Consider the following 144,179-nt stretch of genomic DNA (forward strand, 5'->3'; position numbering starts at 1 on the left):
CTGAATACCTAACAAAACGGGGAGTGGGGAGGTTGATTAATCCAAATGCTGTATCTGGGAGCCTCATAAGGATTTGGGTTGATCTATGTGTGTGCCCGGCGGATTTGGTGATGAAGGTTTACTCTCACCTAGACCCACCCATACTACCTGCACTCAGCCCATAACCCTCCATTCCATACCTATCCATATGCCTATCCAATTCTACTTTAAATGACAATATCGAACTTGCCTCTACCACTTCTACCTGAAGTTCGTTTCACACAGCTACCACTCTGAGTAAAGAAGTTACCCTCGTGTTGCACCTAAATTTTTGCGCCGCTCCTCGTGTTTGAATCTCCCCTACTCATAATGGAAAAAGCCTGTCCACGTCAACTCGATCTATCCCCCTCATAATTTTAATACCTGTATCAAGTCCCCCCCTTAACCTTCTAGTGAGAGGGTATGTGAGTGTGTGTGTGTGTGTGTGCTGTGTGTGTGTGTGTGTGTGTGTGTGTGTGTGTGTGTGTGTGTGTGTTGTGTGTGTGTGTGTGTGTGTGTGTGTGTGTGTGTGTGTGTGTGTGTGTGAGATGAGCCGGACTACAGGCTAGAATTTGATTTGAGTGGAAGTCAGAGTGTTTATCTCTTTGATTATTCAAGGAGGAGATTTTTCGGTGAGAGAGGGCACAGAACTGTTGGTTGATTTGTTTCAGTTTAATTATTATTTCGTTTTTTATAATCCCACAGCCAGATTAGTAATGTCTGGCAGGAGAATTGAATACTCCTTTGCGAGATGTGGGAAGGCAGGGAGACCTCAAGAGTTCCTGACAACTTCACCTGTAAGAAGATCATCCAGATGCATCTTCTAACACACTGTGTTACAGAGTTGGAACTGAAACTGGATGAAACTCGGGATCATTCTGTAAGCTGAGGGGTTGATAGGGAGCACATATAGAGAGGTAATTACAACCAATGTGTAGAATACAGGAAACTAGGTGACAGTCAGGAAGGTGAAAGGGTTTAAACAGCCACAGCCGGTGCAGATGACCCCTTGTGGCCAATCCGCTCAATAACAGGTAGACCACTTTGGATACTTCTGGATGGGAGGAGAGAGATGCAAATGACCAGCAGGAGAAAGTCTCACCGGTCAGGTCTCTGACACTAACTATGGTTCTATGGCTCAGCAGGGAATACGGGGGTGAAATCTGACGAGCTGTATCGATGGGATTGTCTTTGTTAGGGGAACGGAATAAAAGTTACTGTGGACGAGAACGAGATTCCTGGATGGTATGCGGTCATTATCGTCGCCAAGTATATAGATAGAAAAAGGGAGCCGGTTCTGCAAACTTATGTATGTGCAGCTGTGGCCAAATTTAGAAAGAACACTCAGTTTAAAATGTGGGTAATAATGTTAGGGTTGCAACGAGTGCTTCAGATATGTGAATCACTGGGCTCTCTTCCTCGGAAGGTGGCGACCTCTACAGACAAGACGGATTCATTTCATTTCAATTCAATTCAATTCAATTGAAGTTTAATTGCAATTCCATCACACATGACCGTCAGGGCCCAAGCTGCTAAACACAATCCCATCTGTCACACGAGGCACAAAGCACACATAATGTATATAAAATAGAAAGATAGCAAGCATTTGTAGGATATCAGTAAATACTTTCTCGCTTTATATACACGCGCACACAAGCACACGCGCGTGTCAGCATATGTATAATCAGCTTGTAGTCCTCGGCACTTTTAAAAGTCACCGAAATCTACAAACTACAGAAACTGAGCTGTGTCTTCTGCCGAGCGAACGCTGGGAGACAGCACACATGTCCCGCCTCTCGGCCGCACCTACACCGCCCCACGTTGTGCAGCTCCTTAATTGTCTCCGCCATCGAGTAACTCTCTCGGTTTACACCTGAACCGGAGTGGCACTAATATCCCAGCGGGAAGGTTTGCCACTAAAAACAGGGTCGTTGTGGTGCTTAAGGTAGAATTGCAGGGGGGATGATAACCAGAATGTTGGAAAAGATAGTGGAGTCATTGTTGGGAGAGATGTTGTAAAGACGTCAGACAAAGTCAGCGAGCAAAACGTTGAGCCCGTTGCGTCTCTTCTTCTGAGCTGCGTCCATTTCAAAGCAGTAAGTACTGTACGAAAGGCAGATCAGCTCAGGATAAGGGGACAACGACTGGAAAGATGATAGTTTAGCCATTAGTAAGACTCGGTTGTAGGCGGGTCAGGTCTGTTGGCTCAACCTTCCAGTGTACCGCTGTTTTAGCCGTGCTACTGCATATACAATTTAGGCTGAGTCGATGCTTTAAAGCTGGCGCTGGAGGAATTAGAAAGGTATGAACTCGTTCATGGTGGCTCCATTCTCGAACACCGAACAGTCTGGGGATTTAGAGGAACAAACATGTGGAGAGTTCGGAGTCTGTTGTAAGTGACATCAGGTTGTGTCATCGGGTGAGTTTAACATTCCTGGTATTGACTGTGAGCTTCATTTTGTGAAAGTTTTTATTATCGGTTCTGTGGCTCAACAGGAGGAGCGTGTCGATAACTGTGGCGACCTGAATCGATAGGGTTGTCTTGTGCTAGGGGAACGGAAAAACGGTACTGAGGTAGAGAACGAGATTCCTCGATCGGTATGCGGTCGTTATCATCACCAGTGTATAGCTGGGAATAGGGAGCCGGTTCTTCAAACTTATATAGATGGAGGTCTGTGGCCAAATAATTGTAAAGAACATTCAGTTTAAATTGCGGCGAAAGAGTTCGGGTTGGAACGAGATAGTCACTGGACTGCTAAAACACAATACCAGCTGTGACACGAGGCACAAAGCACACATACTACGTATAAAATAAAAAGATAGCAAGCATATGTGGGATATCAGTAAAATAACATAAATGCATTATGTACATGCGGGCAGACGGACGCGGCGCGCGCGCGTCACCAAGATCTGCAACAACTGAACTTGTTTTCTGCGAGAAAACGCTGGGTGGCAGCACCGAGTCCTGTCTGTCGGCCGCGCCACTCCGCCCCACGTTGTACAGCTCCATTTTCTCCGCCATCGAGAAACTCTCTCAGTTTACACCTGAACAGGAGTGGAACTAATATCCCAGCGGGAAGGTTTGCCAGTAAAAAGAGGTCAGTGTGGTGTTTAAATTGCAGGGGGATGAAAACCCGAAAGCCTTAACAGACAGTGGAGTCACTGTTTTGGACAGATCGTTGTAAAGACCTCAGATAAATTCAGGAAACAAATAATTGAGCCTGCTGGGACTCATTTTCTGAGCTGCGAACGTTTCAATGCAGGAAGTATTGAAGGTTTATGTTACAACGAGACGCAAATAGAGCCGGACAGCGTGGTAATAACAAGAGGCGAAAGTTCTTATTCCAGAGTTCCCGCATTCAGGTGAGAGTAGGTACGTTCCCGGGAGGTGAGTGTGGCAAGTGTTGTTCTTTTCTCACAGAGATTGGTGTGTGATGGGAACGCGCTGCCAGCGTTGGTGGTGGACTGAAATCCATAGAGGAATTTAAGTGGCTCTTCAACAGGCAACGTTGGTGATGCAGGGATTGATGGGGGACGGATATTGTGTCGGCAGAAAGGATTTAGTTTATTTGGTATATCACAAATATTTCGGCCGAAGCGTCCGTTCTGCTCTGTGATTTACATTCTCCGCTCGGTAGAAGGGAAAGAGAGCGATTTCTATTCACCGGTGTGGAAGAGTGGGGGGTGGGGGTGATGGGTGGAACAAGGAATTTGACGATATATCGACAGAGGGAAGGACCAATTCACGTACGGCATAGGCTAGGATAAAGAAGCACACCGAAGGCACCTTCAAAGGGACACTGAAAAAACCCGTTACAGTAGTTTCACCCACACAACCCACATCGTGACACGAACACGCCCATCATGGTGACACGGACTCACGAAAACCTCATCGCCGTGTGAATAACACTCTCCCTCTAAAAAAACATCCACGACTCCGTCAAACACCCCCCACACCTATACACTCCTCATCGCGTGTGCAATAACCACTCTCCTTCTAAAAATACATCCACGACTCCGTCACACACCCCCTCACCTATACACTCCTCATTGCGTGTGCATAACACTCTCCCTCTAAAAAAACATCCACGACTCCGTCACACACCCCCTCACCTATACACTCCTCGTCCCTGTCACTCACCCCTCCACTACACCACTCGCGTCTTCATCACCCCTCTCTCCCTAACAATCTACCCTGTCTCTGTTACAACCACCCCTCCCCTGCACACTTACCCGTTTTCGTTATCTCCTACCTTCACGACGCCCCTCCCTGTCTCCCTGACTGGGTGCATCGCTTGACCTCACCGAGTGTTGGTCAACCAAATCCGTCTCCTACACTGCCCCCTGTCTCTGTCACACCTTACCGACACTACACTCATCCCGTTATTATAAGCCCTCCCTCCCTTACAGGCAACCCCCATCACCGTCACTCATTCCCTCCCCTACAAATTTCCCTTCTCCTTTATCCCCTACTTTCATTGCTCCCCTCCCTGTCCCCGTTATCTGCTTAACCCCCTAACATTATCCCCACCTCCGTCGCCACCCCATTCGCCTCCCTTAAAAGGAAATGATAACGTGTGGTGTTACACGTACACACACACACACAAACACACACACACACACACACACACACACACACACACATACACACACACACACACACAACACACACACACACACACACACACACACACACACACACACACACACACACACACACACACAATTCCAGACTACTGGAACGCCGTCGTGCTGGGTATTGATGAGTGGGGAGACCGGGAGAGGGAGGGAGCTAAACATTTTTTTTCTGACTCCAGTACGGTGTGCTGCTACGCTGCGGGCGGTGCTTCACATATCTGACCCAGGGACTGTGTGATGGGACGGGGTGGAGTGAGATTCACTCAGTGTCTGATCCCAGGAGTGTTTGATGGGTCGATGTGGAGGGATATTCACTCTCTGTCTCACCCCGGGAGTGTGTGATGGGACGGTGTGGAGGGAGATTCACTCTGTGTCTGACCCCGGGAGTGTGTGATTGGACGGTGCGGAGGGAGATTCACTCTGTGTTTGACCCGGGGAGTGTGTGATTGGACGGTGTGGAGGGAGATTCTCTCTGTGTCTGACCCACGGGAGTGTGCGATTGGACAGTGTGGAGGGAGATTCACTGTGTGTCTGACCCCGGGAGTGTGTGATGGGACGGGGCGGAGGGAGATTCACTCTGTGTCTGACCCCGGGAGTGTGTGATTGGACGGTTTGGAGGGAGATTCACTCTGCGCCTGACTCCGGCAGAGTGGATGGGACGGTGTGGAGGGAGATTCACTCATTGACTGACCATGGGAGTGTGGGATGGGACGGTGTGGAGGAGGAGATTCACTCTGTGTCTGACCCCGGGAGTGTGTGATGGGACGGTGTGGAGGGATATTCACTCTCTGTCTCACCCCGGGAGTGGTGATGGGACGGTGTGGAGGGAGATTCACTCTGTGTCTGACCCCGGGAGTGTGTGATTGGACGGTGCGGAGGGAGATTCACTCTGTGTCTGACCCCGGGAGTGTGTGATTGGACGGTGTGGAGGGAGATTCTGTCTGTGTCTGACCCACGGGAGTGTGCGATTGGACAGTGTGGGAGGGAGATTCACTGTGTGTCTGACCCCGGGAGTGTGTGATGGGACGGGGCGGAGGGAAATTCACTCTGTGTCTGACCCCGGGAGTGTGTGATTGGACGGTTTGGAGGGAGATTCACTCTGCGCCTGACTCCGGCAGAGTGGATGGGACGGTGTGGAGGGAGATTCACTCATTGACTGACCATGGGAGTGTGGGATGGGACGGTGTGGAGGGAGATTCACTCTGTGTCTGACCCCGGGAGTGTGTGATGGGACAGTGTGGAGGGAGATTCACTCTGTGTCTGACCCCCGGGAGTGTGTGATGGGACGGTAGGTAGGGAAATTCACTCTGTGTATGACTCCGGGAGAGAGTGATGCGACGGTGTGGAGGGAGACTCACTCTGTGTCTGACCCCGGGAGTGTGTGATGGGACAGTGTGGAGGGAGATTCACTCTGTGTCTGATCCCGGGAGTGTGTGATTGGACGGTGTGGAGGGAGATTCACTCTGTGTCTGACCCCGGGAGAGTGTGATGGGACAGTGTGGAGGGAGATTCGCTCTGTCTCTGACCCCGGGAGTGTGCGATTGGACGGTGTGGAGAGAGATTCACTCTGTGTCTGTCCCCGGCAGTGTGTGATGGGACGGTGCGGAGGGAGATTCACTTTGTGTCTGACCCCGGGAGGGTGTGATTGGACGGTTTGGAGGGAGATTCAGTCTGTGCCTGATTCCGGGAGAGTGCGATGGGACGGTGTGGAGGGAGATTCACACATTGACTGACCATGGAGTGTGGGATGGGACGGTGTGGAGGGTGGTTCTCTCTGTGTCTGACCCCGAGATTGTGTGATTGGACAGTGTGGAGGGAGATTCACTCTGTGTCTGACCCCGGGAGTGTGTGATTGGACGGTGTGGAGGGAGATTCACTTTGTGTCTGAACCCGGGAGTGTGTGATGGGAAAGTGTGGAGGGAGATTCACTCTGTGTCTGACCCCCGGGACTGTGTGTTGGGACGGTAGGTAGGGAGATTCACTCTGTGTCTGACTCCGGGAGAGAGTGATGCGACGGTGTGGAGTGAGATTCACTCTGTGTCTGATCCCAGGAGTGTGTGTTGGGTCGATGTGGAGGGATCTTCTATTTGTGTCTGAGTCAGGGAGAGTGTGATGGGACGGGTGTGGAGGGAGATTCACTCTGAGTCTTACCCCGGGAGTGTGTGATGGGAAAGTGCGGAGGGAGATTCACTCTGTGTCTTACCCTGGGAGTGTGCGATTGGACTTCGTGAAGGGAGATTCACTCTGTGTCTGACTCCGGGAGAGAGTGATGCGACGGTGTGGAGGGAGATTCACTCTGTGTCTGATCCCAGGAGTGTGTGATGGGTCGATGTGGAGGGAGATTCACTCATTGACTGACCATGGTCGTGTGGGATGGGACGGTGTGGAGGGAGATTCACTATGTGTCTGACCCTGGGAGTGTGTGATTGGACGGTGTTGAGTGAGATTCACTCTGTGTCTGACCCCGGGAGTGTGTGATGGAACAGTGTGGAGGGAGATTCACTCTGTGTCTGCCCCCCGGAGTGTGTGATGGGACATTGTGGAGGGAGATTCACTCTGTGTCTGACCCCGGGAGTGTGCGATTGGACGGTGTGGATGGAGATTCGCACTGTGTCTGACCCCGGGAGTGTGTGAATGGACGGTACGGAAGGAGATTCACTCTGTGTCTGACCCCGGGGATGTGTGATGGGACAGTGTGGAGGGAGATTCACTCTGTGTCTGACCCCGGAAGTGTATTATAGGACGATGTGGATTGAGATTCACTCTGTGTCTGACCCGGCATTGTGTGATGGCTCGCTGCGTGGGTTGTGTCACTCAGTGTATGACTGGAGGAATGTGTGATGGGATTGTATGGAAGGAGTCTCGCTCTGTCTCTGACTGCTAGACATGGGTCAGTGCATTTCGGCGTTTAAGCTAACTCCAAAGAGAGACAGGGAGCAAAAAAATGGCAGCACACGTTCTGCTCCAACGGCTGCAATCTGAACACCCTTTCTGTGGCCTCGACCCTCCTCCCCTTCCCTCCTCTTCTCTCAGCACACCATTCCGTCTCTATAATTCTTAAGTGGGTGAGTGAGCAGGCGGAGGTACTAATAACATCGGTATGAACTGGGCGATGGTCCTGCAAAGTGCGGTCGGGGATTTGGAAATTCAGTTAAAGTACTGGACCACCCCGCGTCCCAGTGAGGCCACACATGGGGATATCATATTGTTTAGCACGTGTGTCAGTTGCTGTAGGTGTGAATGCTTAACATTTGGAATCGTGGGGGTGGGGTAGTGGGTGGCTGGGAGGGAAAGGGAATGGTTTGAACTCCCAGGGTTGGACACAACGCTCATACACATATATCCTTCACACCGACAAGCCCCTCAGAGCTTCACCCACTAACTCCTCACCGTAACAACGGCACTCACCTTACTGTAACACGGACACAACCACCGTGACCACAGCAGGTCCTTCGCCGTGACAGAGTCACACCCCTCACCCTGACAACATCATTTTCCCACTGCAACATTAAAACACCGCACACAATGATACAGACACTCCTCTCACTGTAAAACGGAAGAAACCGCGCACTGTGAACCCGACATATCTCTCACCGTTACATAGACATACACCGCGATGTTTTCCAGCTCACCTCTCACGTGGACCCAGAACACCTATCACAGTGACAGCTACACGTCCCTCACTGAAACACCGACGTGAAACTCATTGTGACACGGAATCATCCATCACCGTGATACTCATGCAGCCCACACAGTGACATCATCTAAAACGTCGCTGGGACACTGGTATACCCCTCAGCGTGACAGAGACGCGGACCTAAAGGTGGCGCCGACGCCCTTCTCTGTTACACTCTTCACCGTGACACTGACATACTAACCTGTGACGCGATCAGTAGCGTGACGGTGGCACACTGTAAACTCTCAACATCTTGCACCATCTCTCTCACTATCACATATTCGTCAGTCTAAGATTACCCCCACCGAAACTACCAGCTCCTTTGGGAAAAGAATCACGCGAAATGAACAGGACCCAGCACCAATTTCAACTGCAGGTAGACCAGTTAAACTCAGCCCTTTAATACAAAAATTCCCACCTAGATCTCCCGAGCGAGCAGGTCTCAAGAATCTTTCTGCGCTCAACACTGAACTATCTGTTCTTAAAGGAATGCACAGCGATCTCCGTCACCAGTTCATGGAGATCGAAACGTCCACAACATTTTGCAGTGGGAGGGAGGCCAGCCAGATGACCAATGACAAAGCTAGAAAACGGGAAGAGGCCGTGACAACAGACTACAGGGAGTTAGGAAGGAAGTTGACAAGCAGGACCGCAAAGGTAGTGATCTCGGGATTACTGCCGGTGGCACGTGACAGTGAGTGTAGGGATAGAGTGAAGTGGAAGACAAATGCGTGGCTAAGGGATTGGAGCAGGGAACAGAGATTCTGATTTAGAAACATAGACAACAAACAACACAAAACAGGCACTTCGGCCCACAACGTTGTGACGAACATGTCCCTATCTTAGAAATAATTAGACTTACCTATAGCCCTCTATTTTACTAAGTTCCATGTACCTATCTAAAAGTTCCTTAAAGGCCGCTATCTTGTCCGCCTCTACAACCGTTGTCGGCAGCTCATTCCACGCACTCACCACTCTCTGCTTAAAAAACTTAACTACTCCCCATCACCTTAAATATGTGTCCTCTTGTGGCAACGATTTCAGCCCTGACTCTGACTATCCACACGATCAATGCCTCCCATCATCTTATACACCTCTATCAGGTCACCTCTCATCCTCCGTCGCTCCAAGGAGCAAAGTTCGAGTTCACTCAACCTGTTTTCATAAGGCATGCTCCCCAATCCAGGCAACAACCTTGTAAATCTCCTCTGCACCATTTCGATGGATTCCACGTCTTTCCTATAGTGAGGCGACAGAACTGACCACAGTACTCCAAGTGGGGTCTGACCAGAGTCCTATATAGCTGTAACATTACCTCTCGGCTCCTAAATTTAAATCCACGATTGATGAAGACTAATACACCGTATGACTTCTTAACCACGGAGCCAACCTCCGCAGCTGTGTTGAGCGTCCTCTGGACACAGACACCAAGATCTCTCTGATCCTCCACACTGCTAAGATTCTTACCACTAATACTATATTCTACCATCAAATTTCTCCTACCAAAATGAACCGCTTTACAACCATCTGAGTTGAACATCATCTGCCGCTTCTCAGCACAGCGCTGCATCCCATCAATGTCCCGCTGTAAACTCCTGGGCTCTCTCAACTCCCTTTCTTGAATAAAGGAATACTGTCCACCACCCTCTAATGCTCCGAAACTTCTCCCACTGGTGATGCAAAGATTATCGATAAAGGCTCCGCAGTCTCCTCCCTCGCCTCCCATAGTAGCCTGGGGTTCATCTCATTCGGTCCCAGCGACTTATCCAACTTGAGTACCTCTGCTGTCTACCCCGCTTCCATACACACTTTCCAACCGTCACACTTGATAGGTCCTATTCTTTAACGTCTTATCTTTCTCTTCACATACTTATAGAATGTCTTGGGATTTTCTTTAATTCTGCCCGCCAAAGATCTTTTCAGGGCCCCTTCAGGATCTCCTAATTTCCTCCTTAAGCTCCTTCCTGTTAGCCGTATAATTTTCTAGATCTCTAACATTACATAGATCTCTGAGGTTTTTGTAATATTTTCGATTCTTTTTTACTAGATATATTACAGCATTTATACACCACGGTTCCTGCACGTCACCATAACTTCCCTGTCTCATTGGAAGGTACGTGTGCAGAACCCCACACAAATAATCCCTGAATATTTGCCACATTTCTTCCGTACTTTTCTCTGAGAGCATCGGTTCCCAATTTAAGCTTCTAATTTCCTGCCTGATAGCCTCATTATTTCCTTTACCCCAATTAAACGCTTTTCTAACTTGTCTGATCCTATCTCTCTCCAATGCTATTGTAAATGAGATATAATTATGATCACTATCTCTAAAATGCTCTCCCACTGACAGATATGACACCTGACCAAGTTCATTTCCCAATTCCAAATCAAGTACAGTCTCTCCTCTTGTAGGCCTATCCACATATTGTGTTAATAAACCTTTTTGAACACGCCTAACAAAATCCACCCCATTTAAATACCCCTGCTCTAGGGGGATGCCAATCGATATTTGGGAATTTAAATTCTCCCATCATGACGACTCTGTTATTATTACACGTTTCCAAGATATATTTCCCCATCTGCTCCACGATATCCCTTTTACCATTGGGCGGCCTTTCAGGAAAACCCAGTAAAGTTATTGACCCCTTCCTGTCCCTAACCTCCACCCACATAGTCTCCATAGACAATCTCTCCGTGGCGTCCATTTTTTCTGAAGCCGTGACTCAATCGCTGATCAACAGTGTCACGCCCACATCTCTTTCGCCTCCCTCCCTGTCCTTTCTGAACCATCTAACTCCCGGCACTTGAAGTAACCGTTCCTGACCCTGAGCATCCAAGTCTCTGAATGGCTAGCACATCGTAGCTCCAAATAATGATCTACCCTGTAAGCTCATCCGCTTTGTTCACAATACCACTTGCGTTAAAGTAGACAAATCTCAAAACGTCGGTCTGAGTGCATGCCTCTCTAAGAGCTGCCTATCCTCCCTCACATACTGTCGGCAAGCATCCTCTATTTTTGAGCCAACCGCCTCTTCCTCAGTCTTTTCAGTTCTGTTCCCGACCCCCAACAATTCTAGTATAAACTCTCCCCAGCAGACTGAGCAAACCTCCCCGCCAGGATATTGGTGCCCATGGGATTTGAGTGCAACCCGTCCATCTTCTGCAGATCACACCAACCCCAAAAGAGGTCCCAGTGATCCAGGCTACTGTGGGAGGCGAGGGAGCAGATTGCCGACCTTCTGGCGATGATCTTTGCATCATCGGTCGGGACGGGAGAGGTTCCAGATGGTTGCAAATGTTGCTATTGTATTCAGGAAAGGGTGTACAGATAGCCCAGGAAATTATAGACAAGTGAGTCTTACCTCACTGCTTGGTAAGTTGATGGGGAAGATCCTGAGAGGATGAATTTATGAACATTTGGAGAGTTATAATATGATGAGGAGTAGTCAGCATGGCTTTGTCAAGGGCAGGTCATGCTCTAGGAGTCTGACAGATTTTTTTTTTGTTTTCTGAGGATGTGACTAAACACAGTGATGAAGGAAGAACAGTGAATGTGGTGTATATGGATTTCAGCAAGGCATTTGATAAGGTACCCCATGCAAGGCTTATTAAGAAAGTAAGGAGGCAGATGATCCAAGTGGACATTGCTTTCTGGATACAGAACTGGATTGCCCACATCAGGCAAAGAGGGTTTGGAAAAGGGGCATATTCTGCATCGAGGTCCGTCACCAGTGGGGTGTCTCAGTGATCTGTTCTGGGATCCTTACCCTTTGTGATTTTCCATAAATAACTTGAATGAGGAAGTGGAGGGATAGCTTAGTAAATTTACTGATCACGCAGAGGTTGTAAGTACTGTAGATAGTATGGAGGGCTGTCCGAGGTTACAGCGGACCATTGATAAGATGCAAAACAGGGCTTAGAAGTGGCTGATGGCGTTCAACCCAGATAAGTGTGAAGTGGTTCATTTTGGTAGGTCAAATACGATGGCAGAATATAGTATTAATGGGAAGTCTCTTGGCAGTGTCGGGGGATCAGAGGGATGTTGGTGTCCGATTCCATAGGATGTTCAAAGCAGCTGCGCAGGTTGACTCTGCGGTTATGAAGTCATACGGTGTATTAGCCTTTATCAATCGTGAATTGAATTTATGAGCCGAGACGTGATGTCTATATAACCCCGGTCAGACCCCACTTGGAGTACTGTGGTCAGTTCCGGTCGCCACACTACAGGAAGGATGTGGAAGCCAAATAAAGGGTGCAGAAGTGATTTACAAGGATGCTGCCTGGATTGAGGAGCAAGCGTTATGATAATAGGATGCGCGAACTCGGCCTTTTCTCGTTGGAGTGACGGGGGATGAGAGGTGACCTGATACAGGTGTATAACATGATGCGAGGCATTGATCTTGCGGATAGTCAGAGCTTTTTTTCCCCAGGGTTGAAATGGTTGCCACCAGACGACACAGGTTCATGGTGCTGGGTAATGGGTTCAGAGGAGATGTCAAGGGTAAATGTTTATACGCAGAGGGTTTTGAGTCCGTGGAATGGGCTGCCGGCAACGGTGGTCGGGGCGATACGATAGGGTCTATTAAGAGGCTTAGATAGGTGCAGGGAGCTCAGTAAAACAGAGGGCTATAGGTAAGCCTAGTAATTTCTAAGGCAGGGACATGTTCGGCACAACTTTGTGGGGGAGTGGCCGGTATAGTGCTGTAGGTTTTCTATGTATCTTAATACAGATCTGTCAATTAAACCAAGGCTCAAATGTGTGAATTTTTGGCCAGCAGAAGAGGTGAGGCTACATCACATTTTTTAACCAGCTCCGTGTCACTGGGCAGGCATGGAGAGATTAAGCGTCACTCTGTGATTCACATCGGGAGTGTGTGAAGAGAAGGTACGGAGGGAAATTTACTCTGTGTTTGACCGGGGGAGTCTGCGACGGATCGGCGTGAGTGGGGGGGGGGGGGGTGGGTTCACTCCCAGTGTGGCTACTGGAGACCGAGTCGGGGCAGTACAGATTCAATCTATGTCTCACTCCGGGAATGTCTGATGGGACGAAATGGAAAGGGCGTCACTATGTGTCTGATTGCCGGAGTATGTGATGGGAGAGATCCCAGAGACAATCACGCTTGTCTGACCTCTGAAGTGTGTTTCGAGATCGTGTAGAGACAGGGAGTGTGTGATAGGCCGCTGTGGAGGGAAATTCACTCTGTTTCTGACCCCGGGAGTGTGTGATGGGCCGGTGTCGAGTGAGATTCACTATGTGTCTGAACCCGGGAGTGTGTGATGGGCCGGTGTGGAGGGAGATTCACTCTGTTTCTGACCCCGGGAGTGTGTGATGGGCCGGTGTGGAGGGAGATTCACTCTGTTTCTGACCCCGGGAGTGTGTGATGGGCCGGTGTCGAGGGAGATTCACTATGTGTCTGACCCCGGGAGTGTGTGATGGGCCGGTGTGGAGGGAGATTCACTCTGTTTCTGACCCCGGGAGTGTGTGATGGGCCGGTGTGGAGGGAGATTCACTCTGTTTCTGACCCCGGGAGTGTGTGATGGGCCGGTGCGGAGGAAGATTCACTCTGTGTCTGACAGCGGGAATGTGTGAGGGGACGGAGTGGAGCGAGATTCACTCTGTGTCTGATGCCAGGACTGTGTGAGCAGAAGGAGTGGAGGGAGATTCACTTTGTGTCTGACACCGGGAATGTGTGAAGGGACGGAGTGGAGGGAGATTCACTCTGTGCCTTACTGCGGGACTGTGTGATGGGACGGTGCGGAGGGAGATTCACTCTGTGTCTGACAGCGGGAATGTGTGAGGGGACGGAGTGGAGCGAGATTCACTCTGTGTCTGATGCCAGGACTGTGTGAGCGGAAGGAGTGGAGGGAGATTCACTTTGTGTCTGACACCGGGAATGTGTGAAGGGACGGAGTGGAGGGAGATTCACTCTGTGTCTGACCACAGAAGTGTGTGATGGGACGGTGTGGACGGAGATTCACTCTGTGCCTTACTGCGGGACTGTGTGATGGGACGGTGCGGAGGGAGATTCACTCTGTGTCTGACCACGGGAGTGTGTGATGGGACGCTGTAGAGGGAGATTCCCTCTGTGCCTGACACCGGGAATGTGTGAGGGGACGGAGAGGAGCGAGATTCACTCTGTGTCTGATCCCAGGACTGTGTGAGCGGAAGGAGTGGAGGGAGATTCACTCTGTGTCTGACCCCAGAAGTGTGTGATGGGACGGTGTGGACGGACATTCACTCTGTGCCTTACTGCGGGACTGTGTGAAGGGACGGTGCGGAGGGACGGCACAACATTGTGGGCGGGTGAGCCTGTAATGCTGTAACTTTTTCTTTTTTATTTTCAATACCGTCCCATCACACACTCCCGGGGTCAGACACAGAGTGAATCTCCCTCCACACCGTCCCATGACACACCTCCGGGGTCAGACACATGGTGAATATCCCTACGCACCGTCCCATCACACACTCCCGGGGTCAGACACTGAGTGAATCTCCCTCCACACCGTCCCATCACACACACCCGGGGTCAGACACATGGTGAAGCTCCCTCCACACCATCCCATCTCACACTCCCGGAGTCAGGCACAGAGTGAAGCTCTCACCACACCATCCAGTCACACGGTCTCAAGGTCAGACAGAGAGTAAAGCTCCCTCCGTAGCGTTGTTGTTATTTCTGCTCACTTCCACCGGATATCGATCTCAGTTTCTCTACGTCTCTGCGAGCACAGGCCAGTCGTGTGGTTTCTCAACGCTTCCAGCCTTTGCAGTCTGACTGCAAAGTCACACCCCTCCACAACCCGAGCTGCCCACCCCCTCTCTCCACTGTTCTACCTCTGGTCTCACACACGTATTTTCTCTGAGAGAGAGACACTGTTGGAGTCGACAGGAAGTGAAAAACTGGTGATTGGTGAGAGGGAGAGAAAAGGGAGATTCGTTCTGTTTCTGAAACCGTTACTGTGTTATCGGATTGTGAGGCGGCAGATTAACTTTGTGTCTGACCCCGGGACCGTGTGATTAGACGGAGGGGCGGGAACTTCATTCTGTGTCTGATCCCGGGTGTGTGTGATGGGGCGGTGTGGACGGGAGCTTAATGCTGTGTTTGATCCGGGAAGAGGGTGGTGGGACAGTGCGCAGGAAATCTTCACTCTGCTTCTGATATGGGGTGTGTGTGACGGGACGGTGTGGAGGGTATCTCACTCAGAGTTTGGCCCCGGGAGTATGTGATGGGAGTTTTACTCTGTGCTTAACCCCTGGTGTGTGAGACGGGACGGTGTGGAAGCAACTTTACTCTGTGTCTAAAGCTGTTTGTTCGAGCTAGGACTGTGCTTTGGGATCTTGACTCTGTCTGATCCCGGAATGAGTTTTGGAAAAAGTGTTTTGGGATCTTCTCTTTATGTTTGACAACAGGATTATTTGACGGGGCAGTGCAGAGGGAGTTTCACTCTGTCTCCAAACCATCGAGTCTGTGAAATCGGACGGGAGGAGTATATCTACACTTTTGAACTGAAGCAGTGAATGTGTGATCACCCGGTGGGAACGATTCCCTCATCCCTCTCTGACTACAGGCGGATGTAATGGACGCTGTTCAGAGAGATTCATTGTGCATTGGTCCTATTTTCCAGAGCAGACGATGGGCCGAAGCAGCATTGTACTAACTCAGCTTCAAAGCGTCTTGAAATAAGTTCAAAAGAGGAAGAGGTATGTGTGAACTACAACAGACTGAAGCTCCCTCCACTCCATCCCTTTTCATAATTCGGCGATCAGACCCATAGAGAAGCTCACTCCAGACCATCCCATCACGTAATCCCGGGGCCAGTCACACTGCGAAGCTCCCTCCATACCGTCCCATCACACACTCCCGGGGTCAGACACAGAGTGAAGCTCCTTTCACAACGTCCCAACACACAAACCCGGTGACAGACACAGGGTGCAACTACCTCCATACCGTCCGATCACACATTCCCGGGATGAGAATCATGTTGAAGCTCACCCCTCACCGTCTCATCACACTTCCTAAGGTTGGACACATATTGAGTCTCTATCCACACAGTCATCCTGGCGTCAGACACAGAGTGAAGCTCCCTCCACTCCGTCCCATCACACACTCCCTGCGTCTGTCACACTGAGAAGCTCCCTCCACACGGTTCCACGACACAATCCCGAGGTCAGACACAGGGTGAATCTCCTCCACACCGTCCCATCACATACTCCCGGGGTCAGACACAGAGTGAATCTCCCTCCACACCGTCCCATCACACACACCCGGGGTCAGGCAGAGAGTGAAGCTCCCTCCACACCGTCCAATCATACACCCCCGGGGTCAGACACAGAGTGAATCTCCCTCCACACCGTCCCATGACACAGCTCCGGGGTCAGACACATGGTGAATATCCCTACGCACCGTCCCATCACACACTCCCGGTGTCACACACATGGTGAATCTCCCTCCACACCGTCCCATCACACACTCCCGGGGTCAGACACAGAGTGAATCTCCCTCCACACCGTCCCATCACACACTCCCGGGGTCAGACACAGAGTGAATCTCCCTCCACACCGTCCCATCACACACTCCCGGGGACAGACACAGAGTGAATCTCCCTCCACACCGTACCATCACACACTCCCTGGTCAGACACAGAGAGAATCTCCCTCCACACTGCCCCCATCACACACTCCCGGGGTCAGACAGAGAGTGAATCTCCCACCACCCCGTTCCATCACACACTCCCGGTGTCAGACACAGAGTGAATCTCCCTCCACACCGTCCCATCACACACCCCCGGGGTCAGACACAGAGTGAATCTCCCTCCACACCGTCCCATCATACACCCCCGGGGTCAGGCACAGAGTGAATCTCCCTCCACACCGTCGCATCACACACTCCCGGGGTCAGACACAGAGTGAATCTCTTCCACACCGTCCCATCACACACACCCGGAGTCAGGCACAGAGAAAAGCTCCCTCCACAGCGTTGGTGTTATTTCTGCTCACTTCCACCGGATATCGATCTCAGTTTCTCTACGTCTCTGCGAGCACAGGTCAGTCGTGTGGTTTCTCAACGCTTCCAGCCTTTGCAGTCTGACTGCAAAGTCACACCCCTCCGCAGCACTCTCTCTCCTCCAACTCCTTCCACAGTACTACATCTGGTATCAAATACACATATTATCTCTCAGACAGACAAACTGTTGGAAATTACAGGAACGATGAATGCTAGTGATTGGTGAGAGGGGAGAGAGGGAGTGAAGAGGGAGATTCACTCTCTTTCTGCATCCGTTGCTGTGTTATCGGACTGTGGGCCGGCAGATAGACTCTGTGTCTGACACGTGCTGTGTGTGATGGGAGGGTGTGGAGGGAGATTCACTCTGTGTCTGATCCCGGGAGTGTGTGATAGGACCGTGTGGAGGGAGATTCACTCTGTGTCTGACCCCGGGAGTGTGTGATGGGACGGTGCGGAGGGAGATTCACTCTGTGTCTGATCCCGGGAGTGTGTGATAGTACGTGTGGAGGGAGATTCACTCTGTGTCTGACCCCGGGAGTGTGTGATGGGACGGTGTGTGAGGGAGATTCACTCTGTGTCTGACCCGGGAGTGTGTGATGGGACGGTGTGGAGGGAGATTTACTCTGTGTCTGACCCGGGAGTGCGTGATAGGACCGTGTCGAGGGAGATTCACTCTGTGTCTGACCCCGGGAGTGTGTGATGGGACGGTGTGGAGGGAGATTCACTCTGTGTCTGATCCCCTGAGTGTGTGATGGGACGGTGTGGAGGGAGATTCAGTCTGTCTCTGACCCCGGGAGTGTGTGATGGGACGGTGTGGACGAAGGTTCACTCTGTGTCTGACCCCGGGAGTGTGTGATGGGACGGTGTGGAGGGAGCTACACTTTGTGTCTGACCACGTGAGTTTCAGATCAGACGGGGAGGAAGCAACTTTACTCTGTGCCTAACGCTGTTTGTCTGTGCTGGGACTGTGCTTTGCGATCTTGACTCCATGTCTGATCCCGGGAATGTGTTTTGGGAGAGTGTTTCGCGAATTTCTCTTTATGTCTGTCAACTGGACGATTTGATGGGAGAGTGCAGAGGGAGCATCACTCTGTCCCTAATCCGTCAAGTCTCTGTGATCGGGCGGTTCGGAGGGATCTTCTCTTTATAGTTGACGCCGGGAAAACGTGATGGCCGATTCTGGAAGGATCCCCATTCTGTGTCTGAATAGTGGTGGATGTAATGGACGGTTTGGAGAGAGATTCACTGTAAATTGGTCCTATTTTCCAGAAAAAGACGATGGGACGAGGCATCACTGTTCTAACTCTCTTTTCAAGCGTCTTGAAATACATTCAAAAGACGAAGAGGTATGTGTGAGCCACACAGAAGATACATACACACCAGACTGAAGCTCCCTCCAACCCGTCCCATCACACACTCCCGGGGTCAGACACAGAGAAAATCTCCCCCCACACCGTTCCATCACACACTCCCGGGGTCAGACTCATGGTGGAACTCCCTCCACAACGTTCCATCACACACTCCCGGGGTCAGACACAGAGTGAAACTCCCTCCACACCGTCCCATCACAAACTCCCGGGGTTAGACACAGAGTGATACTCCATCCACACCGTCTCATCACACACTCCCGGGAACAGATACAGAATGATTCTCCCTCCAGGCAGTTGCATCACACACTCCCGAGGTCAGACACAGAGTGAAGCTCCCTGCAAACTGTCCCATCACAATCTGCCTTGTGTCAGACAAATGGTGAAGATCCATCCCCAGCATCCCATTGCTCACTCCTGGTGTCAGACAGAAGGTGTAACTTCCTCCATACCGTTCGATCAAACACTCCCGGGATCGGAATCATGTTGATCATCTCCCTGCTCACCGTCCCATTCCACATTCCAAAGGTTAGGCACATATTGTTGCTCCGCATACACTCCTGGGGTAAGACACATGGTGAATTTCCGTCAGCATCTTCCCATCACACACTTCCGCTGTCAGGCACAGAGCGAAGCTCCCTCTAAAGCGTCCAATTACACACACCCGGGGCCAGAAAAGCATTGGATCTCACTCCTTACTGTCTCATCACACACTCCCTGGGTCAGACACATGTTGAATCTCCCTCCACGCCGTCCCATCACACACTACCGGTTTCAGACAGCGAGTTTAACTGCCTCCATTTTCCTCATGGAAAACGGTCAAAACACAGAGAGGACGGAGAACATTTTAAGTGGGGAACGGCAGATGGTGACAAGTGCGGTGAACTATCTAGTCAGGTGGAATTAGGCAGCATACATGAGATTTAGGAAGCAAGGATCAGATGGGTCTATTGAGAAATATTTGGTAGCAGGAAAGGAGCTTAGCAAGGAACTGAGGAGAGTACGAAGGGGGCATGAGACGGCGTTGGCGAGAAGGGTAAATGAAAATTCCAAGGAATCCTTGAAATATGTGAAGAACAAAAAGATGAGAGGAGTGAAGATAGGTCCGATTAGAGACAAAGGTGGGAAGATGTGCCTGGAAGCTGTGGAATAGAGCATAGTCATTAATAATTGCTTGTCTACGGTATTCACTAATGTGAGAGAGCTTTTCCCGGTGAGGACAGTATGAGTGAGGTTGATGTTCTGGAGCACGTTGATATTAAGTGAGATTAGGCGTTGGCGTTGTTGAAATGATTTGGTGTGGATCATTCCCCGGGGGTCTGAAGGAATAGTCCCCAGGCTGCTCCACGAGAAGATGGAAAACATTCCTGATCCTCTGGCTACGACTTTAAGTCCTCGTTGTCAGGATATGTAAATAGCAGGATACATGGAAGTGTGTAGGAGCAGAGGGATCTGGGGGTACATGTCCACAGATCCCGGAAAGCTGCCTCACGGGTAGGTAGTGTAGTTAAGGCAGCCAATGAAGTGTTAGTTTTCATAAGCCGAGGGTCGGAGTTTAAGAGTCGCGGCTTATTGATGCAGCTCTGTAAAACACAGGTTAGCCCACACTTGGAGTACTGTGTCCAGTTCTGCTCGCCTCACTATAGGAAGAATGTGGAAGCAGTGGAACGGATGCACAGGATATTTACCAGGATGCTGCCTGGTTTAGACAGCATCATTATGAGCAGAGATTAAGGGATCTAGTGCTTTACTCTCTGGACAGAAGTAGGATGAGAGGAGACATGTTAGAGGTGAACAAGTTATTAAGAGGGAAAGATAGAGTGGATAGCCAGCGCCACTTCCCCAGGACGCCACTGCTCAATACAAGAGGACATGGCTTTAAGGTAAGGGGAGCAAAGTGCAAGGGGATATTAGAGGAAGGTTTTTCCACTCAGACCGTGGAATGCACTGCCTGAGTCAGTGGTGGACAACTAGTCAGGTTTATGGGGAATTTAAGGTGGGGTTTTATATGGGAGCAGGGTATAAGTGTCGGCACAACTTTGTGGGCCGAATGGCCAGTACTGTGCTCTATCGTTTTCTGTTCTATGTTCTATACCGTTCAATCAGACACTCCCGGGGTCAGACACGTGGTCAACTCCTTGCACAACGTTGGAGTTACTGCTGCTCTTTTCCACCGGATATCGATTTCTCGCTTCTGAGCTTCTCTACGTCTCTGTATGTACAGGCCGGTCGTGTGGTTTCACTCCCCTTCCTCCCACTGACTGGAAACTCACCATCTGTCCACAGCACTCTTTCCACTCCCCCACCCTCCTCTGTTCTATCTCTGTTCCCACATACACTTATTATCTCTGAGACAGACACACTGTTGGAGTCTACAGGAACGCTGAAAAACTGGTGATTGGTGAGAGGGAGAGAGGGAGTGAAGAGGGAGATTCGCTCTGTGTCTGACCCCGGGAGTGTGAAATTGGACGGAGTGGAAGCAACTTTACTCTGTTTTCTAGCGCAGTTAGTATGTGCTTGGACTCTATTTTGGGATCCTGACTCTGTGTCTGATCCCGGGAAGGTGTTTTGGGAGAGTGTGTTAGGAACTCCTCTGTATGTCTGACAACAGGATAATTTGATGGAGAGTGCATAAGGAGCTTCACTCTTTCTCTACACGCCGGACCCGGACGGTTCGGAGGGATCTTCACTTTACAACTGACGCCCAGAAAGTGTGATGGACATATGTAAGACGATGCCCATTCTGTGTCTGTCTACCCGCGGATCTAATTGACGCTGAGGGGTCAGCTTCACTGTTTACTGTTGCAATTTCTCAGAGCAGACGATGGGGCAAAGCAACATTGTTCTACCTCTGCTCCAAAGCGTCTTGAAGTAAGTTCAAATGAGGAATTGAGATGTGTGATATATTCACAGCAGAGTAACACTCCCTCCTCTCCATCCCATTTCATACTTCGGGGATCAGACACACTAAGAAACTCCCTCCATAACGTTCTGTAACATTCTCCTGGGGTCAGTCACAGTCTGAATTTCCCTCCACACCGTCCCATCACACACTCCACGAGTCAGACCCAGAATCAAGGTCCTTCCACAACGTCCCATCACACACTCCCGGGGTCTGACTCAGGGTGAATCTCCCTCCGCACCGTCCCATCACACACTCCCCGTCAGACACAGAGTGAATCTTCCTCCACACCCTCCCGTCACACTCTCCCGGTGTCAGACACAGAGTGAATCTCCCTCCACGCCGTCCCATCACACACTCTACGGGTCAGACACAGAATCAAGGTCCTTCCACAACGTCCCATCACACACTCCCGGGGTCAGAAACAGGGTGAATCTCCCTCCATACTGTCCCATCACATACTACCGAGGTCAGGCACAAAGGGAATCGCCCTCCACACCGTACCGTCACACACTCCTGCAGTCAGACACATGGTGAGTCGCCCTGCACACCGTCTCATTGCACAATCCAGGTGGCAGAAACAGAGTGAATGACTCTCCACTCTCCCCCCTCCCCCCCCATCACACACTCCCGGGGTTAGACACGTGGTCAACTCCTTGCACAACGTTGGAGTTACTGCTGCTCACTTCCACCGGATATCGATTTCTCGCTTCTCAGCTTCAATACGTCTCTGTGTGTATAGGCCGGTCGTGTGGTTTAACAACATTTCCTCAGAGTGACTGGAAACTCACCACCCCTCCACAGCCCTCTTTCCACTCCCCCACCCTCCTCTGTTCTATCTGTGTTCTCACACACACTTATTATCTCTGAGACAGACACACTGTTGGAGACTGCAGGAACGCTGAAAAACTGGTGATTGGTGAGAGGGAGAGAGGGAGTGAAGAGGGAGATTGGCTCTGTGTCTGACCCCGGGAGAGTGAAAGTGGACGGTGTGAAAGCAACTTTACTCTGTGTCTAAAGCTGTTTGTATGTGCTGGAACTGTGCATTGAGATTTTGACTCAAATTCTGATCCAGGGAATGTGTTTTGGGAGAGTGTTTCAGGAATTTCTCTTTATGTCTGTCAATAGGACTATTTGATGGGAGGGTGCAGAGGGAGGTTCACTCTATTTCTAAACCGCAAAGTCTATGTGATCGGGTGGTTCGGAGCAATCATCTCTTTACAACTGACGCCGGGAATGTGTGATGGCCCGTTGTGAAAGGATCCCGATTCTGTGTCTGACTGCCGGCGGATGTAATGGACGCTGTAGAGAGAGTTCTATTTTCCAGAAAAGCCGATGGGACGAGGCAGCAATGTTCTAACTCTCTTTCAAAGCGTCTTGAAATACATTCAAAAAAGGAAGAGGTATGTGTACAGAACTTACGTACATACCAGACTGAAGCTCCCTCCACTACATCCTATTTCATACTTCGGGTGTAAGACACACAGAGCAGCTCCCTCCACATCGCCCCACCACACACTCCCGGGGTCAGTCACAGAGTAAATCTCCCACCATACCGTCCCTTCACACACTCCCGGGGTCAGACACAGAGTGAATCTCCCTCCACACCGTCCCATCATACAGTCCCGGTTTCAGACGCAGAGTGGATCTCCCTACACACCGTCCACCACACACTCCCGGGGTCAGTCACAGAGTGAATCTCCCTCCACACCGTCCCATCACACAATCCCGCGATCAGACACATGGCGAAACGCCCTTCGCACAGTCCCATCACACACTCAGACATAGAGTGAAGCTCCCTGTAAACCATCCCATCACAAACTGCCTTGTGACAGACACATGGTGAAGCTCCCTTCCCAGAGTCTGATCACACGCTCCCAATGTTAGACGCATATTGGTGCTCTCTGCACACCGTCCCAGCACACATTCCTGGTGTCAGTCACATGGCGAATCTCCATCCACACCGTCCCATCAGACAAGCCCGGTGTCAGACACAGAGCCAATCTCCATCCACCGGGCTGAGACACAGAGGGATTCTCCCTCCACACAGTCCTGTCACGCTGTACGGCGTGGGACACATGGTTAAACTCTTACCGCACCGTCGAATCAGACAGTCCCGTGGTTAGACTCAGAGTGAAGTTCCCTCCACACCGTCCGATCACACAATCCCGTGGTCAGACACAGAGTGAATCTTCCTCCAAAGCGTCCCATTACACACTCCCGTGGTCACACAAACATTGTACATCTCTCCTTTCTGTCTTATCAAATATTCCCGGTGTCAGAAACACAGTGAATCGCCCTCCACGCCGTCCCATTATACACTATCGGTTTCAGACAGCGAGTTTAACTGCCTCCATTTGCCTCATGGGAAACAGTAAAAAAAAAACAGAGAGGACAGAGAACATTTTTAAGTGGGAATGTCAGATTATGAGGCTTTAAATCTAGAACGTGCGCGTGTGCCTTGTGATGATGTTTCTGCTGGGAAATGTCCTATGGACATTTGTTCGATGTTTAGGGTTCTTTTGCGGGATATTAGGGTTAAATGTGTTCCAGTGAGAAAGATAATGTATGGTAGGGTGAAGGCACGATGGTGGCAAGTGCGGTGGAGAATCTAGTCAGGTGGAAGTAGGCAGCATGCATGAGATTTAGGAAGCAGGGATCAGATGGGTCTATTGAGGAATATTGGGTAGCAGGAAAGGAGCTTAGGAAGGAACCGAGTAGAGCACGAAGGGGGCATAAGATGGAGTTGGCGAGAAGGGTAAAGCAAAACGCCACGGAATTCTTGAACAAAAAGATGAGAGGTGTGAAGATCGGTCCGATTGGAGACAAAGGTGGGAAGATGTGCCTGGAGGCTGTGGAATAGAGCGAGGTCATCAATAATTACTTGTCTACGGTATTCATTAATGTGAGGGAACTTTTTCCGCTAAGGACAATATGAGTGAGGTTGATGTTCTGGAGCACGTTGACATTAAGGGAGAGTAGGCGCTGGTGTTGTTAAAATAATTTAGGGTGGATAATTCCCTGGGGCCTGAAGGAACAGTCCCCAAGCTGCTCCATGAGACGATGGAAAACATTCGTGAGCCTCTGGCTACGATCTTTCTGTCCTCGTTGTCCACGGGAATGGTACCGCAAGATTGCAGGGAGGCGCATATTGTCCCCTTCTTCAAATAGGTTAGTAGGGATAGTCCGGGTAATTAAAGACCAGTGACCTTACGTCTGTGGTGGGAAAGCTGTTGGAGAAGATTCTTACAGATAGGATCTATGGGCATTTAGAGAATCATGCTCTGATCAGGGACAGTTAGCATTGCTTTGCTAAGGGCAGGTCGTGTCTAAGAATAGACAATAGACAATAGGTGCGGAAGTAGACCATTCGGCCCTTCGAGCCTGCACCGCCATTTTGAGATCATGGCTGATCATCTACTATCAATACCCGGTTCCTGCCTTGTCCCCATAACCCATGATTCCCCTATCCATAAGATACCTCTCTAGCTCCTTCTTGAAAGCATACAGAGAATTGGCCTCCACTGCCTTTCGAGGCAATGCATTCAAGACCCCCACAACTCTCTGGGAGAGGAAGTTTTTCCTTAACTCTGACCTAAATGACCGACCCCTTATCCATGCCCTCTGCTACTGGATTCTCCCAGCATCTGGAAGATATTTCCTGCCTCTATCTTGCCCAATCCCTTAATAATCTTATATGTTGCAATCAGATACCCTCTCCATCTCCTTAATACCAGCGTGCACAAGCCCAGTCTCTCAAAGCTCTCTGCATAAGACAGTCCTGTCATCCCAGGAATTAACGTTGTAAATCTACGCTGCACTTCCTCTACAGCCAGGATGTCCTTGCTTAACGCTGGAGACCAAAACTGTACACAATACTCCAGGTGTGGACTCACCAGGGCCCTGTACAAATGCAAGAGGAATTCCTTGCTCTTGTACTCAATTCCCTTTGTAATAAAGGCCAAAATTCCATTAGCCTTCTTCACTGCCTGCTGCACTTACTCATTCACCTTCAGTGACTGATGAATAAGGACTCCGAGATCTGTTTGTAATACTCCCTTACCTAACTTTACACCGTTCAAAGAAGGCTGATAGAGTTCTTTAAGGAAGTGACCAGGCATTTCGATAAGGGCAGTGCAGTGGATGTAAAATGTACATGAATATTTGTAAGGCATTTTACAAGGTTCTACACGATAGGCTTATTCAGAATGTCAGAAGGCATGTGGTCAAGGGAGGTTTGTCAAGGTAGATTCTGAATTGGCTTGGGTGCAGAAAGCAGTGTGTTGAGGAGCATGTGTACATTCGGATTGGAAGGCTGTGACGAGTCGTGTCCTGCAGGGATCGGTTCTGGGACCTCTACATTGCGTGATTTTATTAACGACCTAATGTTGGGGTAGAAGGGCTGGTTGGCAAATTTGCAGATGACAAAAAGGTTGGTGGTGTTGCGGCCAGTGTAGAAAAATCTCGAAGATTGCAGAGAGCCATTGATACGATGCTGAACTGGGCTGAGAAGTGGCAAATAGTATTCAACCCGGAGAAGAGTGGGGTAGTACACTTTGGAAGAACATACTCCAATGCAGAGTAGGAAGTAAATGGCAGGATACATGGAAGTGTGGAGGACCAGAGGGATCTCGGGGATCTGTCCACGGATCCCTGAAAGTTGCCACACGGGTAGATAGTGTAGTTAAGGCAGCCAATGAAGTGTTAGTTTTCATAAGCCGAGGGTCAGAGTTTAAGAGTCGCGGCTTATTGATGCAGCTCTGTAAAACACAGGTTAGCCCACACTTGGAGTACTGCGTCCGGTTCTGCTCGCCTCACTATAGGAAGGATGTTGAATCAGTGGAAAGGGTGCAGAGGGGATTTACCAGGATGCTGCCTGGTTTAGAGAGTATGCTTTATGAGCAGAGATTAAGGGAGCTAGGTCTTTACTCTTTGGACTGAAGTAGGATGAGAGGAGACATGTTAGAGGTGTACAATATATTAAGAGGAAAAGATAGAGTGGACAGCCAGCGCCTCTTCCCCAGGACACCGCTGCTCAAAACAGGAGGACATGGCTTTATGGTCAGTGGAGCAAAGTTCAAGGGGATATTAGAGGAAGGCTTTTTACTCAGAGAGTGGTGGGTGCGTGGAATGCACTGCCTGAGTCAGTGGTGGACAACTAGACAGTTTTATGGGGTATTTAATGTGGGGTTTTATATGGGAGCAGGGTGTAAGGGTCGGCACAACATTGTAGGCCGAAGGGCCAGTACTGTGCTGTATCGTTTCCTGTTATATGTTCTATACCCGTTCAATCACACACTCCTGAGGTCAGTCACATGGTCAACTCCCTGCACAACGTTGGAGTTACTGCTGCTCTTTTCCACCGGATATCGATTTCTCGCCTCTGAGCTTCTGTACGTCTCTGTGTGTACAGGCCGGTCGTGTGGTTTCACAACATTTCCTCCCAGTGACTGCAAACTCAACACCCCTTCACAGCCTTCCCTCCCCTCCCCCTCCTTCCTCTGTTCTATCTCTGGTCTCACATACACTTATTATCACTGAGACAGACACACTGTTGGAGTCTACAGGAATGCTGAAAAATTGGTGATTGGTGAGAGGGAGAGAGGGAGTGAAGAGGGAGTTTCACTCTGTGTCTGACACCGGGACTGTGAAATTGGACGATGTGGAAGCAACTTTACTCTGTTTTCTATCGCAGTCAGTATGTGCTGGGACTGTGTTTTGGGATCTTGACTCTGTGTCTGATCCCGGGAAGGTGTTTTGGGAGAGTGTGTTAGGAACTTCTCTGTATGTCTGACAACAGGATAATTTGATGGAGAGTGCATAAGGAGCTTCACTCTTTCTCTACTCGCCGGACTCGGACGGTTAGGAGGGATCTTCACTTTACACCTGTCGCCTAGAAAGTGTGATGGTCATATGTAAGACGATGCCCATTCTGTGTCTGTCTACCCGCGGATCTAATTGACGCTGAGGAGACAGCTTCACTGTTTATTGTTCCTATTTTTCAGAGCAGACGATGGGGCGAAGGAGCTTTGTTCTGACTCTGCTGTGTCAGAGTGGTTTCACGTCATTTTCTCCCAGTGACTGCAAACTCACCACCTTTCCACAGCTCTCTTTCCACACCCCCTCCCTCCTTTGTTCTATCTCTAGGCTCACATACACTTATTATCTCTGAGACAGACACACTGTTGGAGACTACAGGAACGCTGAAAAACTGGTGATTGGTGGGAGGGAGAGAGGAAGTGAAGAGAGAGATTCACTCTGTGGCTGACCCCGGGAGTGCGTGGTGGGACGGTGTGGAGGGAGATTCAATCTGTATCTGACCCCGGGAGTGTGTGATGGGACGGTGTGGAGGGAGATTCACTCTGTGTCTGATCCCGGGAGTGAGTGATGGGACGGTGTGGAGGGATATTCACTCCGAGTCTGACCACGGAGGTGTGTGATGGGACGGTGTGGATGGAGATTCACTCTGTGTCTGACCCCGGGAATGTGTTTTGGGAGACTGTGTTGGAAACTTCTGTCTGTCTGCCAACAGGACTATTTGATGAAAGAGTGGAGAGGGAACTACACTTTCTCTCTAAACCGCCGATTCTGTGTGACTTGGCAACTGAAGCCGTGAAAGTGTGATGGGCCGGTAGGAACGATTCCCTTTTCTCTGTCTGCCTACCGGCGAATGTGAGGGACGGTGTGCGGGGAGATTCACTGTTCATTGGTCCTATTTTCCAGAGCAGACGATTGGGGGCAGCAGCATTGTTTTAACTCTGTTTGACAGCGTTTTGAATTAAATTCAAAAGTGGAAAAGATATGTGTGATAAATACACACCAGAATGATGCCCCCTCTATACTCTCCAATTACACATTCCCGGGGTCATACACAGGGTGTAACTCCCTCCATACTGTCCTATAACACTCTCCCGGTGTCAGGCACATGGTGGATCCCCCTCCCCACCGCCCAATCACAAAGTCCTGGTGTCAGACATATGGTGAATCACTTTCCACACAGCCCCATTACACACTCCCGGGACTCGACAGAGAATATAGTCCCCGCACATTTTCAAAATGCACTCTCCTGGGGTGAGACACAGAGCGAATCTCCCTCTACGCCGTTACATCACACACTCTCATGTTCAGACAGAGTTTAACTCCCTCCATTTGCCTCACTGAAAAGGATAGAATCAGAGGGTGGTACCGGAGGACTGGAGGGAGGAGAATGCTGTCCTCTTCTTCAAAAGGTTAGTAGGAATTTTCTGGATAATTATAAACCAGTGAGTCTGACGTCTGTGGTGGGAAAGTTGTTGGAAAGGATTCTTAGGGAAAGGATCTATGGGCATTTAGAGAATCATGCTCTGATCAGGGACAGTCAGCATGGCTTTGGGAAAGGCAGGTCGTGTCTAACCATCCTGATAGAGTTCTTTGAGGAGGTGACCAGGCATATAGATGAGGGTAGTGCAGTGGATCTATTTCTACACGTATTTTAGTAAGGAATTTGACACGGTTCCAATATGTAGGCATATTCAGAGAGTCAGAAGGCATGGGAACCAGGGATGTTTGGCCAGGTGGATTCAGAATTGGGTTGCCTGAAGAAGGCAGAGGGTCGTGCGGGAGGGAGTACATTCAGACTGGAGCGTTGTGACTAGTGCTGTCCCACAAGGATCGGTTCTGGAACCCCTACTTTTCGTGGGGGTAGAAGGATTGGTTGTCAAGTTTGCAGATGACGCAAAGGTTGGTGATGTTGTAGATAGTGCAGAGGATTGCCGAAGATTGCAGAGAGACATTGATAGGATGAAGAAGTGGGCTGAGAAGTGGCAGATGGAGTTCAACCCGGAGAAGTGTGAGGTGGTACACTTTGGATGGACAAACTCCAAGGCAGAGTAGAAAGTAAATGACAGGATACTTGGTAGTGTGGAGGAGCAGAGGGATCTGGGAGTACATGTCCACAGATCCCTGAAAGTCGCCTCATAGTTTAGTCGCGGCTTATTGATGGAGCTCTGTAAAACACAGGTTAGCCGAGCTAGGGCTTACTATCTGGAGAGAAGGAGGATGAGAGGAGACATGAAAGAGATGTACAAGATATTAAGAGGAATAGACGGAGTGGACATCCTGCGCCTCTTCCCCAGGACACCACTGCACAATACAAGAGGAAATGGCTTTAATGTAAGGGGGGCAGAGTTCAAAGGAGAGATTAGCGGAATGGCTGTTACTTAGGGAGTGGTTGGTGCGTGGAATGCACTGCCTGATTCTGTGTTTGAGGCACATACACTAGTGAAAATTAAGAGACTACTACACAGGCATATGAGGGAATTTACGTTGAGGCTTTATATGGGTCGGCAAAACATTGTAGGCCGAAGGGCCAGAAATGTGCTGCATCGTTTTCTGTTCTATGTTCTGTACCGTCCCATCACACACTCCCGGGGTCAGACACGTGGTCAACTCCTTGCACAACGTTGGTGTTACTGCTGCACATTTCCACCGGATATCGATTTCTCGCTTCTGAGCTTCTCTACGTCTCTCTGTGAACAGGCCGGTCGTGTGATTTCACACCATTTCCACCCAGTGACTGGAAACTCACCACCCCTCCACAGCCCTCTTTCCATTCCCCCACCCTCCTCTGTTCCACTTCTGGTCTCTCAGACACACTTATAATCTCTGAGACAGACTCTCTGTTGGAGACTACAGGAACGCTGAAAAACTGGGAGTGAAGAGGGAGATTCGATCTGTTTCTGAATCCGTTAATGTGTTATAGGACTGTGAGGCGGCATATTAGCTCTGTTTGTGACCCTGGGACTGTGCAATGGGACGGTATGGAAGGAGCTGCACTTATGTCTGATCCCGGGAGTGTTTGTTCGGCCGATGCCGAGGCTCTCTCTCTCTCTCTCTCTCTCTCTTTTTCTCTCTCTCTCTCCTCTCTCTCTCTCTCTCTCTCTCTCTCCTCTCTCTCTCTCTCTCTCTCCTCTCTCTCTCTCTCTCTCTCTCACACACACACACAGACACACACACACCCATACGCACACACAGACACACACACACTCACTCACATACACACATCCAGACACACACAGACATCCACACACCCACACACCCACACACTCACACACACACACACATCCAGACGCACACAGACACCCACACACCCACACACCCACACACTCACACACACACACAACCGCTACAGCACATCGCCTCCAGCACTATCACCCCTTTATCCAATACCCTCACCCCCATTTCCTTTCACTTCCCCCTTCGCTTTCAGTGAAGGATGTGAGATAGAAAGGCAGAGGAGACAGAGGGAGTGGAGGAAAAAGCAGAGAGCTGGAGAGATTGGCGAAATTGAATCTTTCCAACAATCCTCCCTTTCTATTTCTACCCCTCTCTCTACATTCCCTCCCAGTTTTTGCCCTCCCCTTCTTTCAGTGATACCCTTTTCTAACCCCTGTAATTCACGATTCTATTTTCCGCCAAACCATAACCTTCCCCTCGCTCTCCCTCCCTCTGTTTCTCTCCACTTGCACTACTCTTCTCCCCGCGCCACTCTAATCGCTACAGACTACCCCCTCTCACACCCTCAATCTCCCTCGTCCCCAGCGCTTCCTCTCTCTGCTGTCGGCTCCTCTCCTCTTCGGCTGCTCATCCGGTGTTTGCTGGTCTCGTTCTGATCCACTTGTCAACACAGGCTTCCTCTGACAACGGTTGCTTCTCCTCGCTGAGCTCAGAGACGCAGAGAGCCATCGACAGGATGGCCAAGAGCGAGACCTACATGAAAAAGCAGCTCGTAAAACCGGACTCACTGTCTCCATCGGGAGGTGAGTGGGGCAGAGATGGAGTAAGGGAGTTTCAGTCTCTTTCTAACCCGGGGAGTTTGTAATGGCGGGAGTAGAGGGAGCTTCACTCTGTGTCTGACTCCGTTAGTGTGTGATGGGACGGAGTGGAGGGAGCGTCACTCCTTTTCTGATCACGGGACTGTATAATATAAACCATATAACAACCATATAACAATTACAGCACGAAAGCAGGCCGTCTCGGCCCTTCCAGTCCGTGCCGAACGCTTACTCTCACCTAGTCCCACTGGCCCGCACGCAGCACATAAACCTCCATTTCTTTCATATGCATATGCCTATCCAATTTCACTTTAAATGACAATACCGTACCTGCCTCTAACACTTCTACTGGAAGCTCGTTCCATACAGCTACCACTGTCTGAGTAAATAAAATCCGCCTCCTATTATTCTTAAACTTTTGCCCCCTAACTCTCAAATCATGTCCTCTTGTTCGAATCTCCACTACTCTCAATGGAAAAAAGCCTATCCACGTCAACTCGATCTATCCCCCTCATAATTTTATATACCACTGTCAAGTCCACCCCCCCCCTCAAACTTGTACGTTCCAAAGCGCAATCTGTCCCCCATTATGGTACAGAGTGAAGGAAGATTTAACTCTGTGTCTGACCCCGGGAGTGTGTGATTTGACGGTGTGGAGGGAGCTTCACTCTGTGTCTAACCCCGGGAGTGTGTGATGGGACGGTGTGGAGGGAGATTCACTCTGTGTCTGACCACAGGAGTGTGTGATGGGACGGTGAGGAGGGAGATTCACTTTGTGTCTGACCCCGGATGTGTTTGATGGGACGGTTTAGAGGGAGCCTCACGCTGTTTCTGACTCTCACTGTTCTGTCCCCAGCTAAACCTGATGTATCGTATGTGGAACTTCATTTCAAATCCCTCTCTGTTCCCCGGGTCCGGACGAATGGAGGTCAGTTTCACTTTACTGGTTTGACTCTGATCAGCTGATGTGAATCTTCCTGTCGAGAAATCTCATCCCAAGCGCAGTTGACCCTGATTGTTCCCTGTTAGACAATAGGTCAGGAGCAATGCGTGCGAGACTGGATGAGAGACGTGCTCTATGGGAGGGTGTCTGAGGAGGGAGCGCTCTGGGAAGGGTCGGGGTGGAGGCAGAGCAACAGGCGGGTTGTATAGAGGGAGGGCTGAGAAAAGGAATGAGAGACGGGCTCTATGGGAGGGTCAGTGAGGAATGAGCGCTGTGGGAAGGGTCGGGTTGGAGGCAGAGCAACAGGCGGTGTTGTATAGAGGGAGGGCTGTAAAAATGGAATGAGAGAAGGGCTCTATGGGAGGGTCGGTGAGGAAGGAGCGCTCTGGGAAGGGTCGGGGCGGAGGCAGAGCCACAGGAGGGGTGGTACAGTGGGAAGGCTGTGGAAAGGAATGAGAGACGGGCTCTATGGGAGGTTCGGTGAGGAAGGAGCGCTCTGGGAAGGGTCGGGGCGGAGGCAGAGCCACAGGCGGGGTAGTACAGTGGGAGGGCTGTGGAAAGGAATGAGGAGTTTCTCTGGGTGGGGTCGGTGCAGAAAATCCCATGAATTTTTTTGTGTGGTGGGCGTACCGTGAGAGGGGTTTAAACTGGGGGCACTGAGGGGAGCTGTGTGATGGGGCGGGTGCGGGAGTAGGGAGTGCTGTGGCATGGCCGGTGAGCAGGAGACACCTTGGGAAGAGTGGCGAGGAGGGAGGAGAGTGGCAAGGGTCAGTAAGAAACGATAACTTTATAAAATGTGTATAACACTGACCCCGTTCTAAACCAACTCTCTCAACACTCTTTCTCCTCTCTCTCCCCTGCCTCCCTCTTTCTTCCCCTATCTCTCACACACTGATCCTCTCCCATCCTCTTTTCTTCCTCCACTATTTCCTTTCCCTACCGCACCCTCTCACGCTTTCCCCCCTTTCCCAACACTTCTCTCTGTCTTTTGCACATCTCTGCCCTTCTACGACTCCTGCTCTCTCCGTTGACATTCCCCTCTATCTACTTACCTTTCCCCATTCTCCCCTTTCCCACACTCTCTGCTCCCTCTCTTTCACATTCCCCCGATTACCCCTCTCTCCCTCTCGCTTACTCCTCTCTCTCCTCTGCTGTCTCTTCTCTATTTCCCTAATTCTCTACCGCTGTCTCATTCTCTCCCTGACCGGCCTGTCCGACTTTCTCTCCCAGATGGTCCGATCTCCACCTACTCAGAGATGAACTTTCGAAGAGACGATCCCCTCATCGATGAGGAAGAGGGTGCTCACATCACCTCGGGACCCGGAGGGATGCCAACTACTATACAAACAGGTCAGTGTTCACAATAGTGACGCCATTCTGGAAGCGTCAGGTGTCATTTGCCCAAGTGTTTCAAATTTTCATTCATCTGCCTCGACCACTTCACTGCGAGCTCGTACCACCTCCTGTCTGTGATGTGTATAAATCATCTGGTTGAAACTGTAGATGGGTGTGTTTGTGAGTTGCACATGATGTGAAGATGGGTACTCTTGTGGATCATGTTGAAAACTGCCAAATTGAAAAGTTCAATCAGTCACAGATCCGGCTGGAGAATGTAAGAGTTTAGCCCGTCATGTATCCGATTTGTGGAAAAAGAACAAAAACTGGGCAGACAATAATACAACTGTGAAAAAATAATAAACTCTGAATCCAGACGGCCGATTCCCCATGGATCCCCTGTATCATAATCCTCTGGATAAGCTTCCCCAGAGGGACCCAGTCAAGCTCCCAAATGAAGTTGACGGAGACAAGACCCACGACTCCAACTTCATTAATCGCATAGGAGAGAGTAAAACACCTCAGGAATCAGTCAGACACTTCTCAGCCTTTGCCGAGTCAAGGAATTTGGACTCTCAGCGATTACGGCTGAAAGTAACTGAGGATGTCAGTGACTTGGACCACGGGATTAAATCTCATGGACCTGATGGAAAGCAGCCTCGGGTTCTGAAGGAAGTAGGCAGAGAGATTGCCGAGGCTTCAACAATGATCTTTCAGGAATCGATAGAGTATTTGGATTTTCAGAAGGCCTTTGACAATATACCGCACATGAGGCTGCCTGGAAGATGAGAGCCCGTAAAATTACAGGGAAGTTTCTAGCACGAGGGGAGCATTGGTTGATTGGTAGAAAAGAGAGAGTAGGAATGAAGGGATCCTATTTTGGCTGCCTGCCGGTTACAAGTGGAGTTCCACAGGGGTCGGTGTTGGGACCGCTGATTTCGACAATGTCTTTCAAAGACTTGTGCAGAATTTGCAAAGATAGGTGGAGGAGTGGGCAGTGTTGAGGAAACAGAGGGCGTACAGAGGGACGCAGATAGTTTAGGGGAATGGGCAAAGAAGAGGCAAATGAGACACAATTTTGGAAAGTGTATGGTCGTGCACTTTGGAAGATGAAATAAACAAGCAGACTATTATGAAGATGGTGAGATAATTCAAAATGAAGAGTTGCAAAAGCATTTGGGAGTAGTTTTGCAAGAGACCCTAAAGGTTAACCCCCAAGTTCAGTTGGTGGTGAAGACAGCGAATGAAATGTTGACATTCAGGTACAGAATATAAGAGCAGGGATGTGATGTTGAGGCACCAAAAGGCACCGTGAGACCACACTGAGAGTATTGTGTGCAGCTTTGGGCTTCTCATAAATACTGACATTGGAAAGGGTTCAGAGAAGATTCAGGAAAATACCTCCAGGAATGAGAGGGTCGCTGTATGAGGATCATCCGGCAGCTCTAGAGCTATATTCCTTGGAGATCAGGAGAATGACGGGGCCTCTCATAGAAATTTACCGAATCTTCAAAGTCTGGAGAGATTAGATATGGAAATGTTATTTCCAATGGTAAGCGATTCTAGGGCAAGTGGCCACGACTTTCCGATTGAACGACGTCCTTTTTGATCTGAGATGCGGAGAAATTACTTTATTCAGAGGTTGTTAAATCGGTGAAATTTTTTGACACGAGCGGCTGTGAAAGCCAAATTATTTGGTGCATTTAACGCTGAGAGAGATAGGCTCTTGATTAGCCCGGGCATTAAAGGGTATCGGCAGTAGGCACGGGAGTGGGGATGACTGGAAGAATTACATTTGCCCATGATTGAATGGCGGGGCAGACTCGATGGCCCAAATGTCCTCCTTCTGCTATTGTATCTTATAGTCTCATGGTCTTGTGGTGTCTCCACAGCTGCTCATGGACAACAATCGAAAGTGAAGATCGGCAATAGACCGTACCGTCTGATCTGTCTACTCTGCCTAGTTACGTCCGCCCTCATCGTGACAGTGGCTGGTCTCTTGATCCACAGTGAGTGGAACGGTGTCCCGGTGGAGTCAGACCATAAGTAAAGGGAGAGGAATGAATTGTTATTGTAAAACACCACAGTGACACCGACACGCCCCTTACCGTAACACCGATTAAAATCCCATCACCACAACACTGACACACCCCGAACCGAGATAAAGACACGGCCTTTACCGGAACACAATCAAGACTCGTCCTGACACCGACACGCCATTCACTCTACCATGAACAACACTGTCGCGGTCACGACCTTCAACGAGACACAAGAACACTCCTGACCGCGACACTGGCACGAACATCGCCGTGACACACACATGTCAGTCACACTGACCGCAACGCTCCCCTCACTGTAACATAGATATGCCTCTGACGGTATTCCTGATAAACTGCTCAAGGCGACACCGAAACACACCTCACAGTGACAGCGACACGCCCTTCACCGTGACACTGAGGTACCGTACACCGTGACACCTTCACGCTCCTCAATGTGATCCGCTCCGCCCCGCACCGTGACAAAGACTCAGAAGTCACTGTAATACCCCTTACCGAGACAGTATCACCCCTCAACATAACACCGATGTACCACTCATTGAGGCACTTACCCACACCTCACCCTGACACAGGCAAACCCATGAACTGATACCGACAGCTGAATCCACAATGACACCGGCATAGTACTCTCCGTGACACCGTCGGACAGCTCAGCGTGACATTCTCACACACACCATGGCCATGACATGTCACTCACCGTGAAACAGATATACCCCGCTCTGTGAGACCAGCACACCCCACACCATGACACAGATACTCCACCAACCGTGATCCCACCAACCCCTCACCATTACATTTCCCTCGCCTTGACATCGAGATACACTTCATTCCGATCCGGCACACCTCCCGCCGGGGCACAGAAACCTCTATCATAGTGAGACCGAAACGTCCCTCACAGAAACCGGACATGCCCCGCACGATACTGTCGTAGACCCCCATTGTAACAACAACAGAACCGTCACCGGGACATTGATAATTCCTCAGCGAGACACAGCGTGACACAGCTCAACGTGGCGCCGACGCCTCTCACTGTGCCACAAGAACATCCTTCACTGTTCCACGCTTCACCGTGACACTGACACAACACTCTCTGTGACCCGTTCGTTAGCGTGACACTGACTCACTTGTCACAGCAAACGCTAAACATCCTTCAATATGTTTCACAGTATCACAGATACGTAAGCCTAAAGTCAGCTCCGACCGAAAATTACCATGAGTTAAACTCCTCCCTTCAATCCAAGCTTTCCTCGCTCAACTCTAATCTGTCTTTTCTTAAAGGAATGCACAGCGATCTCCGTCACCAGTTCACTGAGATGGAAACGAAGTACGGATCTGTCAACGAAACCAAGGCTCAAATCTGTGAATTTTTGACCAGCAGAAAAGGTGAGGCATCACCTCCCTCTTTAACCCGCTCCCCATCACAGGGCAGGCATGGAGAGAGGAAGCGTCACTTTGTGCGTGGAATCTGGAGCGTGTAAAGAGATAGTATGGAGGATGATTCACTCTGTGTCTGACCACAGGAGTGTGTGATAGGACGGTGTGGAGGGATATTCACTCTGTGTCTGACCCTGGGAGTGTGTGATGGGACGGTGCGGAGGGAGATTCACTTTGTGTCTGACCCCTGGAGTGTATGATGGGACGGTGTGGAGGGAGCTTCACTCTGAGTCTGACCCCGGGAGTGTGAGATGGGACGGTGTGGAGGGAGATTCACTCTGTGTCTGACCCCGGGAGTGTGTGATGGGACGGTGTGGAGGGAGCTTCACTCTGTGTCTGACCCCGGGAGTGTGTGATGGGACGGTGAGGAGGGAGATTCACTCTGTGTCTGACACCGGGAGTGTGTGATGGGACGGTGTGGAGGGAGATTCACTCTCTGTCTGACCCCTTGAGTGTGTGATGGGACGGTGTGGAGGGAGATTCACTCTGTGTCTGACCCCGGGAGTGTGTGATGAGACGGTGTGGAGGGAGTAACACCCAGAATCTGACTCCGGAAGTGTGACAGGACGTTGTGCAAGAAGCCGCACTCCACATCTGACCGCTGGAATGAGTGATGAGGACATGGAGTTAGTGAATGGTGTCATGGGAAACGGAGAAAGAGCTTCACTCCATGTCTTTCTCCGGTTGTCAGGAATCGGTTGCTACTGAAAGAGCTACACTGTGTCTGATTCCTGGAGTATGCGAATGGACACTGTGACAGCTGCTGAACTCTGTGTCGCACTCTGGGAATGTGTGAAGGCACGTTGTGGAGGGAGCTTCACTCTGTGTCTGGCTGCAAGATCGTGTGATTTGACAGTAACCAGCGTGCGGTCTAAACCTGTGTGTGTGTGTGTGTGTGTGTGTGTGTGTGTGTGTGTGTGTGTGTGTGTGTGTGTGTGTGTGTGTGTGTGTGTGTGTGTGTGTGTGTGTGTTTGTGCGTGAGTGTGTGTGTGTGTGTGTGTGAGAGAGAGAGAGAGAGAGGGAGAAAGAGATTCACTCTGTGTCTGACCCCGGGAGAGTGCAGAGTGTGGGGGAAACTTCACTCTGCACGCTGGTTCCGACCCAGAGGCTGTGTGACAAGGAACAGTCGAGTGGACTCCAGTCCACTTCAGGGGTCTCTGATGGGACGGTGTGGAGGGAGCGGAGCTCTGTTTCTGACACACTGAGTGTGTGATGGGATAATGTGTCGCGAGGATCAATCTGTGTCCTGCTCCGTGAGTGTATCAGGGGAGTGTACAGATAGCCTCAATCTGTGCCTGATTGGAGAGTCTATGATGGATGATGTGGTGGGAACTTCACTCTGTGCCTGAACTTGAGAATCTGTGATGGGCCGTTGTGCAGGAAACTTCATTCTGTGTCCTTCTCCAGGTGTGTGCGATAGGAAAGTGTGGAATGAGATTCACTCTGTACCTTGAATCCGTGAGTGTGTGACGGATGGTTTGGAGGGAAGGTCACTGTGCCTGATCCTTGGTAATGTGCGATTGGACGGTGTGGGGAGAGATTCACTTTGTTCCTTTCTCCTAATTTCCAGAGCAAACCTGTTCCAAGGACTTTGTCACAAATATTGACCGGCGTTATTACGTATCCAAATTTGCAACATCTTTCCGCAAAGCGATGCAAGAATGTTCAAAGCGTGAATCAATTCTTCTCGAAATCAGTTCGAGGGATGAAGCGGTATGTGCCACAGCACGGGAAGATCCCACAGTAACACAGGAATCATCACACACCCTCCGACACACAGTGAATCTCCCTTCACACCATCCCATCACACACTCCCGGGGTCAGACACAGAGTGAATTTCCCTCCACACCGTCCCATCACACTCTCCAGGGTCAGACAGAGAGTGAATCTCCCTCCACACCGTCCCATCACACACTCCCGGGGTCAGAGACAGAGTGAATCTCACTCCACACCGTCCCATCACACACTCCCGGGGTCAGACACAGAGAGAATATCCCTCCACACCGTCGCATCACACACTCCCGCGGTGGGACACAGAGTGAATCTCCCTTCACACCGTCCCATCACACACTCCCGGGCTCAGACACAGAGTGAATATCCCTCCACACCGTCCCATCACACACTCCCGCGTTCAGACACAGAGTGAATCTCCATCCACACCGTCCCATCACACACTCCCGGGGTCAGACACAGAGTGAATATCCCTCCAGAGCGTCGCATCACACACTCCTGGGGTCAGACACAGAGTGAATCTCCCTTCACACCGTCCCAACACACACTCCCGGGATCAGAGACAGAGTGAATATCTCTCCACACCGTCCGATCACACACTCCCGCTGTCAGACACAGAGTGAATCTTCCTTCACACCGTCCCATCACACACAAACGGGGTCAGACACAGAGTGAATCTCCCTCCACACCATCTCATCACACGCTCCCGGTGTCAGACACAGTGTGAATCCCCCTCCACACCATCTCATCACACACTCCCGGGTTCAGACACAGAGTAAAGCTACCTCCACACCTCCCTATCACACACTCCCGGGGTCAGACACAGAGTGAATCTCCATCCACACCGTCCCATCACACACTCCCGGGGTCAGACACAGAGTGAATATCCCTCCACACCGTCCCATCACACACTCCTGTAGTCAGACACAGAGTGAATATCCCTCCACACCGTCCCATCACACACTCCCGGGGTCAGACACAGAGTGAATCGCACTCCACACCTCCCCATCACACACTCCCGCGGTCAGACACAGAGTGAAGCTACCTCCACACCGTCCTATCACACACTCTCGTAAACATTTTTCGATTCTCGGCATTAATCAAAGTAATTTAATTTTACAGAATTTTGTTATCTGCTCTCTTATCCGCCGAAACGTTACTTACTGGATTAGACAATGCGAGACCGGGTGAGATTTGGACTGATCTGTGGAGTGGGATTTGGGGAATGACACTGGCTTAAGGGGAGAAAATGGGATTTGTTTACGGACTGAAGTAGTTTTGTGAGAAGGGGGTGGGGTACTGGAGTTTGTTGTCGGGAGAGGATGATACAAGGTGAATATTTTAGGGAGCGATACGTGTCTGTCGCGGGACAGGACAGTGAAATATTTTGACGATAGTCAGTGGGCTCCGGGGTTTATTTTGGTGACTGAAGCAGGGCCGTGGGGATTGGGAGATGCAGTGGAATTAGTTTGGAGTCTGACACAGATCTGTAGGGAGCAGAAGGCAGAGTCGGATTGGTTTGGCGACAGGCCTTACTCTGTGATAGAGAGTTATGCAGCAGGATCAGTTTGGGGTCTGACACTGATCTGGGGGGAGAGAGTGGGACAACTGGATTAGTTTGGAGACCGACAAGCCGATGTAGGTGAAGAGTCGGTCAGGGTGTCCAGATTGCCGACTGAAGCAGGGCTGAGGGAACGGTGAGAGGCAATCGGATTAACCTGCAGACGGGCATAAACTGTCGGGAGGGATAGGAGCCGTGTGATGGATTTGGGTGACCGACAGAGGGTTGGAGGATCTGATTGTGCCGATGGGATTAATTCCGGAACGGCGTATGCCTGCGGGGTGCAGGGTGTTTCGGATATTTGGATTTGTTTGGTGACTGAAATAGATCTGACGGGATCAATGGGTGTGTTCGATTCGCTTTGGGACTGCCACAGGACTGTGGAGACCGCGGGACGATGGGCCGGAGGCTGTGGGGGAGGTGGTTTGTTGGATTAATTTGGTGACTGACACAGAGCAGTAGGGAGTCATTGGGACACTGGAATTATTTTGGGAACGACACAGGGCTGTGGTGATTGCCCGGATTTAATGGGATTAGTTTGGCGACGGGCTCGTGTTCCGCCGGATCTGTTTCGTCTCTGTTCACATTTTTTAACCATTTATTGATAGGGATGATGCCACTGGTCTACTGTACAATGTGTCCTCCGGAAGGGCCTCCTGCAGTGCATGCACATCGAGTGGAGGGAGTGGCAATTGCCTTAATGATAATCACCGTTTCATCTGCGAGTATTCTGCCCCCTGCTGGCCGGATATTCCTGAAAAGATCCAGCTTCTCTGTCAACAGCCCGGAGAGCCGACTTGAATCAAATGATTACCCTGTCTTTCCCTTCCTTATCTCTCCTCCACTCTCACTCAGCCCATCCACTCAAAATCCTCCCTGCAGTCTCTGACCCTACCTGTTACTCTATTCTCCTGTTTTTGCAACCCATTTCTCCCCACCACACATGGAAAACCCCGATCTCCATCTATCCCCTTCTTTCTAGCCACCCCTCCCCCATCCCGCTCTTCCTCACTCCTTCTAACGTTCTGTCTACCCCCTTTCCTCATCCTACTTCCTCGATCTTTCTCCGCTCGCTATTTCACCACTCCCTCTTCCAACCTCTTTATATTGCCCTCCTTTTCCCCCCTTTCTACTGCACTCTCCTTCTCCACTCCGTTCCCTCTAACACCTGCGTCCCTCTGATCTCGCTCTTTCTATCTCCTCTCCACCCACTCTCACCTAAATCCTGTCCCGTCTGGGTCTCGATACCCCAGCTCTGTGTGAAAGTCTGTGCGCATACCGTCTGTCTGTGCCCCTCTTGAGTTTATGCAACTCTGTAAGGTTACAGCTACGCTCCAGGGAATGAAGACCCCGTCCTCTCTCCATCTCCGTTACACGAGTCCCAGCAATATTCCTGTAAATCTCCCTGTACATTCTTTCCGGCTCACTGGCATTTTACCCAGAGCAGGGCGACCAAAACTGTGCGGGCTCACTGACGTCCTACACCACGGCAACGTGACCTCCCGACACCTGTACTCAGTGCCCAGACCAGTGAAGACCAGCGGGCCAAGTGTCCTGTCCACTCGCATCGGGTGTTTCCTACTGGGATCTCCATTTGATTTATTGTCTGAGACTTACATGGCCTAGAATTTCTCTTTTTGCCCCATCAGTGCGGCGCAAGAATGTAAAATTAATGTAAACTACAAATATTAATAAATAACGCAAAAATGTGGAGTTAGTTCTCGTGCGTTGAAAGATGTGATGGCGCAGTGGAAGTAGATGTCCCATTGCCTCTCTGTGTTTTGGAATTTCTCCCCGTTTAGGCAATAGCCCGCACATTTATTTCTACAACCAATGTGCACGACCAGGCATTTTCCAATATTGTGTTTCATTTGCCAATTTGTTGAACATTCTACTGATCTGTCTGTCCTTCTGCATCCTGCCTTTCTACTGGTTGGTAAGCTGATGGAGAAGATCAACAAAAATGAACCATTTCACGCTTATCCGGGTTGAACATCTGCCACTTTCTTGCTCAGTTTTGCATCCTACCAGTGTCCAGCTGTTACCTCTGACAGCCCCCCATGCAACACCTTCAACCTTTGTGTTATCAGCAAACGTGCAAACCCATCCCTCCACTCCCTCATCCAGGTCATTTATAAAAATCACGAAGAATAAGGGCCCCAGAAGAGATCCCCGAGACACTCCACTGGTGACCGACCTCCATGCAGAATATGACCCGTCTGAAAGCACGCTTTACCTTCTGTGGGCAATGTCCTCTTTGTTCCTATGCCGCCTTACGTTTTCAGTTAGCCTTTCACGGGTTACCTTATCAAATGCCTTGCTGAAATCCATATATATTACATCTACTTCTCTTCCTTCATCAATGTGTTTAATCACATCCTCAAAAAATTCAATCCGGCTTTTAAGGCACGACCTGCCCTTTAAAAAAGCCATGCTGACTACTCCTCGAGTTTAGTTTATAAATTGGATGAATGCCAATATGTTTGGCGTCAGGAATTATCTGCCAAGTGCGGATTCGGCCAGGTTGTTTTCTGGCAAAGATGTACCTGCTAAGTTGGAGCCCAGGCGCTGTTTCATAAGAATTGTGGGAGGTTTGGAAGGAGAGAGGAACTTCAGTCTAGAGAATTGGGGACCACACACTGTGAATGGGGAAGGGTGCTGGATAACCAAGGGGCGGAGCAGATAGGAGTTGGGACTGGGTTTGACGTTTCGGAGATTCCTGATTAATTTCTGGACGCTCCGTTAAAGGAAGTGTGAGTGTCTTTGGGGAGGATACAGTGGGGATTCACTAGGATGCTGCCCGGTAGAGAGTGCAATATCTATAGGCAGTGGTCAGAATTTTCGGTTTCTTTTCTCTGGAGCGGCGAAGGCGGAGGGGACAACTGGCAGAGGTTTATCACACTAGAACAGACACAGATGGACCAGAGAGCGTGTGTTATTACCCCCAGGATAAAAATGTCTAATTCAAGAGCGCATGCATTGAGGTGAAAGGGGTAAGTTCAGAGGAGATGAGGTCGACAAGTTTTTTATTCATACAGAGACTGGTGGGTAATTGTTCTGTGCTACCAGAGACGGTGGTGAGGGCAGATCGATATAGGCGTTTCACTGGCTCTTTGACAGGCACGTGGATTTACAGGGAATTGAGAGAGATGGACGTGTGAAAGGCAGAAGGGATTTAGATTAATTGGTATATCACAACATTGCGGGCCGAAGGGTCACCTCTGTCCGGTAATTGACGTTCACTGCTCTACAGGAGGGTCAGGGAGTGTTTTGAACTCACGGGATGGGAAACGCAGGGGGCGGGGTAGATGAAGGAATATGACGCTGCATTGAGAAACTTAGGGAAGGACCTCTCGACATAGGCAGTGAACGAGCCACACAGCCCTCACCGCTACACAAACACCCCCCTCACCGTGACACCGACACAACCCTCACTACTACCCAGACACCCCCCTCACCGTGACGCCGACACAGCCCTCACTACTACACAGACACCCCCCTCACCGTGACACCGGCACAGCCCTCACTACTACACAGACACCCCCCTCACCGTGACACCGACACAGCCCTCACTACTACACAGACACCCCCTCACCGTGACACAGACACAGCCCTCACTACTACACAGACACCCCCTCACCGTGACACCGACACAGCCCTCACTACTACACAGACACACCCCTCACCGTGACACCGGCACAGCCCTCACTACTACACAGACACACCCCTCACCGTGACACCGACACAGCCCTCACTACTACACATACACCCCCTCACCGTGACACCGACACAGCCCTCACTACTACACAGACACCCACACCCCTCACCGTGACACCGGCACAGCCCTCACTACTACACAGACACCCCCCTCACCGTGACACCGACACAGCCCTCACTACTACACAGACACACTCCCTCACCGTGACACCGACACAGCCCTCACTACTACACAGACACCCCCCTCACCGTGACACCGGCACAGCCCTCACTACTACACAGACACCTCCCGCACCGTGACACCGACACAGCCCTCACTACTACACAGACACCCCCCTCACCGTGACACCGACACAGCCCTCACTACTACACAGACACACCCCTCACTGTGACACCGACACAGCCCTCACTACTACACAGACAACCCCTCACCGTGACACCGACACAGCCCTCACTACTACACAGACACACCCCTCACCGTGACACCGACACAGCCCTCACTACTACACAGACACACCCCTCACTGTGACACCGACACAGCCCTCACTACTACACAAACACACCACTCACCGTGACACCGACACAGCCCTCACTACTACACAGACACCCCCCTCACCGTGACACCGACACAGCCCTCACTACTACACAGACACACCCTCACCGTGACACCGACACAGCCCTCACTACTACACAGACACACCCTCACCGTGACACCGACACAGCCCTCACTACTACACAGTCACACCCCTCACCGTGACACCGACACAGCCCTCACTACTACACAGACACCCCCCTCACCGTGACACCGACACAGCCCTCACTACTACACAGACACACCCCTCACCGTGACACCGACACAGCCCTCACTACTACACAGACACACCCCTCACCGTGACACCGACACAGCCCTCACTACTACACAGACACCCCCCTCACCGTGACACCGACTCAGCCCTCACTACTACACAGACACACCCCTCACTGTGACACCGACACAGCCCTCACTACTACACAGACAACCCCTCACCGTGACACCGACACAGCCCTCACTACTACACAGACACACCCCTCACCGTGACACCGACACAGCCCTCACTACTACACAGACACACCCCTCACTGTGACACCGACACAGCCCTCACTACTACACAAACACACCACTCACCGTGACACCGACACAGCCCTCACTACTACACAGACACCCCCCTCACCGTGACACCGACACAGCCCTCACTACTACACAGACACACCCTCACCGTGACACCGACACAGCCCTCACTACTACACAGACACACCCTCACCGTGACACCGACACAGCCCTCACTACTACACAGTCACACCCCTCACCGTGACACCGACACAGCCCTCACTACTACACAGACACCCCCCTCACCGTGACACCGACACAGCCCTCACTACTACACAGACACCCCCCTCACCGTGACACCGACACAGCCCTCACTACTACACAGACACACCCTCACCGTGACACCGACACAGCCCTCACTACTACACAGACACACCCTCACCGTGACACCGACACAGCCCTCACTACTACACAGTCACACCCCTCACCGTGACACCGACACAGCCCTCACTACTACACAGACAACCCCTCACCGTGACACCGACACAGCCCTCACTACTACACAGACACACCCCTCACCGTGACACCGACACAGCACTCACTACTACACAGACACCCCCCTCACCGTGACACCGACACAGCCCTCACTACTACACAGACACACCCCTCACCGTGACACCGACACAGCCCTCACTACTACACAGACACACCCCTCACCGTGACACCGACACAGCCCTCACTACTACACAGACACACCCCTCACCGTGACACCGACACAGCCCTCACTACTACACAGACACACCCTCACCGTGACACCGACACAGCCCTCACTACTACACAGTCACACCCCTCACCGTGACACCGACACAGCCCTCACTACTACACAGACAACCCCTCACCGTGACACCGACACAGCCCTCACTACTACACAGACACACCCCTCACCGTGACACCGACACAGCACTCACTACTACACAGACACCCCCCTCACCGTGACACCGACACAGCCCTCACTACTACACAGACACACCCCTCACCGTGACACCGACACAGCCCTCACTACTACACAGACACACCCCTCACCGTGACACCGACACAGCCCTCACTACTACACAGACACACCCCTCACCGTGACACCGACACAGCCCTCACTACTACACAGACACCCCCCTCACCGTGACACCGACACAGCCCTCACTACTACACAGACACATTCCTCACCGTGACACCGACACACCCCTCACCGTGACACCGACACAGCCCTCACTACTACACGGACACACCCCTCACCGAGACACCGACACAGCCCTCACTACTACACAGACACCCCCTCACCGTGACATCGGCACAGCCCTCACTACTACTCAAACACCCCCCTCACCGTGACACCGACACAGCCCTCACTACTACACAGACACACCCCTCACCGTGACACCGACACAGCCTTCACTACTACACAGACACCTCCCTCACCGTGACACCGACACAGCCCTCACTACTACACAGACACCACCCTCACCGTGACACCGACACAGCCCTCACTACTACACAGACACAACCCTCACCGTGACACCGACACAGCCCTCACTACTACACAGACACACCCCTCACCGTGACACCGACACAGCCTTCACTACTACACAGACACCTCCCTCACCGTGACACAGACACAGCCCTCACTACTACACAGACACCACCCTCACCGTGACACCGACACAGCCCTCACTACTACACAAACACCCCCCTCACCGTGACACCGACACAGCCCTCACTACTACACAGACACACCCCTCACCGTGACACCGACACAGCCTTCACTACTACACAGACACCTCCCTCACCGTGACACCGACACAGCCCTCACTACTACACAGACACCTCCCTCACCGTGACACCGACACAGCCCTCACTACTACACAGACACCACCCTCACCGTGACACCGACACAGCCATCACTACTACACGGACACCCCCTCACCGTGACACCGGCACAGCCCTCACTACTACACAGACACCCCCCTCACCGTGACACCGACACAGCCCTCACTACTACACAGACACCCCCCTCACCGCGACACCGGCACAGCCCTCACTACTACACAGACACCCCCCTCACCGTGACACCGACACAGCCCTCACTACTACACAGATACACCCCTCACCGTGACACCGGCACAGCCCTCACTACTACACAGACACCCCGCCCACCGTGACACCGACACAGCCCTCACTACTACACAGACACTCCCCTCACCGTGACACCGACACAGCCCTCACTACTACACAGACACACCCCTCACCGTGACACCGACACAGCCCTCAATACTACACAGACACACCCCTCACCGTGACACCGACACAGCCCTCACTACTACACAGACACACCCCTCACCGTGACACCGACACAGCCCTCACTACTACAGAGACACAACCCTCACCGTGACACCGACACAGCCCTCACTACTACACAGACACACCCCTCACCGTGACACCGACACTGCCGTCACTACTCCACAGACACCCACCCCCCTCACCGTGACACCGACACAGCCCTCACTACTACACAGACACCCACCCCCCTCACCGTGACACCGACACAGCCCTCACTACTACACAGACACTCCCCTCACCGTGACACCGACACAGCCCTCACTACTACACAGACACCCCCCTCACCGTGACACCGACACAGACCTCACTACTACACAGACACCCCCCTCACCGTCACACCGACACAGCCCTCACTACTACACAGACACCCACCTCACCGTGACACCGACACAGCCCTCACTACTACACAGACACAACCCGCAGCTTGACACCGGCACAGCTCACAACCGGAGATGACCACGCCACCGACACACCGACACGCCTTGCAGCATAACACGAACCCACCGCCCAACGATCCCGACACACTGTCACGACCTTCACCACAGCAGGGACACAATCTCCCCGCATGCAAAATCCCCTCCCTCTCCAAGACTCCTCTCCATCTCCGTCTACACTCATTCTCCTGCACTGCTACCTGTCTCCGTCACACACTCCTTCCTTTACACCACTCCATCCCCGTCACCGTCCCTCCCTTACAAGCTGACCCGTCTTCGTGACACACTCCCTCTCTGTACACATCACCGACTCCGTTATCTCCTGTCGGCCCACCGCAACAACCCGTCCCGGTGCCCCGCAGTGAGATTAGTCTGGAGACTGACACGGGCCTTGGAGAGAGTGGAGTAGTGGGAATATTTCTAGAAAACTCTCTGGGTTGCCTACTGGATCTATTTTGCTTCTGTTGAGATTTTCTAACTCTTTTTGATAGGAAAGTGGCCTCTCATGTCGTGTACAAGATGAACGCTGGCAAGTTCGAATGCACCGGATGCAAATCGTCCAGGAAGAGTTCCTCTTGCAATCGTGATAAACACCGTTTCATCTGCGAGACGGCCGCATCTTTATACGCGAATAGTCCTGAAGAGATCCAGGATCTCTGTCAACAGCTAGTGGGGGCGAGTTGAATCAACTGATAATTCCTCTTTCACCCCGGTCTCTCACTCCCCCATCTTATCTGCCCTTTGCCTCTCCTTCCCTTCCCTCCACCTCTATCGCACCTGTTCTCCCAATCGCGCCCTCTATTTCCCCGCCCCTCTAACGTCCCTCTCTCATCTTATCTAACCCATCTCTCTCTTCCTCCTCTATCTTCCCCACTCTCATCTGAATCCTGTGCCCTCTGATTCTCGATTCCCCGAGCATAGGGAGAAAAGACTAGGCGTATTTACCCTCTCCCCCTTCATTCCAAGGAATAAAGTCCTGACCTACCCCACATCTCTCCATAACTCAGTCCCTCGAGTCCTGGCAACATCCTCGTAAATATCCACCTGCACTCTTGCCAGCTCAATGGCATCTTCGCTGCAGCAGGGCACGCAGATCCGAACACCCTACTCCAATGCGGGTTCACGGACGTCTTGTACAACTGCAACGTCAGCTCCGGGCGCCTGTACTCAGTGTCCTGACTGATGAAGGCCAGCTTTATTATTTGTGACTTAAACCACCTGCGATTTGTTCATTTCTGCATCAGTCCGGCGCAGAAATGTAAAATTAATGTAAATTACAAAAAGATTATAAATACCACAAAATGCCGAGGGTGTGCTCCTGAAATGGTGGAGGGGAAGAGTGGGAGCGGTGGTGTCCGTGACGGGGTTGTCTGAGTCTGCTTCCCTCTGCAGTCTCTGGCCACCCTGGGCGTTGCCGACTCCACACTAGGCGGTGATGCGATTGGACAGAGCGCCCTCCAGCGGACATCCATAGACATTTGCTCGTGTTCAATGAAACACCAAATCGTCACAAACTCCTGCCGTCACAATACCTTCTGTAGCCAGGGAGTTATGGATGGTGTCAACCCAAGTGCAGAGTAAGGTCTGGAATTGAATCAGACTCAGACTCAAAATAAACAAGACGGCAGTAACTACATCCAAAGTGACAATCACAACCCACAGTGCTAGAAATGGATCTCCTACGGTTGAGCACTGAGTGCTCAGCACAATCCATTTAATTACAGACATTCCAGTAAGGAATGTGTCAGGCAGAAATTGGCAGTCCGAGTCTTAAAGTGAAAGTGACAGCTACGCTCACTCCAAATGAGGCCACATCAATTCCTTAAAATTAAATCCTTGCCTGGGAAATTTTATTTGCCTTCCTCACCACCGAGTCCTTGAACAATCCAGCCTGTTGGTAACAAAGGTTTTCAGTGCCCTACTAGAAACACATTCGGAACCCGATACCTGGCGAGATTTCACCCACCTGAAGGATGATTCTTACATCATCCGTCGAGACAGAGGTCACAGAAGTGAAGGGGGTGAGCAGAGCCGAACAATATGCCCCTCTCCAATGTCCTGTTAAACTGCAACGTGACTTCGCAACTCGTGTACTTACTCACCTGCACCCCTGCAAGTCTCCGTCATGTATTCCCTCCCTTAGACACAAACTGTTTTACGTCAGCCCATCCCTCCACTAAAATCCGCTCCCTCTCCGTGATTCCCTCCCACTTCTACACCACTACCCGGTCTAGTCAATCTATCCCTTCACTTCACCCTTGGTCGGCTGCATGACCCCCTCGCTCTTCTACACACCGCCAGTCTCTGTCACCACCAGCAGTCACTGTGCACTTCCCTGTCTCCATCAGCCCTTCCTCCCCTACAACACCCTTCGTTGTCATTTTCGTCAATCCTCCTTCGTCGCCGAACAACCTCGTCACCGTCAGACACGACAGCCCTACACCATACACCTCCTTTCAGTCACCAGCTTCCTCTTCTACACAACGCGTCTACATCACCGCTCCGTCCCCTACACCCCTCGTCGTTTACGTTATCTCCTCCTTTCACAACTCCTGCCTCCGTCTCCCTGACCCGCTCCATTCCCTACAGCCATCCATGGTTCCATCAACACTCTCCCTCCTCTATATCCCTCCCTCTCACTGTTCATATTGAATTCTGGGGAGGAAGGGGGAGAGTTGACGTCTGGTGTTACAACGCCCCGCCCCCCTCCACCGGATATCGATTACTCTGTTCTGAGCCTTTCACTATACTGTGTGGACAGGCCGGTCGTGTGGGTCGACACCATTTCCTTCCATTGACTGACAGCTCAACGCCACGTCCTGGCTCTCCTTCTCCGCCACTTCCCTTTTCCTCCCTGGACACCATCTGGACGCAAACACACGAACGATCTCCGAGACTGACACACAATTCAGGTCTGCTAGAATGGGGAAGTGCTGGGGATTGGTGAGAGAGAAGGAGCTTTTGAACCTGGGAGTGTGTGAAGGGATCAGGGGGAGGGAGATTCAGTTTGTGTCTAAACCCGTGAGTGTGTGAAGGGATCAGGGGGAGGGAGCTTCTGTTTGTGTCTGAACACGGGGGGGTGTGAAGGGATCAGGGGGAGGGAGCTTCAGTCTGTGTCTGAACCCGGGTTTGTGTGAAGGGATCGGGGGAGGGAGCTCCAGTTTTTGTCTCAACCCGGGAGTGTGTGAGGGATGGTCCGACGAAAGTGTCTAACTTCAGGACTGTGTGATGAGACGGAATCTGGCCCTAAAAATGTGTGCTGGAACGATCCGGAGGAAGGTTTACTCTCTGCCTGACCCCGGGAGTGTGTGATGGGACGGTGTGGAGGGAGATTCACTCTATGTATGACCCCGGGATTGTGTGATGGGACGGTGTGGAGGGAGATTCACTCTATGTCTCACCCCGGGAGTGTGTGATGGGACGGTGTGGAGGGAGATTCACTCTGTGTCTCACCCCTGGAGTGTGTGATGGGACAGGGTGGAGGGATATTCACTCTGTGCATGACCCCGGGAGTGTGTGATGGGACGGTGTGGAGGGAGATTCACTCTGTGTCTGACCACAGGAGTGTGTGATGGGACGGTGTGGAGGGAGATTCACTCCATGTCTGACCCGGCGAGTGTGTGATGGGACGGTGTGGAGGGAGATTCACTCTGTGCCTGACCCTGTGAGTGTGTGATGGGACGATGTGGAGGGAGATTCACTCTGTGTCTGACTCCGGGAATGTGTGATGGGACGGTGTGGATGGAGATTCACTCTATGTCTGAGCCCGGGTGTGTGTGAAGGGATCAGCGGCCGGGAGCTTCAGTTTGTGTCTGAAACTGGGAGTGTGTGAGGGGATGGTCCGAAGAAATTGTCTAACTTCAGGACTGTGTGATGGGATGGTATCGCGAGACCATCAGTTCTTGCCTGACACCGAGAGTGTGTGATGGAATGATGCAGGGGAATGTGCACTCTGTGCCTAGCTCTGGGGTGAGTGATGGAACGATGTGGACCAGGGAATGTGTGATATGACGGTGTGGATGGAGCTTTACTATGTGTGGATCATGGGGATCTCTTCCAAGGAAGTTACCACCTTTACAGACGAGACGGTTTCATTTCATTTCAATTCAATTCAAGTCAAGCTTAATTGTAATTCTATCACACATGAATACTCATGTATGTAGCCAGGACCAAGCTGAAAAAGATATTACCAATTGTCACATACGGCACAAAGCACACACAATATGCATAAGATATAAAGGAAGCAAACATTGTAGAACATCAGTAAAAACATTCACACAATATGTCTGCACACACACACACACACACACACACACACACACACACACGCACACACACACACACACACACACACAGATATGTAATGGTGTGTGAGTTTTCACTGATAATGTACTGATTTCTCTGTTGCAGCAGTGTCTCTTGTTATTACTAGCAAATAACAGGGACTTTGCAATGTGCGCCATCCAATGAGAAACTTAGCTGCCTTTTGGGCGAGATACTGAGAGCGAAGACACAAGAGGAGTGAGCTGGGATCCCGCAGGACCGAGTGGACTTGGAGTGCGGGTCCGGGAGTAGACGGCGATCGGTGGAAATCGATGTGGAATTCAAGGACGGAGAACCGTGCGCTCCAACTTGCACAATAAACTTTCACTGAAATTTGCCCTTTTTCTCTTTGTTTCCAATTATGAAGCACATCTCTTTAATCGCATTTGGTGTACCGTCTGCTCTTTCGTGTTACTGAGTTGTACAAGTGGAAAACGTCACGCAGTATCCACACAAACGAGACTTCATCGTTTTGGCGTGGGTTGGGAGGGTGCGGTGACTGTCTTCCTCTGGTATAACGTAGCCGGCCGAACCTGGGGTTTACACATGCACCCCCACTGAATCCTACAATTGGCCAGAACAGATTTTGTTTTCTGCTGAGCGAACACTAGGGGGCACCACACACTCCTGCCTGGAGACTGGGCCACACCGCCCTCACGATGCTCAGCTCCTTCATTTCCTCTCCCATCAGCAACTCTCAGTTTACACCTGAATTTGAGTGGAACTTGTATCCCAGCGGGAAGTTTTCCCATCTAACAGGGAAGTGGCGGGACTTAAAGATGAGTTGCAGGAGGAAGAAGGCCAGAACGCCTGAACAGGTAGTGGAGTGGTTGTTGGAACAGACTTCAGACAAAGTTGGGAAGTAGAATGTTGTGTCTGCTGGGACTCATGTCTGAGCAGCGTCCGTTTCAATGCAGGAAGTATTGTACAGAAGGTTGACCAGCTCAGGGTAGGGGCCAACGTCTGGAGGCGTGATATTTCAGCAAAGCGTGAGAGTTGGTTGTAGGACGGGCAGGACCGTTAGCTCAGTATTCCCGGGTTTTAGTCGTACTAATGCGGGAATAATTGAAGGGCTCGGACAGCTTTACTGGACAAGAAACTATCACGGCGATGCTCAGTCAGGTGAGACTGGAGAACTCGTCCAGGTGAGGCTTCACGGGTAGATCTGAGGAATGAGGTAAGAACTCGCTCATTAGACATATTATCGACCACCTAACAGTCCTGGGGATTCAGAGGAACAAATCTGTAGAGAGATCTCAGACTGTTACAAGAAACATAAGGTTGTGATCGTGAGTGATTTTAACTTTCTTGGTATTGACTGTGAGTCCCATACAGTGAAAGACCATTGGGAGAATTTGTCAAATATTTTAAAGGAAGTTTCCGTAATCAGTACGTATAAAGTTCTAACAAGAGTGTGCAGTTCATGATCTTCTCCCACGGAATGGGACAAGGCAGGGGATAGAAGCTTCAGTGGGGGACCAATTTTCACCTAGTGATGATAATGCCATTACATACAAGTTGATTATGGGAAAGGATAGTTCTGACCTCTGTTATAGATTCTGAATTGGATAACGGCCAATTTTATTGGAGTCGGGGATGTTGATTTATGGCAAAGTTCTACTTGGTAAGTTGGAGTCCAAGCGTTGTTTAACCTCAGTGTAGAAGGGAAGAGCCCGAACCGTGAATAGTGGGAAGAACTGAATGAGAGCGCGACTTCAGTGAACAGGATCGGGGTGCCGAGGAACCGACGGACAAAGCAGATAGGAAATGGGACTGGGTTTGACGTTTCCGAGTTCACTCATTCATTTCGGGTCGCCCCGTTACAGGATGAGTGTGGGGCTCCTTGGAGAGGATATAGAGGAGTGTTCCCTGGGACGCTTCCAGGAATAGAGAGCAAAATGTAAAAGCAGATGTCGGAAATTTTCGTTTCTTTTCTCCGGAACGGGGGAGTCTGCGGATACACCTGACAGCTGTTTACGTCATTTCGAGAGACACAGACTGACCAGACAGCGGGTATTTTTACCCTCAGGGTGGGAATGAATAATACCGGAGTGCCCGCTTTAAGGTGAGAGGGGGTAAGTTGAAGGGAGATGTGTTCGGTACGTTTCTGTTGTGAAAGGGTTTGGTGAGTGATTGGAACGTGCTGCCAGCGCTGGTGGTGGAGGGAGATCCACAGAGGCGTTTAAGGCTGTTTAACAGGCTCGTTGGTGTGCAGGGAATGGAGGGAGACTGACATTGTGTCCGCAGATTTAGTTTATTTGGTATATCACAAACTTGTGGGCCGAAGGGTCTGTTCTGCTCAGTTACTCACGTACTCTGCTCTGTAGAAAAAAACGCAGTGTGCTGTTTGAAATCATCGGGTGGGAAGAGATCAAAGGATTTGGGTAATCTCCGTCAAACAGTCGCTCTCCTACACCACCCCCGTCTCCGTCACCCCTCCCACCCTTGCAAGCTCCCCCGTCATGGTGAACCAGTCCCTCACTTCGCCGTGTCGCTCATCCTCTACCTTCCCTACTGCCCGCCCACTCTCCGTGACACGCTCCATCCTCTAAAACCCTCACTATCTCCGTCGACCCCTCCCCTCTCTGTGACAACAGGCAATTGTGGTGACTATGAGAGAGAGAAAGCGTCTGGTGCTGCACCTCTCCCCTCCCACCGGATATCTGTCACAGGTTTCTGAGCCTCTTCACAGCTCTACATGCACAGACCGGTCACATGGTTCCACCATCAGTGGCTGCAGTCCCACCACCCTTTCACTGGCCTCCTCTCTCCTCCCTTTCCTTCCTCTTCTGGCAGCACGCCATCCTGTCACACAGACACACACACCATCTCCGAGAGACACACACAGTTCGAGTCTGCTGGAACGCCGAAGTGCTCGGTATTGGTGAGTGGGGAGACGGGGGGGGGAGGGGGCTGGGGGAGCCGCATATATTTTCTGACTCTAGTACACTGTGCTGCGATGGAGCGGGGGGGTGGTTCACATGTCTGACACCGGGAGTGTGATGGGTCGGTGTAGGCTGAGTTTCTGTCTGTGTCTGATCCCGGGAGTGCATAATGGGAGCAGTGTGGAAGGGATTGTTCACTCCGATTCTGACCCCGGTAATGTGTGCTGGATCGTTGCGGAGTGAGCGTTACTCAGTGTATGTTTCCAGGAGTGTGTGATGGGCTTTTATGGAGGGATTCTCGCTCTGCCTCTTACTCTTGGTCATGGGTCGGTCGATTTCGGCGTTTAAGTTGACTCTAATCAGAGATAGGGAGCAAGAAAATGGTGCCTAACACGTTCTGCTCCAACGGCTGCAAACTGAACACCCTTTCTGTGGCCCCACTCTCCGCCCCTTCCTTCCGCTTCTCTCAGCACACCATTCTTTTTCTATGTTTCTTAACTGGGTGAGTGAGCAGCAAATATTAAATGGCAGCAATTAAATCTGTATGTACGGGAAGGTGCTTTTGCAAAGTGAGATCAGGGATTTAGCTATTAAATGAAAGTACAGGACCACCAGCCGTCCCAATGTGTCCAGCCATAGGAAGACCATACAGTTCAGCACGGGGATTAAGTGCTGGTGTAGGTTGGAGGGCTGCAAAATTTGGAATCACTGTATTTTTTTCCAAGGAAGTTGGGATCTGTATAGAAGAGATGGAAGACGGTTTACACATAAACTAGAGGGGGACTGATATCCTAGCGGGAAGGTTTGTCAGTACTGTGCATGAGAGTTTTTGGGAGAGTTGTTGAACTGGAGGGGAACTGATATCCTAGCGGGAAGGTTTGTCAGGACTGTGCATGAGAGTTTTTGGGGGAGTAGTTGAACTGGAGGTGATTTGGAGAAGTTGTTTTCTGCCAAAGCTGCTCTTGGTATCTTGGAGCCCAAGCGCTGTTTACTTCGTTGCAGCAGGGAACGATCTGTACTGTGAATAGGGGGAGGTGTTGAAGGAGAGAGGGATTTTGGTCTACGGTTGGAGAATACACACTGTGAATAGAGGGACCCCTCCCGTCACCATCACTCTTCCCTCCCTTACAAACCTCCATGTCTCCTATCGTATTTGCATCCACCACCGTTGCAGGCAGACCATCCCACTAACTCATCACTCTCTCAGTTAAAAGCTTACCGCTGACATGTCCTCTGTACCTCCTTCCAAGCACCTTAAAACTGTGCCCACTCCTGATAGTCATCTCAGCTGCAGGATAAAGTCTGTGACTGTCCACTCGATCAATGCCTCTCATCATCTTCTACATCTTTATCAGGTCACCTCTCATCCTACGTCGCTCCCAGGAGAAAAGGCCAAGTTCACTCAACCTATTCTCAGAGGGCATTGTCCCCAATTCTGGCAACAACTTGTAAATCTCCTCTGCAATCTTTCTATGCCTTCCACATCTTTTCTTCAGCGAGGCGACAATAACTGAGCTCAGTACTCCAAGTGGGGTCTGAGCAGGGTCTGACATAGCTGCAATATTACGTCTCGGCGTCTAAATTCAGTTCCACGATTGATGAAACCCAACACACCATGCGCCTTCTTAACCACAGAGTCAACCTGAGCAGCCGCTTTGAGCGTCCTACGGACTCGGACCCCAAGATCCCTCTGATCCTCCACACTGCCAAGAGTCTTGTCATTAATACTATATTCTGCCATAATATTTGACCTGCCAAAATGAACCACCGCACACTTATCTGTGTTGAACTCCACCTGCCACTTTTCAGCCCTGTTGTGCATCCTATCAATGTCTCGCTGGAACCTCTGAAAGACCTCCACACTATCCACAACACATCTAATCTTTGCGTCATCGTCAAACTTACTAACCCGTCCTTCCACTTCCTCATCCAGGTCATTTATAAAATTCAGGAGGAATGAGGGCCCCAGAACAGATCCTTGAGGAACTCCACTGCTGACCAACTGCCATGCAGAATATCACACGTCTTCAGTGAAACATTCCCTTCCGTGGGCAAGCCAGTTCCCGATCCACAAAACAATGTTCCCTTGGATCCCATGCCTCCTTACTTTCTCAATAAGCCTTGCCTGGGGTACCTTATCAAATGCCTCGCTGAAATCCATATACACTACAGCTACTGCTCTTCCTTCATCGATGCGTTTAGTCACATCCACAAATAATTCGTACGGCGCAACCTGCAATTTTCAAAGCCATGATGACTTTTCCTAGTCATATTATACCTCTCTAAATGTTTATAAATCCTGCCTCTCAGGAGTTTCGGCACCGTTACAAAACAGTGAGTTAAGACTCACTTGTCTATAATTGAGCTATCTCTGCTCCCTTTAGGAAGCAACATCCGCAACTCTCCAATCGTTCGGAACCTCTCCCGTCCCCATTGATGGTGCAATGATCATCGCAGGAGGCTCAGCAATATCATCGCTCGCCTTCCACGGTATCCTGGGGTTCATCTCATCCTGTCCCAGCGACATATCCAACTTGATGCTTTCCAAAATATCCAGTACATCCTCTTTCTTAACATTTACATGCTCAATCATTTCAGTCTGCTGCAGGTCATCACTACTATCGCCAAGATCCTTTTCCATAGCGAATAGTGAAGCAAAGTATTCCTTAAGTACCTCTGCTACTTCCTTCGGTTCCATACACACTTTCCCAATGTCAGACTTGATAGCTTCAAAACTTTCAGGTCTTATCCTTTTGCTCTTCACATATTTGTAGAATGTCTTGGGTTTTTCCTTAATCCTGCCCGCCAAGGCCTTCACATGGCCCCTTCCGGCTCTCCTAATATCCCTCTTAAGCTCCCTCCTGTTAGCCTTATAATCTTCCAGATCTCTAACATTACCTTGTTCTCGGAACCTTTTGTAAACGTTTTTTTTTCTTCTTGACAGAGATTCGCCGCTTTTTGATCGCTTCCGACCGCGACTTCCAATGGGTGCAATATCAGGAGATGAACAGGACCTGGTGATAATATCGACTAAAAGTCCTTGAGTTGCATTCGTCCCTTGAATCCAGGATGACTGGGAATTCCCTTCTGGATCTTTGGCAGACTTCCTGTCTGAAGAAGACTTACGCCCTCAGCAACAACTTTTCCATCCTCGAAAGCAAATTCTTCTGCCAAGTGTTGACGAGCAGGAAAGGTGAGGTAAAATGCCCCATTTCCCCGCTCCTAATCTCAAGTGAGAGGGAGTGAGACAGAGACAGAGAGAAAGAGCGAGAGAGAGAGAGAGAGAGAGAGAGAGAGAGAGAGAGAGAGAGAGAGAGAGAGAGAGAGAGAGAGAGAGAGAGAGAGAGAGAGAGAGAGAGAGAGAGGAGAGATAGGTTTACTCAGTCTCTGATTTTGGCAATGAGTTTCGGGACGGTGTGATGTTCGCCACACCCAGTGTTTGACATCGCAGGTGTGTTCACACTGCTTCTAACCCTGGCTTTGCGACGAGAGGGCGTTTGACATCTGGCATTTGTGATTGAACATGGGGAGAAACTTGAAGTTTAGAATCGAGCAGTATTGAAGGATCTTCACTTTGTGTCCCACCCAGGCGGTGTGTGTTGGGCCTTTGGAGGGAGTTCCACTGGGTGTCTGACCTGGGATTTTATGATGGGACGGTGTAGAGGGAGAGTAAGTGTGTTTGGAAAGGGTAGAGGGAGCCGCACTCCTTCTGATCAAGATAGTGTGTGATGGGACGGTGTGGAGGGAAATTCACTCTGTGTCGGACTCCAAGAGTGTGTATTTGAACGGTGTGAAGAGATCCTCAAACTTAGGATGACTCACGGCGGATGTAATGGATGACACGGAGGGAGATTCACTGTTCCTTCTTCCTAATTCCCAGAGCACCTGCGTTCCCAGGACTGGATCAGGAATGAGGACCTGTGTTTATTCCATATTGACGTTTAAAATATCTTACGATGGAGCGAAGCAACATTGTTCTAACTGCGATTCAAAGCTTCTTGAAATGAGTTCTAAAGAGGAAGAGGTATGTGTCAGATCGACAGAAGAAATATCCGCACCAGTGACTCCGCCCACTCCAGTACATCACACACTTCCGGGGTCAGACACAGAGAGAAGCTACACACGTTGGCGTTGCATTGTGCCGGTGGTCAGGGCCCACTGGAGAGTAAATGAGATTGTATCCGCTGTCGACCTTTTGTGGAGTTCGCTAAATTGCAGCGGGGCCACGTCTTTACTGGGGAAGGGGTGACTCTGGATAGGACCAGCCTCTCAATGCATCCGTGAGTATCACTGGGCGATTGTAGCTGAGACAGCTCTCCCTACTCTTCTCGGGCACTGGTGTGATTGCCGCCCTTTAGAAGCAGCTGGAAAATTCCGACCACAGCTTTGAGAGATTGAAGGTGTCCTCGGACACTCCAACCTCAACTACAGTCCTCCCCACCTTCGTCACTTTATCCCTCATTGAACCCTCCCCGTCCCCGTCAGCCCCCTCAGCACCTGCACCCCTCCTCTTCTCCGTCTTGCACTCCGTTCCCATTGCTCGTTGTCTGGGTGGCACGTCTTCGACCCCGCCACCCAGACAACCCCCCGCCCTCGTGTTCACACGGAATGTCGAGAGAATGGGGGAGAGCTGACGTCAAGTGTTACATCTCCTCCTTTCCACCGGATATCGAACTCTCAGTTCTCAGCCTCTCTACATCTCCGTGTAGGCAGGACAATTGTGTGGTTCCTCACCACATCCTCCCAGTCACTACAATCGCAGCCGCCGTCTCTGTCCTCCCCTACCCTCTTCTAATCTCTACACTACATCCGGTCACACACGCATACTATCTCTGAGACAGACACACAATTAGAGACTACAGGAATGCAGAAGTGCAGAGGACTGGTGAGAGGGGAGAATATGCTGAGAGGAAGCTTCGCTCGGTTTCTGACTCTGTTAGGGTGTTATGGCACATTCCGGAGGGAGATTCACTCTGTCAGACACCGGCAGTGTGTAAAGGGACGGTGTAGAGTGCGATTCACTTTGTGTCTGACCCCGGGACTGTGTGATTGAAGGGAGTGGAGAGAGCTTCATTTAGTGCCTGGGAATGACACGGGGAGTGTGTAATGGGACGGTGTAGAGTGCGATTCACTCTGTGTCTCACCCCGGGAGTGTGTGATGGGACGGTGTGGAGGGCGCTACACTCAGTGACTGACCCCGGGAGTGTTCGTTTTGAGTGTCCAGAGGTTCTCCTTCTCTCTATATATCTCTATACTTCCCCCCACACAGTCTCTCTCTCTCCCCTCCAGCACAGTCTCCTTATCTGTCCGAACTCTTTCAATCTTTTGCTCTACCATCTTTATTTCACACACTCTCTCTAAACCCAGTCCCACTCTCTGTCTAAAACTACACACTCTCTCTCTCTCACTCTATCACTACTTTGTTGCTCTCGCATCAATCTCTTTCTCTCTCCCACTCTCTCTTTCTCCCTCTATTATATCTCGCTCGTTGGCTCTCTCTTTCTGACCTGTGTTGAGAATTGCCTGATGGAGTTCAACTCAGATAAATGTGAGGTGCTTCATTTTGGTAGATGCAATATGATGGCAGATATAGTATTAACGGTAATACTCTTGGCAGTGTGGAGGATCAATAGGGTTTTGGGGTCGGAGTCCAGACGACATTTAAAGCAGCTACGCAAGATGATCTTTGGTTACTGAAGCATACGGTGCATTGTCCTTTTCTCACTCTTTCCCTTTCTCTCTTCAGTTGCTAATGCCTCTCTGTCTACAACACCCTCCGTCTCTTTCACTGTACCGTCTCTCTCTACGCCCACTTCTCTCTTTCTCTACCCTCACTCTCTCTTTCTCACTCGCTATTCTCTCTCCCTATCTCTCTCTCTCTCTACCCACACACTACCTCTCTCGCCTCCATTCTCTCATTCTCTGTAACGCCTCTCTCTCCCAATCCCCCTCGCTATATCCCACTCCCTCACATTCTACCCCCACTCGCTCTCACTGCGGTCTCTCTCTACCCCAATTTCTCATTCTCTCTTTCACGGTACTCCCCTCTCTCACTCACAACCACACACTCTCGCTCCCTCTCTACAACCACACTCTCTAGCCCCACACTCTCTCTCAGTACGCCCTCTCCTAACCCACACATTGCCTCTCTCACCGAACTCTCTCTCTTTGTCTATCGTCTCTCTGACTCACTCTAATCCTACTCTCTCTATCCCCTCTTTCTTTACCCCACAATCTCTCCATCATTACTACCCCTTCTCTTGCTCTACCCCCACTCTTCCCATCAGTCTGCACTCTCTTTGTCTCTACCACTGTTTCTTCCTCTCTCTCTCTCTCTCTCTCTCTCTCTCTCTCTCTCTCTCTCTCTCTCTCTCTCTCTCTCTCTCTCTCTCTCTCTCTCTCTCTCTCTCTCTCTCTCTCTCCCTCACTACCACCCAACCTTTCTCTACCACCACACTCTCTCCACACTCATTCTCTCCCGCTCTCACTAGTCATTCTCTCCTCCCCTACTCTCTCTTTTCACTACCGTCTCTATCTACCCCACCTCTTTGTACACCTCTTTTTCTCGACCACTGCTCAGTCTCTCTACTCCAATTCTCTCTCTCTAAACTCTCTCACCACTCTTCCTCTCTCTCTACCCTACTGTCTCTCCCGTTTCCCACACTTCCTCTCTTTCTCTCTATCGTTGCCCATTTCCTCCAGTCTCTCTCCCTGTAAACATACCTTCTACTCTCACAGACAGTCTCCCTCTGTCCCTCCCGCTCGAACCCCACTCTCTTTCTCTGTCCCGCTCTCCCCCTCTCTCTCGTTTTACCCTCTCTCTCCCACTCTCTCTCTCTACCTCAACTCTCTCTCTTTCATTCTACCGTATCCCTCTTGTCTCAATCTTTCTCCAATCCGTCTCTTTCTCTGCACTCCCATTCTATGTCCACCAACCCTCCATCTCTCTCTCTTCCACTGTCTACAACCATTGTCCCTCTATCCTACCGTCTCTCTCCATTTCCACCCACAATCTCTCTCTCTTTACTGCTGCAGTTTCCTTCTCTCCCCCAAAACCTTTCTCTAACCACACTCTCTCGCTCTTTCATTCTACCCCCACACTCTCCCACTCTACCACCCTCTCTCTCTCTCTCTTCCTCTATCTCTCTCATCTCTGTCTTTCTACGCCCCACTCCATAGAGCGAGAGAACATGACAGCACAGAAACAGGCCCTTTGGCTCTTCTTGGCTGTGCCGAACCATTTTTCAAGTCCCACTGACCTGCACGTGGGTCATATCCCTCCAAACCCCTCTCATCCATATACCTGACAAGATTTTCTTAAATGCCAAAAGTGAGTCCGCATTAAACAATTCATCTGACAGCTCATTCAACACTCCCACCACTCTCTGCGTGAAGAAGACCCCCCCCCAATGTTCCCTTTAAACTTTTTCCCCTTCACCCTTAACCCACGACCTCTGGCTTTCTTGCTATTGCTTTGCTGTCTTGTTGAAGACCCGCTCAGTGTAGCCGCAGGTTTTCAAGTCCTCTCTGAAAAACTAACAAACCTCAGCTCATGTTGCCATGGGTGACGAGAGTCCTCAGATAACGATCAGCGTGCGCTGGTTTCCTGTAAACTTCAACGGAACAATGTCAGTTTTCTTTGATAATTACTGCAAGCTTTGATAAAACGGCAAGCTATTGTTTTCGACTTCTTCTGGTGTAAATTTGGTGCAGATTTGAGAGAGAGACGAGAGAGAGAGAGAGAGAGAGAGAGAGAGAGAGAGAGAGAGAGAGAGAGAGAGACTGTGAGGAGTTGTTCATTTCACTCGGAGGGAGGGAGCTCGCTTGCTTCAGTGACTGTTGGGTGTTTGTCCCCGGGGCCGTGGTTTTTCGCGCAAAGATGGTCTGAATCCCCGGTGATGAGCAGAGCAGTGGGACGGTCAGAAGATCAAAGCAGGAACCAACCGTGGGTGGAGTGGGGGAGGACATCAGAGGCTCTGCATGAGTGTCACATATCTATCTGGTTCACACATTCTTCTCTCCTGTCATCCCTCACTTATCCCCTCATTCCACTTCTTTCTCCCGTCTTCTCTTCTTATCACACTCCATCGTCCACATCTCTGTCAATCGTCCCTTCACTGCATCCCTCCTCCCTCTTTGCAGCGCTCTCTGCTCCCTTTCATGCGCTTCGCCCACTATCTGTCCTTTTCACTCTTTCTACCTCCCTTCCTTTCTTCCCCTGTCAGCTTGCACTCTGCTTTCTCCCTCTCTCCCCAATTTCTCTCAAATTGCCCCGATCTTTCTGCATTCCCTATCCATTCACTCCCACCTATACCAACCTCCTATCACTGCCCTCCCTCTCTGTCCCCTTCACCCACTTCTCTCTCTCCGACCTCCCCTAACGTTCCCTCATTCTCCTTCCCCAACTTTCACGCCACTCTCACTGCTCCTGCCCCCACCACTCTCATCTGTTGAGATAATCGTTCTCACACCTTTACTCTCTCTCTCCTCCCCCGCACTTCCTTCCCCTGCTCTCGGCCTCTCTCATTATCGGCCCTTGATCTGGTGTTTGTTGCTGTCGGTCAAACTCCCCTATGAACACGGGCTTCCTTTGTCAACGGTCACTTCAACTTCCTATTCAACCTTTCTGTGTAACTCAGTTTCTCAATCCCGGCAACATCCTTGTAAACCTTCTCTGCAGTTTTTCAAACTTTTTAATATCCTTCCTGTAATTAGGTGACCAATACTGCACACAATACTTCAAATTCGATCTAACCGATGTCTTATACAATCTCACCATTACATTCCAGCTCTAATACTCAATACTTTGTTTTATAAAGGGCAATTTACCAAAAGCTTTCTTTACAACCCTATCTACTTGTGAAAACACTTTTAGGGAATTATGTATCTGTACTCCCAGATCCCTCTGTTCTACTGCACTCCTCAGTGTCCGACCATTTACCTTGTATATTCTACCTTGGTTTAATCTTCCGAACTGCAATACCTCACACGTCTGCAGTAAAATCGATCTGCCATTTTCAGCCATTCCTCCAAATCCCTCTGAGGTCCAAATCCCTCTGCAAGCTTTGAAAACCTTCCTCACTGTCCACTACACCTTCAATCTTTGGATCATCAGCAAATTTTGCAGATCCAATTTGTCATATTATCATCCGGATCATTGATATAAATGACAAGTAACAATGGACGCAGCACTGATCGCTGTGGCACACCACTAGTCACAGGCCTCCACTCAAAGTAGCAATCCTCCACTACCACTCTCTGGCCTCTTCCATTGAGCCAATGTCTAATCCAATTTACTATCTGTGAGGCCACCATCTCGCACTCTATGAATCCCTCTCCACCCCACTCCCTTCTCCCGCTTCCTCTTGTTATCAGCTGCTTAGCTCGTGTCTGTTGATGTCGGTCTGATTCCCTTGTCAAAACAGGCTTCCACTGACAATGCTTGCTTCTCCTTCCTGAGTTTAGAGACACAAAGAATCCTCTGCAGGATGGACGACAGTGAGACTTACGTGAACGTGAAATTCACGAAAACGGACTCACAGTCTCCTTCCCGAGGTGAGTGTGGCCGAGAGACGAAGGAACGGAGTTTCAGTCTGTGTCTGTCCCCGGGAGTGTGTGATGGGACAGTGGGGACGGAGATTTACTCTGTGTCTGACCCCGGGAGTGTGTGATGGGACGGTGTGGAGGGAGATTCGCTCTGTGTCTGACCCCGGGAGAGTGTGATGGGACGGTGTGGAGGGAGATTCACTCTGTGTCTGACCCCGGGAGTGTGTGATGGGACGGTGAGGAGGGAGATTCACTCTGTGTCTTTATGTCCTTGTAAATCTTCTCTGCACTCTTTCAACATTATTAATATCCTTCTTGTAATTCGGTGACCGAAATTGTACACAATACTCCAAATGCGGACTCAAAAAATGCATTATACAACCTCTCTATAAAATTCCAACTCTTCTACTCACTACTTTGATTTATAATGGCCAATGTACCAAAAGCTCTCTTTACTATCCTTTTTACCTTTAGGCGCAACTTTTCGGGAATTTTGTATCTGTATTCCGAGATCCCTCTTGTCTACTGTTCTCTTCAGTGCCCTGCCAATTACCTTGTATGTTCTACAATGGGTTTTCCTTCCAAAGTGCAATACCTCACACTTGCCCGTTGTAAACTCCATCTTCAAACACGAGGAAACCTGCAGATGCTGGAAATTCAAACAACACACACAAAATGCTGTTGGAATGTAGCAGGCCAGGCATCATCTATAAGGCGAAGCACTGACGACGTTTCAGGCCGAGTCTCACTGACCACTAGAACTCCAATCTTAGTATCATCAGCAACTTTGCAGGTGCAGTTCACCACATTATCAACCAGACCATTGATGTAGTTGATAAATATCAATGGACCCAGCACTGATTCCTGTGGCTTACCACTAGTCACAGGCCTCCACTCAGAGTAGCAATCCTCCACTACCACTCTCTGGTTTCTTCCACTGAGCGAATGACTAATTCAATAGATAGATAGATAGATACTTTATTCATCCCCATGGGGAAATTCAACTTTTTTTCCAATGTCCCATACACTTGTTGTAGCAAAACTAATTACATACAATACTTAACTCAGTAAAAAATATGATATGCATCTAAATCACTATCTCAGAAAGCATTAATAATAGCTTTTAAAAAGTTCTTAAGTCCTGGCGGTAGAATTGTAAAGCCTAATGGCATTGGGGAGTATTGACCTCTTCATTCTGTCTGAGGAGCATTGCATCGATAGTAACCTGTCGCTGAAACTGCTTCTCTGTCTCTGGATGGTGCTATGTAGAGGATGTTCAGAGTTATCCATAATTGACCGTAGCCTACTCAGCGCCCTTCGCTCAGCTACCGATGTTAAACTCTCGAGTACTTTGCCCACGACAGAGCCCGCCTTCCTTACCAGCTTATTAAGACGTGAGGCGTCCCTCTTCTTAATGCTTCCTCCCCAACACGCCACCACAAAGAAGAGGGCGCTCTCCACAACTGACCTATAGAACATCTTCAGCATCTCACTACAGACATTGAATGACGCCAACCTTCTTAGGAAGTACAGTCGACTCTGTGCCTTCCTGCACAAGGCATCTGTGTTGGCAGTCCAGTCTAGCTTCTCGTCTAACTGTACTCCCAGATACTTGTAGGTCTTAACCTGCTCCACACATTCTCCATTAATGATCACTGGCTCCATATGAGGCCTAGATCTCCTAAAGTCCACCACCATCTCCTTGGTCTTGGTGATATTGAGACGCAGGTAGTTCGAGTTGCACCATATCACAAAGTCCTGTATCACCTCACCATTTATACCTCGTGACTGAATCTTCCTAACTGACTTCCCATGCGAGATCTTGTCAGAGGCCTTACTGAAATCCCTGTAGACAACATCCATTGCCTCCCGTTCATCCACTTTCCTGGTAACCTCCTCGAAAAACTTTAATACCTTTGCTAAACATGACCTATCACGCACAAGTCATGTTGATTGTCCCTGATAAGTCCCTGTCGATCCAAATACGTAGATCCTATCTCTTAGTACTCCTTCCAATAATTTACCTACTACTGACGGCACATTTACCGGATGACTTTTAAACATTTGTTAAACAACGGAACAGCATGAGATATCCTCCAGTCCTCCAAACCCTGATGTGTGTGATTGGACGGAGAGGAGGGAAATTGCCTCTGACACCGGGTATGAGTGACGGGACTGTGTGGAGGGATATTGACTCTTGTCAGACCCCTGTAGTGTGCGATGAATTGGTATGGAGACTGCTTAACCCTGCGTCTGACCCGGGAGTGTGTGATGGGACGGTGCGGACAGATTACATTTTCTGTCTGACCCCGGGAGTGTGTGAAGTTACGATGGTGCGGGAGCTTCACTCTGTGTCTGACCGCGGGACTGTGTGATGGGACGATGGTGAGGAAGCTTCCCTCTGTGTCTCACGCCGGGTGTGTGTGTTGGGACGGTGTGGAGAGAGTTTCACTCTCTCTGCTTGCAGAAGTGTGTGATGGGCCGGAGTGGAGGGAGATCGCCTCTGAGCACGGAGTGTGTGATGCGACGGTGTGCAGGGAGATTTCCTTTGGGTCTCACAGAGTGAATCTGTATTGCGATTTGTCTTAAAATCCCATACTATCACAACTTTATGTTTCCTGCAGTTGTCTGCTATCTCTCTACAGATTTGCTCCTCAAATTCTGAGTGACTATAGGGTGGCCTATACGACAACCCCATTAATGTGGTCGACAGGGAAGGGTCGTGCCGTTAACTTTCTCCTGTCCCTCTCTTTCCCTCGTCCACGTTTTCTTCCACTCATTCTATCACCTTTCTCCCTCAACTGTGCTATCGCTCTCACACTTGTCATTCCCTTCCGCTCATAACCTCGCTTCCTTTTCCATCCGCCAATCTCTCCCATTCTCTCCTGGTTCTGTTTCCCCATTCTATTCTACCTTTCAGCCCATCGCACCACTCTCCATTCTCCACCCCCCCCCATCGATCCCTTCTACCGTTTGCCTCCTACTTGGAATCCCAGTCTTTACCCGTCACTTCCCCCCTCCCTTACCTTCTATACCTCCCTCTCAGCTATTCTTCACCGTGTCGACTCCGTCTCTGTCCGACTCTCTCTCGCCCTCACTCTGCTCTGTCTCTCTGTTCTCACTCCCACGATTCTCTACAGGTTTCTCCACCTTCTATTTCTCACCCTCTCTTATATTCTCTCCTTCTCTCCCAGACGGTCTAACATCCACATACTCAGTGCTAAAGTCTGGGAAAGACGAACTTCTGATCGATGAGGATGAAGATCTTTCAATCTCCTCTGGACCAGTCAAACTATCAGCGATTGCTCGAGCAGGTTTGAGTTCACAGTATTAGCGTCAATGTGAAGGAGTCACGTGCTATACGCACAGAAGTTCAACTTCTAACGCATCTGCATCGACCACTTTCTATGACAGCTCGTTCCATAGATGGCCCAGCATCTCAATTTAAAAAAAAATCACTCGTGTCACCACCTTCTACAATCACCTGATCCCTCATCGCTTTGGTCCTCAATTCTCCAAGCCCAGAGAGAAAAATGGCTCTGAGTATTCACCTTGTCTGTGCCCCATGTGGTTCCGCATGGGAGGTTAGTAAGGAAGATTCAGTCGCTAGGTATACATGGAGAGGTAGTAAATTGGATTAGACATTGGCTCAGTTGAAGAAGCTAGAGAGTGGTAGTGGAGGATTGCTGCTCTGAGTTGAGGCCTGTGACTAGGCAGTGTCTGCCTTTTATGCCTGAACCTTCCCTGTTGTCCAGCTCAGGACTGGTTTCCGGATATAGACACTGACAGACCATGTACAATGGACTAGCGCTCTCGAAGCCCCCTTTGTAAATAACCACCGCACACCTACGTGAAATCGCACTTCGTGAATCTCTGATGACGCCGCCTATGGGCAATGTACTTTCTATACCGGTCTCTCCTCCTTTCACTTCTTCTTCTCTCTCATTCTCTCTCAGACGGTCTGAACTCCACCTACTCAGTGCTGAACCTTCCAAAAGACGAGCATCACTTGGAAGAGTCTGAAGATCCTCCTATTACATCGGGACCCGCCGGAATGTCAGCGGCTGCACCGGCAGGTCAGAGTTCACAATAATGACATCACTTTGAAGTGGTCACGTGTTTTACGCACAAGTGTTCTGGTTCCAATGATTCTACTTCGACCACTTCCTCTGGTAGCTCATCCTACAGACGGGTAAAAAAAAAGTTGTCAATCTTGTCCTCAGTTGCATCATCTACTGCTATCACCTTATCCCTGAGCGCTTTATACCTCGATTCTCCAAGCTCAGAGTAAAAATGAGTCTGTGCTTTCACCTTGTCTTTGCCCCATGTGGTTTTCTACAGCTCCGTTAGTTCACCATAGAACCATAGAACATTACAGCACAGAAACAGGCCTTTTGGCCCTTCTTGGCTGTGCAGAACCTTTTTTCTGCCTAGTCCCACGGACCTGCACCTGGGCCATATCAACCCAAACGCCTCTCATCCATATACCTGTCCAAGTGTTTCTTAAATGTCCAAAGTGAGCCCGCATTCACCACTTCATCTGGCAGCTCATTCCACACTCCCATCACTCTCTGCGTGAAGAAGCACCCCCCTACAATGTTCCCTTTAAACTTTTCCCCCTTCATCCTTAACCCACGACCTCTGCTTTTTTTCCTCCACTGGCCTCAGGCAAAAAAGCCTAGCTGGATTCAGTCTACCTATACCCACCATCATTTTATACACCTCTATCAAATCACCCCTCATTTTCCTACCCTCCAGGGAATAAAGTCCTAACCTATTCAACCTTTCTGTGTAACTCAGTTTCTCAGTTCCCGGCAACATCCTTGTAAACCTTCTTTGCACTTTTTCAAAATTTTTAATTTCCTTCCTGTAATTCGGTGATCAATACTGCACACAATACTTCAAATTCGGTTTAACCGATGTCTTACACAATCTCACCATTACATTCCAGCTCTAATACTCAATAATTTGTTTTATAAAGGGCAATTGACCAAAAGCTTTCTTTACAACCCTATTTACTTGTGAAGCCACTTTTAGGGAATTATGTACCTGTACTCCCAGATCCCTCTGTTCTACTGCACTCCTCAGTGTCCGACCATTTACCTGGTAAGTTCTAGATTGGTTTAACCTTCCGAAGTGCAATATCTCACACGTCTGCATTAAAATGGATCTGCCATTTTTCAGCCTTTCCTCCAAATCCCTCTGAGGTTCAAATCCCTCTGCAAGCTTTGAAAACCTTCTTCACTGTCCACTACACCTTCAATCTTTGGATCATCAGCAAATTTTGCTGATCCAATTTGTCAGATTATCATCCAGATCATTGATATATATGACGAATGACAATGGAGCCAGCACTGATCCCTGTGGCACACCACTGGTCACAGGCCTCCACTCAAAGTAGCAATCCTCCACTACCACTCTCTGTCTTCTTCCATTGAGCCAATGTCTAATCCAATTTACTACCTCTCCATGTTACCTAGCGACTGAATCTTCCTAACTAACCTCTCATGCGGGACCTTGTCAAAGGCCTAACTGAAGTACATGTATATAACATCCACTGCCTTCCCTTCATCTACTTTATCGGTAACTTCCTCGAACCACTCTAATAGATTGGTTAAACATGACCTACCACGCACAAAGCCATGCTGACTTTTTGTAATAAGTCATTGTCAATCCAAGTACTTTTAGATCATATCTCTTAGTACTCCTTCCAATAATTTACTTTCTACTGATGTCAAACCTACCGGCCTATGATTCCTCGGCTTACTTTTTGAGCCTTTTTAAAGCAATGGAACTACATGAGCTACCCTCCAATCCTCCGGCACCTGACCCGTGGATTTTGACATTTTAAATATTTCTGCTCGAGCCCCTGCAATTTCAACACTAGTTCCCTTCAAGATCCGAGGGAATAACCTGTCAGGTCCTGGGGATTTATCTGCTCTGATTTGCCTCAATACAGCAAGCACCTCCTCCTCTTTAATCAGTATAGTTTTCATGACCTCCCTACTTGTTTGCCTTGTTTCCATAGACTCTATTCCAGTTTCCTTAGTATATACAGATGAAAAAACATTTAATATCTCTCCCATTTCTTTTGGTTCCATACATAGCTGACCACTTTGTTCTTTGAGTGGACCAATTTTATCCCTTACTATCCTTTTGCTCTTAACATATCTGTAGAAGCTCTTAAGATTACCTTCACCCTGACTGCCAAAGTAACCAATTCTATTATTTTAGTCCTCCTGATATCTTTCGTAAGTATTTTCTTATTCTTTTTATACTCCTCAAGCATCTTATTTCCTCCCTGTTGCCGAAACATGTTATACATCTCTCTCTCTTCATCTTTATCAGACACCTCTGCGCTCCGAGGCATAAAGTCCAACATTGCCTGACACATTTCCATAATCCAGTCCCTGAACTATCCTCGTGCATCTCCTCTGCTCACTCTCTAGCTCAGTGGCATCTTCTCTAGAGGAAGACGACGCCCTGGGAACACTCTACACAAATGTGGCTTCACTGACGTCTTGTACAATTCCAACATGACCTCCCTACTCCTGTACTCATTGCCCTGACGGATGAAGGGCGGCGCGACAGGTGCTAACTTCACCGCCCTGTCTACCTGTGACTGCACTTTCAGAGAACCGTGTCCCTGAACCCCTGGGTCCCTCTGCTCTGCAACACTCCCCAGGGTCTCTGTCTACCTGTGATTCCACTTTCAGGGAACAGACTACCTCTAGCCCTGTGTCCCTACGTTCTATAATGTCCCCCAACATTCCACTCTCCCGTCTTCCAGGGTGATCTACCATCTGTGATCTTGATACGTGTTTTGAATAGCGTTCATTATAGCTATCAATCCGGACATATTGGGCAGTCAAATTCCCCTGGGACACACACCTTTACACAGAATAGTCTCCCAAGTGAAAAAATAAAATGTTTTATTTTCTTCCCTGTTCACCATGTCTACCACCCTGCTCTCAAAAACGCCCTGGTTCCTCACTAAAGATATAAACACTGCTCTTCCCATGACTGCAAGAAACTAGAGAGCGTTGTGGAAAGAGCTGAGCCCAGCTCCGAAACCAGCTTCCCCTCCATGAACTCTTTCTACACATACTGCTGCTTCGATAAAGCACCCTGCATCATCAAAAGTCCCCGGACATTCTGTCTTCTGCACCCTCCCATCGGAGGGAAAATGCGAAAGCGTGTATCAGGAGGCTCAAGGACAGCTTCTACGCTACAATAATCTGACTATTGAACGGATCTCTAATACGATAAGATGTACTCTTGACATCAGATCTTCCTCTCTGTTGCTCTTGAATCTTATCGTCTGCCTGCACTGCAATGTCTCTATGCATATCTGGATTACATCTAATTATCTGGGTAGACAGGGCCTATTTAGCAAGAATCAACACGAGTTTATGCGTGGAGGTCAAAATAAGATTTTGCCCAATCTTATGAAATTTTTTGAAGAGGTTACTAGGAAGGTTGACGAGGGTAAAGCAGTGGATGTTGTCTATATGAAATTCAGTAAGGCCTTGGCAGGTTTCAACATGCAAGGTTAGTTAGGAAGGTGCAGCTGTTAGGTATTAATATTGAAGTAGTAAAATGCATTTAACATTGGCTGGATGGGAGTTGCCAGAGAGTAGTGGTGGATAACTGTTTGCCAGTTTGGAGGCCGGTGACTAGTGGTGTGCCTCCGAGATCTGTACTGGATCCAATGTTGCTTGTCACATACATTAATGATCTTGATGATGGGGTGGTAAATTGGATTAGTAAAGATTTAGATGATTCTAAGACAAGTGGCCTTACGATAATGAAATAGGTTTTCGAAGCTTGCAGAGAGATTTAGGCCATTTAGAAGAGTGGGCTGAGCGATGGCAGATGGGGTATAATGCTGATAAGTGTGAGGTGCTACATTGTGGTAGGACTAATCAAAAAATGACAGACATGGTAAAGAGTAGGGCATTGAGGAATGCAGTAGAACAGAGTGACCTAGGAATAATAGTGTATAGTTCCCTGAAGGTGGAATCTCATGTGGATAGGGTGGTGAAGAAAGCTTTTGTTATGCTGGCCTTTATAAATCAGAACAATGTGTATAGGAGTTGGGATGCAATGATAAAATTGTGCAAGGCTTTGGTGAGGCCAAATTTGGAGTATTGTGTACAGTTCTGGCCACCGAATTTTAGGAAGGATGTCAACAAAATAGAGAGAGTACTGAGGGGATTTACTGGAATTTTAACTGGATTTCAGCACTTAAGTTACAGAGAAAGGTTGAACGTTAGATCTTTATTATTCGTAGCGTAGAAGATTGAGGTGGGTCTTGACAGAGTTATTTAAAATTATGAAGGGTATAGTTATAGTTGACATGGATAGGCCTTTTCCATTGAGAGTAGGGGAGATTCAAACAAGAGGACATAAATTGAGATTTATGGGGCAAAGGTTTAGTGGTAACACAAGTGGGGACCTCTTTACACAGAGAGAGGTAGCTGTGTGGAACTAACATCCTGTAGAAGTGGTGGAAGCCGGTTCATTATTGTCGCTAAAAAAATGGATAGGAAAGGAATGGAGCGATACCGGCTGAGTGCCGGTCTGTGGGAATAGGTGAGTGTAATCGTTCAGCACGGACTAGAAGGACCGTGAGAGCCTGTTTCTGTGCTGTAACTGTTACATGGTTATATGTCTAAATGGTCTGGATGAAAATATAGGTGGGGGGGGGGTTTGGTATGTTTGTAGATGATACGTTGATGGGTGTTGCGGATCGCATAGAGGACCTGCAAAGAATTCCGTAGGCGATGGAACAGTTTCTGATATGGGACGGAGGATTGGCAGATGGTGTTTAACCCGGACAAACGTAAAATGTTGTACCTTGGTAGCGGAAATGCTCAGAGACAGCTCTCTACTAAAGCCAAAACACTAAATGTGTTTTTACCAGAGGGATCTTACAGTCCAATGCCACTGTTCATGCCATGGTTTCTGATAGGATGGCTCAGAATGCCATGCCTGCCATTATTAGTTGGGGCACTAAGTTTAAAAGTCCGGCTGTTATAAAGCAACTTCACAAAAATTTCTAGTCAGCATGTGTTACGTACCCCGTAACTGGGTGACTAACCAGCAAGAGAAAGAAGAATCTGTTGGAGTCTGTTGGTACTATATTCAAAAGTGTTTATTAGTAAAATAAGCAAATTAATATCAATAATGCAAGTATATAGATAATACACGTTAGCAATAATAAAAATAAAAGTGTGGGAATAATAATAAGCAATTATAAACAAGCTCTATCGATGTCTAGGGGATAATGTATTGTCATAGAAAAGTATAAGGTTCAGTTCATTTCATACGTGCTGCTGTAGATATTGGTTGTTGTGTTGTAATCGTTGGAGAAAGAGAGAGAGCGAGAGAGAGAGAGCGAGATGTAACAGCTACAGTCATGCAAACCTTCCTTTACGTTCTTGATCCGCCATAGCGTTGTGGCCATTCAGTTAATGACCCCTCTGTCCTTCAGCTGGACCGTTCTTCTGTGGTGGACTCGTCACTCTGGCATGAGTGGACACACACACATGTCCCCATCGGCCCTGCTATAACACTGTGAGTTCAACCGACCGATTTCTTTGTTCGGTCTCCGATGCCCCACACCTTCCCGTGGGTTCCAACACTCAAGCAGTGCTCAATAGTGTGTCTCCTGGTGTGTCTGAGGGGTGTCTCCCCAGACCTCACTTTTATCCCTACTCACGGGGTCTCAGTTGTCAATCAATTTTGAATGGCTGTGTCCATCAAACCAGCCCACTCCAGCTGTCCACTGAGGAATGTTAATGAACAGAGTGGTACAAGGTGAACAACCCTCTCAGAAGCCATAAGTCTCTCAGAAGTCATAGTACGGTGAATCAACAAGTCTCTCTCCCCTGCTTCACCTTTCTCTTATCTGCAGCAGATGTTCTCTCATGTTTTCTTTTCCATCTCTCTCTCTCATTAGCAGCATAGCAACAGTAACGGTTTGTGATTCTCCCGGGGGGGGGGGCATGGGCAACTCAGCACCCTTCTGCCCATCAGAGCTGTTCATCCTTCATAACACATGAATCAGGCGTATTGAATACAGTTCTGGTCACCCCGTTATCGGAAGGATGTCAAAGCCTTTGCTGTCATCCGGAGAGGATAAACGGGATGTTGCCTGGTTTCGATGGCTTGGGCACGTGGTTGTTTCCCCTGGAGCGGAAGAAAATGAGGTTGATCAGATCATAAGAGTTTCAGACGGTATCATTCCCAAACGTGAAATGTCTAACACCAGAGGGAATACATCCTGGACAGCATTGCCGGCCGAATGGCCTGTTCCTGTGCCGTACTGGCTGGTCTACGATGCAGGATGTTCGAAACACACAAAGCCTTGTTAAATGCCCAGATTCTCACACGTCTCGGCCACAGCCATTAGAGGTCCCGTGGGTAACACAACCAGTCACGGACATCCGCCGGCCTCTGGGTTTTGTGGACAAGCCAGTACGGAAACCAAATTCCCAATTCACTGTGAGTCCCAGTCATCACAATGTTGTGAATGGATCTCCCATGAGAGAAACATTGTCAAAGGCCCGTCTACAGTCAACTCTTTATCACTCCATTGAACCGCTTGATCAATACGAGATCCCTTTCCCCGTCGACAGTTAAGGGTTCTGTCGTTAATTGTGTCCTGTCGCTTCACATTTAACTCCCCAAAGGAAAATCCCTCACACTTACTTCAGCTAAACTCCGATTGCCATTTTCCACCCAGATCTACAACTGATCCATACCCCACCGAATCTATTGGCGATAGTCCGCACTGCCCACAACACCGCCAATCTTTGTGTCTTCTGAGATTTTACAACCATCCATCTCTATTCCCATCCAGGACAATCACACCCATCACAAACACCGGAAGGTCCGGTTTTATATGTATACCATTTCCCACCATCTTTTCAATTTTTTCTCAAAATTTATATTTTGTTTTTTTTCACTGAAAACATTTCGGAACAGGCACTTCCGGCCATTCAGGCCGCGCTGCTCAACAATTCTCCGAATTATTACTTTTTCTAATGGCAGTTAAATTTACAATAACCAATTAACCGAACAACCGGTATGTCTTTGGACTGTGGGAGGAACCCAGAGCGCCCGGAGGAAATCCACTCGCTCGTGGAGAGAATTTGGAAACTCCTTGTAGGCAGCGGCGGGACTAAACCCGGGTCGCTGGTACTGTAAAGTGCAATGGTAACCATCTCGTGCCCGTACCCCCCTTCTCATTGTGAGCAGCCACAAAACAAAGAAACACAGTGGAGTCCACGAAGCTCTCTCTCTCTCCATTGTCTCGTCCCCCGCTCTCTCCCACTTTTTTCTCCCATCACTCCCTCTCTCTCACCCACCCTTTCGCTGTCTCTCTCACACATCCCACTCACCCTTCACTCATAACATTGCTTCCTCTTCTCACGTGGCCATTCCCTGTCTCCGATCTCTTCCCGTTTTCCTTCTCTCCATTCGCTCACATTTTCCCCCCCATCTCTCCCCTCTCACTCTCACCATCTTCTCCCTCTGTTTATCCGAATGGTCTCTCCACAGGTCCGCATAAACAAGAGCCGAACGAGAACATCGGGAATAGACCGGACCGTAAGATCTGTCTACTCTGCCTAGTTACGGTCGTCCTCATCGCGACAGTGGTCGGGCTCTCAATCCACGGTGAGTCAAACGGACTCCGGTTGGAGTCAGACCATAAACTAACAGTGTGGAATGAAACGTGAGTGTAAAACCTCACAATGACACGGACTCGCCGCTCAACCTGTCAGAACACGTACCTCACCGTGACACTGTCACGCCCCTCACGGTGAAGCTGACACTACCCTCACCTTGACAGGGACACAGCTCCCATCGTGACACCGTTACGTCCACACCGTGTCACCGACTCCCACCTCACCGTGACGCCGAAAAATAATAAAATCTGAATCCAGACGGCCAATTCTCCGTGGATCCCATGTATCATAATTCTCTGGATAAGCCTCCCCTGAGGGACCCGGTCAAACACCCACGGCTCCAAATTAATCAATCACATTCGGGAGAGGACCCATGGTGAGCCGAACGGGCTCCAAATGGAGGCAGGTTGTAAATAAATTGTTTTTGTAAAACACCGCAGGGACACCGACACCCCTTTACTGTGACACTGAGACACCACTCACTGTGACATCTATAAGCTCCTCAACCTGACCCGTCCAGCTCCGCACCGTGACAAGGACTCACGCTTCACTGTAACACCCCTTACCGAGACGGTATCGCCCCTCAACATATCACCGATGTACCGCTCACTGAGGCAATTATCCACACCTCACCCTGACACAGGTAAGCCCCTCACCGCGATAGTGACTTCGAAATTCACAGCAAAACCTACGTATTACACCCTGTGACGTCGATGCATACCTCAGCGTGACACTGTCACACCCACCGTCGTCATAACATGCCTCTCATCGTGACACAGACACACCCCTCTCTTTGAGACCAGCATACCCCACACCATGACACAGATACTCCACCCACCGTGACATCTCCACGCTCCTCACTCTGAGATTTCTCACGCCGTGACATCGAGAAGCACTTCATTGTGACCCGCACATCTCGGGCCAGGGCACCTAAACACCTGTCACAGTGACACCGACACGTTCCTGACAGCAACTCGGATTGACCGACAGGATATTTATGCAGACCCCCACTGAAACATGAACTAAATTCTCATCGGGACATTGATATACCCCTCAGCGTGACACAGACACGCCTCTCATTTCCCTCGGGATCAATATGTCTGCCTGCCTCAAGGTGGCGCCGATGCCTCTCACTGTGCCACCAGCACATCCTTCACTGTGACACCCTTCACCGTGACACTGACATAACACTCTCTGTGACCCGTTCGGTAGCGTGACGCTGACTCACGTGTCGCTGTAAACGCTAAACATCCATCCCCATCTCTCTCAGTGTCACTGATTCGTCATTCCAAGGAAAACTGCCACCGAAACTACCAAGCTGAACTCCGTCACCAGTTCACTGAGATGGAAACGAAGTACAGATCTCTCAACGAAACCAAGGCTCAAATTTGTGAATTGTTGACCAGCAGAAGAGGTGAGACATCATCCCCCTCTTTCACCCGCTCCTCATCACAGGGCAGGCATGGAGAGAGGAAGCGTCACTCTGTGCTTGACATCGGGACTGTATGCAGAGATGGTGTGGAGGATCATTCACTCTGTGTTTGACCCGGTGAGTGTGTTATGGGGCTGCGTGGAGGATGTCTGTCCCCTGAAGTGTGTTTTGGCACCGTGGAGAGAGCATTTCACTCTGAATCCGTGAGTGTTCGACGGGACGTTGCAGAGGGGACTTCGCTCTGTGTCTGAATCCAGGAGTGTGACGGGATCGTGGAGAGAGAACGTCTGTGTCTGACTCCGGGACTGTGTGATGGGACAGTGCAGAGGGACGTTCATTCTATGTGTCACCGGATTGTGTGATTGGATGTTGTGTAGCGAGTCTGAACCCGTCAGTGTGCCATGGGAGAGCGTGGGCGGAACTTCGCTTTGTGTGTGAGCACAGCTGAGCGTGATGGGACGGTTGAGAGAGAGCTTGACTCTGTGACTCGCCAGGAAGAGAGTGATGTAAGGAGGGAGATTTACACTGTGTTAGTCTCGGGAATGTGTGATGGGACGGTGTGGAGGCAGCTTCCCTCTGTGTCTGAACCTTGCAGTGTGTGATCGGATGGTGTGGGTGGGGGAGCTTCGCCCCCTTTCTGACCCCTGTGTTATTTGATGTCATAGGGTAGAAAGACCATCATACTGTGTCTGACGACGTGAGTATGCGGCGGGATGGTGCAGAGAGTGTTTCATTTCTAATCTGTCCACGGGGTGTGTGTTGGGGAAGTGTGGAGGGAAGTTCATTCTTTGTTTGTCTGCAGGACTGGGTGATGGGAGAGCATGCAGTGAGCATCACTCCATGTTTGACCCAAGGAGTATTTGACAGTGTGGTGGAGTGAAAGCTTCAGTCTGAGACTGACCCCGGTCGTGTGTGATGGGACAGTGTGAAAGGAGCATCGCTTTGTATCTGACACTGGGAGAGTATAATGAGACTGTGAGACAAAAGCTTCTTTCTGTATCTGTCCCCGAGAGTGTTTGACGTGACGTTATGGATGGAACCCAAATTTGTGTCTGCCCAATCAAGAAGTGTGTGATTGAATGGTGTGCAAGGACCTTCACTCTATATCTGACTCCATGTGGGTATGATGTAATAGTATAAGGGAGTTCGACTCTATGTTTACTCCTGGATTCTGTGATGGGACAGTGCTGAAGGAGAGTCCCTCAGTGTCTAGCAACGGGTTGCGTGATTGGAAATTGCGGACGGAGCTAATTCATGTGTCTCACCCCAGGAGTATGTAACGGGACGGTTTGGATTGAAATTCTATTTGTGTCTGTCCCTCAGGATCTCTATGATAGGCTGTTGGAAAGGAGCTTGTAACTCCTATCGGGGGCACGGCTGCGCAAGCGCGTGTAAGTCGGACCGTGAGGCAGCGGGAGTATTTAAAGAGAACTGTTAGACGGAGTGGGGCGACGTTTTAGCGGGCGACGAAGTAGTGGGAGACAGAGTAGGAAGGCTTTGTCTCCAGAGGCTTCGACGCGCAGAGGCTGAGGACAAGCTTCACTCCAAGTGAGGTAAGGCCGTGTAAGATCCTTTAAAAGGAGGAAGTTTCAAAAGTTGAGGCAAGTATTGGGTAGGTTATGGCAGCTGAGATCGGCCCCGTGGTTTGTTCATCCTGCAGCATGTGGGAAATCAGGGATGCTTCAAGTGTCCCTGACGACTATGTGTGCAGGAAGTGTGTCCAACTGCAGCTTCTGGCAGACCGCATTGAGCGTCTGGAGCTGCGATTGGATTCATACTGGAGCATCCAAGATGCTGAGAAAGTCGTGAATAGCACGTTCAGTGAGTTGGCCACACCGTAGGTAAAGGCTACACTGGCAGAAAGGGAAGGGGTGGCCACTAGACAGTGTAGCAGTAGGCAGGTAGTGCAGGATTTCCCTGACGTCATCTGCCTCCTAAACGGATATACTGTTTTGGATACTGTTGGGAAAGATGTCTCATCAGGGGAAGGCAGCAGCAATCGAGTTCATTGCACCATGGATGGCTCTGCCGCACAGGTGAGAGGGAAAAGGAGTGGGAGAGCTATAGCGATAGGGGATTCGATTGTAAGGGGCATAGATAGGCGTTTCTGCGGCCGCAAACGAGACTCCAGGATGGTATGTTGCCTCCCTGGTGCAAGGGTCAAGGATGTCTCTGAATGGCTGCAGGACATTCTGGAATGGGAGGGTGAACAGCCAGTGGTCGTGGTGCACATATGTACCAACGGTATAGGTAAAAAACGGGATGAGGTCCTACAAGGTGAATTTAGGGAGTTAGGAGATAAATTAAAAAGTAAGACAACAATGGTAATAATCTCTGGATTACTACCAGTGCCACGTGCTAGTCAGAGTAGCAATAAAGGGATATTTCAGATGAATACGTGGCTTGTAAAGAGGTGCAAGGGGGAGGGATTCAAATTTCTGGGGCATTGGAACCAGTTCTGGGGGAGGTGGGACCGGTATAAAGAGGACGGTCTGCACCTGGGCTGGACTGAAACCAATGTACTAGGGGAAGCGTTTGCTACTGCTGTTCAGGAGGCTTTAAACCAATGTGGCAGGGGGATGTGAACAAGTGCACAGAGACAGAGGGGTGTAAAATGAGGGTAGAAGCAAAAAGTAGTATGGTGAAAAGTAAAAGTGGCAGGCAGGCAAATCCAGGGCAAAAAGCAAAAAGGGCCACTTTTCAACATAATTATATAAGGGCTAAGAATGTTGTAAAAACAAACCTGAAGTATGTGTGTGTCAATGCGTGGAACATTCGTAAAAGGTGGATGAATTGAATGTGCACATTGTTATTAATGAATATGATATTGTTGTGACCACAGAGACATGGCTCCAGGGTGACCAAAGATGGGAGCTCTAGATCCAGGGATATTCAATATTCAGCAAGGATAGACAGGAATGAAAAGGAGGTGGGGTAGCTTTGCTGGTTAGAGAGGAGGTTAACGCAATAGAAAGGAAGGACATTAGTCTGGAGGATGTGGAATCGATATGGGTACAGCTGCATAACACTAAGGGGCAGAAAACGCTGGTGGCAGTCGTGTACAGGTCACCTAACAGTAGTAGTGAGGTTGGGGATGGCATTAAACAGGAAATTAGAAATGCATGCAATAAAGGAACAGTAGTTATAATGGGTGACTTCAATCTACATATAGATTGGGTGAACAAATTGGTAAGGGTGCTGAGGAAGAGGATTTCTTGGAATGTATGCGGGATGGTTTTCTGAACCGACATGTCGAGGAACCAACTGGAGAGCAGGCCATTCTAGGTTGGGTATTGAGCAATAGGGAAAGGTTAGTTAGCTATCTTGTCGTGCAAGGCCCCTTGGGTAAGAGTGACCATAATATGGTGGAATTCTTCATTAAGATGGAGAGTGACATAGTTAATTCAGGAACAAAGGTTCTGAACTTAAAGAGGGTTAACGTTGAAGGTATGAGTCGTGAACTAGCTAAGATAGACTGGCAAATGATACGTAAACGGTTGACAGTGAATATGGAATGGCAAGCATTAAAAGATCGCATGGATCAACTACAACAATTGTTCGTCCCAGTTTGGCAAAATAATAAACCAGGGAAGGTATTGCACACTTGGCTGACAAGGGAAATTCGGGATAGTATCGTCAAAAGAAGAAACAAAAATTAGCAAAAAACAAAAAAGCGGCACACCTGAGGACTGGGAGAAATTCAGAGACCAGCAGAGGAGGACAAAGGGCTTAATTCGGAAAGGGAAAAAAAAACGATTATGAGAGAAAGCTGGCAGGGAACATAAAAACTGACTGTAAAAGTTTTTATAGATAAGTGAAAGAAAAAAGATTGGTCAAGACAAATGTAGGCCCCTTACAGTCAGAAACAGGTGAATTGATCATAGGGAACAAAGACATGGCAGACCAATTGAATAACTACTTTTGTTCTGTCTTCACTAAGGAGGACATAAATAATCTTCCGGAAATAGTAAGGGACCGAGGGTCTTGTGAGATGGAGGAACTGAGGGAAATACATGTTAGTAGGGAAGAGGTGCTAGGTAAATTGAACGGAGTAAAGGCAGATAAATCCCCAGGGCCAGATGGTCTGCCTCCCAGAATGCTTAAGGAAGAAGCCCAAGAAATAGTGGAGGCATTAGTGATAATTTTTCAAAACTCCTTAGCATTCTGGATTAGTTCCTGAGGATTGGAAGGTGGCTAATGTAACCCCACTTTTTAAAACATGAAGGAGAGAAAAACCGGGGAATTATAGACCAATTAGCCTGACATCGGTGGTGGGGAAAATGCTAGAGTCGGTTATCAAAGATGTGATAACAGCACATTTGGAAAGAGGTGAAATCATCGGACAAATTCAGCATGAATTTGTGAAAGGAAAATCATGTCTGACGAATCTTATAGAAATTTTTGAAGATGTAACTAGTAGAGTGGAGAGGGGAGAGCCAGTGGATGTGGTATATTTAGATTTTCAAAAGGCTTTTGACAAGGTCCCACACAGGAGATTAATGTGCAAACTTGAAGCACATGGTATTGGGGTATGGTATTGATGTGGATAGAGAATTAATTGGCAGATAGGAAGGAAAGAGTGGGAGTAAATCGGACCTTTTCAGAATGGCAGGCAGTGGCTAGTGGGGTACGGTAAGGCTCAGTGCTGGGACCCCAGTTGTTTACAATATATATTAATGATTTAGACGAGGGAATTAAATGCAGCATCTCCAAGTTTGCGGATGACACGAAGCTGGGCGGCGGTGTTAGCTGTGAGGAGGATGCTAAGAGGATGCAGGGTGACTTGGATAGGTTAGGTGAGTGGGCAAATTTATGGCAGATGCAATTTAATGTGGATAAATGTGAGGTTATCCTCCTTGGTTGAAAGAACAGGAAAACAGATTATTATCTGAACGTTGGCCGATTAGGAAAAGAAGAGGTGCAACGAGGCCTGGGTGTCATTGTACACCAGTCATTGAAGGTGGGCATGTAGGTACAGCAGGTGGTGAGAAATGCAAGTGGTATGTAGGCATTCGCAGCAAAAGGATTTGAGTACAGCAGCAGTGAGGTTCTACTGCAGTTGTACAAGCCCATGGTGAGACCGCACCTAGAATATTGTGTGCAGTTTTGGTCCCCTAATCTGATGAAAGATATTCTTGCCATAGAGGGAGTACAAAGAAGGTTCACCAGATTGATTACTGGGATGGCAGGACTTTCATATGAAGAAAGACTGGATCGACTAGGATTATACTCACTGGAATTTAGAAGATTGAGGGGGGATTTTATTGAAACCTATAAAATTCTAAAGGGATTGGACCGGCTAGATGCAGGAACATAGTTTCCGATGATAGGGAAGTCCAGAACGAGGGGTCACAGTTTAAGGATAAAGAGGAAGCCTTTTAGGACCGAGATGAGGAAAAACCTCTTCACAGAGAGAGTGGTGAATCTGTGGAATTCTCTGCCACAGGAAACAGTTGAGGCTGGTTTATTGGCTATATTTAAGACGAAGTTAGATATGGCCCTTGTGGCTAAAGGGATCAGCCGGTATGGAGAGAAAGCAGGTACAGGGTTCTGAGTTCGATGATCAGCCATGATCATACTGAATGGCGGTGCAGGCTCGAAGGTCCGAAAGGCCTACTCCTGCATCTATTTTCTATGTTTCTGTTTCTAACTGACTCCTAAAGCTTGTGATGGGTCGGAGTTGAGGGAGATACACCTTGTGACCGGTCATGCGAATGTGTAATTGGGTGCCCTGGCGGGAGTTTTAATTTGTGTCCGACAGCAGGAGAGTGTGATGGGACGGAGTGAACGAGCTTCAGTTTGATTCTGACGACAGGAATGCGTGATAGAAGGGCGAAAGGGTAGTTTGTATTTGACCCCGGGAACGTATAATGGGGCAGTTTCGCGGGAGATTAACTCTGTGTCTGACTCCGGGAGTGTGTGATGGGACGGTGTGGAGGGAGTTTCACTCGGTTTCTGACCCCGGGAGTGTGTGATGGGACGGTGGGGAGGGAGTTTCACTCGGTTTCTGACCCCGGGAGTGTGTGATGGGCCGGTGTGGAGGGAGATTCATTCTGTGTCTCACCCCGGGAGTGTGTGATGGGACAGTCTGTAGTGAGATTCTCTCTGTGTCTGACCCCGGGAGTGTGTGATGTGACGGTGTGGAGGGAGATTCACTCTGTGTCTGACCCCGGGAGTGTGTGATGGGACAGTGTGAAGTGAGATTCATTCTGTGTCTCACCCCGGGAGTGTGTGATGGGACTGGCTGGAGTGAGATTCTCTCTGTATCTGACCCCGAGAGTGTGTTATGGAACAGTGTGGAGGGAGATTTACTCTGTGTCTGATACAGTGTGTTTTCGATGGGATGTTATGCAGGTAGCATCACTCTGTGTCTAACCCCAGGAATGAGCATTGGGAGAGTGAGGAGTCATATTCACTCTGTCTTTTACCGGAACTGTCTGATAGAACAGTGCAATACGGAGCTCAAAGTCGGTGAAACCCCTGGGAGTGTGATGGGTCTGTATGGAGGGAGTGTCACTCTGCATCTGACCTCTGTCGACTGTGACAGGATGATGTGGAAGGAGCTTCACTCTGTGACTGACACAGTGTGCGAGAGATGGAATGCTATTGTGGGAGCATCTTTTATATCTGACCCCTGTAGTGTGTGATCGGACGGTGTGGAGCTAGCTTCACTCTGTTTCTGACAATAGGACTGTGTGTTGGGACAGTCTGGTGGGAGCATCACTCTGTGTCCAACCCGAGGATTGTGTGATGCGACGGAGTGAAGGTAGCTTCACTCTGTATCCGACCTCTGGAGTGTGTGATGGGACGGTGTGGCGGGAGATTCACTCTGTGTCTGACCCCGGGAATGTGTGATGGTACGGTGTGGAGGGAGCTTCACTCTGTGACTGACCGCGGGAGTTTGTAATGCGACAGTGTTGAGGGAGATTCGCTGCGTCTGACCCCGGGATTGTGTGATGCGACGGTGTGTCGGGATCCATGCTCTAGGTCTGTCTTCCGACGGATGCAATGGACGGATGTAAGGGATTCATTGTTACTTGTTCGGAAATTCCGTAGCAAATTTGTCACGGGACCGTTGAGGAGGGTGTTTAATTGTGTATTTAACCCGTTCTATGTGATGGGCCGATGAGGAGGGATCCTCTTTCTGTGTCTGACACACAGCGGATGTAATGGGCGGTACGCAGGGAGATTCACTTTTTCTTGTTCCTAATTTCCAGAGCAAGCGTTTTCCCAGGATTGGATCAGAAATAAAGACTCGAGTTATTTTATATCCACGTTGCACATTTCCTACGATGAAGCGAAGCAGTATTGTTCGAACTCAGACTCTAATCTTCTTGAAATAAATTCAGCAGAAGAAGAGGTACGTGTCCGATCGACGGAAGATATATCCACATCGGAGTGAAGCTCCCTCCACACCGTTTGATCTCACAGATCCCAGGTCAGACAAAGAGTGAACGTCCCTCCATACAGTCCCATTACACACTCCCGGAGTCAAACACAGAGTGAAGCTCCCTCCACACCGTCACATCACACGCTTTCGGGATCAGACACATAGTGACGCTCCCTCCACTCCGTGCCATCACATTCTCCGTTGATGAGACACAGAATCAAGTTCCTTCAACACCTTCCCTTCACGGTCTCCTGGGGTCAGACATAAAGGGACGCTCCTTAAATTTTGCTCGAATTCAGTCATTAATGATAACAATTTAATTTCACAGAACTTTGTTGCCAAAGCTGCCAGCGACCAAGGCAGTTCATATTGGATTGGAAAATGCAAAGACGGGTGAGATTTGGGATCTTGCAAGTTTCTGAGAAGAAAGTGGGTCGTCGGATTGATAGACGCTGCGAGAAGCGAGTGGGCAGTGGATTTATTTCGGGGACTGGCACAGGCTGCGGGAAGGTTCTGTGCATTGGGATTAGTTTGTGGTCAGACACGGATGCCTAAAGGGAGAGGGTATTAGAATGTGTTTGTGGACTGACAAGGGCTGTGTGGTGAGAGTGGGCAATCGGGGCATTTTGGAGGCAGAGAAAGTTCTACGGTGAGAGAATGGGCAATTGGCTTTGTTAGGGAATCGACAAGGGCTGTTGGTAGAGAGTGTGCAGTAAAATTAATATAACTTTATATCTATATTACAATATAATAATTAAAGCACGGAAACAGGCTGTCTCAGCCCTTCTACTCGGTGCTGAAATGTTACTCTCACCAAGACTATCTTCTTCTTTTGACTTCTCCCCTACATCTTCGGTCTGAGCGCACCGCTCTCTATCACCTGCCTATCCTCCCTCACACACTGTCTACTAGCTTTCTCAATTTGTGAACTAGCCTCACCTTTCCTCGCCTCTTCAAATTGATTCCCACTCCCAGCTATTCTTATTTAAAGTCTCCCAAGTAGTCTAAGCAAATCTCCCGGCCGGGATATTTGGCCCCCTAGGATTCAAGTGTAACCCGTCCTTTTTGTACATGTCACACGTTCCCCAAAAGAGGTCCCAGTGATCCAGAAAATTGAATCCCTGCCCTCTGCTCCAATCCTTCAGCCACGCATTTATCCTCCACCTCATTCCATTCCTACTCTCACTGTCGCGGGGCACAGTCAGTAATCCCGAGATTCCTACCATTGCGGTCTTTCTTCTTAACTCCCTTCCTAAATCCCTATTTTCTCCTTTCAGGACTACTTCCCTTTTCCTCCCTTTGTCATTGGTACCTATATGTACCACGACCTCACCCTCCCACTTCAGGATATCCTGGACGCGATCAGAAACATCCCGGACCTTGGCATCAGTCAGGCAAGCTACCATCCAGGGTCTCCTTACAGCGTCCACAGAATCGCCTATCTGACCCTCTAACTATCGAGTCCCCGATTAATACTGCCTTCCTCTTTCTTTCCCTACACCTCTGAGCTACAGGGCCGGACTCTTTGTGCCGTGGCACGGCCACTGTCGTTTCGCCCAGGTAGGTTGCACCCATCCCCCCACCAACAGTACTCAAACAGGAGTACTTATTGTCATGTGGTACAGCCACTGGGGAACTCTCTGTTACCTGACTATTCCCCTTCTCTCTCCTAACCGTGACCCACCTGTCTGACTCCCGTGACCCTGTTGTGACCATCTTCCGGTAACTAATCTCTATCATCTCCTCCTTCTCCCTGACCCGACGAAGGCCATCGAGCTGCAGCTCCAGTTCCCTAACACGGTCCCTCAGGAGCTGCAGCTCGGCGCACCTGGCGCAGATGTACATGTCCGGGAGGCTAGGAGACTCCAGGACCTCCCACATCTGACTGGAGAAAACAAGCTGTCCTCACACTCATAATTCCCCCTTTCCTCAAATAACAGGAAAAATTAAAAACTAAACCTACCTTGACTCACCCGTTTCAGTCTAAGCCCGTTGAGCCAAATCGCTTAAGCTTTCACTCTGCTCCCGGCTCACTCCGCTGCCCGCAAAACGACACTGCCCAACGTATAAAACTGTGTTCCTTTCAAATCTTCCCCGCCTCACTGCCCAATGACACACGCATGCGCAGTCCCGCCTCTCTTAACTCCGATGAGATGAAGAAAAAATCAAAATGGCTCCCGCCGCATTCCCGTTCTGATCCTCAGGCTTCCTTCTCCAAATGTTGGAACTGACATGGGCTCTGGGAAGAGAGTGCGAAGTGGGAGTCTTTTGGTGATTGGCACAGATCTTTAAGGAGACGGCTCAGCATTGGGATTATTTTGGGGACTCGCACGGGAACTTGAGCAGAGTGTAGGAAATGCAAGTATTTTGGGGACGAGCACGGGGCAGTGGGGAGAGAGTGGAGCTATGGAGCTCTTTTGGGATCTGACTCAAGATGTGGGAGAGAGTGAGGCAGTGGGAGCACTTTGGGGCCGGGCACATGTCTGTGGGGAGAGAATGATGGTTGGGTGTATTTTGGGGACAGACACAGATATGTGCGGTGAGAATGGTTCAGTAGGAGTACTCTGGGGACTGAGACACGTCCGTGGGGAGAATATGGGAAGCGGGAGATGTTTTGGTGATTGACACAGGTCTCTAAGAAGAGGGTTGAGCAGTGGGATTATTTCGGGGACCGGCACGGGGCTGTGGGGAGAGAGTCAGGCAGTGAGTGTAGTTTGGACTGTCACTGATCTGTGGGGTGGGAGTGGTAAGTGTCAGTATTTATGCAGTAAACACAGGCCTGTGTGGAGACAGTAAAGAAGTGGGAGCATTTTGAAGACTGACATGGGGCCTTGGAAGACACTGGCGCCGTGGGAATATTTTGGGGACTGACACGGGCCTGTGAGCCGAAGGTTGAGTACTGTTATTATTCTGGTCTCTGACACAGATCTGTGGGTAGAGGGTGGGGCAAGGGATTACTTTAATGACTTTAATGACTGACACGGCTGCAGGGAGAGAGTGGGTCAGTGGGAGTATTCTGGAGACTGACACAGGGCTGTGCTGGGGAAGTGGGGTTGTGAGAGATGTTGGGGTGCCACAGCGAGGGACAGTATCAGTGGTTTTGGGGACTGACTGCTGGAGGTGAGTTGAAATTGTTTACCCCTCTTTGATAGGAATGTGGTTTCGTATGTCGTGTACTGGATGAACGCTGGAGATTTTAATTGCGGTGTATGTACTTGGCAGAGTCGGGGTAAACCTTGTAGTCAGGTTCTTAAGCGTTTCATCTGTGAGAAATCTGCACCTTTGTGCCCAGATATCTCTGAAAAGATTCAGGATCTCTGTCAACAACAAGTGGGACTGACTTGAATATAATGATAAAACCCTCTTTCTCCCCCATTTCTCACAAGCATTCATACTACCCCTCCGCGCCGCTGCCCCTCCCCCTCACCCTGTTGCCTCTTTACTTCTATCGCAATCTTACTCACGATCTTGCCCTCCCTGTATCCTTGTCCCTATAAAGACTCTCACTTAAATCCCTCTCCAATCTCGCCTCCTCTGTTTCATCCCCGTTTTCCTCACCACGCTTTCTTGCCTCCCTCTCCCCCAATTACCCCCTCTATACCGGTCTCTCTCTCGATTCACTACTCATTCTCTACCCAGTCTCCCCATCCCACTGTGTCCCTTTTATCCAACCCAACTCGCTCCCCGCTTCTGTCTTTAGCTACTCTCACCTCAATCACCTCGCTCCATAACTCAGTCCCTCCTGTCCCGGCAGCATCCTCGGAAATCTCCCTCTGCAATCTTTCCAGTTCGTTGAGATTTCTCTTAGAGCAAGGCAAGTAGAACTGAACTCCATACTCCAAGTGCGGCCTGACCGACGTCATCTGCAACTGCAACGTGACCTCCGACTCCCGTACTCAGTGTCCTGACTGATGAAGGCCAGCGTGTCAAATGTCCTGTCCGCCTGTATCGCATCTTTTCTACCGGATTCACGGTCTGTTTTATTGTCTGTGACTTAGACCACCTGAGATTTGTTCTTTCGAAGAATCAGTCGGGCGCAAATATGTAAAATTAATGTCAAATGCAAAAAGCTAATAAATGCCGCAAAAATGTGGAGTTGGTGCTCATGTGTTCAAGAAAATGCTGGCGGAGGGGAAGAAGGTGTTCCTGGTTCATTGAGTTTTCAGTCTCCTGTTCGTCGTCAGCCCTCCTTCCCAGCCGACCTTCCTCGTCACCGTCATCCGCCACTTCCCCTACAGCCCTTCCCGTTTCCGCCACCGCCATCTTCTTCTACACACCCTGACTCCATCACACTCCATCCCCTACACTCCGTGACGTCTCTGTTATCACCTCCTTCCCCAACTTCTCTCACCGTCTCCCTGACCCGCTCCATCCCCTGCAGGTCCTCCACGATTCCATTAACCCTCACTCTCCTCTCCACGTCTCCTTCTCTCTCTGCTAATATAGAATTATGGGGTGGAAGGGGGAGAGGTGACGTCTGTTGTTAAACCACCCAGCCCCTTTCCACCGGATATCGATCTCTCGGTTCTGAGCGTCTGCACTGTTCTGTGTGAACAGGCCGATCGTTTGGTTCGACAACACTTCATCCCAGTGACTGATATCTCACCACCACGTCCGTGCTCCCACCAAAACCACCCCCTCTTCCAATTCTTTCCGGTTCCCTGCACACCCTCTGTACAAAAACACACGTACTTCTCCGAGCCGGCACACAATTCAAGACTTCAGGAACGGCGGAGTTCTGGGGATTGATGAGAGGGAAGGTGCTTCGGAATATCGGAGTTACTGAAGGGACCCGGGGTTGTAAGCATCAGTTTGTGTCTGAACCCGGGTGTGTGCGATAGGACGGTCCGGAGAAAGCGTCACCCAGTGTCTAACTTCAGGAGTGGGTACTGCGACTGTGTGGAGGGAGTTTCATTCTGTGTCTCTGAACCCAAGGGTGTTAGATGGGACAATGTGGAGAGATTTTCACTCAGTGTTTGAATGTGTGTGCGTGTGTGTGTGTGTGTGTGTGTGAGAGAGAGAGAGAGAGAGAGAGGAGAGAGAGAGAGAGAGAGAGAGAGAGAGAGAGAGAGAGAGAGAGAGAGAGAGAGAGATGAGCCGGACTAGAGGGAAAGACTGGCGGGAATTGGATTTGAGTGGAAGTCAGAGTGTTTATCTCTTTGATTATTCAAGGAGGAGATTCTTGAGTGAGAGAAGGCGCAGAACTGTTAGTTGATTTGCTTTCAGTTTAATTATTGCTTCTTTCTTTAAAATCGAAAATTCAGAGCAGTAGCAATGTCTGGCAGAAGAGTTGAATACTCCTTTGCTAGATATGGGAAGGCAGGGAGACCTCAAAGGCTTCTAACAACTTCACCATTAAGAAGGTCATCCAGCTGCACCTTCTGTCACTCTGCGTTACAGAGTTGAAACTGGAACTGGATGAACTCGGAAATCATTCGGGAAGCCGAGGGGGTGATAAGGAGGACATATAGAGATGTATTTACCCCCAATGTGTAGGACACAGGAAACTGGGTGACAGACAGGAAGGTGAAATGGGTTAAACAGCCAGAACCAGTGCAGAGACCCCTTGAGGCCAACCCGCTCAATAACAGGTAGACCACTTCGGATAATTCTGGATGGGAGGGGAGAGGTGCAATTGACCAAGTAGGGCAAAGTCTCATCGGTCAGGTCTCTGGCGGTGACTATGGTTCTGTGGCTCAGTAGGGAAGGGGTGAAATATGGCCTGCTGTATCGGTAGGGTTATCTTTGTTAGAGGAGTGGAAAAAAAGGTACTGCGGACGAGATCGAGATTCCTCGTTGGGATGCGGTCGTTATCGTCTCCAGTATATAGGTAGGAAAAGGGCGCCAGTTCTCCAACCTTATGTATGTGCAGGTGTGGCCAAAATTTGAAAGAACATTCAGTTTAAAATGTGGCTAAAATGTTTGGGTTGGAACGAGTGCTTCAGATTTGTGAATCAATGGGCTCTCTTCCACGGAAGGTGCGACCTGTACAGACGAGACGGTTTCAGTTCATTTCAATTCACTTCAATTTAAGTTTATTTGCAATTCCATCACACATGACCGGGGCCAAGCTGCAAAAGACATTACCAACTGTCACACGAGGCACAAAGCACACATAATATGTATAAATGTCGGATATCAGTGAAATACTCTCACGCTTTATATACACGCGCACACACGCACGCGCGCGCGTGAGCATACATATAATCAACTTGAAGTTCGAGGCAATTTAAAAGCCTCCGAAATATACAAACTGCAACAACTAAGCTAGTTTTCTGCCGACAGCACAGAGTCCTGCCTGGAGGCCGCACCACACCGCCCCTCGCTGTGCAGCTCCTTCATTTTCTCCGCCATCTGGAACTCTCTCAGTTTACACCTGAACCGGAGTGGAACTAACATACCAGCGGGAAGGTTTGCCATTAAGAAAGGGGTCGTTGTGGGGTTTAAAGTAGAGTTGCAGTGGGTGATAACCAGAATGATTGAACAGATAATGGAGTGATTGTTGAGACAGAGTTGTCAAGACCTCAGACAAAGTCAGCAAGCAAACGTTTGAGCCCGCTGGAACTCATGTTCTGAGCTGCGTACGTTTCAATGCAGGAAGTATTGAACGAAGGACAGATGAGCTCAGGGTAGGGGCCAACGACTCGAAGCACGATAGTTTAGCCATTAGGTAGTGTTGGTTGCAGGATGGTCAGGTCTGTTAGCTCAACCTTCCAGTTCACCACTGTTTCAGCCGCGCTAATGTATAATGTAGGCTGAGGCGAGGCCTTAAAGGTGGAACTGAGGAACAAGGAAGGTAGGAATTCGCTCATGGGGCTGCATAATCGACCAGCGACAAATCTGGAGATTTAGAGGACCTAATCTGTGGAGAGTTCGGAGTCTGTAGTAAGATACATCAGGTTGTGACATCGGGTGAGTTTAACATTCTTGGTATTGTCTGTGAGCCTCACACTGTGAGACGACCACTGGGATAGTTTTCTCAATCAGTTAACTATTACGAAGGATGAACAACTCTGATGAGCAGAAGGGTGCAGAGTTGCCCATGGCCCCCTTTTAGAGAATCGCAATCCGTTACTATTTCGATGCTGCTAACAGGAGAGTAAGAGAGACAAAAGAAAACATGTCGGGACATCTGTTACTGATAACAGCTCATGAGAGAGAATGAGAGAGAGACATAGATAAGAGGTAAACAAGTTGGAACATCTGCTTCTGATAAGAGAGGAGAGGAGCCATTGATTTACTGGTATTGTCTTTTGGAGAAGGATTGTTTACTTGTTACTATTCTGTTCATTAAAATTCCTCGGTGGACAGACGGAGTTGGCTGGTTTGATGGGCTAAGTCATTCAAAAGTGATTGACACGAGACCCGGTGAGTGGGGATAAAAGTGAGGTCTGGGGTGACACCCCGCAGATGCCCCAGGAGACACACCAGTGAGCATCAGACACCCACGAGAAAGTGTGGGGCATCGGAGATCGAACGAAGGATCGGTAAATTTTAACTCACAGTGTTTATAGCAAGGACGGTGGGGGCTTGTGTGTGTGTCCACCCTTGCCTGGGTGACGAGTTCACCACGGAAGAACGGTCTAGCTAAAGGACGGAGGGGTCATACCTGAATGGCCACAGAAACACATCGACGGATCAAGATAGTAAAGGCAGTTTTGCAAGACAATAGCTGTTACTGTTTGCGCTCTCTCTCTCTCTCTCTCTCTCTCTCTCTCTCTCTCTCTCTCTCTCTCTCTCTCTCTCTCTCTCTCTCTCTCTCTCTCTCTCTCTCTCTCTCTCTCTCTCTCTCTCCCTCTCTCTCTCTGTCCAACAATTACAACACATCGACCAACAACTACCTCAGCCTGCATGGACAGAAATGAACTTTATATTTCCATGTGACAATTCATTATCCCCTAGACAACGATAGAGCTTGTTTATTATTGATTACTATAATACCCACACTTTTAGGTTTAGTATTGCTAACGTATATTATCTATATATTTGCATTGCGCACTGTTTCTGACTCCAGTAGAGTGTGCTGCGATGGTGCGGAAAGTAGGTCACATGTCTGAGTCCGGGAGTGTGACGCGATAATATTTAGGCTTTCGAAAAGCTGCGTTCTGACAAAGATGTACTTTGTTATCTCGTTATCTCTTCATCTCTGAGAAGTCTGCGCCTTTGTGCCCGGATATTTCTCAAAACATCCAGGATCTCTGTCAACAACCAGTGGGACCGACTTGAATATAATGATAAAACCCTCTTTCTCCTCCAGTTATCTTAACCACTCACGCCGCTGCCCCTCACCCTTACCCTATTCTCATCTTTCCGTCTATGGCAATCTTATTCACCATCTTGCCCTTTCTTTACCCTCGTCCGTATAAAGTCTCTCTCATCCCTCTCCACTCCAGCCCCCTCTGTTTCATCCCCATTTTCCTCACCCTACTTACTGGCCTCCCTCTCCCCCGATTTCCCTCTTGTGTTCCCAGTCTCTCCCTCTCGATTCTCTACTCTGTCTCTACCCACTCTCCCCATCCCACTTTTATCTAACTCACCTCGTACCCCGCTTCTGTCTTTAGCTACTCTCACCTCAATCATGTGCGTTAATGTTCTTGATACCCCAGTCCTGGGGAAATGGAGTGCACGCATTCGCCTTATCTGTGTCCCTCGTGGTTTTGTACACCTCTGTAAGGTCACCGAAAAAAGTCTCAGAATTCCCAACCTCGCTCCGTACCTCAGTCCCTCCTGTCCCGGCAGCATCCTCGGAAATCTCCCTCTGCAATCTTTCCAGTTCGTTGAGATTTCTCTTAGAGCAAGGCAAGCAGAACTGAACTCCGTACTCCAAGTGCGGCCTGACCGACGTCATCTACAACTGCAACGTGACCTCCGACTCCCGTGTACTCAGTGTCCTGTCTGATGAAGGCCAGCGTGTCAAATGTCCTGTCCACCGGTATCGCATCTTTTCTACCGGATTCACGGTCTGTTTTATTCTCTGTGACTTAGACCACCTGAGATTTGATCTTTTGAAGAATCAGTAGGGCGCAAATATGGAAAATTAATGTCAAATCAAAAAGCTAATAAATGCCGCATGAAATGTGCAGGTGTTGCTGATGTGTTCAAGAATATGCTGGCGGAGGGGAAGAAGGTGTTCCTGGTTCATTGAATTTTCAGTCACCTGTTCGTCATCAACCCTCCTTCCCAGACGACCATCCTCGTCACCGTCATCCAGGACTTTCCCTACAGCCCTCCCCGTTTCCGCCACCGCCATCTTCTTCTGCACATGCTGTCTCCTTCAACCCTCCGTCCCCTGCACGCTGTGCCGTCTCCGTTATCTCCTCCTTCTCCAACAGCTCTTCCCTTCTCCCTTGCGGTCCCTAGGCCTCCCGTCCCATTATCCTTTCCCTTCTCCAGCTCTGTATCCTTTTGGCCTATCAACTTTCTGCCACTTAGCTCCACACCACCCCCTCTGGTTCTCTCCTATCATTTCGCATTTTCCCCTACCCCTCCTACATTCAAATCTCTTGCTATCTTTCCTTCCAGTTAGTCCTGACGAAGGGTCTCGGTCCGAAACTTCGACAGCGTTTCTCATATAGATGCTGCCTGGCCTGCTGGGTTCCACCAGCATTTTGTGTGATTTGCTTGAATTTCCAGCATCTGCGGATTACGTCAAAACCACCAAAACCAAACCCTCTTCCAATTTTCTCCTGTTCCCCGCACATCCTGTGAATATAAACACACGCACATTCTCCAAGCCGGACTCAAAATTCAAGACATCAGGAACGGCGGAGTTCTGGGGATTGGAGAGAGGGAAGGAGCTTCTGAACACGGAAGTTTCTGAAGGGACCCAGTGGGAGTAAGCTTCAATCGGTTTCGGAACCCGTGTGTGCGCGATAAGAAGTTCCGGAGAAAGCATCACCCAGTGTCTAACTTCAGGAGCGCGTGATGCGACTGTGTGGAGAGAGTTTCACTCTGTGTGTGACCCCGGGAGTGTGTGTTGTGACGGTATGGAGGAAGATGCACTCAGATTCCGACGCCGGGAGTGTGTGATGAGTCGCTGTGGAGGGAGATCCACTCTGCGTCTGACCCCGGGAGTGTGTGATGGGACGGTGTGGAGGGAGATTCGCTCTGCGTCTGACCCCGGGAGTGTGTGATGGGACGGTGTGGAGGGAGATTCGCTCTGTGTCTGACCCCGGGAGTGTGTGATGGGACGGTGTGGAGGGAGATTCACTCTGTGTCTGAACCCAGGAATGTTGGATGGGACGGTGTGGAGAGATTTTCACTCAGTGTTTGAATGTGTGAGTGTGTGTGTGTGTGTGTGTGTGTGTGTGTGTGTGTGTGTGTGTGTGTGTGTGTGTGTGTGTGTGTGTGTGTGTGTGTGTGTGTGTGTGTGTGTGTGTGTGATGAGCCTGATAAGAGGGAAAGAGTGGCGGGAAATTGGATTTGAGTAAACGTCAGAGTGTTTATCTCCGAATCTTCAAAGAGGAGAGTCTTGGGTGACTGAAGGTAAAAAAAGAAAAGTTGTTTGATTTGTTTTCAGTTTACTTATTGTCTCCTTCTTTATAATCGCACAGTCAGAACAGCAGCAATGCCTGTCTGGAGAGTTGAATGCTCCTCTTGCAAGATGAAAGAAGACTGGAAATGGAGGAACAAGGGATCACTCGGGAAGCTGAGGGGGTGATAGGGAGGACATATAACGTTCAAGGTGTAGGATGCAGGAAACTGGGTGACAAACAACAAGGTGAAAGGGGTTAAAAGCTAAAGTTAGTGCAGAGACCCCTTGTGGCCAAACCGCTCAATAACAAGTACCCCACTTTGGATACTTCAGGATGGGAGGAGAGAGGTGCTAATGACCAAGCAGGGGAAAGTCTCACCGGCTGGTGCTCTGGCACTGAATATGGCTCTGCGGCTCATAAAGGAGGATGTGAAATGTGTTGAGATTTATCGATAGGGTTGTCTTTGTTGGTGGTAGGGAAAGGAAGATTCTGTGAATGAGAAAGAGATTCCTTGATGGTATGCGGTCGATATCCTCACCAGTATGTAGATAGGAAAATAGAGCCGGTTCTGCAAACTTATTTATGTGCAGGTGTGGCCAAAATTATGTGTTGGCTCGTGGCCTAGTGGACAAGGCATCAGACTAGTAACCTGAAGGTCACTGGTTCTAGCCTCAGCTGAGGCAGCGTGTTTGTGTCCTTGAGCAAGGCACTTAACCACACATTGCTCTGCGACGACACCGGTGCCAAGCTGCATGGGTCCTGGTGCCCTTCCCTTGGACAACAGCGGTGGCGTGGAGAGGGGAAGGCCTGCAGCTTGGGCACTGCCGGTCTCCCATACAACCCTGCCCAGGCCTGCGCACTGGAAACTCCAGGCGCAGATTCATGTTCTCTCAAGACCGACGGATGCCACACACACACAGGCCAAAATTAGAAAGAACATTCAGTTTAAAATGTGGCTAAAGAGTTAGGTTTGGAACGCGGTCTTCTGATATTTGAATCACTGGGCTCTCTTCCTCGGAAGGTGCGACATCTACAGACGAGACGGTTTCATTTCATATCAATTCAATTCAATTTAAGTTTAATTGCAATTCCATCACACATGACCGCCAGGGAAAAACACAATATCAACTGTCACACGGGGCACAAAGCATACATAATATGCATAAAATAGAAAAATTGCAAGCATACGTAGGATATCAGTGAAATACTCTCACGGTTTATGAACACGCGCACGCACGTCATAGGCACTTTAAAAGACACCGAAATCTATAAACTCCAACAACTGAGCTTGTCTTCTGCCCAGCCAACACTCGGGGGCAGCACCGAGCCTGCCTGGAGGACGCGCCACACCGCCCCACGTTGTGCAGCTCCTTCATTTTCTCCGCCATGTGCCAACTCTCAGTTTACATCGGAACCGGAGCGGCACTAATATCCCAGCGGGAAGGTTTCCCATTAAAAATGGGTCGTTGTGGTGTTTAAGCTAGTGTTTCAGGGAGATGATAACTAGAATGTTTGAACAGATAGTGGAGTCATTATTGAGACAGATGTTGTTAAGACCTCAGATAAAGTCAGAGCAAAGTCCGCTGGGACTCATGTTCTGAGCTGCGTACGTTTCATTACAGGAAGTATTGTACGAAAGGCAGCCATTAGTAAGACTTTGTTGTCGCAGGGGCAGGTTTGTTAGCTGAACCTTCCAGCTTACCGCTGCTTTAGTCGTGCTAATATATATATAATTTAGGCGGAGGCGAGGCTTTAAAGGTGGAAGTGAGGAATAAGAAAGGTATTAATTCGTTCATGGGACTACATTATCGACCACCGAACAGTCTGGGGATTTAGAGGAACAGATCTGTGGAGAGTTCGGAGTCTGTTGTAAGAGACATCAGGTTGTGACATCGGGTGAGTTTAACTTTCTTCGTATTGACTGTGAGCCTCAGACTGTGAAAGGACCACTGGGATAGTTTTCTTAATCATTAGATAGAAAGTCAAATGAGAGAGTGCAATACTTCATCTCATCCTATCGAATTGGACCAGGCAGGGGACAGAAGTTTGTGTCGGAGGCACTTCGCATCTAGTGATGGTAATGCCATTAGATACAAGGTAATTATGGAAAAGGATGGGTGTAACCTCGAGTTAAGTTTCTTTTTGAGGTTTTATAACAATACGAGACGCAGGTAGACCAGATAGCTTGTATCTTTTACCCCCAGGTTGGAAATGTCTAATACCCGAGCACCTGCATTAAGCTTAGAGAGGGTATGTTCAAGGGAAATGAGATTGGCAAGTTTTTGTTGTCTGAGAGATTGGCGGGTGATTGGAAAGTGCTGCCAGCGCTGCCACAGAGGCGTTTAAGTGACTCTTTAACAGGCATGTGGGTGTGCAGGGAATGGAGGGAGACGGGAGTTGTGTCGGCAGAGGAATTTCACCCTGAGGCACTGGTGATAATTACAGGGGAATTCAACCATGTGACTTTGGACAAGACACTACCTGCGTTCTCCCAGTACGTGGATTGTTACACCAAGGGTAATAGGACTATTGACCTACTGTATGCAAACGTAGAGGATGCATATAGTGCATCCCCGCTGCCTTCACTGGGGAAAGCTGATCACAACCTGGTTTTGTTACAGCTCAGATATAAATCAATTGTGATGAGGCATCCCACTACCACATGCTCTTTTAGAAAGTGGACTCCTGAAGCTGAACAGGCCCTGAGAGACTGCTTCGGTACTACTAACTGGGATGTACTGCAAGGGGGGCTCTGTGGGGGCGTTGAGGAGGTCACTGAATGCACAACGGACAATATTAACTTTTGTGTGGATGCCGTTGTTCCTGTTAGAACTGTTCGCTGCTATCCCAATAATAAGCCCTGGATCACTAGTCACATCAAAGGCCTCCTAAACCAGAAGAAGAGGGCCTTTAAAGATGGTGATCGGTTGGAGCTTAAAAGAGTTCAGAAGGAACTCAGATGACAGATAAGGGGGGCAAAGGAGCAGTATAGGAGGAAGCTAGAACAAAAGCTGCAGAAAAAAAGCATGAAGGAGGTGTGGGATGGGATGAAGATCATCACCGGATGCGGTGCAAAGCGGGGGGCAAACATAAGTGGAGATGTGGAGAAAGCGAACCAGCTGAACAACTTCTTCAATAGGTTCGACAGCACAATCTCATCCTCACCGCAGAACTCCACACCAGGCTTACTTCCCTCACAGGAAAATAGCCACTCACAGGAGACCTTGCCCACGCCCAGGATTACGGCTGCACAGGTGGAAGGTCAACTGAGTAAGATCTGTACCAGCAAGGCGGCTGGACCGGATGGAGTTTCCCACGATTACTGAGGGCCTGTGCGACTGAGCTGGAGAACCACTACAGCGCATCTTCACATGAGCCTGGAGCAGAGAGAGTACCCAGACAGTGGAAAACATCCTGTATTGTCCCGGTACCGAAGGGAAACCACAACCAAAGGAGTTGAATGACTTCAGACCTGTTGCCTTGACGTCGCAAGTGATGAAGACCATGGAGCGGCTGATAATACAGAATCTGAGGCACAAACCAGGCACGCCCGGGATCCTCTTCAGTATGCATATCAGGAGAAGGTGGGAGTGGAGGATGCTATCACATATTTGCTGCCAAATCCCTCTCTCACCTAGATGGGGTCAGTGGTGCTGTGAGGATTACATTCCTGGACTTCTCTAGTGCCTTAACATCATCCAGCCCAAGATCTTAAGGCACAAACTAACGGAGATGGGAGTAGACTCTCACATGGTGGATTGGATAGTGGACTACTTGACAGATAGACCTCAGTATGTGCGGTTGGGAGACTGTAGGTCTGACACGGTGGTCGGCAGCACAGGGAGCGCCGCAGGGGGACCGTGCTCTCTCCGGTCCTGTTCACCCTGTACACATCAGACTTACCATATAACTCGGAGTCCTGCCATGTGCAGAAGTTCGCTGTTGACACGGCCATAGTGGGTGTGTCAGGAATGGACAGGATAGGAAACTGATACAGGACTTTGTGATATGTGCAACTCAGAACTACCTGCGTCTCAATATCACCAAGACCAAGGAGATGGTGTGGACTTAGGAGATCTAGGCCTCATATGGAGCCAGGTGATCATTAATGGAGAATGTGTGGAGCAGGTTAAGCCTACAAGTATCTGGAGTACAGTCAGACGAGAAGCTAGACTGGACTGCCAACACAGATGCCTTGTGCAGGAAGGCACAGAGTCGACTGTACTTCCTTAGAAGGTTGGCGTCATTCAATGTCTGTAGTGAGATGCTGAAGATGTTCTATAGGTCAGTTGTGGAGAGCGCCCTCTTCTTTGTGGTGGCGTGTTGGGGAGGCAGCATTAAGAAGAGGGAACACCTCACGTCTTAATAAGCTGGTAAGGAAGGCGGGCTCTGTCGTGGGCAAAGTACTGGAGAGTATAACATCGGTAGCAGAGCGAAGGGCGCTGAGTAGGCTACGGTCAATTATGGGAAAAACCCTGGAACATCCTCTACATGCACCATCCACAGACAGAGAAGCAGTTTCGAGCAACAGGTTGCTATCGATGCAATGCTCCTCAGACAGGATGAAGATATCAATACTCCCCAATGCCATTCGGCTTTACAATTCAACCGCCAGGAGTAAGATATTTTAAAGTGCCGGGGTTAGGACTCAATGTATTTAAGTAAACAACTTAAGAACTTTTTAAAAGCTATTATTAATGCTTTTTGAGAGAGTGATTTAGATGCATATCATACTTTTTACTGAGTTAAGTATTGTATGTAATTAGTTTGCTACAACAAGTGTATGGGACATTGGAAAAAAATGTTGAATTTCCCCATGGGGATGAATAAAGTATCTATCTATCTATCTATCTATCTATCTATCTATCTATCTATCTATCTATCTATCTATCTATCTATCTATCTAATTGGTATATCACAATTCTTGGACCGAAGGTTCTGCTCTGTTGTGTGATTACGTTCTGTGCTCTGTGGTAAGAGCAGAGAGATTTAAGCTCATCGGGTGGGAAGAGCAAGGAGTGGGGTAGAGGGAACGACCAATTCACAGACGACATAGGCTGTGGGAGAGGCACACACCGACACTGACTTCAAAGCGACACCGTAAGACCCCTTTTAGTGTTTCTGTGCCGCCGACACAACCCTCATCGTGATGTGAACACGCCCCTCATCGGGACACCCACACACCGATAGATCCTGCACTACAACAAGGAAACGTCCCTCGCTGTGTGCATAGCACCCTCCACCCAACAAAACCCCTCCCCGAATCCGTTAAACACTCCCTCTCTTACACTACCCCTCGTTGCCATCACCCAATCCCTCCACTACACAACTCCCGTCTCCATCACCGGTCCCTCCCTTACGAGCTACCCCGTCTCCATGACACAGTCCCTACGCTGCACACATTCTCCGTCTGGGTCATCCCGACATTCACTAAGCCCCTCCCCGTCCGCGTGACCCACCCCATCACGTAAACCCAACTCGAGGAAATCTGCAATTGCTGGAAATTCATGCAACACACACAGCAGGCCATGCAGCATCTCTCGAAGAAGCATTCTCGTCGTTTCGGGCCGACATCAATCGTCAGGACTAACTGAAGAAATAAGGTAGGAGATTTGATAGAAGGAGGGGAGGGGGAAATGCGAAAGGATAGGTGAAGACAGGAGGGGGTGGGGTTGAAGCTGAGAGCAGGAAAGGTGATTGGCGAAAGCTGGAGAAGGGAAAGGATCATGGGACGGGAGGCCTATGGAGAAATAAAGTGGGAGGGGGAGCACCAGATGGAGACGGAGAACAGGCAAAGAGTGATGGGCAGAAAGAGAAAAAAAAAGTGGAAATAAACACATTAAGTATGGGGTAAGAAGGGGAGAAGGGGTATTAACGGAAGGTAGAGGAATCAATGTCCGTGCATCAGGTTGGAGGACACCTAGACGGAATTAAGGTGTTGTTCCTCCAACCTGAGTGTGGCTTCATATTAACAGTAGATGAGGCCATGGATAGACATATCAGAATGGGAATGGGACCGGAATTAAAATGTGTGGCCACTGGGAGATCCTGCTTTCTCTGGCGGACCGAGCGTAGGTGTTTTGCGAAAACGGTCCCCCAGTCTGCGTCGGGTCTCACCAATATAAAAAGGCCGCACGGGCGCAACGAACGCTGTATACCACACCGGCCGACTGAAAGGTGAAGTGTCGCCTCACCTGGAAGGACTGTTTGGGGCCCTGAATGCTGGTTTGGGAGAAGTGAAGGGCCTGTAAAGCACTTGTTTCCGCTTACACGATAAGCGCCAGGAGGGAGATCGATAGGAAGGATAGGATGGGTCGAATGGACAAGGGAGTCGCGTAGGGAGCGATCCCTGCGGAAAGCAGAAAGAGGGGCGTGAGGAAAATATGTGCTTGGTAATGGGATCCTTTGGAGCTGGCGGAAGTTACTGAGATTAAATGTTGGACCCGGAGGCTGGTGGGTTGTAGTTGAAGACAAGGGAACCCTATCCGAGATGGGTGGTGGGTGGATGGGGTGAGGGCAGATGTCCGGGAAATGGGAGAGAAGTGTTTGAGAGCAGAGATTTTTGTTTAAAAAAGAAAGCAATCTCCTCCTTCTGGAATGAAAAGCCTCATCCTGAGAGCAGATGCAGCGGAGACGGAGGAATTCCGAGAAGGGGACACTTCTTCTTCAACCTCTCCTTCTCCTGCACTACTCCCTGTCTTTGCTACACACTCATTACACAACACCGATTCACTCTCAGTCAGAACTCCCTCACTTACGGGCTATCACATCTCCGTGACCCATTCCCTCCCCTGCACAAGTCCCGTCTTCATTATCCCCTAACTCCAGGGGCACCTCCCACGTCTCCGTTACCTCCCTCAATTTCCTAAAACTAGTCCACTTGGAGAACTGTGCTCAGTTCTGGTCCCCTCACTACAGGAAAGACACGAAATCTTTAGAAAGGTGCAGCGGGAGATTCACTCGGAATTTTACACCGGAAGTGTGTGAGGACGGTGTGGAGGGAGATTCACTCTGTGTCTGACCCCGGGAGTGTGTGATGGGACATTGCGGAGGGAGTTTCACTCTGTGTCTGACCCCGGGAGTGTGTGATGGGACGGTGCGGAGAGAGACTCTGTATTTGTCTGATCCAGGGAATATGCGATATGACGGTGTGGAGGGAGATTCACTCTGTGTCTGACCCCGGGAGTGTGTGATGGGACATTGCGGAGGGAGTTTCACTCTGTGTCTGACCCCGGGAGTGTGTGATGGGACGGTGCGGAGAGAGACTCTGTATTTGTCTGATCCAGGGAATATGCGATATGACGGTTTGGAGGGAGCTTCCCTATGTGTCAGACCCCGGGAATGAGTGTTCGGACTGTGTGGAGGAATTTTCACCCAATGTTGGAATGTGTGTGTGTGTGTGTGTGTGTGTGTGTGTGTGTGTGTGGTGTGTGTGTGTGTGTGTGTGTGTGTGTGTGTGTGTGTGCGCGTGTGTGTGTGTGTGTGTGAGAGAGAGAGAGAGATGAGAGAGAGAGAGAGAGGAGAGAGGAGAGAGAGAGAGAGGAGAGAGAGAGAGGAGAGAGAGAGAGAGAGGAGAGAGAGGAGAGATGAGGAGATGAGAGAGAGAGAGAGGAGAGCGGGGAGTGGAAAAGCTCCTCTTACGGGATGTGAAAAGGCAAGCTCCTCCACAGTCTGTCAACTTCACCTGTAAGAATCTCATCCAGTAGCACCTTCTATCACTCTGCGTTACAGAGTGGAACTGGAACTGAATTCACTTGTGATCATCGGGACGCTGAGGGGGCTAATAAAGAGGACATGTAGAGAGGTTTTTTACACCTTAGGGTAAACTGGATACCACCAGGAAGGTGAAAGGGATTAAACAGGCCATAGATTGTGCAGAGACCCCTTGAGGCCAACCCTCTCAAAAACAGGTAGACCACTTTGGATCCTCTGGATGGGAGGAGAGAGGTACAAATGACCAATCAGGGGAAAGTCTCACCGGTCAGGTCTCTGACACTGACTATGGTTCTCTGGCTCAGCAGGGAATAAGGGGTGTAATCTAACGAGCTGTATCGATAGGGCTGTCTTTGTTAGGGGAACGGAAAAGAGGTACTATGGACGAGAACCAGATTCCTCGATGGTATGCGGGTCCCCTAAAATACAAGATTGTTGCTGGAATTGGGGAGCATGCCTTATGAGGTTGAATGAACTTGATCTTTTCTCCTTGGAGCGACGGAGGATGAGCGGTGAACAGATAGATGTGTACAATATAATGAGAGGCATTTATCGTTGTGGACAGTCAGTCCCCCTTTGCCAGTGCTGAAATGGCTAGCACAAAAGCGCATTGACTTACGGTGCTTGGAAGTATGTACAGAGGAGTTGTCAGGGTAAGTTTTTTTTTCTACGTAGAGTGGTGAGTGCGTGGAATGGGCTGCCGGCGGCGCTGGTGGAGGCGGATACGATAGGGTCTTTTTGAGAGACTCCAGGCTGGCTGCATGGAGCTTGGAAAAATAGAGGCCTATGGGTAAACCCTAGGTCGTTCTAAGTTAGGGACATGTTCGGCACCGATTTGTGGGCCTAAGGGCCTGAATTGTGCTGCAGATTTTTCTATGATTCTATGTTGCCAATGTTATAGTCACCAGTATATAGGAACGAAGAGGGAGCCGTTTCTGCAAACTTATGTATGTGCAGGTGTGGCCAAAATTAAAAAGAACTTGCAGTTTAACATTAGGGTTGGAATGAGAACTTCAGATATGTGTATCACTAGATTCTCCTCCACTGAAGGTGCAAACTCTACAGACGGAACGTTTTCATTGCATTTCAATTAATTACAATTTAAGTTTCATTGCAATTTCAACACAGGACTGCTCATGAATACAGCCAGGATTTGGCCGTTAATTGCAATACCAACAGTCCCATATGGCACAAAGCACACATAATATGTATAAAATTGAAAGATAGCAAGCATATGTAGGATATCAAGAAAACACATTCACGCATTACGTACACGCGCGCGTGCTTGCGCCCACACACACACACACACATACACACACACACACACACACACACACACACACACACACACACACACACACACACACACACACACACACACACACACACACACACACACACACACATTTATGCAGCTTGAAGCCCCTGGGCTCTTTGAATACACGGTAATCTACAATTGTTCACGAAGAGATTGTCTTCTGCCCAGCGAACAGTAGGGGGCAGCACAGTCTCCTGCCCGGAGGGAGGGCCTCAACGCCTCCATCTTGCACAGCTCCTTCATTTACTCTCCCATGAGCAACCCTCTCACTTTACACCCGAACTTTATTGGCTCACCGGTCAGGTCTCTGGCACTGACTATGATTCTGTGGCTCAGCAGGGAAAGGAGTGAAATATGGCGAGTTGTAGCGATAGGGTTGTCTTTGTTAGGGGAACGGAAAAGAGGTACTGTGGACGAGAACGACATTCCTCGATGGTAAGCTGTCGTTACCGTCACCAGTATATAGGTAGAGAAAAGGAGCCGGCTCTCCAAACTTATTTACGTGCAGGTGTGGAAAAAATTAGAAAAAAGACATTCAGTTTATAATGTGGCTAAAGTGTTGTGGGTGGAGCGTACATAATATGTATAAAATATCAAGATAGCAAGCATATGCAGGATATCAGTGAATACATTCACGCATTATGTATACACACACACACACACACACACACACACACACACACACACACACACACACACACACACACACACACACACACACACACACACACACACACACACACACACACACACACTCACACCCACACCCACATACATCACATTTATGCAGCTTGATGTCACTGGGCATTTTGAATGCCACGGTAATCTACAATTGTTCACAATAGAGACTGTCCTCTGCCGAGCGAACACTGGGGGGCAGCACAGACTCCTGCCTGGAGGCCGCGCCACACCACCTTCACCTTGCTCAGATCCTTCATTTCATCTGCCATGAGCAACTCTCTCAGTTTACACCTGAACTGGACTCGAACTAATATCCCCACTGGTAGGGTTTGCCATTGGAAGGGGAGAGTGGTGGTATAAATTAGAGTTGCAGGGAAATGTAAGCAAGAACGCCATTGCAGATAGTTGAGTGAATGTTTGGACAGATGTTACTAAGAGTTCTGAATAAGTCAAGAAGCAAATGATTGAGCCTGGTGGGACTCATTTTCTGAGCTGCGTACGTTTCAATGCAGGAAGTATTGTTTGAAGTGCAGATGCGCTCAGGTCAGGGGTCAACGCCTCTAAGCCTGACACGGTAGATATTAGTGAGACTTGATTGCAGGTGGGACAGTACCGTTTGCATAAGCTATGAACCAGACACACAACCCTCACTGTGACACGGAGATGTTCTTCAATGGGACACTGAAAGTGTTTCGGTGTCACTGCCACAAACCACATCTGACATGAACACGCTCCTCATCGTGACACTGACACACTGACAGGCTCTGCACCACAGCAGGAACTCACCACTCAAAGATACCAACACAGAGTCAGGCCCTGCACTGTAACTCGAATGCAGTCCTCCCCACATGCATAACACCCTCCCTCTCCAAAACCACTCCCCTACTCCTACACCATTCCCAGTCACCGTCGCACCGACTGCAGTACACCACTCCCGTCTCTGCCACCCATCCCTCGCCTACAAGTAACCCCGTCTCCGTGAGCAACAACCTCTCCTGCACAACACACACACAAAATGCTGGTGGAACACAGGAGGCCAGGCAGCATCGATAAGGAGAAGCACTGTCGACGTTTCGGGCCGAGACCCTTCGTCAGGACTAACTGAAAGGAAAGTTAGTAAGAGATTTGAACGTAAGTGGGGGAGGAGGAAAAGCGAAATGATAGAAGACCGGAGGGGGTGGGATGGAGCTAAGAGCTGGGAAGGTGATTGGCGAAAGTGATACAGAGCTGGAGAAGGGAAAGGATGATGGGACGGGAGGCCTCGGGAGAAAGAAAGGGAGAGGTGGGGGAGCGCCAGAGGGAGATGGAAAACAGGCAGTGTGATCGCAGACAGAGAAAAAAAAACATATTAATATGTCAGGGATGGGGTAAGAAGGGGAGGAGGGGCATTAACGGAAGTTAGAGTAGTCAATGTTTATGCCATCAGGTTGGAGGCTACCCAGCCGTTAATGCCCCTCCCCTGCTTACTCCATCCCTGATACATTTAGTTGTTTTTTTTTCTCTCTCTGTATTACACCTCCCCCCGTTCCACGGGATATCGATCGCCAGGATCTGAGCCTCTCCACAACTCTGCATGCAGAGGCCGGTCACATGCTTCCACACCACTTGCATCAGTGTTTGCATTCTCACCACCCTTTCCTTGGCCTCCTCTCTCCTCCCCTTCCTTCCTCTAACGGCAGCACACAATCCGCTCTCACACACACACCATCTCCGAGAGACACACACGATTCAAGACTACTGGAAAGCCGAAAGGCTGGGTATTGGTGAGTGGGGAGAACGCAGGAGGGAGAGGGCTGCGTACTTCTGGTGACTCCGGTAGGGTGTGTTGCTGTGGTGCGGGAGGTACTTCACATGTCTGAGTCCGGGAGTGTGATGGGATAATATTTAGGGAGCTTCGTTGGTTATCCGACCCAGGAACTGCGTGTTTGGACGGTGTGGACGGAGCTTCACTCTGTGTGTGACCCCGGAGTGTGTGTTGAAACAATATGGAGGGAGTTGCACTCTGTGTATGATCCCGGGGGTGTGTGCTGGATCGTTGCGGAGGGAGCGTTACTCAGTGTATGTTTCCAGGAGTGTGTGATGGGATTTTATGGAAGGTTTCTCACTCTGTCTGTGTCTCCTGGCCAAGGGTCAGTGGATTTCGGCGTTTAAACAGACTCCATTCAGAGATAGGGAGCAAGAAAATGGTGCCTCACACGTTCTGCTCCAACGGCTGCAAACTGAACACCCTTTCTGTTGCCCCACTCTCCTCCCCTTCCTTCCTCTTTTCTCTATGATTCTTTTTTATTTGTAATATATGTTATATTGAAGAATGGTCACTGTACAGAATAATAATGGATTACATTTTCCTCCATTTTGCTTTTGTATCTTACCCCTGAACAAACTTCCCCTCACCCGCCCTCCCCGAATATACAATGACAGCTAATGTATTTACAATACAAACTTTCACAAACACAAGTACGGACATTTCACAGCCATACCCCCACACTACTTCAAGACGAAGTCCCACACACATCTACAAAATCTTGGATGATCCAGAATACACTCAAATTACAATTCATCAACCACCCTGTGAGGTAAACTATATGCGTGTTAAAAGGGAAGCAACTTCCCAAGTACAATCAAATGTCCTCAACTAGTAGGTAATTCCTTAAGACTCCCAAAGTAGGACAAGAAGGGCCCCCATTTCGAATAGAACTTTCCCACAGACGCCTTCAGTGTGAATTTAATCTTTTCTATTTTTTGAAAAAAAACATTCCGTCCTCTAACCAAGCAGCGGCAGATTGGGGAGTGGCAGATTTCCAGACCAGCAAGATTCTCCTACGGGCCAAAAGCGATGTAAGTGAAATGATATCCAAATGGTTTGCATTTAAACCCAAAACATCATCTGCCAGATCAAATAAAGCTATAAGCGGGCAAGGTCTCAGTGTCAGCCCCAAAACCTCCCTGATAATTTTACAAACCAGTGCCCAGTAGCCATCAAGCCGAGGGCAAGACCAAAATGCATGCACTAAACCAGCCGGAGCGAAGGAACACCTGTCACAGCCAGCGTCTGTCCCAGGATATATGTCAGCACGCCTGGCTTTACTTAAATGTACCGTGTAAAACTTTAAATTGTATGAGCCCGAGTCCAGCACATGAAGACGAGGAATGAACCCTATTCAGTGCTATTGCCCAATATCCCTCAGCCAGATCCACACCAAGGTCATCCTCCCACCTGGTCTTTGTAAGGTCAGGGATTTAGCTTCTAAATTAAAGGACAGGACCTCCACCCGTCCCAGTGTGCCCAGACCTAGGAAGACCATACAGTTTAGCAAGTGGCTCAAGCTACGGTGCAGGTGGGAGGGCGTCAAATTTCATTGTGTTTAATCCAAGGAACGTGAGATCTGTACAGAAGAGAACATAGTCAGTTTACATATAAACTGGAGTGCAACTGATATCCTAGCCAGAAGGTTTGACAGCACTGTGCATGAGAGTTTTTGGGAGAGTTGCTGAAGTCGAATTGCAGGGAGGATGGGATTCAGAGTTCGAGAGCAGACAGCGGATATGTTTCTCAGCCCAGTTTTGCATCTATCAATGTCCCGGTGTAACTTCTGACAGCCCGCCACTCTATCCACAACACCTCCAAACTTTGTGTCATCAGCAATCTTAATAACCCATCCCTTCACTTCCTCACCCAGGTCATTTATAAAAGTCAGGAAGAGTGAAGGTCCCAGAACAGATCCCTGAGGCACACCGCTGATCTCCGTCCTCCATGCAGAATATGACCCGTCTACAGCCACGATGGGCGACCGCTTCTGTGGGCAAGCCAGTTCTGGATCCACAAAGTAAGTCCCCTTGGATCCCATGCTTCCTTAGTTTCTCAATATGCCTTGCTTGGAGTACTTTAACAAATGCTTTGCTGAAATCCATATACACTGCATCTACTGTTCTTCCTTCATCAATGGGAATGAGAAAATGAGGAATAAGAAATGCATTGGCATGACATTGGAGCTACATTGTAGACCTGCGAACAGTCTGCTGGAAGAGGAGGAACAGATCTTCAGAGAGATCGCAGTCTGTTAGAACCATAGAACCATAGAATATTACAGCAGGCCTTTAGGCTCTTCCTGGCTGTGCTGAAACATTTTTCTGCCTAGTCCCACTGACCTGCAGCTGGACCATATCCCTCCATACCCCTCTCATACATGTACCTGCCCAAGTTTTTCTTAAATGTTAAAAGTGAGCCCGCATTTAACACTTCATCTGGCAGCTCATTCCACACTCGCACCACTCTGTGTGAAGAAGCCCCCCCCCCCATGTTCCCTTTAAACTTTCCCCCCTTCACCCTTAAACCATGTCCTCTTTTTTTTTCTCAGCTAGCCTCAGTGGAAAAAACCTGCTTGCATTCACTCTATCTATACACATTATAATTTTATATACCTCTATCAAATCACCCCTCATTCCCCTCCAGGGAATAAAGTAATAACCTGTTCAACTTCCTCTGCAACTCAGATTCTCAAGTCCCGGCAACATCCTTGTAAACCTTGACAGCCTTTCACCCTTATTAATATCCTTCCTGTAAGCTGGTGATCAAAACTTTACATAATACACCGAATTCGGTCTCACCAATGTCTTATGCAACCTTCCAATACCACTCCAAATCTTATACTTAATACTTTAATTGATAAAGGCCAAGGTACCTAAAGCTCTCTTTACGACCCTGAGTACCTGTGAAGTCACTTTTACTGAATTTTGTATCTGTATTCCTAGATCCCTCTGTTCTACTGCACTCTTCAGTGCCCTACCATTTACCTGGTATGTTCTACTTTGGTTTGTCCTTCCAAAATGCAATACCTCACACTTGTCTGTATTAAGCTCCATCTGCCATTTTTCAGTCATGTTTTCCATCTGGCCGAAATCCCTCTCCAATCATTGATGCATCAGCAAATTTGTTGATCCAATTTACGACATTTTCATCCAGATCATTGATATAGATGACAAGCAACAATGGCCCCAATACTGATCCATTTGGCACACCACTAGTCACAGGCCTCCGCCCAGAGAAGCAATCCTCCACGACCACTCCCTGGCTTCTCCCTCTCCGTCAATGCGTAATCCAATTAACCACCTCATCATGTATACCTAGCGACTGGATATTCCTAACTTATTTCCCATGCGGGACCTTGTCAAAGGCCTTACTGAAGTCTATGTAGACAACATCCACTGCCTTCCCTTCATCTAATTTACTGGTAACCTCCTCGATAAAATCCAATAAACTTGTTAAACATGACTTATCACAAACAAAGCCACTGAGACTCTGCCTAATAATTCCCTCTATATCCAAAGACTTGTAGATGCTATCTCTTAGTACTCGATCCCATAATATACCTACACAGACGTCAGACTTTCCGGCCTATAATTTCCCGCATTACTCTTAGAGCTTTTTTAAACAATGGAACAACATGAGTTCTCCTCCAATCCTCCGGCACCTCAGCTGTAGATGCCGACATTTTAAACTTATCTGCCAGGGCCCCTGCAATTTCAACACCAGTCTCCTTTAATGTCCGAGGGAATACCCTGTCAGATCCTGCGGATTTATCTACTCTGATTTGCCTCAAGATAGCAAGCACCTTCTCCTTTTCAACCTGCATATGTTCCATGACTTCACTACTTGCTTTCCTTATTTCAATTGATTCCATGCCAGCTTCCTTAGTAAATGCACATTAAAGAACATTTAAAATCTCCCCCATTTATTTTTGTTCCATACGTAGAGGACCACTATGATCTTTAAGAGGACCAATTTTATTCCTTTCTATCCTTTTGCTCTTAACATAGCTGTAGAAGCTGTTTGGATTATCCTTTACCTTGATTGCCAAAGCAACCTCACGTCTTCTTTTAGCCCACCTGATTTCTTTCTTAAATAATGTTTTTTTTTTCACTTTTTGTACTCGTCAAGTACCTTATTTGCTCCCTGTTTCCTATACATGATTTATATCTCTCACTTCTTCTTTATCAGTGTACCAATATCCATTGAGAACCAGGGTTCCTTATACGTATTCAATTTGACTTTATTCCTGACAGGAACATAGAAACTGAAAATTTCCCCTTTGAAGGCCTCCCACATACCAATCACATTCTTGCCAGAGATCAACTTGTCCCAATCCACGGTTTTACATTCTTATTTCTTCAAATATGGCTTTTTTACAGTTTAGAACTGCAGCCCGAGGACCAGATCTGCCTTGTACATGATCAAGTTCAAACTAAAGGCGTTATAATCTCTTTAACCAAAGTGCGCCCCTATACACAATTTCGTCACCTGTCCAAACTTGTTTCCTAATAAGAGATCTAATATTGCATCCTCTCCAGTTGGTACCTCTATATAATGACTTAGGAAAATTTCCTGAACACATTTTACAAACTCTAACCCGTCTGGACCTTTAACAGTATGGGAGCCCCAATGAGTATGTGGAAAATTAAAATCGCTTACTCTCACAACTTTTTATTTCCTGCCGTTGTCTGCTATCCCTCTGTAGATGTGCTCCTCTAATTCTCGCAGACGATCGGGTGGTCTATAATACAACCCATTTAATGCGGCCATACCTTTCCTGTTTCTCAGCACCACCCATATGGCCTCGGTAGACAAACCCTCGAATCTGTCCTGCCTGAGCACAGCATTAGCATGTTCCCTGACTGGCAATGCCACCGTCACACCCACCCTTCATTCCTCTGCCTCTATCACCTCTGAAACATCGGAACTCTGGAACGTTGAGCTGCCAGTCCTGCCCCTCCTGTAGCCAAGTTTCAGTAATGTCTATAATGTTGTAATTCCATGTGTCAATCCACGCCCTCAGCTCGTCATCCTTTCCCCCAATACTCCTAGCATTGAAATAGACACACCTCAGAAGATTATTACCACCACACACAACCCTTCTATTTGTGACTTTGCATGAATTTTAACATCATATATTTTTACCACCGCTCCGCTACCTACCCCGGCACTCTATGTGCCAGCCCCTTGCAAATATGGTATAAACCTTCCCCAATAGCACTAAAAAACATTCCTGCAAGTATATTGATCCCCTTGTAGTGTAACTCGTCTCTCTTGTACAGGTCCCAACTGCCCCAGAAGAGGGCACAATGATCCTGAAATGTAAACCTGCCGCTGGACTAGTTCCTCATTCACGTGTTCATCCTCCAGAGCATCCTACTCTTACATTGATTGGCACGTGGCATTGGTAGCAATCCTATTACTACCCTCGAAGTCCTGCTTTGTAACTTCCTACCAAGCTCTCTATACTCAGTCCTCAGGGCCTCGTCACTCTTTCTTCCATTTTCATTGGTACCGACGAGAACCATGACATCTGGCTGATCACCATCCCACTTCAGAATGTTGCGCACGCGATCGGAGACATCCCTGACCCTGGCACCCGGGAGGCAACAAACCATCCGGGAGTCTCTGTCACAACCACTGAACCCCTGTCTGTACCTCTAACTATCGAGTCCCTTATCACTACAGCTCTTCTCTTCGTCCACCCTCCCTTCTGCACTGCAGAGCCAGACTCAGTGCAGGAGATCCCGCTGCCGCAGCTCGTCCCAGGTAAATCACCCCCCACAACAGTATCCAAATCGGTATATTTGTTGTTGAGGGCAATGACCACAGGGGAACACTGCTCTGTCTCATCTTTCCTCTTCCCTCGCCTGACGGTATCCCGATTACCTGTGCCCTGCTCCTTTGGGGTAACAACCTCCCTGAAACTACTATCTATAAACTCCCCATTCTCCCGAATGATCCGGAAGTATTCTTGCTCCAGATCCGGAAAGCGGTTTGTGAAGAGCTGCAGCTGGATGCACTTCCTGCAGGTGTCGCTGTCAGGGAGACCAAAGGTCTCCCTGACATCCCACAGCCTGCAAGACGAGCATTTCAAGATCCTGCCTGGCATTCCCTCTACTCTAAACGCACAAATCAAAAATTACCGGAACCTACCCTCACCTCGGGGTGTTCACGCCGGACCCTGTGAGCCAATGCCATGCCACTCTGCTCCTTCTCATTCCATTGCCCGCTCTCAACGCTGCCCGCTGTATATGGCGGTCTTTTTCAAAAAACCTTTGGCGCTCTACGTCACGCACCTACGCAGTTTAGTCTCATTTCCCCGAGTAGTAAAAAACAAGATTTCTCTCCGAGATGCCTTTACTCCTTCACTCTCAGCCTCTTGTTTCGGTTTATAAAAGATTTTGGGCTTCATTGCTAGAGGGATTGAATTTAAGTATAGGGAGTTTATGCTGCAACTGCACAGGGTAGTGATGAGGCCGTACCTGGAGTACTGCATGCAGTTCCTGTCTCCTTACTTGAGAAAGCATGTACTGATTTTGAAGGCGGTGCAGAGGAGTTTCACCAGGTTAATGACACAAATGAGGGGGTTAGACTACGAAGAGAGATTGTATCTTCTGCTACTCTATTTGCTCGAATTCAGAATAGGAGAGGAGATCCTGTAGAAGCAGATAAAACAGGAAACGTGAGAGATAAGATAGAGGCAGGGAATGTTTTCTCTAATAGTAAAAACGAGCTGGATGAGTGGAGGGATGGATTAGCAAGTGTGCTTATGACACAAAGGTTGGATGTGTTGAGGATAGTGTGGAGGACTGTCAAAGGTTACAGCGGGACATTGATAGGATGCAAAACCTGGCTGAGAAGTGGCAGATGGAGTTCAACCCAGATAAATGTGACGTGGTTCATTTTGGTAGGTCAAATATGATGGCAGAATATAGTATTAATGGTAGACTATTGGCAGTGTCGAGGATCAGAACGATCTTGTGGTGCGGGTCCATAGGACGCTTAAAACAGGTTGACTCAGTGGTTAAGAATGCAGATGGTTTAGTAGCCTTCATGAATCGTGGAATTGAGTTTAGGAGCCGAGAGGTAATGTCACAGCTATTTAGGACTCGAGTCAGACCCCACTTGGAGTACTGTGCTCAATTTTGGGTCGCCTCACCACAGGTTGGATGTGGAAACCATAGAAAGACTACAGAGGAGATTTACAAGGACGTTGCCTGGATTGGGGATCATGTCTTATGAGGATAGGTTAAGTGAACTCGGCCTTTTCCCCTTGGAGCAACGGAGGATGAGAGGTGACCTGATAGAGGTGTATAAGATGTTGAGAAGCAGTTACCGTGTGGGTAATCAGAGGGTTCTTTTTTTTTCCCAGGGCAAAAATTGTTGCCAGAAGAGGACACGTTTTAAGGTGATGGGGGGCAGGTACAGAGGAGATGTCATGGGTAAGTTTTTTTTTTACTCAGAGAGTGGTCAGTGCGTGAAATAGGCTACCGGCAAAGGGGTTGGATGCAGATAATAACTGTTGCTGAATTTGGTGCTGTGGCTCCACAGGCTCCTGTACCGCATTTCCGATATCTGAGGGGTAATAACTGTTTCTGAACCTGGTGGTGTGGCTCCTGAGGCTCCTGCACCTCCTTCCCTGCAGTTGAGGCTGCTAAAGTAGTCCTGAACATTTCGGTGTGGGTCTTCAGACTCTTGTTCATTCCGCCCTGATGGTTGAGCGTTAGTAACTGTTCCTGAAACTGGTGATGTGGGTTCTGAGGCTCCTGCACCTACTTCACGGTGGATGAATGGTAATAACTGTTCCTGAACCTTGTGGTGTTGCTAACGACACTCCTGTAGCTACCTCCAAGATGGTTCGGAGGCAATAACTATTCCGGAACCTGGTGGTGTGGATCCTGAATCTTCTGTGCCTCCCTTCCGAAGGTTGAGGGGTAATAGTTTGTACTGATCCTGTGATCTGGGTCCTGATGCTCTTGTTACTCCCTCCTGATGGTTGACTGTTTGTAACTGTTCCTGAACCTGGTGGTTCGGTTCCAGAGGCTCCTGGACCCCTTCCTGCCGGTTGAGGGGAAATAACACTTCCAGAACATGGGTCGGAGAGGCCTGTGGCTCCTTCGCCAATTTCCTGATAGTTGTAGTTTAATAACATACCTTGAACCGGGTGGAGAGCGATTAGAGGCTCCTGTACCTTCTATCTGGTGGTTGAAGTATAATAACTGTTGCTTAACCTAGTGGTGAGGGTCCTGAAGTTCCTGTAACTGCGTCCTGATTATTGCAGTGTAGCAGCTTTTACTGAACATGATGGTGTGGGTCTTGAGGCTCCTGTAGTTCCTTTCCGATAGTTGAGTTGTAATGACTTTTTCTGATCCTTGTGGTGTAGGTCCTGAGGCTCCTGTAACTCCCTACTGATGGTTGACTATTTGTAACTGTTCCTGAACCTAGTGGTTTGGTTCCAGAGGCTGCTGGACCCCTTTCCTGCTGTTTGAGGCGGTATAACTCTTCCGGAACATGCTGGTGATTGCTCTGGGGCTCCTGAAGCTTCCTGATGGTTGCGAGTTAATATCTCTTGTAGGAGAGCGATCAGAGGATCCTGTACCTTCCTCTGAAAGTTGAGTGGTAATAGCTGTTCCTGAACCTGGTGGGGTGAATCCGGAACCTCCTGTACCTCCTTCCTGATGGTCAAGGGGTAGTAACCATTCCTGAACCTGGTACTATGAGCCCTGATGGTCGTGGAACTACTTCCCGATACTTAATTGTGAATAACTGTTCCTGAACCTGCTGGTGTGCCTCCTGAGGCTCCTCTACGTGCGTCCTGATGGTTGAAGGGAAATAACAGTTCCTCAGCTTGGACTGTGTGTCTTCAGGCCAGTTATCTACAGTGAACGATTCTGTTAAAAAAAAAGGATGGTTGCAGGGTAATCTCACGTCAGTGATGGTACCCGTGACTATTTATATCAGCGATGACATGACCTCTTTCTGTGGGTTCAGAATTTCTCTGTCAGCAAATCTCAGATCGTCACTCACTGTTCTCTGCTCTCCATTTACAGAACGATCTTGTAGACAGGGATGGATCAACAGGAAAGGCGCTTGTAATCACATCAAACCTCACGATGAGGCGAAGAAAGAATGTTCAAACAAAGGTTCAAAGCTGCTGGTAATGAGCTCAGTCGAGGAAGAGGTTTGTGCCGGAACATGTGAGGATGACTCCACACTGTCCGGGGCCTAACAAAGTGAATCTCCCTCCACACCTTCCCGTCACACACTCCCGGGGTCAGACACAGAGTGAATCTCCCTCCACACCGTCCCATCACACACTCCCGGGGTCAGACACAGAGTGAATCTCCCTCCACACCGTCCCATCACACACTCCCGGGGTCAGACACAGAGTGAATCTCCCTCCACACCGTCCCATCACACACTCCCGGGGTCAGACACAGAGTGAATCTCCCTCCACACCGTCCCATCACACACTCCCGGGGTCAGACACATAGTGAATCTCCCTCCACACCGTCCAATCACACACTCCCGGGGTCAGACACATAGTGAAGCACCCTCCACACCGTCCCATCACACACACCCGGGGTCAGACACAGAGTGAATCTCCCTCCACACCGTCCAATCACACACTCCCGGGGTCAGACACAGAGTGAATGTCTCAACACACTGTCCCATCACACACTCCCGGGGTCAGACACAAAGTGAATCTCCCTCCTCACCGTCCCATCACACAATCGCGGAAGTAGAGACAGAGCGAAGCTCCCTCCATATCGCCCAGTCAGACGCTTCAATGGTCGGACACAGAGTGAAGTCCGTACATAATGTCCCATCAAACACTCTTGGTGTCAGGCACAGGGTGAAACCCACTCCACAGTGTCTCATCACAGACTTCTGAGGCCAGATTAGGAGAAATGCTCACTGCACACCTTCCCATCACATTCTCCCGGAATCAGACATTGCGTGAATATCCATCCACATCATCCCAACAAACATATCCGATGTCAGACACCGGCATTGTGAAGCATTGTACACACCGTCCCAACACTGACTCCCGGAGCAGACAATGAAAGAAGATCCCACCACATTGTGCAATCACACACTCCCGGGGTCTTACTGACTGAAGCTCCCTGCACACCGTCACATTCACACACTTCCCGGGTAAGACACAGAGAGAACTTCCCTCCACACCGTCCCATCAAACACTCCCGGGAGCAGACAGTGAGCCAAGCTCCCTCCACAACGTCCAATCACATACTCTCGGGGTCTTACTGAGTGAAGCTCTCACCGCACCGTGCCATCACAAACGTCCGATGTCATACAGAGTGAAACTCCTTCCACAACGTCACATTCACACATATTGTGATCAGAGAGTGAACGAAGCTTCCTCCGCACCGACCCATCACACACACCCGGAGTCATGCACGAACGAACGCCCCTACACAGCATCCCATTACACTCCTCATCACACTTTAATGGGATCAGACAGAGTGTGATGCTCCCTCTGCACTGACCAATCACACCCACCCGGGGTCCGACAAGAGTGAATCTTCCTCCACACTGCCCCATCACTAAACTAGACTTGTTGGGAGGTGGAAACCCAACTGAAGTGACTAGGGAAGAGGAGGTTGTTTTACAGATAGAGAAAGCTTGGAGACAGTGCGAGATGGAGGACAGGGAGGTGATAGAGTAGCGACGCGCTCGGACCGAAGGTTTGAGATGCGTCTGTTTTAACGCAAGGAGTGTTGTGAACAAAGCGGATGAGCTTAAAGCGTGGATACTTACTTGGAAATATGATGCAGTGGCCATTACGGAGACTTAGATAGCTCAGGGACAGGATTTGTTAATTCAAGTGCCAGGTTTTAGATGTTTCAGAAAGGACAGGGAAGGAGAGAAAAAAGGTGGGGGCGTGGCACTGTTGATCAGAGTTAGTGTCACGGCTGCAGAAATGGTGGACACCATGGAAGGATTGTTTACGGAGTCTCTGCAGGTAAAGGTTAGGAAAACGAAGGGATCATTCACTTTACTGAGTGTTTATTTTTCTGGCCGCCTAATAGTAAAAGGGATATCGAAGAGCAGAGAGGGGAACAAATCCTGGAAAGCTGTAATAATAACAGAGTTGTCGTGATGGGAGGTTTTAATTTTCCAAAAATCGATTGGCATCTCCCTAGAGCGAGGGGTTTAGATGGGGTAGAGTTTGTTAGGTGTGTTCAGGAAGGTTTCTTGATACAATATGTCGATAAGCCTACAAGGGGAGAAGCTGTACTTGATTTGCTATCGTGAAATGAACCTGGTCAGGTGTCAGATCTCTCAGTGGGAGACAATTTTGGATATAGTGATCATAATTCCATCTTCTTTACAATGCCAATGGAGAGAGATACGAACAGACAAGTTAGAAAAGCGTTTAATTGGATTATGGGAAATTATGAGGTTATCAGGCAGGACATTTGAGGCTTAAATTGGAAACAGATTTTCTCAAGAAAAAGTACGGATGAAATGTGGCAAATATTCAGGGGATATTTGTGTAGAGTTCAGTACTGGTACGTTGGAATGAGAGACATGGAAGTTATGGTAGGCTACTAGAACCATCGTGTACAAAGGCTGTATTAAATCTAATCAAGAAAGTAACGGAAAGCTTACAAAAGGTCTTCACATTCCCACATTCACATTCACATTCGGATATTTCCATGCATGGCCTCCTCTACTGCCACGAGGAGGCCAAAGTCAGGTTGGAGGAGCAACACCTCATATACCGTCTGGTTAGTCTCCAGCCAGTTGGTATGAGCATCGAATTCTCCAGTTTCCGGTAACTGCCTCCCTCTCCCGTCCACCATGCCACTTCCACTCTGCCTGCTCTTCCAGCTGCCTGTCACCTCTCTCATGGTTCTGCCTTCTTCTACTACCCATAGTGTTTCCCCCTTTCATTCATTCTTCACATCTCCAGCCTATCCCCTCTCTGCTTCCACTCCCCCACCACTTGATCTTTCCTCTGATTGGATTTTCACCTGACACCTTCCACACTCCCCCCACCACCTGTATAGGGTCCCTGTCCCCTCCGTCTTCAGTTCTGACGAATGGTCTCGACCCGAAACGTTGACTGCTTATTTCAACGGATGCTGCCCGACCTGCTGAGTACATCCAGCCTGTCTGTACGTCTTACAAAAGGTCTTATAATCTAGAAGATTATAAGGCTAACAGGAAGAGCTCTAAGAGAAAATTAGGAGAGACAGAAGTGGCCATGCGAAGGCCTTGGCGAGCAGGACTGAGGAAAACCCTAAGGCATTCTTCGAGTGTGTCAGCGGAAGGGGATAAAACGTTCACCATTGGGAAAGTTTGTATGGAACCGGAGGAAATAGCAGAGGTACTGAATGAATACTGTACTTCAGCATTCACAATGTATAAACATATTAGTGATTGTAGTGATAACTTGCAGCAGACTGAACAGCTTAATCATGTAGATATTATGACAGAGGATGTGCTGGAGCTTTTGGAAAGCTTTAAGTTCTATCGGTGGCCGAAACCGCACGAATTGCACCCCAGTCTACTGTGGAAGGCGAGGAAGGAGACTGGTGTGCCTCTGCCGATGATCTATGTATCATTAATGGGGACTGGGGAGGTTCGGGGGGATTGGACGGTTGCAGATGATGTTCCCTTATTCAAGAAAGGTTTAGAGATAGCCCAGGAAATTATAGACCAGTGAGTCTTAACTCAGTGGTCGGTAGGTTGATCGAGAAGATCCTGAGAGGCAGTATTTATGAATATTTGGAGAGGCAAAATATGGTTAGGGATAATCAGCATGCCTTTGTCAAAGGCAGGTTGTGCCTTACAGATCCTGTGCTGCGCTGTAGATTTTTTTTTTCTTTTAATGTTCTCTTTTTTTTCTGTTTAATGAAACAATAACTGGGGGGCACTGCCAACAGTCTGACCATTAATACCATATTCTGCCATCATATTTGACCTGCCGGAATGAACCACTTCACACTTATCTGGGTTGGACTTCTTCTGCCACTTCTCAGCCCTGTTCTCTACCCTATTAACGTCCCGCGGTGACCTCTGGGAGCCCTACACACTATCGAAAACACCTCCAACCTTAGTGTTATCAGCAAAATTGATAATCCACCCCTCCGCCTGCTCGTCCAGGTCATATTTAATAGGGCAAACAAATTTACTGCCTCTATCTTATCTATCCCTTTTCATGGAGACAGAGGGCTTTATGTAAACTTAGTAGATTCTGATGTACGGTCATGTCGGGCACAAATTTCTGAGCTGAAGGACCTATATTTTGCTGCTGGCTTTCTAATTGCTCTATATTTCTAAAGGAACTTATAAGCCAGTTAGACTAAGGTCAGTGATTGGGAAAGTTTTGCAGCCTATTAATAAAGTTGAGTTAAAAGTTGGGAGGCACTTGGTGACTCATGATGAAATATGTCATTCAGATTGGTTTCTGTCAAGGGAAATATTGCTGGCAAATCTGTAGGAGTTCTTTGAGGAAGTAACCAGCAGCTGGACAAAGGACAGACAGTTGATGTCATTTACTGGACTTCCAGAAGGCGTTTGGTAAAGAGCCATCAATGAGTTTGTTTAACAAGATAAAATCCTATGACGTTACAGGAAAGACGCTGGCATGGAGAGAGGAATATCTGACAGGCAGGAGCACATATCTGTAAATGATTGCGTGGAATAGATGGCTTTTTGGCAAAGTTTGCCGATGAAACGAAAATAGGCGTTGGGGTCAATACCATTAACAACATCATAGTACAAAATTCCTATCTCAAGGTCTGTTAAAAGACCCCATTTAATCCGCGTCGACCACCATCACTGGAAATGTATTCTCGCTCTGTAGTAACCCACACTCTCTGTGTAAAAATACATTTCACTGACAACCCCTTCTACCATCATTAAAGCACCTTTAAACTATGAACCTACACATCCAGAAAAGATTTTTTATCAGTCGCAAACAACGTGAAACAACGGGAGGATGTCGAGGGAGTTTCACTCTGTGACTGACCCCAAGAGTGTGTGATGGGACGGTGTGGAGGGAGATTCACTATCTGTTTGACCCCGGGAGTGTGTGTGAAGGGACGATGTGGAGGGAGTCTCACTCTGTATCTAACGCAGGGTATGTGTGTTATGATTGTCAGGAGGGAGATTCACTTTGTCTCTAACCATGGGAGTGTGCGATGGAACGGTGTGGAGGGAGATTCACTCTCTGTCTGACACCGGGAGTGGGTGATAGGACAGTTTGGAGGGAGATTCACTCTGTGTCTGTCCGCGGGAGTGTGTGATGGGACGGTGTGGAGAGAGATTCACTCTGTGTCTGACCCCGGGAGTGTGTGATGGAACGGTTTGGAGGGGGATTCACTCCGTGTCTGACACCGTGGGTGGGTGATGGGACGGTTTGGAAGGAGATACAATCTGTATCTCACCCTGGGAATTTGTGTCGCTGGACGGTGTGGAGGGAGGTTCACTCTGTGTCTCACCCCGGGAATGTGTGTGATGGGACGGTGATGTTGCAGCTATAGTGTAACCTTGTCAGCCACAACTTGCAGTACTCTGCTCAGTTCTGGTCACCTCACTACAGGAAGGATGTCGATACCATGGAAAGTGTGCTGAGGAGATTTACGAGGATGTTTCCTGGATTGGGAAGCATGCCTTAAGACATAGCTTGAGTGAACTAGGCCTTTTCTCCTTGGAGCGACAGATGATGAGAGGTGACCTGATAGAGGTGTACCAGATGATGAAAGACATTGATCATATGGATATTTTTTACCCCCAGGGCTGAAATGGCTGACACTAGATGGCACCGTTTTAATCTGCTGGGAAGCAGGTACAGATGAGATGACAGAGGTAAGCTGCAATTTTACACAGAGAGCTGTGAGTGTGTGGATTGGGCTGCCGGCAGCTGTTGTAGAGACGGATTCGATAGAATTCTTTGAGAGACTCCTGTGCATGTACATGGAGCTCAGAAAAATAGAGCGCTACGTGTCACCCTACATAATTTCTAAGGTAGGAATACGTTCTGAACAGCATTCTGGTCCGACATTCCTGTACTACGCTGTCGTTTTTTTTTTCTTTTAATGTTTTCTGGTTTTGTTTTTCTGTTTATTGAAACTATAACTGGGGGAGAATGCCAAAAGTCGTTCCATTAATACTATATTCTGCCATGATATTTGATCTGCCAAAATGAACCACTTCACACTTATCTGGGTTGATGTTCATCTGCCACTTCTCAGCCCTGTTTTCTACCCTATCAACGTCATGCAGTAACCTCTGGGAGCCCTACGCAATATCGAAAACACCTCCAACCTTAGTGTTGTCAGCAAACTTGCTAATCCTTCCAGGTCATCTTTAATTGGACAAACAACTTTCCTGCCTCTGTCTTATCTATCCCCCTCCATGGTGGCAGAGGGCTTTATGGAAACATAGTAGTTTCTGATGTAGGGACATGTCGGCATAACTTTCTGAGCTGAAAGTATTTTGCTGTACGTTTTCTATTTTTCTATATTTTTACAGGAACTTATAAGCCAGTTAAACTAACGTCCATGATTGGGAAAGTTTTGGAGTCTATTAATAAAGTTAAGTGAGGTTGCGAGAAATTTGGTGACTCATGAGGAAATATGTCAGTCAGATTGGTTTCTGTCAAGTTGGCAGAATCAGTTATAGTTCTTTGAGGAAGTAACCAGCAGCTGGACAAAGGACAGTCAGTTGATGTCATTTACTGGACTTCCAGTAGGCGTTTGGTAAAGAGCCATGAATGAGTTTGTTTAACAAGATAAAATCCTATGACGTTACAGGAAAGATGCTGGCATGGAGAGAGGAATGTCTGAGCACATATCTGTAACTGAGTGAGTGGAATAGAGGGCTTTTTGTCAAAGTTTGCCGATGGAACGAAAATAGACGTAGTGGTCAATACGATTAACAACATCATAGAACAAAATTCCTATCTAAGGGTCTCTTAAAGGGCCGCATTGAATCCGCTTCGACCACCATCACTGGAAAGGGCCATAAGGATTAAGGAAACTTAATGAATACTTTGCGTCAGTATTCACTATGGAAAATAATCTTGGTGATTGTAGCGAATACTTGCAACTGACTGAAAACCTTCAGCGTGTAGGTATTAAGAAAGACAATGAGCTGGAGCTTTTGGAAAGCATCAAGTTGGGGAGTCGTCGGGGCCGGAAGAGATGTACTCTAGGGTACTGTGGGAGGCGAAGGGGGAGATTGCTGAGGCTCTGGCGATGATCTTTGCATCATCAAGGGGGACGGGAAAGGTCCCGGAGTATTGGAGGGTTGCAGATGTTGTTCCTTTATTCAAGAAAGGGTTAGACATAGCTCAGGAAATTATTGACCAGTGGATGCAGAAGATCCTGAGAAGCAGGATTTATGAACATTTGGAGAGGTATAATATGATTAGGGATAGTCAGCATCGCTTTGTTAAGGACAGGTCTTACTTTACAAGCCTGATTGAATTTTTTGAGGATGTGACTAGACACATTGATGAACGGACGCCGGTAGATGTAGTGCATATGAAGTTCAGCAAGGCATTTGATAAGGTATCCCATGGGAGGATTATTGAGACAGTAAGGAAGCACGGGATTCAAGAGGGCTAGTGAAGGGGTAAGTGAAGCGGGTGTGGAAATATGAGGGAAGAGGAGGAAAGAAAGCGGTTAAATCGTTAAAACAGTGATAGTGTAGAGGGGAGAGGAAGGGGAGCGGGAAGCTGCGTGATAGGGAAGCCGTGGAGGGGGGTGTGGTGAAGCCTGTGGGCGGCGATGGTGGGAGAAGGAAGTTAGCTACTGAGGGAGACGAAAGGAAGAGGAGGAGTTGGAAAGGAAAGGAGTAAGGTGTGGTGGGAGTGAACGGGAAGCCCGGAGGGAGGATGGGAGGAGGGGTGAAGCTGGGGCGGGGAAGATGGGTCGAAGGAGAGGAAGGTGGACATTGGGAAGGATCGGGGGAATACAGAAAGCACCTGTGAGTGTGTAAGCACATCTGCGTGTCAGGGCGACAGGAGTGTTGGGGGAAGAATAATAAGAGAGGAGCAGATGGGGGAGAGTGTTGAATAAGATAATGCGGAAGAGGAGACAGTGGGGCAAAGGTGGGCGAGAGGAGGTAGAGATAAAAGACAGGGTAGAGGACGGGAGGAAGATGGGATAGAAAGTGAGAGAGAGAATGTTGGGAAGGAAAGTGCTGCCTTGTTCCATCCTGAACTCACTCTCTTACCTCCGTTCACCGACCCTCTCTCCCCAATCACTCTCCAACTCTCCGGCCTTCATTTCTCTAAGTCACACCCTCTCCGCTCACTTTTCCCCATCTCCATCACAACTTTCTCCCTATTCTCTCCACATGCAACTTCTCTCCATCCCTTCTCCCGAATCTGTCCATTGTCACCCACCTCTCTATCTTTACCCGACCCTGAATCCTCCCCGCTTTCTCCCCACTCTCATTACTCTTCGCTCAACCACTCTCATTTCTCACGACCACCCTCTGCAACACCCTCAATCTCTCTGCTCCCCGCACTTCCTCCCCCTGCTCTCGGTTCCTCAATTCACAGCTCTTCATCCGGCGTTGGTTGGTACCGGTCCAACCCACTTGCTAACACAGGCTTCCTCTGACAACGGTTGCTTCCCCTATCTGAGTTCAGAGACGCAGAGAATCCTCGGCAGGATGGACCGGAACGAGAGTCACATGAATGTGAAGTTGGGAAAAACGGACTCACGGTCTCCTTCCCGAGGTGAGTGCGGCAGAGAGACAGGAGACAGCTCTATTCTGCAGCTTATTCCCTGTGTGTGTGATCGGACGGGTGGAGGGAGTTCCACATTATGTCGGCCCGGGAGTGTATGATGAGTGAGTGTGGAGGGCACTTCACTCTGTGTCTGACTCTAAGAGTGTGTGAAGTGTGTGACGTGACAGTGTGGACGGAGTTTCACACAATGTCTGACCACAGGAGTGCGTGGTGGGATGGTGTGGAGGGAGCTTCACTCTGTGGCTTACCCCGGGAGTGTGTGATGGGACGGTGTGGAGGGAGATTCACTCTGTGTCTGACCCCGGGAGTCTGTGATGGGACGGTGTGGAGGGAGATTCACTCTGTGTCTGACCCCGGGAGTCTGTGATGGGACGGTGTGGAGGGAGATTCACTCTGTGTCTGACCTGGGAGTGTGTGATGGGACGGTGTGGAGGGAGATTCACTCTGTGTCTGATCCCGGGATTGTGTGATGGGACGGTGTGGAAGCTGATTCACTCTGTATCTGACCCCGGGAGTGTGTGATGGGACGGTGTGGAAGCTGATTCACTCTGTGTCTGACCCCGGGAGTGTGTGAAGGGACGGTGTGGAGGGAGATTCACACTGTTTCTGACCCCGGGAGTGTGTGATTGGACAGTGTGGAGGGAGATTCACTCTGTATCTGACCCCGGGAGTGTGTGATTGGACTGTGTGGAGGGAACTTCAGTCTGTCTCTGACCCTCCCTGTTCTGTCCCCAGCTGAACCTGATGTATCGTACGCGGAACTTAATTTCAAAACCCTCTCGGCGCCCCGGGTCCGGACAGATGGAGGTCAGTTTCATCTTTGTTAGTTTGACCCTGTTTAGCTGACGTGTCCAATCCTGTCGAGAGATCTCAGGGAAAACGTACAGTCACACTAATGATTACTTGTTTGAGCATAAGACGCGGAGGGAACGCGAGGGAGAGACGATGGGTGGGTGGACTTTGTGGGAGGGACGGTGGGGAGTGTGCCTTTAGGTGTGAGCGCCCAGGGAGGGACAGTATAGAGGGAGCGCCGTAGGATGTTTTGAGGAGGGTGTGCTGAAGGGTCGGTGAGGAGAGCTAGCATTGGGTGTGCCGTGTGGGGGAAGGGGCGCTGAGGAGCGAGTGTTAAGGGGAAGGGTGTGCGGAGATGAGTCAGCGCCGCGTCCGTGTGGTGAGGAGGGACGCAGTGGGAGAAACGTTGAGGAGGCGCTGTATAAATCCATAACCGCTCTCTCACTTTCCTTATCCCCACTCTCTTTCCCCTCTTTCCCCTTCTCTCCGCTCCCTCACCTTCTCACATACTCTCCGCTCTCCGTTTCTCCCCTCTTCTCTCCCCGTTTTCCCTACTCTCTCCCACTGTCCCCATCTCTTCGTCCTCTCTCATTGGCCCCCTCCCTCCCGTCCCTCCTCTATCACAGTCACTGTCTCTACCACTCTCTGTCTCCCTCGCGTCCTTTCCATCTCTGTCCGCTCCCTCTCATCCTTCCCCGTCCGCCCCTCCGGTCTTCCAACCTGGCTCTGTCCCTAAGTTTGCCCCTGAAATCCCCTCACGCCCTCTCCTCCTGACTATCCATGGGTCATGCCCTTTCTCCTACGCTGCCTCCCCTCGCTCTTCGCGTGCTCTCTCAAGTTTTCTTCTTCTCGCTTCTCTATCCCTCTCCCACTTTTCTTCTCCCCTCACACTCTCTTCTCAATACGCCTCTCTTTCGCCCTCTGTCACACCTCTCCCTGCCCTCTCACTGATCCCGACTCTCTCCCTTGCCCCTCCCACTCCGTTTCCGCCTCTCTCACACCGTTCTCCCTCCCCATTCGTTCTCTTACATCTTCCCGCGAAGCACCCCTGTCGCTACATCCCCCTTTCTGTCCATCACTCTCCTCTGCTGCCCCCGTGAGCCTCTCGACTCTGTACCACTCTCCCTGACCCTCTCGAATTCTCACCCTTTTTCTCTCCCTCACTTGCTTCTCTTTCTCTTCTCTCCCCCCTCTCCTCTCTCTTCCTGACACCCTTCCCCATTCCCTACCGCTCTCACTCTCTTGCTTATCTGCTCTCTCTCTCTCTCTCTCTCTCTCTCTCTCTCTCTCTCTCTCTCTGTCTCCCAGACGGTCTGAACTCCACCTACTCAGAGCTGAACTTTCGGAAAGTGGAACCCCGCATCGATCAGGATGAAGATCCTCCCATTGCCTCGGGACCCGGCGGGTTGTCAACCACTGCACAAGCAGGTCAGTGATGACGTCAGTTTGGAGGGATCACGTGTCATACTCGCAATTGTCCAAATTTCAAATGCATCTGCCTCAACCACTTCCTCTGTCTCCCATAGAGTTTCAGAGGGTCTGGGCAGAAGGCAATGGAGTGGGGATGACATAAATAATTAGATCAGCCATTGATTGAATAGCGGAGCGGTGTCGATAGCCCGTTCGCACTACTTCGGCTACTATATCTTATGAAACATAGAAAACCTACAGCGCAATACAAGTCTCTTAAAATACCCTGTCTTATCCGGCTTCATCACAGTTGCCAGCCGCCAATTCCCCGCACTGACCACTCTCTGAGTAAAAGACTTACCTCTAACATCTCATCTGTACTTACTCCCCAGCACCTTAAACCTGTGTCCTCTTGTGGCAACCATTTCAGCCCTGGGCGAAAAGCCTCTGATTATCCACACGATCAATGCCTCTCATCATCTGGTACACCTCTATCAGGTCACCTCTCATCATCCGTCGTTCCAAGGAGGAAAGGCCGAGTTCACTCAGCCTCTCAGAAGACATGCGGCCCAATCCAGGAAACATCCTTGTAAATCTCCTCAGCAACCTTTCCAAGGCTTCCACATTCTTCCTGTAGTGAGGCGACCAGAACTGAGCACAGAACTCCAAGTGGGGTCAGACCAGGGTCCTATATAGCTGCAACATTACCTCTGTGTTCCTAAATTCAATTTCCGATTGATGAAGGCCAATACACCATATGCCTTCTTAACCACAGAGTCAACCTGTGCAGCTGTTTTGAGCTTCCTATGCACTCTGACCCAAAGATCCCTCTGATTCTTCACACTGCCGAGAGTCTTACCATTAATACTATATTCTGCCATGATATTTGATCTACCAAAATGAACTACTTCACACTTCTTGGGTTGAACTCCATCTGCCGCTTCTCAGCCCTGTTTTGTATCCCATCAATATCCCGCTGCAACCTCTGACAACCCTCCACACTATCCACAACATCTCCAAACTATGTGTCATCAGCAAACATACTAACCCCTCCCTCCACTTCTTCATCCAGGCCATTTATAAAAATCACGAAGAACAAGGGTCACAGAACAGATCCCTGAGGTACTCCACTGAGGACCACCATGTACAATGTGATCCGTCTAAAATCACTCTTTGTCTTCAGTATGCCAGCGAGTTCTGGATCCACTAAGCAATATCCCATTGGATCCCATGCCTCCTTATTGTCTCAATTGGCCTTGCGTGGGGTACCTTATCAAAAGCCTTGCTGAAATCCATATACACTAGATCTACTGTTCTTCCTTCATCAAAGTGTTTAGCCGAATCCTCACAGAAAATTAATCAGGGACGTATGGCCCGACCTGCCCTTGACAAAGCCATGCAGACTACTCCGAAATATTTTATACCTCTCCAAACGTTCATAAGTCTTGCCTCTCAGGATCTTCTCCATCAACTTACCAACCACTGAGGTAAGACTCACTGGTCCATAATTCCCTGCGCTGTCTCTACTCACTTTGTGTAATAATGGAAGAACATTCGCAACCCTCAAATCCTCGGGAACATCTCCCGTCCCTATTGATGATGTAGAGATCATCGCCAGAGGCTCAGCAATCTCCTCCCTCGCCTCTCACAGTAGCCTCCTTTACATTTCGTCCATTCCAAGAGACTTATCCAACTTGAAGTTCTCCTAAAGCTCCAGCACATCCTCTTTCTGAATATCTACATCGTCAAGCTTTTCAGTCTGCAGCACTATGTTACTGAAGTGAAGTATTCATTAAGTAGTTCCTATGGATTTAAAAAAGTATATACTATATATCACGGTCTTATGGTTGTATGGTCTCTCCGCAGCGGAGCAAGAACAGGAGTCGAAAGTGAAGATCGGAAATAGACCGTACTGTCTGATCTGCCTACTCTGCCTAGTTACATCCGCCTTCATCGTGATAGTGGCCGGTCTCTCGATTCATGGTGAGTGGAACGGTCTCCGGTTGGAGTCAGAGCATAAATAGAGAGAGTGGAATATATTGTTATTGTAAAACACAACAGTGAATCCCCCCCCCCCCCTTACGGTAACACCGATTAAAAACAGCTCACCTTAGGGAAGTGGGATAAGGTCCTGAATTGTGAGTTTAGGGCAATAGGCAGAAGGCTGAAGCACAGGACCTTAAGGGTGGTGTTCTCTGGATTACTGCCTCTGTTGCGTGATAGTGATGGTAAGAAATGGAGGAGATGGCCGTTGAATATGTGGCTGTGGGGTTGGTGCAGGGGACAAGGTTTTAGATTTTTGGATCATTGGGATCCCTTTTGGTGAAGGTGGGAACTGTACAGATTAGATGGTTGCACCTGAACTCGAGGGGTTGCAATATCCTTGCTGGTAGGTTTGCTAGCATGATTCGTGAGGATTTAAACTAATTTGCAAGGGGGACGGGACCCAGAGCGATACAGCAGTGAAAGAAGTGCATGGAGTAAAGCCAGATCTAACATATAGAGAGACTTTGAGGAAAGTGAAGAAGAATAAAGGGTGTAAAGGTAGTAAGGAAGAAGGGCGAAAGTGCGTCTACTTCAATTCAAGAAGCATCAAGAACAAAGGTGATGAATTGAGAGCTTGGATACATACATGGAATTATGATGTAGTGGTTATTCCGGAGACTTGGCTGGCACCAGGGCAGGAATGGATTCTCAATATTTCTGGAAGGGGAGGAGGAGTGGCATGACTGGTCAGCTGCAGAAAGGGTGGGTAATGTAGCACTGTCCTCTTTTGTGTCAGTATGGGTGGAATTCTGGAACAGGAAGGGAGAAGCTGCTCTATTGGGAGTATTCAATATGCCCCCTGGTAGCAGTAGGGACAGCGAGGAGCAGATTGGAAGGCAGATTTTGGAAAGGTGCAAAATTAAGTGGGTTGTTATCATGGATGACTTTAACTTCTCTAATGTTGATTGGGAATTGATTAGTTTCAACGGTTTAGACGGGGCAGAGTTAGATAAGTGTGTCCAGAACGGATTCCTGTCACAGTGTGTTGAGAGGCCGACTGGGGGAATGCCTAGTAGATCTAGTATTACAAAACGAACTGGGTCAGGTCACAGATCTCACAATAGGGGAACATCTGGGGGACAGTAACCACCGCTCCCTGCTCTTCAGAATTATCATGGAAAAGGCAAGAATCAGAGAGGACAGGAAATATTTCAATTCGGGAAGGGAAAATATGAAGCTAGCAGACAAGAATTTGCGGGTGTGAATTGGGATAATAATTTTCAGGGAAATGAACTATGGACATAGAACCATAGAACCACAGAACATTGCGGCACAGAAACTGGTCTATTGTCCCTTTTTGGCTGTGCCTAAACATTTTTCTGGCCAGTCACACTGACCTGCACCTGGACCATATACCTCCATATCCCTCTCACCCATGTACCTGGCCGGGATATTCTTAAATGTTAAAAGTGAACTTTTCCCCCTTCACCCTTAACCCATGTCCTCTGTTTTTTTTTTTCCTTCCCTAGCCTCAGTGGAAAAAGCCCGCTTGCATTCACTCTATCTATACCCATTATAATTTTATATACCTCTATCAAATCTCCCCTCGTTCTTCTACGCTCCAGGGAATAAACTCCTAATCTAAACTATATAACCATAAAACAATTACAGCAAGGAAAAAGGCCAGCTCGGTCATTCTAGTCCGTGCCGAACGCTTACTCTCACCTAGAAACACCGACCTGCACTCATCCCATAACCTTCCATTTCTTTTCTGTCCATATACCTCTGTAATTTTACTTCAAATGACAATATCGAACCTGCCTCTACCACTTCTACTGGAAGCTCGTTACACACAGCTAAGACTCTCTGAGTAAAGAAGTTCCCCCTGGTGTTTCCCCTAAACTTTTACCACTTAAATCTCAACTGATGTCCTCTTGTTTCAATCTCCCCTACTCTCAATGGAAAAAGCCTATCCACGTCAACTCTACCTATCCGCCGCTTAATTTTAAATACCTCTATCAAGGCCCCACTCAACCTTCTACGCTCCAACGAACAAAGGTCTAACTTGGTCAACCATTCTCAGTAAGTTAGGTGCTGAAACCCAGGTAACATTCCAGTAAATTTTCTCTGTACTCTCTCTATTTTGTTGATATCTTTCCTATAATTTGGTGACCAAAACTGTACACAATACTCCTAATAAGGCCTTACAATGCCTTGTACATTTTTAACCATACATCTCAACACCTATACTCAATGCTCTGATTTATAAAGGACAGCATAACAACAGTTTTCTTTACCACCCTATCCACTTGAGATTCCATCCTCAAGGAACTATGCACCATTATTCCTAGATCACTCTGTTCTACTTCATTCTTCAATGGCCTACCATTTAACATGTTAGTCCTATTTTGATTAGTCCTACCAAAATGTAGCACCTCACACTTATCAACATTAAACTCCATCTGCCGTCGTTCAGCCCACTCTTCTAACTGGGCTAAACCCCTGTGCAAGCATTGAAAACCTACTTCATTATCCACGACGCCACATATCTTAGTATCATCTGCATACTTACTAATCCAATTTACCACCCCATCATCCACATCATTAATGTATATGACAAATAACATTAGACCCCGTACAGATCCCTGAGGCAAACCACTAGTCACCGGCCTCCAATCTGACAAACAGTTATCCACCACTACTCTCTGGCATCTCCCATCTAGCCACTGTTGAATCCATTTTACTACTTCAATGTTAATACCTAACGATTGAAACTTCCTTACTAACCTTCCGTGTGGAACCTTGTCAAATCTATTCAACCTTTCTTTGTAACTCAGTTTCTCAAGTCCTGGCAACATCCATGTAAACCTTCACAGCATTCTTACCTTATTAATATCGTTCCTGTAATTCGATGACCAAACCGCCACGCAATACTCCAAATTCGGCCTCACAAATGCCTTATAAAACCTCATCATAACGTTCCAATTCTTATACTCAATACTTTGATATATAAAGGCCAATGTACCAAGAGCTCTCTTTGCTACCCTATCTACCTGTGACGCCACATTTAGGGAATTTTCAATCTGTATTCCCAGATCCCTCTGTTCTACTGCACTCCTCAGTGCCCTACCATTTACCCTGCATGTTCTACCTTGGTTTGCCCTTCCAAAGTGCAATACCTCACTCTTGTCTTTATTAAACTCCATCTGCCGCTCTTCAGCCTATTTTACCAGCTGGTACAAATGCCTTTGCAAGCTTTGAAAATCTTCCTCACTGTCCACTACACCTCCAATCTTTTTATCATCAGCACATTTGCTGATCCAATTTACCACATTATCATCCAGCTCATTGATATAGATGACAAATAAAAATGGACCTAGCACTGATCCCTGTGGCACACCACTAGTCACAGGCACACAAGTAGTCACAGGACATATGGTCGATGTTTAGGGATCTCTTGCAGGATGTTAGGGATAAATTTGTCTCGATGAGGAAGATAAAGAATGGTAGGGTGAAGGAACAATGGTTAACAAGTGAGGTGGAAAATCTAGCAGGTGGAAGAAGGCAGCATACATGCTGTTTAGGAAGCAAGGAACGGATAGGTCTATTGAGGAATATAAGATAGCAAGAAAGGAGCTTAAGAGGGGGCTCAGGAGAGCCAGAAGCGGACATGAGAAGGCCTTGGCGAGTAGGGTAAGGCATTCCTCCGTTCTGTGAAGTATAAAAGGAAGACAGGAGTGAAGGAAGGACCGATTAGAGATAAAGGTGGGATAAAGTTGTGCCTGGAGACTGTGGAAGTTAGCGAGGTCTTCAATGAATACTTATCTTCAGCATTCACCAATGAGAGAGACCTTGATGACGGTGAGGACAATATGATGGACGTTGATGTTCTGGAGCATGTTGATTGCAGGGGAGATGAGGTGTTGGAGTTGTAAAATTCATTAGAACGCGTAAGTTCATGGGGCCTGATGGAATATTCCCCAGGCTGTTCCACGAGGTGAGGGTAAAGATTGCTGAGCCTCTGGTTAGGATCGTTATGTCCTCGTTGTCCACCGAAAAGGTGCCGCAGAATTGGGGGGAGGCGAAAGTTGTCTGCTTGTTCAAAAAAGGTAGTAGGGATTGTCCGGGTAAATATAGACCAGTGAGCCTTACGTCGGTGGCGGGAGAGCTGTTGGAAAATATTCTTAGACATATGATCGATGGGCATTTAGAGAATAATGGTCTGATCAGGGACCGTCAGCATGGCTTTATGAAAGACAGATCTTGTCTAACAAGCCTGATAGATTTATTTGAGGAGTTGACCGGGCTTATAGATGATGGTAGTGAAGTGGATATGATATACATGGATTTTAGTAAGGCATTTGACAAGGTACCACACGGTAGGCTTATTCAGAAAGTCAGAAGGCATGGGATCCAGGGAGGTTTGGCCAGGTGGATTCCGAATTGGCTTGCCTGCTGAAGGCAGAGGGTTGTGGCGGAAGGTGTACATGCAGACTGGAGGGTTGTGACCAGCGGTGTCCCACAAGGATCTCTTCTGGGACCTCTACTTCTCGTGATTTTTATCATCGACCTGGAAGTGTGAGTAGAACGGTGGGTTGGCAAGTTTGCAGACCACACAAAGGTTGTTGGTGTTGTAGATAGTGTAGAGGATTGTGGAAAATTGCAGAGAGACATTGATTGGATGCAGAAGTTGGCTGAGAAGTAGTAGTTGGTGTTCAAACCGGGGAAGTGTGAGATGGTACACTTTGTAAGGACAATCTCCAAGGCAATGTAAAAAGTAAATGGCAGGACACATGGTAGTGTGGAGGAGCAGAGGAATCTGGGTGTACATATACACCGATCCCAAAAAGTTGCCTCAAAGCTAGATAGGGGACTTAAGAAAGCTTATGGGGTGTTAGCTTTCAAAAGTTGAGGGATAGAGTTTAAAAGTTCTGAGAACATAGAACATAGAATAGTACAACACATTACAGGCCCTTCAGCCCAGAATGTCGTGCCGAACCTCAAACCCTGCCTCCCATATAACCCCTCACCTTAAATTTCTCCATATTACTGTCTGGTAGTCTTTTGAACTTCTCTCGTGTAAGTGCCTCCACCACTGACTCAGGCAGTGCATTCCACTCTGTGAGTGAAAAACCTTCCTCTAATATCCCTCCTGAAATTCCCTCCCCTTACCTTAAAGTCATGTCCTCTTGAACTGAGCAGTGGTGCCCTGGGGAAGATGCGCTGGCTGTCCACTCTGTCTATTCCTCTTAATATCTTGTACACCTCTATCATGTCTCCTCTCATCCTCCTTCTCTTCAAAGAGTAATTCCCTAGCTCCCTTAATCTCTGATCATAATCCATACTCTCTAAACCAGGCAGAATCCTGGTAAATCTCCTCTGTACCCTTTCCAGTGCTTCCACATCCTTCCTAGAGTGAGGTGACCGGAACTGGACACGGTACTCCAAGTGTGGCCTAAGGAGTGTTTTATATCCCTACTACCGTATCCCTACTACTTTTTATAAACAAGGGAACAACATTAGCCTCCCTCCAATCCTCTGGTACCATTCCCATGGTCAACGAGGACATAAAGGTCCTAGCCACGGGCTCGGCAATCTCTTCCCTCGCCTCGTCGAGCAGCCGGAGGAATATTCCGTCAGTCCGCGGGGACTTCTCCGTCCTAATACATTTTAACAACTCCAACACCTCTTCTCTCTTAATAAAAACATGCTCTAGAACATCAACCTCACTCGTATTATCCTCTCCATCATCGGTCCTATCTTCACTCTGTCACTCTTTTTTTGTTCACATAATTGAAGAATGCCTTGGTGTTTTCCTTTACCCTACTCGCCAAGGCCTTCTCATGCCCCCTTCTTGCTCTACTCAGCCCCTTCTTAAGCTCATTTCTTGCTACCCTATATTCCTCAATAGACACATCTGAACCTTGCTTCCTAAACCTCATGTATGCTGCCTTCTTCCACCTGTCTAGATTTTCCACTTCACTTGTCACCCATGGTTCCTTCACCCTACCATTCTTTATCTTCCTCACCGGGAGAAATTTATCCCTAACATCCTGCATGAGATCCGTAAACATCGACGACATGTCCACAATACATTTCCGTGCAAAAACATCATCACAGTTCACACTGGAAAGAACTAGCTTTAAAGCCTCATAATTTGCTCTTCACTAATTAAAAATGTTTCTGTCCTCTCTGATTCTATACTTTTCCATGATAATGCTAAAGGCCAGTGAGCGGTGATCAGTGTCCCCCAGATGCTCACCCACTGACAGATCTGTGACCTGACCCGGTTCATTACCTAATACTAGATATAGTATGGCATTCCCCCTAGTCGGTCTGTCAACATACTGTGACAAGAATCCATCCAGGGCACACTTAACAAACTCTGCCCCATCCAAGCCCTTGGAACTAATCAGGTGCCAATCAATATTAGGGAAGTTAAAGTCACCGATGATAACAACATTGTTATGTTTGCACCTTTCCAAAATCTTCCTCCCAATCTGCTCCTCGGTATTTCTGCTGCTACCAGGGGCCTATAAAATACCTCCAGTAGAGTAACTGCTCCCTTCCTGTTCCTGACTTTTACCCAGACTGACTCAAAGGAGGATCCTGCTACATAACCCACCCTTTCTGCAGCTCTAACAGCCCTGACCACTCATGCCACCCCTCCTCCCCTTTTATCCCCCTCTATCCCTTTTAAAGTACTAAGTTCCAGGAATATTGTGAATCCATTCCTGCCCTGGTGCCAGCCACGTCTCTGTCATGGTCACTACATCATAATTCCATGTATGTATTCAAGCTCTCAGTTCATCTCCTTTCTTCCTGATGATTCCTGCATTGAAGTAGACGCACTTTCGCCCTTCTTTCTTACTACCTTTACACCCTTTAATCTGCTTCTCTTTCCTCAATACCTCTCTATTTGTTAGATCTGGCTTTACTCCATGCACTTCTTTCGCTGCTCTGTTGCTCCGGGTCCCATTCCCCTTGCAAATTGGTTTAAACCCTCCCGAACCATGGTAGCAAACCTACCTGCAAGGATATTGTTCCCCGCCGAGTTCAGGTTCAACCCATACAATCTGTAAACGTTCTACCTTCCCCAGAATAGATCCCAATGATTCAAAAATCTAAAATCCTACTCCCTGCACCAATGCATCGACGCATTCAACTGCCATCTCCTCCAATTCTTACCATCTCTATCACGTAGCACTGGCAACAATCCCGAGAATGCCACCCTTGAGGTCCTGTTCTTCAGCCTTCTGCCTAGTTTCCGAAACTCACACTTCAGGACCTCATCCCTCTTCCTGCCAATGTCGTTGTTACCAACATGTATCACGACTTCTGGTTGTTTTCCCTCTCGTACCAGAATGTCATGCAGCCGGTCAGAGACATCCCGGACCCTGGAACCCGGGAGGCAACAAACCTTGCGGGTGTCCTTCTCACGTCCACAAAATCTCCTGTCTCCTCCCCTGACTATAGATTCTCCAATGACGACAGCTCTCCTCTTCTCCGTCCCATCTTTCTGCACCACAGGGTCAGACTCAGTGCCAGAGGCCCTGCCAATGTGGCTCACACCTGGTCGGTCTTCCTCACCAACAGCATCCAGGACGGTAAACTTATTATTAAGGGGAATGGCTACAGGGGTGCTCTGCACTACCTGTCTACTCTCCTTCACTTTCCTCCCTCAGACTGTCACCCACCGACCTGCTTCCTGCAGCCTAGGTGTGACTACCTCCCTGTAGCTCTCATCTATGACTGCCTAATTTTCTCTTATGAGTCGAACGTCATCCAGCTGCTGCTCCAGATTCCTCACACGGTCTTCCAGATCGGCCAGCAGCAAGCACTTCTGGTAGATGTGACTCTGCAGGAGAGGGGAGATCCTCCAAGACTGCCACATCTCATAGGAGAGGTACATCACTGTCTCAGGAGGCATTGCTAAGACTAACTGGGAACAAGCTCGTCCACCGCCTCTTCTCGCCGAAGTCTCTCAGGTCAAGCCTCAAATCTTGACTCCTTCACTGGCCCACTCACTCACTGGCCACTTTCCACAAGAAAGTGAGGTAATGGTGTAGCTCTATGAAACTCAAGTTAGGCCACACTTGGAGTACTGTGCCCAGTTCTGGTCGCCTCACTATAGGAAGTATGTGGAAGCATTGGAAAGTGTACAGAGGAGATTTACCAGGATGCTGCCTGGTTTAGAGAGTCAGAATTATGATCAGAGATTAAGGGAGCTAGGGCTTTACTCTTTGGAGAGAAGGAGGATGAAAAGAGATATGTAGGGGTTTACAAGATATTAAGAGAAATAGACAGGGTGGACAGCTAGCGCCTCTTTGCCAAGGCCGCACTGCTCAATATAACAGGACCTGGCTTTAACGTAAGAGGTAGGAAGTTGAAGGGAGATATTAGAGGAAGATTTTTTTAAAAAAAATATTTATTCAGAGAGTGGTTCGTGCGTGGAATGCACTGCCTCAGTCGGTAGTGGAGGCAAATTCATCAGTGAAATTTAAGAGGCTGCTGGACAGGTATGTGGGGCAGGGTTTACGGGTCGGCTTAACATTGTGGGCCGAAATGCCTGTACTGTGCTGTACAATTCTATGCTCTATCATCTATAACACAGACACACCACTAACCGTAATAAAAACACGGCCTTGACCGTAACACAATCAGGACTCATGCTGACTCCGACACGCCATTCACCATAACATCAACAAACCTCTTACCGTATTACGATCACGACCTTCAACGAGACACAGATACACTCCTAACCGCGACACAGACACGACCATTGCTGTGACACGCACATGACTGTCACCCTGACCGCAGGGTACCCTTCAGTAACAACGAAATGCCCCTGACCGTGTCACTGATAAATTGCTCAAGCGACACCGAAACACACCTCATAGTGACACCTCACCCTGACACAGGCAAACCCCTTAACGTGTTACCGACAGCTAAATTCACAATAACACCGACACGCTCATCACCGTGACACCGAGGTACCGTACACCGTGACACCTTCACGCTCGTCAGCGTGATCCGCTCCGCACCGCATCGTGAAAAAGACTCAGAAGTCACTTTAACACGCCTTAGCGAGACAGTATCGCTCCTCAACATAAAAACCGATGCACCGCTCGCTAAGGCAATTACCCTCACCTCACCCTGACACAGGCAAACCCCTTAACGTGATACCGACACCTAAATTCACAATGACACCGCCATTCTACTCTCTGTGACACCGACACACACCTCAGCTTGACCGTCTCAGACCCATCGTGGCCATGACACGTCTATCACCGTGACACTGACATACCCCGCTCTGTGAGACCAGCACACCCCACACCATGACACAGATACTCTACCGACGGTGACACCACAAGGCCCTTCACACTGACATTTTCCTCGTCTTGACATGGAGATACACTTCATTGTGATCCGGCACACCTCTCGCCGGGGCACAGAATCTCCTCACAGTTTCCTCACACGTCCCTCACAGCAAATCGGACATGTCCAGCATGATACTGACGCAGACCCCCATTGTAACATCAACATCTTCACCGGGGCATTGATATACACCCTAGTGTGACACAGACACGCCCCTCACAGCAACTCGGACATGTCCAGCATGATACTGACGCAGACCCCCATTGTAACATCAACATCTTCACCGGGACATTGATATACACCATAGTGTGACACAGACACGTCCCTCACAGCAAATCGGACATGTCCAGCATGATACTGACGCAGACCCCAATTGTAACATCAACAACATCTTCATCGGGACATTGATATACACCATAGTGTGACACAGACACGTCCCTCACAGCAAATCGGACATGTCCAGCATGATACTGACGCAGACCCCCATTGTAACATCAACAAAATCTTCATCGGGACATTGATATACACCATACTGTGACACAGACACGTCCCTCACAGCAAATCGGACATGTCCAGCATGATACTGACGCAGACCCCCATTGTAACATCAACAAAATCTTCATCGGGACATTGATATACACCATACTGTGACACAGACACGCCCCTCACAGCAAATCGGACATGCCCAGCATGATACTGACGCAGACCCGCATTGTAACATCAAAAACTTCTTCATCGGGACATTGATATACACCCTAGCGTGACACAGACACGCCCCTCACAGCAAAACGGTCATGTCCAGCATGATACTGACGCAGACCCCCATTGAAACATCAACATCTTCACCGGGACATTGATATACACCCTAGTGTGACACAGACACGCCCGGTGGCGCCGACGACTCTCACTGTGCCACCAGCACCTCCTGCGCTGTGACACCCTTCACCGTGAGACTGACACAACAAAATAATAATGGTGCATAGTTCCCTGAAGGTGGAATCTCACGTGGATAGGGTGGTAAAGAAAGCTGTTGGTATACTGGCCTTTATAAATCAGAGCATTGAATATAGGAGTTGGGATGTGATGTTAAAATTGTACAAGGCATTGGTGAGGCCAAATTTGGAGTATTGTGTATATGTCTGGTCACCGAATTATAGGAAAGATAACAACAAAATAGAAAGACTACAGAGGAGATTTACTAGAATGTTTCCTGGGTTTCAGCACCTAAGTTACAGGGAAAGGCTAAACAAGTTAGGTCTATATCCTTTGGAGCGTAGAAGGTTGAGGGGAGACTTGATAGAGGTATTTAAATTTATGAGGGGGATACATAGAGTTGACATGAATAGCCTTTTTCCATTGAGAGTAGGGTATATTCAAACAAGAGGACATGAGTTGAGAGTTCAGGGGCAAATGTGTAAGGGTAACACGAGGGAGAACTTCTTTACTCAGAGAGTGGTAGCTGTGTGTAACGAGCTTCCAGTAGAAGTGGTAGAGGCAGGTTCGGTATTGTCATTTTAAGTAAAATTGGATAAGTATATGGACAGGAAAGGAGTGGAGGGTTATGGGCTGAGTGTGGGTCAGTGGGACTAGGTGAGAGTAAGCGTTCGGCACAGACCAGAAGGTTCGAGATAGCCTGTTTCCATGCTGTAATTGTTAAATTGTCACATGGTTATGATCTCCGTGACCCGTTCGGTCGCGAGACGCTGACTCACGTGTCACTGCAAACGCTAAACATCCTTCACCATCTCTCTCAGTATCACAGATTCGTCAGTCTAAGGAAACCTGCCACCGAAACTACAATGAGTTAAACTCAACCCTTCAATCCAAGCTTTCTGCGCTCAACTCTAATCTGTTCGATCTCCGTCACCAGATCTGTGAATTGTTGACCAGAAGCAGAGGTGAGTCATCATCCCGCTCTTTCACCCGCTCCTCATCACAGGGCAGGCATGGAGAGAGGAAGTGTCTCTCTGTGCTTGATATCGGGAGTGTGTGAAGAGAAGGTATGGAGCGTGATTCACTCTGTGTTTGACCCGGTGAGTATGTGATGGAGCTGCGTAGAGGAAATTTCACTCTGTCACTGAAATCCAGGAGAGTGTGATGGGACGTTGTGGAGGTGGATTCACTCTGTGTCTGACCACTGGATTGTGAGACGTAAAATTACAGGTTCACTGTATGTCCCACTCTTGGAATGTCTGATGGGACAGTATGGACCCAATTTCACTCTGTGACTAAAGGCGGGATTGTGTGATGGGACAGTGCCCAGAGAGATTCACCCCATGTCTGACCCCTGAAGTGCGTTATTGCACCGTGGAGAGAGCGTTTCACTCTGAATCCGGGAGTATCTGATGGGATCGTGGAGACAGCTTTAAGTCTGTGTCTCAATACGGGAGTGAGTGAAGGACGTTACAGAGGGGGATTCACTCTGTGTCTGACTCCCGGAGTGTGTAATGGTATCGTACAGAGAGAGCGTTTGTGTTTGATTCCAGGACTGTGTGATGGGACTGCGCAGAGGGACGTTTATTCTATGTGATACCGGATTCTGTGATTGGATATTGTGTAGGGAGTTTGACCCCGTGAGTTTGCCATGGGAGGGTGTGGGCGGAGCTTCGCTTTGTGTGAGAACACAGGTGGGTGTGATGGAACGGTTCAGAGAGAGCCTCACTCTGTGACCCGCCAGGAAATGTGCGATGGGACGTAAGGATGGAGATTCACACAGTGTTAGACTCGGGGGTGTGAGATGACACTCTGTGTCTGAAATTTGCTATGTGGTGCGTTGAGAAGCAGCCGATGGAGAATCACTCTCACTCCGATATTCGTCGTGTGCGCTGAGGGAGTTTCTTTCTGTGTCTGACCGCTGAAGAGTGTGATGGGACCGTGGAGAGAAAGATTCACACTATGTCTGATCAAGCTGTGTGTGATTGGACTTTGTAGATGATCTAAATTCTGTTCTCTGATCCAGGCAGTGTGTGAGAGGCGGTGTTGAGGGAGCTTTACTCCGTGGTTGACCCCGGGAGTGTGTGATGAGACGATGTGGAAGGAATAACACTCAGAATCCAATGTAGGCGGAAGCTTCACTCCACGTCTGAACTCGGGCGTTTATAAAAGGCAGCAGTGTGCACGGAGCTTCACTCCACGTCTGACCCCGGGCGTTTATAAAAGGCAGTGTGCACGGAGCATCACTCCACGTCTGACGCCGGGCGTTTATAAAAGGCAGTGTGCACGGAGCTTCACTCCACGTCTGACCCCGGGCGTTTATAAAAGGCAGTGTGCTCGGAGCTTCACTCCACGTCTGAACCCGGGCGTTTATAAAAGGCAGTGTGCACGGAGCTTCACTCCACGTCTGACCCCGGGCGTTTATAAAAGGCGGTGTGCATGGAGCTTCACTCCACGTCTGACGCCTGGAGTGTGTGATGGGTCTGTGGAGAGAGAGATTCAATCTGCGTCTGGCCGTGTTAGTGTGTGATCGGACGGTGCAGTGATCTTAAATCTGTGTATCACCCCGTGTATGTATGATTGGACGCTGTGTTTGACACAGTGCGCATGTGATGAGAAACTATAGCGGGAAGCGTGGTGGGTGAGAAATTTTAGGGGTGGGGTCATGCGTGTGTCTCACACAGGGAACGCTGACGCATGCCTGGAGAGGCGACATGATAGAGGTATACAAGATATTAAGTGGAATAGATAGAGTGGATAGCCAGCTCCTCTTCCCCAACACAACACCACTGCTCAACACAAGAGGACTGGTCTTTAAGGTAAGGGGTGGGAAATTGAAGGGGGATATTAGAGGAAGGTTTTTCACTCAGAGAGTGCTTGGTGCGTGGAATGCACTTCCTGATTCTGTAGTGGAGGCAGATACACTCATGAAATTTAAGAGACTGCTAGACAGGTACATGGAGGAAATTATAGTGGTTGGGCGTTATATGGGAGGCAGGGTTTAAGTGTCGGCATAACATTGTGGGCCTCAGGGCCTGTACTGTGCTGTATTATTCTATGTTCTATTCAATCTGTGTCTTGACCCCAGGAGTGTGTGATGGATGGTGTGGAGGGAACTTCAATGTGTCTGATCCTTGTTAATTTACGATGGGACGTTGCGGAGGGATATTCGCTCTGTGCCTGACCTCAGGTGTGCGTAATGTGACCGCGTGGAGGCAGTTTCACTCTGTGTGTCACCCCCAGTGTGTGTGATTTGGAAGTGTGAAGGGAGATTCACTCTTTGTGTCACTGTTCCTTGTCCCTGATTTTCAGAGCAATCGTGTTCCAAGGACTGGGTCTCAAATAAAGACCGGTGTTATTACGTATCCACTTCTGAAACATCTTTCCCCGGAGCGAAGCAAGAATGTTCAAACCGTGATTCAAGGCTGCTGGAAATCAATTCAAGTGATGAAGCGGTATGTGTCAGAGCACGAGAAAATCCCACAGTAACATAGGAATCATCACACACACCCCGTGGTCAGACAGAGAGTGAATCTCCCTCCCCACCGTCCCATCACACACTCCCGGGGTGAGACACATAGTGAATCACCCTCCACACCGTCCCATCACACACACCCGGGGTGAGACACAGAGTGAATCTCCCACCACGTCACCCCATCACACACTCCCGGGGTCAGACTCAGAGTGAATCTTCCTTCACACCATCCCATCACACAATCCCGCGGTCAGACACAGAGTGCATCTCCCTGCACACCGTCCCATCACAGATTCCTGTTATAATCAATAGAGAGAAGGCACGTAGATAGTTGTCAATTCTTGGCATTAATCAAGTAAATTTAACTTCGCAGCACTTTGTATCTCACAATCTTCTGGACAACAACCTTGTTTACTGGACTGAAAAATGCGAAAACGGGTGAGATTATCACTAATCTGTGGGGTGAAGATTGGTTATTGACATAGTCCTGACGGGGGAAAATGGTATTCCTTTACGGACTGAAGTAGTTTTGACGTAAAAGGGAGGGGCATTGTGATTTGTTTGTAGACTGTACGTGGGTAGGGAGTAGGGTGATTCAATGGGAGCATTTTGGGGCCGACACGTGTCTGTTGGGGAAGGACAGGGCAGTGGGAATATTTCGGAAACTGCCAGGGGGCAGTGGGGAGAGATCACTGACAGAGATTATTTTGGTTCTGACGCATGTGGGTGAGGAGAGCGGGTACAGTGGGATCATTTTGGAGATAGTCGCCGGGCTATGAGGAGAGGGAGCAACAGCGGGATTGGTTTGGTGAATGACATGGATCTGAGGGGCGAGTAGGACAACTGGATTAGTTTGGAGACCGATACAGGGCGGTGGCACACAGTGGGTTAACGGGATTAGTTTGCGAATAGAGGCAAGGATGTGTGAGAGAGGGTGCCACTGGTATAAGTCTGCAGGCGGACCAGAGGCGATGGGGAGAGCGCGGTGTAGTGGGGTATGTCGGGAGACAGACACGAAGCTCTGGGTAGAGGAAGGGGCAACGAGATGAACCTGGAACCACACAGGGCTGAGGGAAGAATGTGGAACA

General features: G+C 49.0%; 3 protein-coding genes across 3 annotated transcripts in view; all 3 read left to right on the forward strand.

Annotated features, from left to right (window-relative positions):
• The first annotated feature begins 22,918 nt into the window (after positions 1-22,918).
• Positions 22,919-42,170, forward strand: LOC140720066 (uncharacterized). Its single transcript, XM_073034964.1, has 9 exons — positions 22,919-23,006; positions 31,271-31,400; positions 32,272-32,343; positions 33,589-33,708; positions 35,586-35,702; positions 37,029-37,133; positions 38,755-38,897; positions 40,038-40,102; positions 41,085-42,170. Exons 2-9 carry the CDS (start codon positions 31,334-31,336, stop codon positions 41,275-41,277), a joined length of 882 nt encoding a protein of 293 aa, XP_072891065.1. The 5' UTR covers positions 22,919-23,006; positions 31,271-31,333; the 3' UTR covers positions 41,278-42,170.
• Positions 42,171-55,224: 13,054 nt separating this feature from the next.
• On the forward strand, positions 55,225-88,800 carry LOC140720043 (uncharacterized). The gene is made up of 10 exons (XM_073034943.1): positions 55,225-55,312; positions 58,258-58,506; positions 64,779-64,868; positions 68,054-68,173; positions 68,816-68,935; positions 76,428-76,544; positions 77,826-77,969; positions 85,205-85,347; positions 85,706-85,770; positions 88,530-88,800. The coding sequence occupies exons 2-10, from the start codon at positions 58,383-58,385 to the stop codon at positions 88,720-88,722; spliced, it is 1,116 nt and encodes a 371-aa protein (XP_072891044.1). The 5' UTR covers positions 55,225-55,312; positions 58,258-58,382; the 3' UTR covers positions 88,723-88,800.
• Positions 88,801-124,782: 35,982 nt separating this feature from the next.
• The window catches only part of LOC140720045 (uncharacterized), a 23,898-nt gene continuing 4,501 nt past the window's right edge, over positions 124,783-144,179 (forward strand). The window contains exons 1-7 of the mRNA XM_073034944.1: positions 124,783-125,105; positions 125,853-125,924; positions 127,218-127,337; positions 129,186-129,302; positions 140,438-140,581; positions 142,929-143,071; positions 143,465-143,529. Coding sequence (XP_072891045.1) covers positions 125,039-125,105; positions 125,853-125,924; positions 127,218-127,337; positions 129,186-129,302; positions 140,438-140,581; positions 142,929-143,071; positions 143,465-143,529 — 728 coding nt within the window. The 5' untranslated portion in view covers positions 124,783-125,038. The remainder of the gene's footprint in view (positions 125,106-125,852; positions 125,925-127,217; positions 127,338-129,185; positions 129,303-140,437; positions 140,582-142,928; positions 143,072-143,464; positions 143,530-144,179) is intronic.

The sequence above is a fragment of the Hemitrygon akajei genome, unplaced genomic scaffold (genome assembly GCF_048418815.1).
Source record: "Hemitrygon akajei unplaced genomic scaffold, sHemAka1.3 Scf000035, whole genome shotgun sequence".
NCBI lineage: Eukaryota > Metazoa > Chordata > Chondrichthyes > Myliobatiformes > Dasyatidae > Hemitrygon > Hemitrygon akajei.

Excerpts from the sequence above, each read along its gene's own strand:
- LOC140720066 (XM_073034964.1), top strand. The coding sequence starts at position 31,334 with ATGGCCAAGAGCGAGACCTACATGAAAAAGCAGCTCGTAAAACCGGAC. Across the intron at positions 32,344-33,588 it reads CCGGGTCCGGACGAATGGAG|ATGGTCCGATCTCCACCTAC; the intron begins GTCAGTTTCACT and ends TTTCTCTCCCAG. Across the intron at positions 38,898-40,037 it reads TCAGTTCGAGGGATGAAGCG|AATTTTGTTATCTGCTCTCT; the intron begins GTATGTGCCACA and ends TTAATTTTACAG.
- LOC140720043 (XM_073034943.1), top strand. The coding sequence starts at position 58,383 with ATGACTGGGAATTCCCTTCTGGATCTTTGGCAGACTTCCTGTCTGAAG. Across the intron at positions 68,174-68,815 it reads ATCAGCGATTGCTCGAGCAG|ACGGTCTGAACTCCACCTAC; the intron begins GTTTGAGTTCAC and ends ATTCTCTCTCAG. Across the intron at positions 85,771-88,529 it reads ATTGGAAAATGCAAAGACGG|GAATGTGGTTTCGTATGTCG; the intron begins GTGAGATTTGGG and ends CCTCTTTGATAG.